Source organism: Aquarana catesbeiana, linkage group LG09 (genome assembly GCF_042186555.1).
Source record: "Aquarana catesbeiana isolate 2022-GZ linkage group LG09, ASM4218655v1, whole genome shotgun sequence".
NCBI classification, from domain to species: Eukaryota; Metazoa; Chordata; class Amphibia; order Anura; family Ranidae; genus Aquarana; species Aquarana catesbeiana.
The window spans coordinates 41,251,788-41,395,966 of NC_133332.1; the positions used below are offsets into that span (position 1 = coordinate 41,251,788).

Here is a 144,179-nt window from a genome sequence, read left to right on the forward strand (position 1 = left end):
GACCCTCGATAGAACTCAAGGCTAGCTTCATTTCCATTCCTAATTGTAGGAAGGCAAGAGCTCTATCTATGACATACTTCTGAGCCACTTCCAGAATGTGGGCCTAATAGCACAACCGCTAAATTCAGTGTTTGCAAGGCAGGATGGAATACCGGGCCCTGCGAAAGTAGGTCTAAACGAGAAGGAACAGTGCATAGATCCCCTACTGCCACCCTTACGATCCCTGCATACTAGGATCACCTGGTTCATGCCGGAGCTACTAGGACTACCGGCTTCCATTCCTTTTGACCTTGCATAGAAGCCGCGATAGAAGCGGCACTGGGGGAATGCATAAATCAGTGAAAAACTGAACCCGCAGGGATGCTAACGCATCTCCCGTATGCCAGTGGATCCCTTGTCCTTAACACAAAGTTGTCCAACTTTGTGTTAAACTGGACGCCAATAGATCTATGACCGACGCACCCCATTTCTGGCATATGGCCAAAAAAAAAAAAAAAATGTCGGGATGTAGAGACCATTCTCCTGGGAACAATTCTTGGCAGCTTAAGAAAATCGTCTACCAATTCTCCACTTCCTGGAATGAAGACTGCAGATAGGCAAGGTACATGCTTCTCTGCCTAGGCCAGACCATGGTTCACCTCCCTCTTGCTGCGTGACTTCTGGCACCCCCTAGGTGATTGATGTAAGCCACTGCTGTGGCATTGTCGGATTGTATTCTGACAGGACAATCCTGCAAACTGAATGTCCAGGCCATTAGAGCCAGACGTGCCACTCAAATCTCTAGGATGTTTATGGAGAAGGTTTTCTCGGATCTTGCCCTGGGCAGTGGTTTCTTTCAGGACTGCTCTTCGGCCCAAGAGGCTGGCCTCTGTTGTCACTACCTTCCAGGTAACTGGTATGAAGGATCTTCCCTTCTGCAAATTTTTTGTTTACCAACCACCAACTGAGACTCTGATGTACCTTTGGGGCCAGATACCTTGGATAATGCAAGGTTAGGATCTTCTTGTTCCAAGTAGACAGAATACTGATTGCAACAGTCTTGCTGAGCATAGGGAACTGCTTCAAAAGAAGCCACCATCTTCCCTAGCAATTCCATGCAAAGGCGAATGGAAGGACTCTTCCTTGCCTTGACCACATGGACCAGCTCTCTTATGGCGCTGACTTTTGTCTGATCCTCTTTTTCAGGCTGTGGCTCACGTACTCTAGCCTCCTTACGGGACGTAAGAATGACTTTTTTTTCTTTTTTAGGTTGAGAACCCAACCTAGGTGTTCCAGATACTTGACCATGCTGGACACAGTCTGGACTAGCTGGCTACTAACTGATCTATCAGCAGAGGGTCGCCTAGGTATGCCATTACTGCTATACCCTGGGCCTTAGACTTGCTAGAAGTGAGCCCAGAACTTCTAAAACACCTGGGTTGTGGTGGCTAACCCGAAGGGCAAGGCCACAACTGCCAGAGGTGCTGCTACACTGCGAATCGCAGAACTTTCGGTGAGCAGGGAAAAATTGGCACATGCAGATACGCATCTACAGTATGATGCCTATTAACGCTGGAAATTTTCCTCCCTGCAGGGTGGATACGACTGACCGGACTGATTCCATGCGAAGAGAGTGGATGTTTAGGAACTGATTTAGATCTTTGAGATCTAGAATGGGTCTGACATCCCCATTCGGTTTCGGTAACGTGAAGAGATTTTAAATAAGACCACATACCCTGCTCTCCTGAGGGCATACCCTAGGCCCTTGTGACATCAATCGGTCTAGCGCCAAAAATAAAGACCTTCTTTTCACTGGGTCTTATGGGATGTTTGGACCGGAGGAAATTTCTGAAACTTTCGTTTGTAGCTTAGGGTTACCACAGAGATGACCCATCTAGGATTTCTTCTTGCCAAGCCCCTGAAAACCACAGAAGTTTTCCCCCTACCTCGATCGAGCGGAGTGACACTTTTGTTTCGCTCCATGCTTTGACTACTATAAACCTAGCGCAGTTTTTGTCCTGTATAGCAGCATGTGGAGGGAGTGTTCAACTTCACTCCATGTTCTGTCTGCAGTTGTTTCATTGGAGACTTAGTGTGTTAAGTGATACTTTTGTCCTACTCCATGCTTTGTCCACCTCTAATCTAGCGTAGCTATTGTCCTGCACTGTAACATATAGAGTGAAACTTTTACTTCACTCCGCGCTTTGTTTGCGGTAATTTAGTGAAGATTTTGTCTTATTTTGCAGCATGTGGAGTGAGACTCCACATGTTGCTTGCAATTTAACTTGGTGAAGATGTTGTCTTATTCTGCAGCATGTGGAGCGAGGCTTCACATATTACTTGTAGCTAAATTAGTAAGGCTACTGCCTCGCTTCTTCAACTGGCCATGGCCTCTGTGCAGCGTGTGGAGTGACACTTTTGTTTCGCTCCGCGCTTTGCCTACTATAAACCTAGTGCAGTTTTTGTCCTTGCATTGCAGCATGTGGAGGGAGTGATCAACTTCACTCCACGTTCTGTCTGCAGTTGTTTCTTCAGAGACTCTGTTTCATTTTGCAGCATGAGGAGTGAGACTCCACGTGTTGCTTACAGTCTATTTAGTAAGGCTATTGCTTTGTATTTCCAAGTTTTGTAGCCGCATCATGCTTTTACATTGTTAGTTATCACTTTGTTTGGTTTGCTCTAAATTTAAAAATCAAAAATTATATTTACATTGCTAAGTTTCTCCTTTCTAATGCAGTTTGGGTGCTTCTTATTGTTTTTTGCCCTCACTTCTCTGTATGTTTTTTTACGTACATGCGGGCATAATTGGAATAATAATCATGTTCCAATATATATATATATTTTGATTTCTTGTATGATGATTAATATCAAATCTTTTGCAGGTCTTCATGATGATTAATTTGACCTTGTTTATAGTTGTTCTATGACTTTTTATATCTGCATTTGTTTTTGTATCATTATTTATTATATTTTGTATCATTATTTATTATACTTTTTCTTTATTATTTCCGATTTTTTTTTTAGCCTTTGATTGTACTACGTGGGGTAGCTGCATTAAGCTTATAACTACATATACATATATATATATCTTTCTATATTTTCATTCATTTGAATTGATTGTAGTGGCTAGCTCTTTGCTTCTCCCCTCCAGGTGCAATTCATTTTGGCATTAAAAAGGTCTGATTCTATGGTGAGGTTTTTTCCGACATTACATCACATTGGATTGGCTGTCTATTTTTCATCAGCTCCATATATACATATGATCAGACCTTGCTTATTCAGCTATAACTAAGCATCTGTTGTGATGTGAAATGCGTTAGCTGTTCTCCCCTGTTTTCTATGCATAAGATATGACTGTTTGTGTATTTTAATCTTTCAATAAAGATGCCTTCAGCAGTGTGCGGCCATCCAGGATTTTTCCTTCCTTTCAAATTTGAGCAGAGCCAGCATCTGCAAGATCGAGCGGGGGCGCCCTTTCATAAGGAGGCCTTGAGACTCTGTCTTGTAGGCTTCTGCCCTCAGGCACGTCTTGCAGTCCTATGCAACCATAGGTAAATAGTTCCAGAAAAAAAACGTGTATATATGTGTACAGTTTAATGTATGCAGCATGTGTTTAAGGCAATATGCCTCTATGGAAGCATGCGTTCATGGAAGCATGAATTCACACAAAAATGTTTTTAGGCAAAATATGAAAAGTGTGCACTGTACACATGCATTCATGTAATATGAGTGCCATGGAACAAGCATCTTGCAAGCAAGCATGTGTTCATGAAACGTGTTATGCAACCTTACACAACACGTATCTATGCAGACACATATTCCTATGCGATTATGAGGAATAATGTATCTTTAAGTACACCTGTATTATCATGCCTCATTATGCACGCATGCATTTGTTTAGGCGATCGTGCAACTTCATGCTATCAGCATCTTTATGTGATCAAGCATCTTTATGCGACTAAGCATTTTTATGTGATCAAGCATTTTGTAAGACCATGTATATCCATACACACATAAACATGCATCTTTATGTGACCATGTATCCTTAAGTGATCTTGTCACATTATGTGATCACGTGTCTTTAGGTGATCAACAATAAACATGTTCTGTTTGTTGTTTTTACACAAACATGCCAACATGCATCTTGTACACCCATTGCAAACATGTGAACTGGTAAACATAGTTATCTTTAGCAACCGTGCTTTTCAGCAACTGTGCATTTAAGCAGCTATGCATTTTAGCAGCTATGCATTTTAGCAACTATGTGCTCCAGCAACTGTGCGTACCAGTAGACGTGCGTCTTAGCTAGTCTACAAGCAAGCACCTGCATGAGGATCCTGTGGAGGTTTTTGGCTAACAAGACTGAATCCTCAGAGGAAGGGACATCCGTATGTCCTTGTCTCCTATCCCTTAAAGGTAATTCAACATCTCCTGCCCACTCCTGTTCCAATGCTGGAAAGACAGGGGCAGGAGAGGGGGACCTGCCGCGTTTTCTCCCATCCTGGGAGGAAGATGCGAGCATATCTGCAAACATGCAATCATTTCAGCTACTTTCTCTTCTAATCCAGCTAATGCTGGAGCCAAACCGTCCTTAATGACGTATGCAGAGGCTGAAATGTTGGAAGCAGTTGCAACAGGTGAAGGCCTAAATGGCTCAGCCTGGCTTGTCGCCTCAGGTTTCTCAGGGGAAGATGGCACTGTTTGTACTTCTCCCTGTTAACTTCCCTCCTACAGCACCTGGTATTCCCAGGTAGTCTCCCATCCAGGTACTAATCAGGCCCAACCCTACTTAGCCTTTGAGATCAGACAAGAACGGGTGCTTTCAGGGAGATGTGGCCGTAGGCTTGTATCCCGGGAAGACATAGTCCTAAGCACAAAGTAGAGGTACTAACACCATGCATCCACTGTTGAGCATTAGTCCAGCAATGAGTATTATGCCGCTAATAACTACCCAGTCTGATGCTTAGTAGATATGCCTTTAAAAATGCCTGTATTCACATGCCCCATATGTGTTCTGCGACCTCTACCAGCCAATTGTTTGTTTGAAGGAAAAACAAATCTGTAGGAGAGAGAGGGACCTGCACCTGCGCTGTGCACCATGACCACGCTCCCCGACATCCTAGGATCGTCTCACTCTCCTGTCCTACAAAAGGAGCCGATTTCCCACGTGCGTGCGGTCCCATGATGGGCGCGGGGGGTGGTGCTCTCCAGAGGGACCAAACGCCCGCAGACAGGAGACCCCAAAACTCTCTGGTGACTGCAGAGCAAGTTTGTGAGCAGAGACACTGACACTGAGCAGGAGGAAGCATGGTAATGTAAATTTAACATGTTCATTCACCCCTCTACAACAGGTAAGCACAGTCTACTCGATAGAGAAGTCCATAACAGTATCTTTAGGATCTTCTCACTTACCATTCGCCACCGCAGGATACTGCTGGAACACAGACAGACCCAATCTTCACCCATCACGGCAAGCATGTCATGGTAGAACTTCAAGGACTGGGTCCCTTGTATATGGGGTTCCTCTCCCTTGGACCTATATAGCACCCTGCAGACAACCTTACAGTTAAGATAAATGTAACCAAGGTGTCGGAACCCAGGGTCCAGCCCTCAAAAGAGGAGCATTACAGGCAAAACCTCAGTCTTCTTTCTCGAGTACCATTCACTTTGGCTTTTTACTATGGCTGCTCTGTGTCCCGTTATGTAGGGTAAAGAAATTGGCATGATCATGAGGGGGGTAAAATCTTCCGGAGGTCAAGTGATGTAAGAGCCCCAGCTTCCAATTATAAGTGGAGGAGTGGAGACATTTTATGCCTCTCTATACCAGAGCTCCAATCTTGAAGGTGCTTGAAGGAAGTAAGCATTAGTGCAAATAAACTGACTGGGACATATAAATCAGAGTCAGTGATGAGAGGCTTTATCTAAAGAGTGTTTTAGAGCCCCAGCCCCTTGTGTTTATGCCTCTGCTACACTAATGTACAGCTTTGCGAGGTTGAAGAGACATAAATAAACTTACTAGTAATGAGCCACAGTCAGTGATGAGGGGCTTCATTTAGAGAGTGTGTTAGAGCCCCAGCCTCCACTTATAAGTATTAAACAGACAAATTCCGTTGAATAAAGCACCCTTTTTTAAGCACCTCTAAGGCTTCATGTACACTTGGCCGTGATTTACCATGGCCGCGGTCGACAGTCAAAACGTTCCTATCTTGAACGCGATTCTTCCAAGTTCAGGAGAAGGAGGTTGAGGGAGGTTGGACCTTACCTAACCGCAGCAGCTCCTAAACACTGCTTAAAGCCTATGTGTACATTGACACAGGATTTTATGGAGTTTGGCAGAAAAACGCTAAAAAAGTTAAGTTTTAACCCTGTGACTTCTTTAGTGCATGGGTATGCACACCCTCATTTATTTTTTGAATAGATGATGGACTAGCGTGATAATATATTCCTTGTGGAACCAAGACTACAAAATGTTGAATACATTGTTAGGTACCTCTATCCCCATGCACCCAGGTGAAACTTTGTTCAACCATGAAACCAGATGGCCTCTAAAATCATCAATTTAGATTTATGACACTTGGTTTGACAGCCACTAAACAAACAACAAAAAGCCTGATTATTCCTTATTCCTTTCACAGACTTTGCAATACATTTTTCCAATGAATAATTGACAGTGAAATTATCAGATACAATGCCCAAATTCAAAATACCCTGGGATCCATGGGTCTCACACTTTCTGTCGGTGGATTTTGATGGTTGCCTGGTAGACCTGTGATGTTTATATCCCACCGGCTGATGGAATCTGGAAAAATTGTGCATCTCCAGCCATATGACAACAGTTTGGAGAAGGTGTTTTCTGCTAAAGCATGACTGTACCCTTGTGTTGCATAATGATATCATTTTGATGAGTTTGGTGTGGAGGAATTTGAATGGCCTACACACAGATTTGAGCTCAGGCCTACTGAACACCTTTAGAGTGCTGATCGCAAACCAAGTTTTCTTGTCCAAGCCTCACAAATACTCTTTTGGCTAAATTGGCACAACATTTACAAGGACTACAAAATCGAGTGGAAAGTTTTTGCAAATGCTAAAGATTGCAAAGATTGTTATAGTCACAGACCTATATTAAAGTGATACTAAACACACAGAGGTTAATTTACTAAAACTGGAAAGTGCAAAATCTGGTGCATCTGTGCATAGTAGCCAATCAGCTTCTAACTTCAGCTTGTTCAATTAAGCTTAGACAATAAAACCTGGAAGCTGATTGGTTTCTATACAAGCTCAAGTTTTAGTTAATCAACCCCAGTATGTTTAATTACCATTATCCTCTCTATTTTAACCGCTTCAGCCCCAGAAGATTTTACCCCCTTCCTGACCAGAGCACTTTTTGCGATTCGGCACTGCGTCATTTTAACAGACAATTGCGCGGTGGTGCGATGATGAACCCAAACAAAATTGACTCCCTTTTTTTCCCACAAATAGAGCTTTCTTTTTGTGGTATTTGATCACCTCTGCGGTTTTTATTTTTTGCGCTATAAACAAAAAAAGAGCGACAATTTTGAAAAAAACGCATAATTTTTTACTAATTGCTATAATAAATATCCCCCCAAAATATAAAAAAAAAAATGTTTTCCTCAGTTTAGGCCGATATGTATTCTTCTACATATTTTTGGTAAAAAAAAATCACAATAAGCGTATATTGATTGGTTTGCGCAAAAAATAGGGGATAGTTTTATGGCATTTTATTTTACATTTTTTTTATTAGTAATGGCGGCAATCTGTGATTTTTATCGGGACTGCGACATTATGGCGGACACATCAGACACTTTTGACACTATTTTGAGACCATTGTCATTTATACAGCGATCAGTGCTATAAAAATGCACTGATTACTGTATAAGTGACACTGACAGTGAAGCGGTTAACCACTAGGGGGCGATGAAGGGGTTAAGTGTGTCCTAGGGAGTAGGGATGAGCCGAACACCCCCCTGTTCGGTTCGCACCAGAACTTGCGAACAGGAAAAAAGTTTGTTTGAACACACGAACACCGTTAAAGTCTATGGGACACGAACATGAATAATCAAAAGTGCTAATTTTAAAGGCTTATATGCAAGTTATTGTCATAAAAAGGAGGACCTGAGTCCTGCCCCAGGGGACATGGATCAATGCAAAAAAAACTTTTAAAAACGGCTGTTTTTTTCAGGAGCAGTGATTTTAATAATGCTTAAAGTCAAACAATAAAAGTGTAATATCCCTTTAAATTTCGTAGCTGGGGGGTGTCTATAGTATGCCTGTAAAAGGGCGCATGTTTCCCGTGTTTAGAACAGTCTGACAGCAAAATGACATTTCAAAGGAAAAAAGTCATTTAAAAATACTCGCGGCTATTGCATTGCCGGTCCAACAATACACATAGAAGTTCATTGATAAAAATGGCATGGGAATTCCCCACAGGGGAACCCCAAACCAAAATTTAAAAAAAAAATGACCTGGGGGTCCCCCTAAATTCCATACCAGGCCCTTCAGGTCTGGTATGGATATTAAGGGGAACCCCGGCCAAAATTAAAAAAAAAAATGATGTGGGGTTCCCCCTAAATTCCATACCAGACCCTTCAGGTCTGGTATGGATTTTAATGGGAACCCCGCGCCAAAAAAAAAAAAAAAAACGGCATGGGGTCCCCCCAAAAATCCATACCAGACCCTTATCCGAGCACGCAACCTGGCAGGAAGCACGAAAAGAGGGGGGGACGAGAGTGCGCCCCCCCTCCTGAACTGTACCAGGCCACATGCCCTCAACATTGGGAGGGTGCTTTGGGGTAGCCCCCCAAAACACCTTGTCCCCATGTTGATGAGGACAAGGGTCTCATCCCCACAACCCTGGCTGGTGGTTGTGGGGGTCTGCGGGCGGGGGGCTTATCGGAATCTGGAAGCCCCCTTTAACAAGGGGACCCCCAGATCCCGCCCCCCCCGTGTAAAATGGTAAGGGGGTACCTACCATTTCACTAAAAAACTGTCAAAAATGTTAAAAATTACAAGAGACAGTTTTTGACAATTCCTTTATTTAAATGCTTCTTCTTTCTTCTTTCTTCTATCTTCCTTCATCTTCTTCTTCTTCTTCTGGTTCTTCTGGCTCTTCTGGTTCTTCCTCCGGCGTTCTCGTCCAGCATCTCCTCCTCCGCGTCTTCTATCTTCTTCTCCTCGGGCCGCTCCGCACTCATGGCATGGGGGAGGCTCCCGCTCTTCTCTTCATCTTCTTCTCTTCTTCATCTTCTTCTTCATCTTCTTCTCTTCTTCATCTTCTTCTCTTCTTCTCTTCTTCATTTTCTTCTCCGGGCCGCTCCGCATCCATGCTGGCATGGAGGGAGGCTCCCGCTGTGTGATGGTGTCTCCTCTTCTGACAGTTCTTAAATAATGGGGGGCGGGGCCACCCGGTGACCCCGCCCCCTCTGACGCACAGTGACTTGATGGGACTTTCCTGTGACGTCACGGGGAATGCCACAGGGAAGTCCCGTCATGTCCCGTGCGTCAGAGGGGGCGGGGGCACCGGGTGGCCCCCGCCCCCCGTTATTTAAGAACCGTCAGAAGAGGAGACGCCATCACACAGCGGGAGCCTCCCTCCATGCCAGCATGGATGCGGAGCGGCCCGGAGAAGAAAATAAAGAAAAGGAAGAAGAGAAGAAGATGAAGAAGAGAAGAAGATGAAGAGAAGAGCGGGAGCCTCCTCCCATGCCATGGGTGCGGAGTGGCCCGAGGAGAAGAAGATAGAAGATGCCACGGAGGAGATGCTGGACGAGAACGCCGGAAGAAGAACAAGAAGAGCCAGAAGAACCAGAAGAAGAAGAAGAAGATGAAGGAAGATAGAAGAAAGAAGAAAGAAGAAGCATTTAAATAAAGGAATTGTCAAAAACTGTCTCTTGTCATTTTTAACACTTTTGACAGTTTTTTAGTGAAATGGTAGGGGTACAAGTACCCCCTTACCATTTCACACAGGGGGGGACCGGGATCTGGGGGTCCACTTGTTAAAGGGGGCTTCCAGATTCCGATAAGCCCCCCGCCCGCAGACCCCCACAACCACCGGCCAGGGTTGTGGGGATGAGGCCCTTGTCCTCATCAACATGGGGACAAGGTGTTTTGGGGGGCTACCCCAAAGCAACCTCCCAATGTTGAGAGCATGTGGCCTGGTACTGTTCAGGAGGGGGGGCGCTTTCTCATCCCCCCTCTTTTCCTGCGGCCTGCCAGGTAGCGTGCTCAGATAAGGGTCTGGTATGGATTTTTGGGGGGGACTCCACCCAGTTTTTTTTTAAATTTTGGCGCGGGGTTCCCCTTAAAATCCATACCAGACCTGAAGGGTCTGGTATGGAATTTAGGGGTTCCCACGTCATTTTTTTTTTAAATTTTGGTTCGGGGTTCCCCTGTGGGGAATTTCCATGCCGTTTTAATCAATGAACTTCTATGTGTATTGTCGGACTGGCAATGCAATAGCCGCGAGTATTTTTTAATGACTTTTTTCCTTTGAAATGTCATTTTGCTGTCAGACTGTTCTAAACACGGGAAACATGCGCCCCTTTACAGGCATACTATAGACACCCCCCAGCTACGAAATTTAAAGGGATATTACACTTTTATTGTTTGACTTTAAGCATTATTAAAATCACTGCTCCTGAAAAACGACCGTTTTTAAAACTTTTTTTGCATTGATCCATGTCCCCTGGGGCAGGACCCAGGTCCTCAAACACTTTTTATGACAATAACTTGCATATAAGCCTTTAAAATTAGCACTTTTGATTTCTCCCATAGGCTTTTAAAGGGTGTTCCGCAGCATTCGAATTTGCCGCGAACACCCCAAATTGTTCGCTGTTCGGTGAACTTGCGAACGGCCAGTGTTCGAGTCGAACATGAGTTTGACTCGAACTCGAAGCTCATCCCTACTTGGTGTTAAGAAACATTTTGCTTATAGTGTATACATTATTTTTTACATATATATTTTTTACATTATACAGTATATATATATATATATAGATATATATATATATATATATATATATATCTATCTATATATATATATATCTATATATATATAGACATATATATATATAGATATATATATATCTATATATATATATATATTGTTCTAAGCCAGAGAATTGCCAACATTTTTTTAAAGCATTTTTAATAACGCTAAATAAATCTCTGATTAACCATCATATATGATGCTGTTTTTTTTCAAGCAATGTGACATTTGAGCATCCTTAGTAATTAACACATCATATTAATTGTCTGTGTTCCCATAAGGGACATTTTCCTGCCCTTAAAACTTCCAGAGACACAACAGCAGGTAAGTGGAAATCTCTCCAAAATGAGGGGAAAACCCCCACCTTTTTTTCTGTCTTAGGAACCCCTTGGCACATGGGTACTCATTGGAATATTTCCCCTCTACTCGTGTTTCATTAACAACTGTACAGCTTTGGATTCTCTTTCACTTTCTCTTCCAGGAACAATATTCTTCATGATGTATAATGAGGTTAGACACAGACAGCAACTAAGACCTGAGTTTTATACCTTTCCAACTCTATGGCTGGAGTTAGAATAATTCCAAAGGCAGATCCCTATAATAGTATAACTCTAGTACTCATCTCTCCAGCACCCCTCGTCTCCTATGCTCCTTCCATTTTACAGTTGATTCCTTCATAAAGCTCTTCTACACTCAACATTTCCAGGAGTCCAGGAGTGTTCTGCTATGGCTTTATCTTCTGACCAATTCTTCCATCCTTCACTGCTATGTCCTGTAGTGAGGTAGAGGTTTGAGAAAAAAAAAAAAAAAAAAGTGAGGTGGAGGACACAAGCTTCTAATACCCCATACACACGATCGGATTTTCCAACAACAAATGTTAGATGTCAGCTTGTTGGCAGAAAGTCCGACCGTGTGTATGCTCCATCAAACATTTGTTGTCGGACTTTCCACCAACAAATGTTGGCTAGCATGCTCTCAAATTTTCACAAATGTTTGTTGTCGGATTTTCCGATCGTGTGTACACAAGTCTGTCGGACAAAAGTCTAAAGTACAAACACGCATGCTCGGAATCACTATTGAACTTCCTTTTTATCAGCCGTCGTACATCTTGTACGTCACTATGTTCGTAATTGTTGGCCAACATTTGTGTGACCGTGTGTGTATGCAAGATAAGTTTGAGCCAACAACCTTCGGACAAAAATCCACTGTTTTGTTATCGGAAAGTCCGATCGTGTGTACGGGGCATTACACTCCACTAAGTGTTGAATGTTGAAAAGACTGATGGATCGCATTGATGGAACAGAGGGAAGGTAGGAGACAAGAGTAACTGAAGAGGTGGCTATACTACTGCTTCTATTGCAGGGACCTGCCATCAGGCATTTTTTTCCAATTTTTTTTTTATTGATTTTAAAACAAAGCATGTGACATAGTACTTATTTGAGTTCACTTCTTAGAAATAATACATAATAATCTGTATAAACATGTCTTTGACCATTGGAATAGTAAACTATATATAAAACAAGCGGACGTATGGCCGATTAACAGTAGGGACAAGAACTCAAGGGAGGGATTGGTTAAGAAATTAAGAGTAGGGAGAGGGGGGGATGGGGGGGTATGGGGAGGGAAGGGAAATGCGTAGGTCAGAGTACTTAAGAAGCAACATGCCAGTCAAGTATAGGTTAAATGTATACGTATTCACTTCAGTATGGTATAGATTATTAACATAACACTGTGCAGTTAGGGTTGTGTATCCATAGTGACCACATTTGGAGAAATTTGGAGTATGAGAGGTTTCTTAATGCAAATCTTCTTTCCATATCACATTGGTAATTGAGTTCTATGACCGTTTCGGTTATCATTGGTACTTTGGGTGATTTCCACAATCTGGTAATGGCTAGTTTTGCATGGAGCTTGTGGATAGTAATATTCCTGGAGTTGGTGGGGGTGCCTCTATGCCTATGTGGAGTAATGCCAGTTTAGGGTCTGGATTGGTTATTATTCCTGTTACCCCTGCTAACAGTTTGAAAATTTGATGCCAATAGGACGTGAGGGATTTACAAGACCATGATATGAAGTAATGAGCTTTGTTCTCCATATTGGCGCCAACAGTGGGGTGCGTTGTTAGGGTACATTTTTGAGAGTTTCAACTGTGTTATATACCAGAGGGGGAGTAGTTTTAAGTAAGACACCCAGTGATTCATACATCGGGAGGCTTTGGCAGTGTAGGCAGTGCTGTATTTTGGCCTAGATCAACAAGGCCCAGGCCTAGGGTGGCCCTTTGCGGGGGGCGGCAAAAAAGCCACCCCCCGCACAAACCCACCCTTCCCCTCCTCCCGCATGCAGGGCCTCACGGCTGAATCCCGGAAGCCCAGTGCCACAACAAGTTCTGAGCTCCGGTAATTGGTCAGACAGGGATGTGCTAGCGGGGGCACCCGGGACATCTGCTGCCAGGGGTCCTGCAGCGTCGATCGGCTTTCCGGAGCAAGCATCCCTCTCTCTCCCCTGACATCTGCACACACTCCTCGGCTCCTCCTCCTCCTCGGGAGCCAGCCAGGAGGAGGGGCCGAGGAGGGACACAACTTCAGTGAGAGAGCCGCGCTGCTGGTATGAAGTCTGTGTACTGTATACAGTCAGAGGGGGACACTGAAACCAGGAAGGGGGGCAGATAACAGGTGCACACATGGAGTGCTGGGAGGGGAAAGGGGATATGTGCTGGGGAGTGCTTTGGCAGGAGAGATGATATGTGCTACTGGGGAGGGGGTCTGATCCCCCACTAACACATATCCTCTCCCCTCCCAAAGCACTCCCCAGCATATATCCCCTTACCCCCCTCTCCCCCCAAATTAAAATATGCTGCATCCCCTCCCCGCAGCGTCCCTCTGTCCCCTTAGCGTCCCTCTGTCTCCTCCCCACAGTGTCAGGTACTCACCAGGGGCAAAATGCTGAGAGCGGCTTCCCTTGCAACTGAGTGTGCGATACCCCTGAAGGTGGCACAGAGGGTATCAGGCATGGAGAAGCACGGGTTGCCAGCAGGTGGTCAAGGCTTGCAAGGATATCTTCAAGCGAGGAGTAGACCCGTGCAGAGCGGACTTGCTGCTGGACCGATGAAACCCTGGCTGGGACTCAAACACCTCGATCTGGAGACAGGAACTGAAGAGGCCGAGGGTCAAGCACAGAGGTCCGGATGAAGAGGAGTCCTTAGGTAGGCCAAGATCATACACGAGAGTCCAGAGAAGCAATCCTGGAGCAGGCTGAGGATCAAACACAGAGTAAGACAAAAGCAAGTCCTTAGGGCAGGCCGAGGGTCAAACACAAGGTATCATTAACAGCAAGTCCTTTGAGCAAAGCCAGGGGTCAAGCACGGAAGTCAGGCAGAAGCGAAGTCCTTTTGAGAGAAGCCGAGGGTCAAGTACTGGAGAGATTCAGGGATGGTCAAGATGATCCGGGTCACAACAGGCAGGCACAGGTACACAGAACTAGGAACAAGAACACTGGACGCTGAAGAGACAAACCAGCAACTAGCAAGGGGTAAAGCTGCCTTTATATAGGCCCGCCAGGGGGATACCACGCTGTGTGCACATGTGCCCACGCCAATGCACCGCATCACGCACCCGCGTGCACTGACCCGTTCAGATCATGCGTTCGTATTCGCCGACCTGTCGGATTGTGTACCAGTATGCGCCGGTGAGCTACTCCACCACGCAGGCGCACAGGGACGCGCCGATACTGACAGGCTCGCATTCTACTACTCCTCTGACACACGGTGTCCCTCTGTCCCCTCAGCTTCCCTCTGTCCTCATCCCATGGCCTCCCTCTGTCCTCATCCCATGGCCTCCCTCTGTCCCCTCCCCGTGGTGTTCCTCTGTCCCCTCCACACAGTGCCCCTCTGTCTTCTTCCCACGGCGTCCCTCTGTCTCCTTCCCGCGGCATCCCTCTGTCCCCTCCCCACAGCGTCCCTCTGTCCCCTTCCCCCGGCATCCATCTGTTCAGCATCCCTTTGTCCCCTTCCCACAGCGCCCTCTCTCCCCTTCCCACGGCGTCCCTCTGTCCCCTACCCAAGGTGTCCCTCTGTCCTCTTCCCATGGCGTCCCTCTGTCCTCCTCACACGGCGTCCCTCTGTCCCCATCCCACGGCGTCCCTCTGTCCCCATCCCACTGCGTCCCACTGTCCCCATGGCATCCCTCTGTCCTCTTCCCATGGCGTCCCTTTGTCCTCATCTCACGGTGTCCCTCTGTCCTCATCCCACAGCATCCCTCTGTCCTTCTCCCACGGTTATTGAGATAGGAATAATAGAAGGATATTCCATATCCCAAATACTTACAAGTGTCATAGAATTGTAATATTTGGACCGGGAGAGTGGTGCTAGGTGGGATCGCACAGGTGCTTAAATTATCGTAGATTCATATGTAAGTATAAAACTCAGAAGAAGGTAAGTCAAATGCATCTTCTAAGGTGCGGAAAGGTGTCAGTTTTCCGTCACTGTAGATGTGTTGCAGAGTCCGGATCCTACATTTCATCCAGGGTGTTAAATTTAGACCAGGTATTACACCTTTAAGGGTATCAATAGGTAAAGCTATGGTTTTTGTTTTGTTTTCTCAAAAGTTGAACGGACTTAGATTTGAAACATGTTTCAAATCTATCTGACGGACTCGAGTCCTGTCGAAAAGTCCGCTCGTCTGTATGCTAGTTCGATGGACAAAAAGCCACGCTAGGGCAGCTATTGGCTACTGGCTATGAACTTCCTTATTTTAGTCCGGTCGTACGTCATCACGTACGAATTCGACGGACTTTGGTTGATTGTGTGTAGGCAAGTCCGTTCATTCAGAAAGTCCATCGTAAAGTCCATTGAAAAGTCCGCCGGGCAAAGTCTGCCATAAAGTTCACTCGTGTGTACGCGGCATTAGAATTTTTCAGAAAATTGGAAGCCCTAGGATGTAAGATCCATTCATTCCAGCTTTTAAGGAATTTAGCTGTGGACCCTTTTTTGTGCGCTAACATTATTTCATAGTGAGCGGTAAAGCTATGGTTTTGAGAAGCGGAGCCTTGTAGAATAGTAAGGATGTCCAAACTTTGAGAGATGCTTTAATACATGGATGAGTTTAGGGAATTTAAAGCTTAGGAGTACGAATTTACGTGGAGTGAGTGGGTGAAATAATGAGATGGGAAGTTTTTTCTTTGGTTGGGTGCCACCAGAAGTACATGTGGTCAAGTAGTGTGGCCATGTAAAACAAGTGAATATGTAAAAGGGCGGCTCCGACACTTTTCATTGGTCTTTGTAAGAGATGGTATGAGCATCTAGGACGTTTAAACTCCCAGATATATTGGTTTATATGCTTTTCTTTTCAATCTTAGTTTATTTCAGAATAAAGAAAAACATAATACAAAAGGAAATATAACAGAAAGAGAAAATTTGCTATATTGTACTCTTACAACACGTGACACGTGATTACATGTATTGTGCAAAAAAAAAAAACAATGTTATATAACTATACCATATATGAGCAGCTGTATATAGTTTGACATAAAGTCTCTGGTTAAACAACGAAATATCACATTGTAAACAAAGGTTTTTAGACATATGGGAAGTATGTTATATGCGTGGGATCCAACATATGTTTACTCATATGGTTTTGCGTATTGGTATTATCAGAGGGATCTCCCCCTACATGATATGCTGTCGGGACCTTTTTTTGCTCACTTATACAAAGTATTGATGTCGTTAAACTAATCTGGGTATATGGCCTTTGTTCATATGCTGAAGAAACTGGTTTAAAACAGAAAGAGGAATAGTTAGAGAGAGGGATGAGAAAGACGCTGTGAAAAGAGGTAAAGGATGATGAAGAAAGTGGGGAGCACCCCAGCAAGGCTAGCCAGTAGATGGTGGTGGGGCATCCCTGACCCATACAGAAAAGTCGTTAAAGTAACAAAACATTGCCCACGTGGTCCAGGTGATGGAAAATTGTTCCTCCTTCCCCATTTCCTGCGCCAACAGGCGCTCCAGATCTCTTATCTGATCCATCTCGACAGCCCAGTCGCCCAAGGAGGGCACCTCTGTTGTTCTCCAGTGGCGGGGAATCACTGTCCTGACTGCGGCCAAAAAGTGGCGCAATATATCTTTTTTAATCGCCTTGAGGGGGCCTGGGAGCATAGATAGTAGGGCTATCTCTGGAGTAGGTTTAATTGAGGTCGCCATCAGCCTGCTGTATAGATCAAAGACCTTTTGCCAAAGTTTCCTGATTGGAGGACATTCCCACCAAATGTGGAGCATTGTCCCTCTAGAGGACATGCACCGCCAGCAGGTATCTGACAAGGATGAATTAAACCGTTGGATAGTCCCTGGGCATCTGTACCACCTCGTTAGTAGCTTAAATCCTTTTTCTTGGGACTTGGTCGCTAAGGAAATCCTATGCGTCAGAACAAAGCTTTTTTGCCAATCAGCAGGGGAGATGGAGTGTTGTAGATCTGTTTCCCATTTCTGCGTGTATGTTGGAAGGTCTGGGGCAGAGATGTTTAGTAGTATGGAATATAACAATGATACTGCGTGGGCGGGCGGGTCTGATTGTAAAAGTAGCTTGTCAAAGTCTGATGGGTCAGCTAGGATCTCAGAGATGGAGGAAAAAGTACGTACATATGACATTAATTGACCCCTCTGTATCCACATTGTTGGGGGCCCTCTGTTCGTCTGGGGGGGTATGTCTGTTCTCAGAGATGGGTCAGCTCGTAAAATCTGTGCTAAGCGTCTATGACTATCCCTATTCCATGGTCCAAATCTGTTTCTGTTTACTGCCGGGGGAAAGGCTGGAGTTCCAAAAAGAGGGGTCATTGGGCCCTGAGGTTTAGATAGTTTACCAGTTAAAGTCAGGCGGTCCCAAATCCGAAGGGTTTGCCGAGTAAGAGCAGTAGAGAGTGAACTATCCTTACGCTGTGCCGTAGGGGTCCACGGCAGGGCGCAAAGATCATTCTCATTGAGATGCCCCTCCAATTGGACCCATAGCTTGGAGGAGGGGTGGTGAAACCAGTCTACGATACGTGTGAGTACCGCCGCCTTATGATATGTAGAAGCATCCAGGACCCCCCGCTCCCCCCCCGGACCTTCGGGAGGGTCATTGTGTCGTATTTTATCCTGGGGCGGTTTCCCTTCCATATGAATTTGGAAAAAAATCTGTCGAAGCTTTTGGAAGAACGAGGTGGGAATATATATGGGGATGGTTTGAAAAAGATATAGAAATCTAGGGAGAACATCCATCTTCAAGACATTTACCCTACCCAACCAAGAGAGCTGTTTAGAAGCGAATGAAGCCAGATCTGTTTGCGTTCTGAGAAGTAGAGGGGTAAAGTTACTGGAAAATGGTTGGGATGCGTCTGTTGGAATATGGATTCCCAGATACCGAATAGTAGTAGAACTTGTCTTAAAAGGGAAGGAGGATGAGAGCTGTTGGAGAGCTGCTTTTGGGAGTGAGATTATTGATCTTATGTTCAGTCCCTTGGAACGTAATTCCTGAGATCCGGGGTTCAGAGCGGATCTTCGCAGCAAGGAGTTCTATGAGGAGCGTAAATATTATGGGGGATAGAGGGCATCCTTGCCTAGTGCCATTTAAAATATCAAATGGTTTGGAGAGTACTCCATCCATTAGTACTTTGGCAGATGGGGAGGAGTAGAGTGCCATTATAGAATTTTGTATCCAGCCTGTAATGCCAAATTTTTCCAGTACAGTCTGCAAGAATCCCCAGTGTATTCTGTCAAACGCCGTCTCTGCGTCCAGGTAGAGAAGCGGAGAAGGCATTTTTTGGCATCCAAATCATGAATTAAGGAGATTAACCTTCTTGTGGCATCTGGGGCTTGTCGGCCTGGAACGAATCCTACCTGGTCTGGGTTTATTAGTGAAGGAGTAAAGGCGAGCAGTCTTCTAGCTATGACTTTTGCATACAATTTGACATCAGTATTGATAAGAGAGATAGGTCTATAATTTTTCATTTCCTGTGGATCCTTACCGGGTTTGGGTATTGTTGTAATAACAGATTGTAACATGTCCTTAGGGAGGAAACCGAAGGATGCTGCATAATTGAACAGGTCAGAAAGGTGTGGAGATAATATGGAGGCAAATTGTAATACTCGTTTGTGTAGCCGTCACTTACACTTTTTAGATGGGAAAGTTTTAATGGCTTTTTTTATTTCTGCTGGAGAAAAGGGTTTTTGATAAGGACTGGGTTTGGGTAGTCGATAGGGCAGGGTGATTCACTGACTTCAGAAATTCTTGCATATCTGATGGTTTCTATTGAGGGGTAGCTTGGTCCTTTTTAAGATTGTATAGAGATTGGTAGAAATCACCAAACGCATCAGCAATATCCGAAGGGTTAAGTATGAGTTTTCTGGTAGTGGGGTGGTGAACTAATTTGATTTTAGTTTTTAAGCGCTGTTGTTTGACTGATTTTGCTAGTAGAGAACCAGCTTTGTTCCCTAAAGAATAATAGTTTGCTTTGGATCGTTTCAAATTGGTGAGTCAAAAGGGAGTGAAGTTTGTTTCTATCATTTAATGGGGGGAGGATAATGCAGGAGATGGATGTTGTTTGTTTTTATCCACCTTGTTTTTAATCGAAGTTAGGACCTCTTCAATTTGCTTTCTCCTCTGGTTGTTAACATTGGCTTGCATTTTATCAAAATACCTCTTATAAAGGCCTTGTATGTGGCCCATAATGTGGGAAAAGAAATGTCTGGGGAGGCGTTTGTTTCGAAAAATAAGGCGTGAAGCTTTGAGATTGCTTGGCATTGGTCAGGGACTGTTAGGAGAGTGGAGTCCAATCTCCAAAGGTGGGTGAGTTTGGGTCTTTTAGAGTCTCCAATGTGTATAGACACTGGGGCATGATCAGACCACGTTATCATGCCTATTTGGGAGGCTGTGATCAGCTGGAGTGTCCATTTATCCGTGAGAAAAAAGTCAATCCTGGAGTATGAGAGGTGAGGAGAGTAGTAAGAGAAGTCTTTTTCTGCTCCATGCTGGCATCTCCAGATGTCATATAGATCATGAGTGTGTAGGAGGTGGTTGATGGTTTGATGGTCAGCTCTCTTTCCTGTGGATGAGTCAAGGGTGGCATTGCCAATTGTGTTGAAGTCCCCTCCGATAATGAGCCTGCCACTTTTGGTGGCGATAATTTTTGTGAAAAAGTGTTTGCAAAACTTAATCTGTTTAGTATTTGGAGCGTAGACGTTGACAATGGTGAACCTGATTTGGTTGATGTCACAGATGAGGATGTGGTAACGGCCCAAAGGGTCAGCTATTTCAGAGTGTAGTTAAAATTGGACTGAGTCTCGAACAGCTGTTAGAACCCCATTTTTCTTACAAGTGTTAGATGCCAAGAATACATGTGGGAATTGATCAAGGAGAGGGTAGGTGATTTCGCTGAAGCAAAGTGCATTTCCTGAATGAGGATAATGTCCGCTTTTAATGAACGAGCCTCTCTTGCAAGGGATGAGCGATTGAAAGGTGAATTAAGGCCACGCACATAAGGTTGTATGAATTTGAGATGATCCGTTGGTGTGTAGATATTCTCAGAGTTGACAGGTGTTCCGTGTACTTTTGATAATACTTCGCCTTCAGCCATAATTAAATTGATGGCTGTGGTGGATAGCTTAGAGTAGTCTCCGAAGGGTTGTTAGATTCATGGGAGGTTGATTCCATGGAGTGAATACACTCATAATGAAGTCTATCAAGGCTAATAAACAAGGACTGCTTGGATGCACAGGATAGGGATAGATAGGGAGGGAGGTTTAAAAAGGACTTGTGGAAAAGGCAAAGGTGATGGGTAGCAAACATTGCTACTAACAACAGGGGGGAGGAGTATCTATATCATCATCATAATGGTATGGAAAACAATGTTGAACAAGGAGGTAAGTGAATGGTGAGGCAGAGTTTCCCCAGCTATTGATATATGTGGAACATGGCATCAGGACTAATATGTAGGATGTGGCCGTGTTTAGGACCATTCTGTCTCCGTATGATGTGGTTGATGTGGCGGGGGAGAATGATTCTCTGTAGGAAAGATTACCCATTCCTTTAGTAGGGCTAACCCTGTCTCCAAAGTTCTGATTGTGTGTGATTTTGCCTTGGTTTTTGATAGCGAGTTTGGTAGGGAAGCCCCATTGATAGGCTATATTATTGATGCGGAGGGCCTTAGTGATGGTGGAGAGGTTTTTCCTGTTGAGGATTGTTGTTTTGGAAAGATCTGCATACAGTTTGATCCCTTTATAGGGTGTGGGCAGTGCAGAGTTGTTTCTGGCGGCATAATCTTTTCTTTGGCGTGATAAAAGTGTATGCGTGCTAAGACATATCTAGATACTGAGACTGGTAGGAAGTCAGGTTTCGGTATTTTGTGGGCCCTATCAATGGCCAATTCAAGGTCAGTAAGTAATGGGATTAATTGTTTCATAAGTTGCTGAATGAACGTGACTAATGCATCTGGTGTAACCGATTCCGGAATACCGTGGAATTTGACGTTGTTTCGTCTAGAGCGGTCCTCTAATGCCCCGTACACACAGTCGGACATTGATCGGACATTCCGACAACAAAATCCATGGATTTTTTCCCTGCGGATGTTGGCTCAAACTTGTCTTGCATACACACGGTCACACAAAGTTGTCGGAAAATTCCGATCGTTCTGAACACGGTGACGTAAAACACGTATGTCGGGACTATAAATGGGGCAGTAGCCAATAGCTTTTGTCTCTTAATTTATTCTGAGCATGCATAGCACTTTGTGCGTCATATTTGTGTACACACGATCGGAATTTCCGACAACGGATTTTGCTGTGGGAGAATTTTATAGCAAGCTCTCAAACTTTGTGTGTCGGAAATTCCTATGGAAAATGTGTGATGGAGCCTACAAACGGTCGGAATTTCTGACAACAAGGTCCTATCACACATTTTCCTTTGGAAAATCCGACCGTGTGTACAGGGCATAAGTCTGCCATTTCCAGTTGCATTTGTTGTAATTCCGTGTCATGATCAGTATGAGCATCCGCTATATCATTGTGAGCAGTGCAAATTTCACTTAGTTTGGTTTCCACATGTGATATTCCCATATCATGCTCCTGCACGGTTTGTGTGAGAGGGGCTAGGACTGCAGACATGTCAGTATGCAGAGTCTTTCTCAGGGATAGCAGCATGTTTTTCATTGCTAGCTCTGAGAGTGGATGCAGGCAGAGGCGGCTCTAGGCTTTGTGAGGCCTTAGGCAAAACTTAGGCATGAGGCCCCCTCACACCCATAATAGGAAAAATAATTCAAGCGATAAAAATTAGCTGTATAAGGAGGATACAGTACAGGTGGAGGGTACATGGGCAAAGTACATGGGGCAGGAGTGTACATTAAAGGAGGGAGCAGGAGGGCACAGCACAGGGGGAGGGTAAGTGGGCACATAGCATGGGGCAGGAGTGTACATTAAAGGAGAGAGGAGGGCACAGCACAGGGGGAGGGTAAGTGGGCACAGTACAGGGGGTAGGAGGGTACAGTACAGGGGGAGCAGGAGGACTCAGCACAGGGGGAGGGTAAGTGGGCACAGTACATGGGGCAGGAGGGTACAGTACAGGGGGGGAGCAGGAGGGCACAGCACAGGGGGAGGGTAAGTGGGCACATAACAGAGGGCAGGAGGGTACAGTACAGGGGGGGTAAGTGGGCACAGAACAGGGGGCAGGAGGGTACAGTACAGGGGGAGCAGGAGGGCAAAGCACAGGGGGAGGGTAAGTGGGCACAGTACAGGGGGCAGGAGGGTAAGTAAAGGAGGGAGCAGGAGGGCACAGCATGGGGGGGGTAAGTTGGCACTGTACAGGGGACAGGAGGGTACAGTAAAGGAGGGAGCGGGAGGGCACAGCATGGGGGGGGTAAGTGGGCACGGTACAAGAGGACAGGAGGGTACAGTAAAGGAGGGAGCAGGAGGGCACAGTGCAGGGGGCAGGAGGGTACAGTACAGGGGAGAGCAGGTGGGCAAAGCACAGGGGGTTAAGTGGGCACAGTACAGGTGGCAGGAGGGTACAGTAAAGGAGTGAGCAGGAGGGCACAGCACAGGGGCAGGGTAAGTGGGCACAGTACAGGGGGCAGGAGGGTAAGTAAAGGAGGGAGCAGGAGGGCACAGCACGGGGGGGTAAGTGGGCACAGTACAGGGGACAGGAGGGTACAGTAAAGGAGGGAGCAGGAGGGCACAGCACAGGGGAAAGGTAAGTGGGCGCAGCATAGGGAGGGAGCAGGAGGGTACGGTACAGGGGGGAGCAGGAGGGCACAGGGGGAGGGTAAGTGGGCACAGAACAGGGGGCAGGAGGGTACAGTACAGGGGGAGCAGGAAGACAAAGCACAGGGGGGGAGTAAGTGGGCACAGTACTGGGGCAGGAAGGTACAGTATGGGGGAGGGTAAGAGGGCACAGTACTGGGGCAGGGGGGTACAGTACAGGGGAGGGTAAGTGGGCACAGGGCAAGAGAGTAAAATAAAGGAGGGAGCAAGAGGGCACAGCACAGGGGGAGGATAAGTGGGCACAGTACAGGGGAAGCAGAAAGAAAGAAGGATGCCTCTTACATTAGAGTACCCCCCAGAGACCCCCATTAGCTCACAGTCCCCTAATATCAGTGCCCCCCTTCCTTAGAGAACTCCAGAGATCAGAGACCCCCCTTATAGTAGCGCCCCCTGCCCTCTTTAGGATCTCCATTTATGTTACCTTATCGGCGGGAATCGGGTACTGCTGCAAGCAAGGTGTGAGAGCCGAAGTTGGGGGGCGGAGCTGAGAGGCGGAGCGTTCTACAGATTTTTCCTCAGTGTGTGTATACAGTGGCAATCCAGATGAAAAAGGAGTCATCGAGGAGGGGAGAGAGGCGCTGGGCGGAGGAACCGGAGATCGATGACCACAGACTGGCACAGCTGAGAGGAATCCTCATTGAGTGGAGCGCAGTGTCGGAAGTTCGGGACTTGGTCCGGCACTGGCTTCATCCCCAGCACAGTTTCTCATGGGGGCCCCCCACTAGTCCCGATGGGTCAGCGGAGCAGACATGAGGAGGAACAGCAGTGGAAGCAGCTCTCTCCTCTCCTGCTTGTGAGGGGAGGGAGAGAAAGGGGCAAGTGTCAGCGCTGGCTTTGACTGAGATCCGGAGCTGTACGTGAGCTCCGATCATCTGGGAAGCAACCCGCTACCTCTCCATGTAGCGGTGAACGGACTCACCACTGTGCTGATGGCGGGGGCGGGGGGGATCCCGGTTGCCAGAGGAGGCAGCTCCTTAATTTGGCAAATTAGGTGGCCGTGAGGCCCCTGTGAGCGCGAGGCCTTAGGCGACCGCCTAATTAGAGAGCCGCGTCTGGATGCAGGGATTGAATCAATGGCTGAGTGCATCTGCAGAGCATGCAGGAGGGGTGGGAGAGATAAATGTGGAGCTGTGCTCTGATCAGGGCCTTCCATAAACTCAGATAATATAATATATATTCTGTAATAAATCCTAAATAAACTAAAATAGTATATAATATATTCTTGTAATAAATCTTCAGCCGAAGAAAAAAGTCCCATATAATGTGCAACAACAAATGTTCATAAAGTGATATATTGTGTCTTCCAACCGAATTCTTCCTTTAAAGAAAAAACATGCAGTGGTTCTTAACAGTCTCCCCCTGATGTGATTGCACTCACCGGAGCGCTATACCCCTGCAGGGGTATAAGCTTGAGATGTTGTTTCCCAGGTTCCTATGTCCTTCCGAATCCTCAGGTGTCGATGTCCTTCCAATTCCAAATGGCTCAATCTGGGTCATCCACTCATAGGAAGGGGGGAGGTAGGGGGAGGATACGCTGTCCCCTATTCCAATCCAGTTCCCAGCCGGACATCCACTTTAGTATGTTATCTGCCTGTACACCCCTGCACACATGCATCTCAGTATAAAATTTCAGCAATGCTGAGATGAATGAAGACCTGCACATGCATAGTAGGATGTCATCTTGGTTTGGCCAATGAAAATGCCCAAGGAACAGTACCCAGAAGCCAACACACCAAAGATGTCAGTGGCCGGGGGGAGGGGGGGCTCCAGGACAATTCAGCACCGCAACCGCTGTGTTATCTGAATAGAGCGGATTGCAGATCCTGGTACTCAGGTCCCAGTGATTATGTATAGCGCTCCGGTGAGTGCAATAACATCAGGGGGAGACTGTTAAGAACCACTGCATGTTTTTTCTTTAAAGGAAGAATTCGGTTGGAAGACACAATATATCACTTTATGAACATTTGTTGTTGCACATTATATGGGACTTTTTTCTTCGGCTGAAGATTTATTACAAGAACATATTATATACTATTTTAGTTTATTTAGGATTTATTACAGAATATATATTATATTATCTGAGTTTATTTAGGATTTGTGCACATTACTATATAGGGGTTGGAATACCAAAATATTTGGTTAATTTTGCACCTGCCACTTTGGTTTTCTATATAGTAGGTTGATTTATATGAGACGGATCACCACACAGCAACCAGTGCTTATATTCCATGACTTCTCTCTCTTTTTGAGTATATGGGATCATGACTGCACCAACATATTTATATATAGTTTATAATTTTTTACACTAACTAACATTTATCACTTTATATGTGTAGTATACACTATTGCATGTATTTTTTAAATTATTAATTTTGTACTTATCTAATATCACATTGTTAATCTATATTCGTGAGAGGATTGAATCATTACACAGATGCACTAGTCACTTTAATTAGTAGGATTAATATATACCGATATTCCCTCTTTATAGCACAGTGCCACTCCCTACTTTCTGATTTCATTCTCTTGGGGATACACGGAGGTGTTCCCTACTTATATAGGGGGGCAGCAGTTGCTAAAACATCTTGAAGCGCGGATCCACTGACAAATAATCATTCCGTCTCCCTGTGGCTGGGAAGAAGCTGACAGTCTCCGTGCTGCGCAGGCACCATCTTGGTTGGGACCCGGGCCACGGGCCGGGAAGAAATCTGTCACTTTCTGCGGTCTCCCGGGAGTTCTTCCTACGGTAGGTCAGGGTCACCGGAGGTAGAGGAGGATTTGCCACAATAATCAGGGACGTTGTTGCCGCGATGGTCGGTGTGTGGCCGCTTATGTCGTTGGGGGTTTAGAGAGCCTCAGAGAAGAACGGCCATCTAGAATGCCGGCCGGACACACCCCCATCAGGAATTTTTTAAAGACTAGATAGCGTCACTTTAAAGTGGTTGTAAACCCGTTTAAAAAGAAAAAAACTGCAAGACAAAGGCATAATGAGCTAGTATGCAGAGCATACTAGCTCATTATGAATTACTTACCTGAGATCGAAGCCCCCGCAGCGGTCCTCGTTCACTGCTCCGGCGGCCGACATCTCCCTGGGGGGGTACTTACGGGTATTGCGGCTCCGGCGCAAGCGTGTGGGAGACGGCGGTAACGGCACAGTACAACTGAAGCAACGGCACGTACGTGCCATTGTTTCAGTTTGCTTAAGTGCGCATGAGCCGATGACCTCAGCACCAGGGATATCTCCTAAACCGTGAAGGTTTAGGAGATAACCAGTGTAGCTACAGGCCTGTAGTATAAAGTGGTTGTAAAGGGTTTACAACCACTTTAAGTGATGACATTGTATAGATCTTTAGAAGAAAGTAAAATACAGGAGAGAGTGTTACTAGACTAATTAGATGCATGTCTTATAAGCTTACAATCACAGAATTCTGTGAAGCATTGAAGTTCTTCAAAGAATATGACTAGACTAGGTGACTGTTCATTTACAGGAGTAGAAGATTCAGTATCCTTATCATCAATAATGAGTTTTGTTTAAAGTTTGCACCAGATTTCTGTTCTATGTTTTTATTGAGGTTTACATACATAAAACAAAGAAGTAAATAGATGTATATATGGGATACATACAATGTATATATAATCAGACATTCACATTTATAACTATGAGACAAATAAGGAGAAAAAATAAAAAAATTAAATAAAAATTAAAAATACAGTTGAGCAGCAATCTGTGTAAAAAGGTGATTGAAAGAACAAGAGTGAGTACCCCTAATTTATGAATGGACACAGTGAATCATGCCTCCAAACCACCCATCCACCCCTAAGTGGCTCAAACTGTGAATGGGTGGGGGCATGTTGATACGCTGATGAAGAGTTCTCATCAAATATGAGAGGAATGTCATACATGGTACAAAGGGGATTTTGTACGCATAGTATTATATTAGATTGCTATGTGTATTGAAACATAGGGAAAAGTTATAAGGAACACTAAAAAAAAGCAGAAAAGGTTATGTTATATAATCTCTTAGTTGTATGCATTGGGTTAAGTAATATATGATAATCCCATATTTGTAGGTTATATAATGAAAAAATATAGAAAAGTAGGTAGGAAGGAAGAAGGGCTCAGTGAAATACAATGCGAGCTCTAGTATCTCGGGATTGAGTAAAAAGGGAATATATCATCACAACATGCCCGCCTATAATAAGTCAGCTTAAAAATGGAAAACAAAGGGAAAGGAAATAGAAAGGGGAAGACAGCAAAGAAGGAAAAGTCCCCCGTGGTGGCAGCCCAGCCCACGCCAAGGAAATGAGTATAAGTGATAATGAGGTGAGAGAGTTAATGAGGCAACAATAATAATTGGTCGAAATCAGAAGATAGGTAATGTTTGACCCAGGGTTGCCAGATCTTGCAATATTTTTTGATATTGTGATCTCTATGCATTCTATGCTTGGCTTCAGCCACAACTAAGGATTGAGATTTCCATGCCTTGGCTATAGTTTGTTTGGCTGCTGTAGTGAGGTGAATGAGAAGTTGGAATTGAGCGCAGGTGAGACCAGCTGGTTTAAGATTCAAGAGGGCCGTGGCAGGGTCTGGGGGAATGGATGTTTCCAAGGCTTTAGAGGCCATATCAAATATCTTTGTCCAGAATTCTTGGGCCACCGGGCATTGCCACCAAATGTGAAATTGAGTACCTAGTGAGGAGCAAGCTCAGAAGCAGGTGGCTGGATATGAAGGGAGAAATTTAGCTATTCTAGCTGGCACTAAATACCAATGTGCCAGAACTTTGTTGATATAAAAGTGAAATTAGTCCTCTGATGTGTGGGTCACTCATACAAATGCATTCAAATTGTGACAGTTGATTAAGAAGTGAGCCTGTCCTAAGAAAGGATGTGTAAAAGTTCTTGATTTGTAACGGAAGAGTTCAGTACTAGGGAGCTCAAATGTTTCACATAGTGTGGGGAATGTATGAATAGTGTTAATAGAGATTATTTTGTGCAATTTAACCAAGTCAGTAGAAGACCAGGCTGGAAATGACTTAGGGAATTTCCAAGCAGGGTGGAAGGCAGGATTTCTGAGGAAGGAAAGGAGGGGATTATGTGGGGATTGGAGGTTATGAGAACTCCTGAATTTGTCCAATATAGCCAGTGAATGCTTAGTTATGGGATTAGAGAGATGTGCTCTATCATTGGGTTGAAGCCACAACATATTGGCTACTGAAATGGGGTCACAGTCAATTGATTCGACATAGGGGGGTTTCCTTGGTTGCATGATATTTAGGTAGCTGTGATAATTGTGCCGCATAGTAATAGGAAGAAAAATTTGGTAAACCCAATCCCCCTCTCATTTTATTGAGATAGAGTGTTGCGTTAGGTATGCGAGGTTTCGTGGTGCCCCATATAAATGACATAACTCTAATTTGCACCAGATTTCATATACATGGCAAATGACATTTGTGAGCCTTGTTCTTTCAGATGATGGTGTTATATTCCCTCTTTTTATACTTCTTTATAAAGTAAGTCAACGCAACACAGACAACAACAAGAACTGTAAGGCCTACAATCGGTCCAGTTGGAGAGTGAGGTTTCTTATCTGCAAAGTTGAGGGAATAAGGTCAGGATTTAATTAGACACTCCAGGCTGGGGACAATAAAACCAAAAACAAAAAGAACTGCTAATACTGTAAAGGAAATACTACAATTGTGCTTAAAATTGAACTTTAGTCAGAAAATTAAGTCCTTCTAGATCACTTCAGGCTGGTCCCTTTTGTAGGTGTGTAAAACATTGAAAATAAGTGTCTATACTGTGTGAAACCCTGTAATACACTCACCCTGCTCTGCACATAATTATTTGCTCTCTATTTTTAGGCACTGTGCTGAGTTTGTAGAGACTGATCTGCTGACAGCCTTAAAGTGGAATTAAACCCTCCTTTCTTTCACAGCCAAGGAAGCTGCTTCTGTTTTATCTGCAACTGCCATATTGGTGCACATGTGATCAGTTATGACACCAGGCATTTGATGGTTTGATAGTTTGGTTGAGGACACAAGATAATGTGCCAGTTAACAATCCCGGCATTCTAGTAATGTAACTGTTTTTTGAAACCGTAAAATCGATGAGTTTAGTTCCCCTTTATGATTTACTGCTGTTCAGGGAACTCTGGGCTTCAGCAAAATGACAGCCTCCAGCTACAAAACAGGAAATTTACAGCACACACTAATTTTGGCAGCATAGTTATTAATGTGGAATGTATGTTCCTTGCTAAAGAACATTCTTTTTTATCAAGATGTTATGGGTAAAGTTCTGCTTTAAATTTAAAAATCGTAGAGGTAAATTTCCTCAGCAAACAGTTTAACCAGATTTTTCATAGTTCTTCTAGGTGAGCATATATCACTCTTTTGTATGACTCTGTATCATGGGGGCTAACTATAAAATTGGGGTAGCCCACTATAAAAGGGCTTGTGACTCTTAACCGATTCTTGACCACAAGCTGATTAACATTCTCAGGCATGGTTCCATCGTAATGAGGGAATGTAAAGCTGGATATACACTAGACAACTTTTGTTGTTCAATTTTCTTTAGATTTACCTTCAACTATATAGTGCAAGGGCCTGCCTGATTCCATACAAATTGAAAGTGTTTAGGTGTGACCTCATATTATATGATTTTGGTAAATCTAAAAGAAAAAATCTAAAGAAATGTGTATAGTGTGTATCCAGCTTTAGTCTATGGTCCATTGTAGAGCTAGGAGTGGGCACCTGTGCAAACACATTTACTGATAATTGCTGGCCTCAACAAACCAGTCATCATGTTTCCTGAGTTTGATTCAACTTTGAATAGATATACACCTATTTAAAAAAATATCATATGTAAATGACTTAGTTATTCTTACAACATTCACATATTATTGAATATGAAACTTCATCTGAATCAAATAATTTGAGGAAAGCCTGTGTTTATAAAAAGCAATTCTTTATCTGTAGTTAAGGGATGATGTTCAAGTTTGCCGCTAATGTTATGTTAATGTTATGTTTGCAGTGAATCCCCAGGAACAGTGAAATGGGGAAACTCAAAAACTGCTACCTGAAATCCTTGTAAGTTCACAGCCACGTATATCGCAGTACATAGCCCTTGCCCTTGGTTGGATGAATCATCAGATTTGAAGGATTTGAAGGAATGAATAACCCGGCCCGCTCACTATAAAAGGATGGGCTGACAGCAGCCGGATTGTCAGTGTCTGTTGCGGCTGTTAGGGAGAGTTAACACTTCTGCGCATGGAGAGATACTGTTATTTCTTTTTCTTTTTTTTCTTTTTTTTTGACATTGGTACATGCCCCCCCATGGTGGGTGCCCAGCTTTCTCTGACTTTTGTTTGACAATAGCTTTCTTATTATCCTTACAAAAAGCCAGAACTGAATAACAAGATTGGCTTCCCTATGTAATTCAATGGGGTTTGCAGAAAACTCAGAGGAAGATTTGCGAAACTATTCACAAACCAAAACCAGGCAGAGTCACATATCGCTAATTAACCACTTCACCCCCGGAAGATTTGGCTGCTCAATGACCAGGCCATTTTTTGTGATACGGCACTGCGTCGCTTTAACGGATAATTGCGAGGTCGTGCGCCACTGTACCCAAACAAAATTGACGTCTTTTTTTCCTACAAATAGAGCTTTCTTTTGGTGGTATTTGATCACCTCTGCGGTTTGTATTTTTTGCGCTATAAACAATAGAAGACAGACAATTTTGAAAAAAACACAATTTCTTTTACTTTTTGCTATAATAAATATCCCAATGAGAAAAAAAAAATGTCCTCAGTTTAGGCCGATATGTATTCTTCTACATATTTTTGGTAAAAAAAATTTGCAATAAGCGTATATTGATTGGTTTGCGCAAACGTTATAGCGTATACAAAATAGGGGATAGATTTATGGCACTTTTATTATTTTTTACTAGTAATGGCGGTGATCAGCGATTTCTATCAGGACTTCGATATTGCGGCGGACACATCGGACACTTTTGACACATTTTTGGGACCAGTGACAATTATACTGCGATCAGTGTTATAAAAATGCACTGATTAATGTATAAATGTCACTTGCAAGGAAGGGGTTAACACTAAGGGGCGATCAAGGGGTTAACTGTGTTCCCTCATGTGTGATCTAACTGTGAGGGGATGGGACTGACTAGGAGGAGACAGAGATCGGTGTTCATACATACATAATACTGTTTCTACACACAGATCCCGGTTCTCGCTCTGTCATGAGCAATCACAGGTGCCCGGCGGTCATCGCGCCCGCCGAGCATTCGCATCTGCTCCAACGGTGAGCGTGCGTGCCTCCAGCGGTGCGCACATGCCCCCTAGTGGCCAAAAGGCAAAGCGATGTAAGGTAACGTCGTTTTGTCCAGGGGAGCCAACCTGCCGCAGTACAACTGCGGTGGCTGGTCGGGAAGAGGTTTAAATGTATATATAGCCAAATTTCCAGTTTTCCAGTAATAGAATTACAAAGGATTAGAATCCCTGTTAAATTTTTTTCACTCTATATCTTGTGATATGGGGGGTTGGTTAGCTCAATGGTAGATGCGTTTTTAAGTGAGCCCATTTCAGTCCAAACTTCAGTTTAAGGGCATGGCAGCCCACTTTTATTAAACAAAATTAAAATTACATTCAAAGTCACCCATGCAAGGCTTTTCAACTTCACAAAGCAAACAACTCCTTTGTCAGCAGCACCACTGCTCTCTTTGGTATCCCAGACCATGGTTTTTTTTGTAAGTAATAGATGAGAAATCTTCCAATAGGGATGCTAGTTCTGGTGACCTGAGGGGCCCAAAGGGTTTCCCTTAATTTGCAGGGATTGCCTCTCTCTTTCTGTTTTGGGTGTAGGACAGAAAGTGAAGGTAAATCAACCCAATGGGACACAGATGACAAAAACAAAATACTGACAGGGGTGCAGTGCATCCGGAAAGTATCCATAACGCTTCACTTTTTCCACATTTTGTTATGTTACAGCCCCATTCGATTTTGAATTAAATTCATTATTTTCATCAAAATTCTATAAACAATACCCAATAATGACAACAAAAGAATTTTGTTTGAAGTCTTTGCAATTTTATTAAAAACCAAAAACAGAAAAAATCCCATGTACTGTACATAAGTATTCACAGCCTTTGCTCAATACTTTCTTGAAGCACCTTTGGCACCAATTACGGCCTCAAGTCTTTTTGCGTATTATGCTACAAGCTTGGTACACCTGATTTTGGGCCGTTTTTTCCATTCTTCTTTGCAGGACCTCTCAAGCTCCATCAGGTTGGTTGGGGAACATCAGTGAACAGTCATTTTCAGATCTCTCCAGAGATGTTCAATTGGGTTCAAGTCTGGGCTTTGGCTGGGCCACTCAAGGACATTCACAGAGTTGTCCCGTAGCCACTCCATTGTTATCTTGGCTGTGTGCTTAGAGTCGTTCTCCTGTTGCAAGATTAAACTTCACCCCGGTCTGAGGCGCAGAGCGCTCTGGAACAGGTTTTCATCAAGGATGTCTCTGTACGTTGCTGCATTCATCTTCCCCCAATCCTGACTAGTCTCCCAGTTCCTGCCGCTTAAAAACATCCCCACAGCATGACGCTTGCCATTCAGGTAAAATAGTTTAACCAGGAAATCACCAGAAGTCTCCATACCTAATGCATTTCACTCCATCCCGGGAGCATCATCAGAGGCTGGAGTCTTCCAGTGGCTGGTGACTAGGGATGAGCCAAACATCCCCCAGATTGGTTTGCACCAGAACATCCGAACATGCAAAAAAGTTTGAACACGCGAACACCGTTAAAGTCTATGAGACACGAACTTGAAAAATCAAAAGTGCTCATTTTAAAGGCTTATATGTAAGTTTTTGCCCTAAAAAGTGTTTGGGGACCTGGGTCCTGCCACAGGGGACATGTATCAATGCAAAAAAAAGTTTTAAAAACTGCCATTTTTTGGGAGCAGTGATTTTAAGAATGCTTAAATAAAACAATAAAAATTAAATATTGTGCCTGGGTGGTGTCTATAGTATGCATGTAAAGTGGCACAGTTTTCCCATGTTTAGAACAATACCACAGCAAAATGGCATTTCTAAAGGAAAAAAAGTCATTTAAAACTGCTTGTGGCTGTAATGTATTGTTGGATCCAATCAATATACATGAAAATCATTGAGAATAACAGCATGGGTCCCCCAGCCCATTACAAGGATCTTTGGGTCTGGTATGGATATTAAGGGGAACCCAAATTAAAAAAATAATGGCGTTGGGGGGGTCCCCAGGCTCTATATACTCTATGAACAGAAGTATATATACTATACAGCCTGCCCTAAATACTCTTTAGAAAATTGGGCCTTAGGTGTTGGTGGTGCCAGAACACTGTAACCCCTCACAGTTACTCTTGGTGGGCGCAGCAACGGGCCCTGCTATAAAATATTTGATCAAAAATTGTAATTACATACCCCTGTTAAACAGGGGCAGAAAAATTGGGCCTTAGGCGGTGGTGGTGGTGGTGCCACAACACCATAACCCCTCACAGATACTCTTGTTGGGTGTAGGAATGGGCGCTGCTGTGAAATATTTGATCAAAAATTGTAATTACATGCCCCTGTTAAACAGGGGCAGAAAAATTAGGCCTTAGGCAGTGGTGGTGGTGCTGCCGCAACACTGTAACCCCTGACAGTTACGCTTGTTGGGCGCAGGAATAGGCCCTGCTATGAAATATTTAAACAAAAATTGTAATTACATGCCCCTGTTAAACAGGGGCAGAAAAATTGGGACTTAGGCAGTAGTGGTGGTGGTGCCACAACACCGTAACCCCTCACAGATACTCTTGTTGGGCGTAGGAACGGGCCCTGCTGTGAAATATTTGATCAAAAATTGTAATTACATGCCCCTGTTAAACAGGGGCAGAAAAACTGGGCCTTAGGCAGTGGTGGTGGTGCCCTAAACCAAAAATATTGTTGGAAGCATCATCAAGATTGAGGAGGAATAGGATAGTCACTCAGCATAGGCAGTCTTCAAGGGATCCCACATCCATAGAAAAATCAATCAGTTACATCAGCATCAGGTGCTTCATAGCTGCTGCTGATCCAAGACTGATTCATTTTTATGAATGTGAGCCTATCAACGGAGTCTGTGGACTGGCGCACTCTATGATCCGTTACAAACCCTCCAGCAGCACTGAATGTGCGTTCAGAAAGAACGCTGGATGCAAGACAGGCCAGTAGCTCAATTGCATATCGAGCAAGTTCTGGCCAGTGGTCCATCCTCAAGACCCAGTAACCCAGTGGATGGTCTGTTGGAAAGGTCTTCAATTCTGCTCTTGCCCCAAGATATTCCTGCATCATGTAGTGCAGATGCTGGCGATGGTTGCTTGAACCGATCAGATCTTGGTGTTGAGGACTAAAAAATTGTCTAAAGGCATCAGTCAGCCGGCCACTTTCTCCACCGCTCTTCCTCTGACTGACGAAGCCTCAGCAACACGTTGTCCAGCACCAGGAAATTGTAACCTCCCAGGGTCTGGAAACGCATTGCACAAACCTTTCTTCATGGCCTCCTGAAGATGTTTTATCCTCTGCTCCCTCTGCGAAGGAAGAATGAATTCTACAACCTTACCCTTGTAACGTGGATCAAGAGGGTTGCCAGCCAGTAATGATCCCTCTCCTTGATACCACAAATCCTAGGGTCTTTTCGCAGGCTTTGCATAATCAGGGAGGCCATGCAGCGTAAGTTTGCAGACGCATTCGATTGTGAGTCCTCTGGATCACTGAGGATGACGTTGTCAGGAACTAACTCCTCCCAACCACATACAACTCCTTGGGTTTCTGGGGACTGAAAACCATCCCTTGAAGACTACTGCTGAGTGTTATCCTCTACATCCATGCTGACACAATTCTCCTCCTCCTCTTCTTCCTGTGTGTTTGGCGGGCCCACAGGAATGCTATCTAGATAAAGGGGGCCTTGAGAGGTAAGGAAGTCCTTCTCTTCCTCCCGCTGTTCTGCCTCAAGTGCCCTGTCCATTATTCCACGAAGCGTGTGCTCCAGAGGAAGACAAGAGGGACAGTATCACTGATGCATGCATTGTTGCTGCTCACAATCCTTGTGGCCTCCTCAAATGGTGACAGGACAGTGCATGCATCCTTGATCAGTAGCCACTGGCGTGGGGAAAAAAAGCCAAGCTCCCCTGACCCTCTCCTGGTGCCATACTCACACAGGTACTCGTTGATGGCCCTCTGCTGTGAGTTCAGCAGCTGCAGCATTGCCAACGTTGAGTTCCATCTGGTGGGCATGTCACAAATAAGGCGGTTGGTGGGCAGGTTGCATTCCCTTTGAATATCAGCCAGCTGAGCACTGGCATTGTACGACCGGCGGAAATGACCACAGACTTTTCTGGCCTGCCTCAGGAGATCCTGTAGGCCTGGGTACCTGCTCAAGAACCGCTGCACCACCAAATTCAGTACGTGTGCCAAACATGGTACATGGGTCAAGTGTCCCTGTTGGAGGGCGAAGAGAAGGTTGAAGCCATTGTCGCATACAACCATTCCTGGCTGAAGCTGGTGTGGCGTCAACCACCTCTGAGCCTGCCTCTGCAGAGCTGACAGAATCTCTGCCCCAGTGTGACTCCTGTCCCCTAAGCAGACCAACTCAAGCACTGCATGGCATCTTTTTGCTTGAGTGCTTACGTAGGCCCTTGACCGCTTACGGAGCACCGCTGGTTCAGAGGAGAAATCAGAAGAAGAGGCCATAGGGGAAGAAGAAGAGGAGGGAGTGGAGGAGAGAGCTGTGGCAGAATGACCACTAGCATTTTGAAGGCGTGGTGGCAGAACAAGCTGCAACAATACTGAACCCTGTCTTGCATCCTACCCAGCTGCCAGCAGAGTTACCCAGTGCACCGTGAAGGAAAGGTAATGTCCCTGCCCATGCCTGCTGGACCATGAGTCTGCGGTAATATGCATTTTACTGCTGAACGCCCTGTCCAACGAGGCCAAAACATTGCCTTCCACATGCCAGTAGAGAGCCGGAATGGCCTTCCGTGAAAAGAAATGGCATTTTGGGCAGCACAGTGGTGTAGTGGGTAGCACTCTCGCCAGTAAGAAGGGTCGCTGGTTCGAATCCCGACCACGACACTACCTGCCTGGAGTTTGCATGTTCTCCCTGTGTCTGCGTGGGTTTCCTCCGGGTACTCCGGTTTCCTCCCACACTCCAAAGACATGCTGGTAGGTTAATTGGATCCTGTCTAAATTGGCCCTAGTATAGGTATGAATGTGAGTTAGGGACCTTAGATTGTAAGCTCCTTGAGGGTATAGGGACTGATGTGAATGTATAATATATATATATATGTAAAGCGCTGCATAAATTGACAGCGCTATATAAGTACCTGAAATAAATAAAAAATAATAAAATAAATTTTGGATCCTGCTACTGAGGTACAGCACATTCCACAAATTCACGGAAGGGGGCAGAGTCTACCAGCTGAAAAGGCAGCAGTTGCAGTGCTAGCAATTTGGCCAAGCTAGAATTCAGACCTTGAGCATGTGAATGGCTGGGACCAAATTTCTTTTTCCGGTTTAGCAACTGGGCTAGGGAAATTTGCCTGCTAAAATCAGATGGAGATGTACTGATAGCAGATTGGCCGCAAGTACTTGGGACACCTATTGCTATACCTTCATTCCTCTCACTGCAGGTTTTTGAGAGGACTGGAGGTATAGTGCGGTTGGAGATCCCAGATGAGGAGCAAGAAGAAGTCCGCCTTTTTCTTTGATGTGGGTCTTTCAAGTGCTGTTGCCAACGGACTGCATGGGAAGTCGTCATATGTCTGGTCAAGCATGTGGTGCCCAAGCGGCTGCTGTTCTGGCCATGCTTGATCCGCTTCAGACATAGGTTGCAAACAGCAACAGTGCGATCTGCTGCACATGTGTCAAAAAAGGCCCACACCAAGGAATCTTTCAAAATCAGCGGGGAGTCAGCAGCGCCCTGCATCTTCGGAGCTTTGCAATGTGATGCAGTAGGGTGGCTGCCCTTAAGCTGCCCCCTAGAGGACATCCTGCCTCATTGAAGTTGTGCCTCCTCCTCCTCCTCTCTTCTATCAGGCACCCAAGTAGAGTCAGTGACCTCCATCATCCCTTCCCTCCTCGTCACTGGAGCAAACTTGGCAGTATGCTGCAGCTGGGGGACATGATTGCCAGTTTCTAGTCCTTCTTCTGCACCCCCTCTCTCTAGGCTCACGTTACTCCCTTCCTCAAACTGGGAACCAACATCGGAGCCTTATAATCGCTGCGCATCCTCCATCAGCATGTACCCGACACTGGGGTCAAATAGTTCGGGGGACTCCACCATGCATGATGACGGAAGGAGTGACTGTGGACAAGGAGCTGGTGGAATAGGCCGCTTTGGCAGCTGCATTGGAAGGCAAACTACTCTGAGCCTGGATGACAGAGGATGAGGACAGCTTTGTTATCCACTCCACCAACTCTTCTGCATGTTCTGGCTCAATAACACGGCCAGCAGCAGAAAAAAAGGATAAGCGTGCCCCACGGCCACCTGCAGAGGATGCATCATATCCGCGACCAGCACTGTTGACTGTAGACACAGAGCCTGCTTGCCCTCTTTTAGTGGCCTGTGAGCGTCTGCCTCTCCTTGGTGGCCTTCCGGACATGATGTATATTTTGTTTGGCAACACCACACTGCACAGTATTGTGTGATGAGTACACCACCAGAAAAGTAGTAGCAACTGCACTACGGCTGCAGTGTATTAAGTAATGTGTACACCACCAGAAAATTAGTAGCAACTGCATTACGGTTGCACTGCATTGTGTGATGTGTACACCAACAGAAAAGCAGTAGCAACTGACTGTATATATTTATATTAAATACACTGCCTGAAGTAGATTAGAAATAGTACACCATGGAATGCACTGTAGAATGTAGATCTCTAGGCTGACTGTATATACAGTGCCTTGCAAAAGTATTCACCCCCTTGGCATTTTTCGTGTTTTGTTGCCCCACAACCTGGAATTAACATGGATTGTTTGAGAATTTGCATCATTTAATTTACAGAGCACGCCTACAACGTTTTTTTTTTTTTTTTACTTTATTGTGAAGCAAACAACTAATAGGACAAAATAACAGAAAAAGTCAATGTGCATAACTATTCACCCCCCTAAAGTCAATACTTTGTAGAGCCACCTTTTGCGGCTATCACAGCTCCAAGTCGCTTTCGATAAGTCTGTATGAGCTTGCCACATCTTACCACTGGGATTTTTGCTCATTCCTCCTTGCAAAACTGCTCCAGCTCCTTCAAGTTGGATGGTTTGCGCTTGTGAACAGCATTCTTTAAGTCTGACCACAGATTTTCAATTGGATTGAGGTCTGGGCTTTGACTAGGCCATTCCAACACATTTACATGTTTCCCCTTAAACCACTCAAGTGTTGCTTTAGCAGTGTGTTTTGGGTCATTGTCCTGCTGGAAGGTGAACCTCCATCCTAGCCTCAAATCACACACAGAGTGGTACAGGTTTTGCTCAAGAATATCCCTGTATTTAGCACCGTCCATCTTTCCCTCAACCAGTCCCGACTGCTGAAATATATCCCCACAGCATGATGCTGCCACCACCATGTTTCACTGTGGGGATGGTGTTCTTTGGGTGATGTAATGTGTTGGGTTTGCGCCAGACATATCGTTTTCTTTTGATGGCCAAAAAGTTCAATATTAGTCTCATCAGACCAGAGCACCTTCCTCCATACATTTTGGGAGTCTCCCACATGCCTTTTCGCAAACTCAAAATGTGCCATTTTGTTTTTTGCTGAAAGTAATGGCTTTCTTCTGGCCACTCTGCCATAAAACCCAGCTCTATGGAGCATACGACTTATTGTCGTCCTATGTACAGATACTCCAGTCTCTGCTGTGGAACTCTGCAGCTCCTCCAGGGTAACCTTAGGTCTCTGCGCTGCCTCTCTGAAAATAATGCCCTCCTTGCACGGTCCAAGTGGAACTCATGTTTGACCCAAACATCAAGCTTATCCCTACTGGTGAATTATAACTCCAGCCCTCTGGCCCTCCTACTACACCCATTGTGAGCTTTCGCTTATCTGAATGGTGGCCACTGGTATATGGATTGTGGGGCGGTATTCACCTGCGGTTTGGTCTTTATAATTTACACCAGAGCATATTGTATTTAAAAAAAAACAACTATAAAAATATGAATAAAAGTAAAAAAATAAATAAAAACATTATAGCAATATGAGAATAACATAAACAAGTGGAATATAAATAAAGAAAAGACTCCAGTCTCTGATGATGCACCTGGAGTGGAGTGAAATGCATTAGGTACAGAGACTTCCAGTGACGTAATTTCCTGGATTTTGGAACGCAAGCCGCGGATTGCACACCGTTTTATATGCTTGTCATGAAAGTCAAACATGTGAGTGGATATGACTTTATAATAAAACCTTTTTAAGCGATATTACACCATGTATGCTTTTTTTCTTATCCTATGAGTACTCCTAACTATTGGGGTCATGTGGAAGAGGATAAAGAAACATCTATGAAAGATATATTTCACCAGTACAGGAAATCTTTATATGGATAGCTGGTGAGTGAGGGCACAGGAGGAAGCAGAGCACAGCACTTCCATCACCTTTGCAATATACAGTAATACCTTGGATTACGAACATAATTTGTTCTAGAAGAATGCTTGTAATCCAAAGCACTCATATATTAAAGCAAATTTCCCCATAGAAAATAATGGAAACTCAGATAATCCGTTTCACAGCCACTGCTTGTCTATGCAGTACCGCATGTGGCCAGAGGTGCAGGGGCGCCATGGACACTTGGAAACACTCAGAGACACTCGGAAATGCTCAGAGACGCTCAGAGACGCTCAGAGACACTCGGAGACACTAAGAGTCACTGGGGAACGGAGTGTCTCCAAGTGTTTCCAAATGTCTCCGAGCATCACCGGGGCCCCCGCACCTCTGGCTAGATGCAGTACTTCACAGCCCAGATGCTTGAATCCGGCTCGCCTTGCGAGACAAGGCTCGCAAAGCGAGTCAGGGTTTTTTTTTTTAATTCTCGTATTGCGAAACGCTCGTAAACCACGTTACTCACAATCCAAGGTTCCACTGTATTTCTGCACAGATTGCACTTTAACCACGTCAGCCCCAGAAGGTTCTACCCCCCTTAATGACCAGGCCATTTTTTGCGATACGGCAATGCGTCGCTTTAACTGACAATTGCACTGTTGTGTGAAGCGGTACCCAAACAAAATTGAGGTCCTACAAATAGAGCTTTCTTTTGGTGGTATTTGGTGGTAATTGTTATAGGCTTTAAAGGAACCGCGATTTTCGCAGCCGAGCCATTCTGCTGCAGTATAACTGTGGTGGCTGGTCGGCATGCAGTTAAAGGAATCATTGCGATATTGAAGAATCACAGCACTATATAAACTTTTATTCTTATGCTTTGTCATTTGTTATAGCAGATATTGTTGATTTTATGGTAGATATTGTAGACTATTTTTTATGAGTCTATATATTTTACTGTTATATATGTATATACCGTATATACTCGAGTATAAGCCGACTTTTTCAGCACATTTTTTATCCTGAAAAAGCCCCCTTGGCTTATACTCAAGTGAGGGTCTCGAGTGTGGGTGCAGCCCATCTGCAGCTTTGATAACCAAAACAGCAGGTGTCTCCCGCTATGTCATGTCAGTGGTTTAAGTCTGTTTGGCGGCAGTCCACTGTAACAAAGCCCCGCCTCCTCCTCATCCATGATAGACAGAACACTTATACAATGCTGGGAAACTGAATCAGTGTTCTGTCTATCACAGACGAGGAGGAGGTGGGGCTTTGTTACAGTGGATGGCCGCCGAACAGACTGCATGACACAGCGGGAGATACTCGCTGTTTTGGTTATCAAAGGTACAGCTGCAGATGGGCACAGTGAGGATGTAGAAGGGAACAATGAGGCTTTAAATGGGCACAGTGAGGCTGCAAATGGGCACAGTGAGGTTGCAGATGGGCACAGTGAGGTTGCAGATGGGCACAGTGAGGCTGCAGATGGGCACAGTGAGGCTGCAGATGAGCACTGATGATATAGGTGGGCACAGTGAGGATGCAGATGGGCACAAAGAGGCTGCAAATGGGCACAGTGAGGATGCAGATGGGCACAAAGAGGCTGCAAATGGGCACAGTAAGGCTGCAGATGGGCACAGTGAGGCTGCAAATGGGCACAGTAAGGCTGCAGATGGGCACAGTGAGGCTGCAGATGGGCATTGTTTACCCAGTAGCTGCTGCATTACCAACCCTAGGCTTATACTCGCGTCAATAAGTTTTCCCAGTTTTTTGTGGTAAAATTAGGTGCCTCGGTTTATATTCGGGTCGGCTTATACTTGAGTATATAGGTGTACCCTAGAGCACACACATACATGCAGTGCAGCGCTACTACAGTGATAAACAAACAATAATCCCTTATGTACAAATTGTACGTGAAAATTCAATAAGAAAAATCGATAAGAAAAAAAACATACAAAAAGTCCAATAAATAAACAAACACCTTGAAAGTTGTACTTCAGTGTAAACCTTCTATCACCGTGCTATGCAAAAGGACTCTTATTATATGTGCACACCACCACCAGCTCCTTTATCTGCTCTCCTCAAGGATGAGTCAAGTAGACTCTAATGAACTCTTTATTTCTCACTCTCCCAAAAACGTCTCTCCTTTCAGTTAGGAATCAGCTGTTCACCTTCTCACTTTCACGATCTCTACTCCACTCAATGTGTGTCTCACAGATAGGGAGTTGATCTCCAGGATTTATACAGCCTCACTCCTTAGGTATTTCTCCACTCCAGGGGACTCATATTAGACATGTAATCAAAAACACAGCTGACATAGTGCTCTCTACTTTGAAAATGGTTTGCCACTGTGGCTGCGTGACGTCACAGGCTTGGATCCTCCCCTCTGCACGCGTATCGACCACTGATTGGTCTTCATCAGCAGATGGGTGGGGATACCTCACCCGAGCCTTAAAGTGGAGTTCCACCCACTTTTACAACTCTTCAGCATCCCTCACTAAACTGCGCACTGTAAACAAATTGGATATTTAAAAAAAAATTTTCTCAGCACCTACTGTATATTTGCTGTATTCATTTTTCACTTCCTCCTCCCTGGCCGTGGCCCATCACATCATTTCCTGTTTGCAATGCCTTCTGGGAAGGGGTGGCAACTTCCTCTGACACTGACGTTGCTATGAAAACCTGACCTGAAACCTATTACACTGCTTGTGCTGCACTGAGCATGTGCGAGATCTGCAAGGATGAGATCCAGAAAGAAATACAGTCTGGCTTCAGATGCCCACACTTAAGATGGCCACGGCCTGCTATAAGTTTATAAAATAACAAACTACTACTATAAACTAACAAAACAGACCTTAGTTTACAGACTAACTTTACTAGAATACATTAAGCTTGTGTATTATAGGGGTATTTTTATTTAAAAAGTATAATTTCGGAACACCACTTTAAGTAGTTTGTCTTTACTATAGTAACCTCCCAAGCTTCTCTCCGGCAGATCTGAGTGTCAAGAATTAAGTGGTGTAAAATGGATGATATAATGTAAGCATTTAGCTTATTAACCGAGTATTCTCCATGGCAGTGAGTAAGAGGAAATTGGTTATTATTTAGACCGAATTGTATGCAGATACAGTGTTAGCATTGTACGATCGTCTTTTGGTGATTATGCTGCGGTGAAAGTCAGTTCCGTTGCCCACAGGAAGTGGGCATACCTTTTGTCACTCGGATCTGCTGGGGAGAAGCTTGGGAAGTTATAGTACTATACTATATACTATAGTGATGACAGACTACTTAAGGCTCGGCTGAGGTCCACCCATCTGCTGATGAAGACCAATCAGTGGTCGATACACGTGCAGAGGGGAGGATCCGAGCCTGTGACATCACGTAGACACGGTGGTGAGCCAGCGGACGCTCTTATTACATGAAATTAGCGATTGTTTGTCTTTTATCGAGTAAGTGTCCTCTTTTAGCTGGGTTTTAAATACATTTTCAAAGCAGAGAGCACTATGTTGGCTGTGTTTTTGATTACATGTCCCATATGAGTCCCTTGGAGTGGAGAAATATCTAAGGCGTGAGGCTGTATAAATCCTGGAGATCAACTATCTGTGAGACACACATTGGGTGGAGTGGAGATCGTGAAAGTGAGAAGGTGAACAGCTGATTCCTAACTGAAAGAAGAGACGTTTTTGGGAGAGTGAGAAATAAAGAGTTCATTAGAGTCTACTTGACTCATCCTTGAGATGAGCAGATAAAGGAGGTGGTGGTGGTGTTCACATATAATAAGAGTCCTTTTGCATAGCACGGTGATAGAAGGTTTACACTGAAGTACAACTATCAAGATTTTTGTTTGTTTATTTATTGGACTTTTTGTATGGCTTTTTTCACGTACAATTTGTACATAGGGGATTATTGTTTATTACTGTAGTAGCGCTGCACTGCATGTATGTGTGTGCTCTAGGGTACACACATATATATAGATATATATACATATATAATATTGAATTAAAGTGTAGTGAATCCACTTTAGGGTGTACAGCAGCTGCGTGCGTATATATATATATATATATATATATATATATATATATATATATATATTTTTTTTTTTTTGCACCAGATTATTAATTAAACACCACGCTGATTGTTTCACATATTTGCAATATATATTTTACTGAGCAGAAACTTCTTTCATGTTGTCATTATGGGGTATTGTTTGTTGGAATAAGGCTGCAACATAACAAATGTGGAAAAAGTGAAGGGCTGTGAATACTTTCCGGATGCACTGTATATCCAAAGTTTTTAAAAAAAGTTTTGCCTATAGTTTAAATTTAAAGAGGTTGTAATCCTCCATTTTCAAGTTGTACCTATAGGTAAGTCTATAATAAGGCTTACGTATAGGTACACTAAATATCTCCTAAACGTGCACCGTTTAGGAGATATTTACTTTGTACCGCACTGATGATGTCTCCGGCGCATGCGCTGTGAAGAAATGGCCCTCCGTGCCATTTCTTCACCAGAGAGTGCCGTGACTGGTGGCTCCCGTGCACAAACGTCATGCAACTCTGGCCAGTCACAGAGCCAGATTCCGCAGCCCCTGGAAAGGAAGAGGGGCAACTATAGATGCGGCCTCCAGCAGGGACAGTGCGGGCTTCATTTGCAGGTAAGTATGCACATTAGGCTTTTACTTTGCAGGGAACAAAAAAGGAAGTAAAAGCCATCAGGGTTTATTTCTTCTTTAATCCCAGTCTACTGGTAGAAAACTGTATTCTACATTACCTTGACACAGTGATTATACTATCTAGCAGATGGTGTTTGAACCTACCTTTTGTGTGTTCATTTTATGCTCAAACTACTATTCATTCCTTTTTTTTTTCACAATCAAGATTTTATTGAAAGATAACATAACAAACATTCGACTTTGAACAGTATTAAAATGAACATATTATAGAAATGTCAGTTGACAGCATGTTATAGTATATTCTGCATTTGGAAGTATATATTAATATTGAAAGATAATGATTTCGGGGGGCAGGAGGCGGAGCCTAGCGGAGCAGACATGCATTGTTAGAGCTCCACACCGCTGAGGAGAGAAGAGAAGGACAAAGCGGAGCCTGCAGGCTCAAAAGGTATCCATTTGAACCTTTTTGCCCCAGGGAACAAACTGTGAAAGTTTGGGCAGGAAATATGGTACTGGGAGGAAACCGTGGCAGAAATAAAAATCACCTCAAAAGAGCTCACAGGCACTCACTGCAGCTGAAGCAGCTCCAGTCACCTCACAAGATACAGCATCAGGGCGCTCTCACAGACAGAAAATGTCACAGCAAGACTCTTCATTTGAGTCAGATACAGAACAAATCCTCTCACAAACTTCTCCACAAGCCTCCTCAGCATCCCCAGTAATATTATTACAATTTGAAAAGATGCTTCATAAGGCTTTAAAACAAACCTCAGACCAAATAACAAAAAGCCTAACCAAAGAAATAAGAGAGCTGGGAAACCGCACCGCAGCCTTAGAAATAAAAATGGATGAAATTGAAATTACAACCCAAGAAAATATAACAGAATTGGAACAATTAAAAGAAGAGAATTTAATACTTCAAACTAAGCTCGAAGATTACGAAAATAGAGCCAGACGTTCAAACTTGCGCATAAGGGGAATACCTGAAACTGTGACAGACCTGCAATCTACTATTACTGCTCTATTACAAGAACTAAAGCCAGATATCCCTATTGAACGTTTAGAACTGGACAGAGTACACAGAGCCCTCACAGCCAAAAAGAAAGATGGACCCCCATGTGATATAATCAAAAAATTTCATTATTACAGAACGAAAGAACAAATACTAATTGCTGCAAGAGAAAAAAAGGAACTTAATTTTCAAGGACACAATTATCAAATTTTTGCTGACCTATCCCAACTTACTATTACTAAAAGACGATCCATGAAACCCCAACTAATGGAACTGCAACACCACAACATTATGTATCAATGGGGAAATTCTTGTTCAGTTATATATTATCAGGTAATAACAATAGATTTATTACTTTTTAGGACAAATATGTTCAATAATCCAGAAGTAATGGAAGCTTTTTCTTTCTTTTCTTAAAACAAATATATTATTACCTAACTAGTTCCTAGAATTATGTTTTTGTTTATTCTAATCTGAAGCAATACAACCTCAATTTTATGAGTTAACATTTCTAAACAGTTGCATATGAATAAAATATGTAATTGTTTACTCTAAAAGGGTTAAAATCCCAAAATAATTCAAACTATCTTCATCAATACCAATGTTATTAACAGTACCTTTCTAACTGAATTATTTAGCCTAGGGCAAAACTAACCATATACAACCACCCTGGAATAAATAATTTCAACAAAAACTATATTCTGCACTCCAATTAATGAAACATCATTTTGATGTCTTTTGACATAGCACTTCTCTCCTGTAAGCGGAAGATCCGTGTACCCCCATTAGCCCTCCTCATTCTCCCAACCATATTATGTGGGAGTGTGACGAAGGCACTTATTCCCCTGAGAGAGATATTTATTCTCTTTCACGGGTAAATTGTGATTACTTGCAAAAAATAATTTATACAATGTATCATCTAATCTCATATGTTTTTTGTTTACTCTTTACTCCAGAATTCACTGGTTTCTTTTCTATCTTTTCATCTCTTCAGTCCACACAGGTTGATCTGCGCAGTCAGCTCTGCATAACAAAAAGTAAGTCAAAACTATTTGATCTGTTGCCATGGCACCACTGAATATACTCTCCCTGAATGTTCAGGGAATAAATGTCCCTCAAAAAAGGACCAAAGCCTTCCGTACTTTCCATAACAAGAAGGCTCACATAGTATGCCTCCAACAAACACACTTCACCAAAGATTCTACTCCAAAATATATTTCTCCTTTTTATCAACAAATTTACACGGCTTCTGCCTGTACCAAGCAAAGGGGAACTCTAATTGCATTTCACCGATCCACACCATTCACCTTATCATCAGAAATTAAAGACCCAGAAGGTAGATACCTGATACTCATGGGTTATATAATGGATACAGCAATCACGGTGATTTCCTACATCGCTCCGAAACAAACAACCTACACCATTCCTCTCACATATATTACAAGTGATTAATACACACAAAATAGGAACAGTGATAATGTGTGGGGATTCGAACCAGGTCCTCCTCCCATTTCTAGATAAATCACCTTTTACACCATCCAAAATAACCTCTAGATTACCTTTTTCTCAACTTCTTTCCAAATACAATCTGGTAGATTCATGGAGAGAAAGTAACCCAATGAAAAAGAAATTCACTTATTTCTCGCACCCTCATCAAACCTTCACCAGAATAGATCATATTTTTCTAACAATAGGAATGATACCAGAAATGATTGCATCAGATATAATTCCGATTCCGTGGTCTGACCATAATGCAGTATACACTACTATAGCCTCAGCCATACCAAAAGCGCATGACCCAACGTGGTACTTACCGGACATAATGCTCAAACACCCACTACATCAGATGGCCATTGAACAAGCTTTAAAGGAATACATATCAATTAATAATACAACAGACATCTCCCCAATAACACTGTGGGAAGCTCATAAGCCTGTCTTGCGTGGTACAATACGAAGACAAATGGCACTATTTAAACGGGAACGCAAAAATCTAGCAAAAAAACTAGAACTCAATTTTAATGCAGCCTACATCTCATTCCAAGATAATCCATCTCAGAGTACAAAATCTCATCTGGAAAAATCTAGATTGGAATACGATCTATTTCTCACTGAGTCAGTTGATAAATCCCTCAAACGCTCCAAACACAATTTCTACATGAATACAAACAAACCAGGTACATATTTGGCTCGGGCATTAAATTCAACTAACAAATCTCTCAAACCAATACGTTTGAAATTATCAAAAAATGTTTATACTTGTAATCCAGTTAAAATAGTCCATAAATTTCACTCACATCTCGCAACTTTATACAAGACAAACAATGAATTTAATCCTACAGAGGCTGAATCCTTCTTCTCAAAAATAACCTTACCTGAGTTATCTCAGAATCAAAAAAGCAGTTTGGATGAGCCTATAACTATAGATGAAGTTGCTAACGCCATAAAAGACCTAACACTTAACAAAAGACCAGGCCCAGACGGCTACTCGGCTTTATACTATAAAACATTCTCAGAAATACTCTCTCCCATTCTCACTGAAACTTTTAACAAACTTCTAGATGGACATTCTTTTCGGCAAGAAACACTAATGGCAATTGTTTGTATGATCCCAAAACCCCTTTCTGATGATACTTCCTGTGTGAATTATCGGCCTATCTCTCTGTTAAACCTTGATATTAAATTATTAGCAAAAATAATAGCAAAACGCCTCAATAGCATTATAGGAAAATTAATACATAGAGATCAAGTAGGCTTCGAGCCAAATAGACAGGCAGGCGATAATATACGCAGGGCAGTGTTATTGGTACATATTGCTAAAAAACGGAAAATCCCTTTATGTTTTCTATCTCTCGATATTAAGAGGGCATTTGACACAGTATCCTGGCAATATATGCAATATTCATTACAAAAATGGGGTTTTGGACCCCACTTTTTAACATGGATCAAAGCATTATATAATAAACCCAAAGCCTATATAAAATATGCTGGATACAAATCTGATGCCTTTAATATCGAAAGAGGTACCCGACAGGGTTGCCCATTATCTCCCTTATTATTTGCCCTTATACTCGAACCCATGGCCCAATACATCAGAACAAACCAAACTATAACTGGCATTGAAGTAGGAGGTATCACACACAAATTATGTATATTTGCAGACGATATATTACTTTTTCTATCATCACCACAGGTCTTTGGTCCTAACTTAATACCAGCTCTTGATGGATTTGCAGCCCTATCCGGCCTTATGATTAATCCTAAGAAATGCCTAGTGCTTAATATTTCACTCACAAACATGGAGTTGATCCCGGCTAGGGCTGCACTCCCATTCACATGGGCAGAAAAATCAATCCCATATCTTGGAATTCATTTAACAGCATCTCATTCTGACTTATTCTCAACCAATTATTCTCCTGTATTAAGACAGATCACAAATCTAATAAAACAATGGTCGCAACTTCCTTTATCCTGGATAGGGAAGATTAATGCAATCAAAATGACTATTCTACCCAAATTGCTTTATCTATTCAGAGTCCTCCCTATTCCAATTCCTTCCTATTTTTTGAGAATAGTACAAAAAAGAGCAACTTCGTTTATATGGGGCTCTTCTAAACCACGTATACCTATACACACACTACATCTTCCCAAAAATAAAGGAGGCCTGGGATACCCTAATTTTACTAACTACTACAGAGCAGCACATTTGGCCAGTCTGTCCAAATGCCATGCAAAACAGGAAATCCCATTATGGGTATTTATAGAGGCTTCAGAAAATGACCCTCTATTAATATCAAACTTATTATGGCTTGATCCTAAAGAACGCTTTAAAATTCATAATCCCATAACTAAACACTTCTTATCTCTCTGGGATAAACTAAAAACCAAATATCAGTTACAATCTCCACACAATCCTCTCCTTTCTTTTATCAGAAATCCGGCCTTTTATCCGGCATGGATCTACCCAAATTCTTTTAAAGCTTGGACAACATCAGGCATTCAGACATTAAATGACTTCATAGCATCTAAATCATTCCTTTCATTCCCATCGCTTAGAGAAAAATATGATCTACCAAACTCTGAGATATTTAGATATCTCCAAATCAAAAATTTCTATACACCATTCCTAAAGGGGGATACACCATTATCCCAATTATCCATTTTTGAATCAATCTGTACAAAAGATCCATTTGCTAAAGGTACAATTTCATCACTTTATAATCAATTATATGGAGTACCAAATCTTAATAGACCCTCTTACGTTCAGAGGTGGGAGGAGGACCTGGGACGAACTTTAGAAGACACGGACTGGTCTAACATATGGCTCACATCTAAGTCATCTTCACCCAACATCTTAGCACTGGAAACAAATTATAAAGTCCTAACTCGCTGGTACCTTGTACCCGCTAGAGTGGCAAAATATTCACCTAATACCTCAGCTCTTTGTTTTCGAGGATGCCCAGAAATAGGCACACATTTACACATATGATGGACGTGCCCAGTAATCCAAACCTTCTGGAAGGAAGTCTTCGTGATTGCATCTAAAATATTTTAAAAAATAATACAACCAGATCCTTATATAACTTTACTTAATCTAAAACCGGAATGGTTAACACTCGCTCAATTCAAACTTATGATCCAACTAACAACGGCTGCAAAACAAACAGTGGCCAAGGCATGGAAATCTCCTACATTGGTACTAGCAGAAACAATTCACAGAATGAATAATACAATGTCCCATGCTAAGATGGTAGCCATCGATCAAAATCAAATTCCAAAATTTGAAAAACTTTGGCATCCTTGGATAAAACAACAGTTCCTGTCAAACTTCAATGACTCTGTCCTGTTGCCATGGTAGCAGATTAAATGACTTACAGAGACACCCATTCTAAGGCTTCAAAGAGAACTAAAAAGAATAATAAACTGACGAGTGGGACAACCTTGTGGACCATACCTCTGCCTTTCTACCCTTTTTCTTCTTTCTCTTTCCTTTTCTCTACCTTACGATTAAAGCTCATTATCAGAATTTATTTGACCTATATACACTCTACCTGTAAACAATATGTATAGTAGGTATAAATCATTTAAATACCTACAAAAGTAACTAAGGAAATGATATATATCTTTAATTTAGGTTTACGTGAACCCAATGTTTAATATTTGAAATTTCATGATATTTACCTATATAAACCCTACTGTAAAACAATGAGCTTACTTTATAGATCCTTGTAAACTTACTTTATGTATCTTTATAATATTGTATACTTAATAAACTTCTTTTGACAAGGAAAGATAATGATTTCACTTTGAAAAGGGAGGGAATGGTTTGGAGGTGGTGGAGGGGGGGGGTAAAGGGTAGAGGGGGGGGGGAATTGTGTACAGAAAATGGATATGAGATTACATATATAAACTTACAAACATATCTGTGAGAGGATGAGAATAATTCTAACTGGAACTGAGTGTATAAAACAGAGGTTACCTATTGTTCAGGTAAAGTACATATATTATATGGGTAAATCATAAGGCAAGTAATGATTGGAACTCATCTAAAAGCGTAAATAGCCGCCAGGGTTGAAACATCTTGTTGAAGCCAATGCTGTTTTCTTTTTTCATTGCTAGAATTTCTTCCATCTTATATATATATATAATGTACTCTGTCCAAACAATCCTTGGCCATTGGTATGTGGGTGGATTTCCAGTGCAGGGGTATGAGAGTTTTGCTGCAGTTAACATATGTCTGGTGAGTGTTTTCTTATACTTACCTAAGGTGAGGGAGTTAACATGAATCAGACAAGCAGCAGCGTTCAAGGTTATTTTAGTGTCGGTGATATGTGTGATCCATTTGGTAATTTTTTCCCAGTAGTCAAGGTTTGTGGGACTTTTCTACCAGATGTGTATAAATGATCCAGTATCTTTGCCACAGCGCCAACATATATCTGAGGTAGTGTGAAACCATTTTCTGGCCTTTTGTGGTGTTATATACCACTGTGTTAGAATCTTATAAGAAATCTCCTGATATTTGGTGCTTAGGGAGCATTTGTGTGTCAGGATACATGCTTTTTCCCATTGGGCATCACTGATTTTTATACCCAGGTCAAGTTCCCATTTTTCTTTGTATTTGTTATGGTTTTCATGTGTTGGTTGGTTTAACCATGTGTAAGCCATAGATGTAGATTTCAAGACCTGGGATCTTTTATAACATATAGATTCTAGGGGTGTCAGCGGTAGGCAGTATTAAGATTTATGTTTACTGTTTAGTAAGAAATCCTTCAGCTGAATGTAGAACCAAAAGCCAGGAAATTATTTGCCCAGTTCTGCTTGTAGTGTTTCTAGTGTTTTGACTTTAGTACCGTTTAGGCAGTGGGTGGCTAGTAGTTTGGGACTGTGGTCGGGGGTTGACAGTCTTTTTTGGTTTAGACCTAGTATGAAGTCGGGGTTGTTGGCAATTGGAGTAAGTGGGCCTGGTATTGTGGCCAACTTATGCAAGGGGGTGATTTTATGCCAGATGTTTAAAGTATTTGCTACAAATGGGTGTTCTATGCGTCTGTTAAGTTTTGAATGTAGGGACCAAGGGTAGAACAATAGATGTTGTGCGTTGCGAAAGTGTTTTAATTGAACCCAGTCTTTATCGGGGACGTGACAGTGGCAGTTTATTACTCTGGTAATGTGGGTGGCTGGTGATATTTTTTGAAGTCTGGAAGACCCATGCCCCCTCTATTCTTAGGTTGTGTAAGGAGGCGGAAGTTTAGCCTTGGTTTTTTGTCAGCCCATAGGAAACGTCTTTGTATTTCTGTAAGTTTGGTGTTAAATGAGTTGGGTATTGGCACAGGTAATGCGTTAAAAAATATAGCAGTCTTGGAAGAATTGTCATCTTCAATATTGAGGCTCTTCCAAATCAAGAGAATAATTTTGGGGTCCATTTTTGCAAATCTTTTGCTATGGAATTTAATAAAGGTACTAGGTTGGTTTTCTAAAGTGATTCGATATTGGGAGTCAGGTTTATCCCTAAGTATTTGAGCGTGTTTTGTTCCCGGCCCCTTTCAGGACGCCAGACACATGAAATACTATGGTGGGGATAGGCGGGGGGTGTGTATTTTGAAACACGTGATTAGAGCCAAAGGCTCTAACAGGCTTCAAAATAGGGTGGGCTGGGGGCACAGAGCACTGCGTCCCGATCCTACCCTGTTGTGTGGCATAGCGAATGAATTTTCGCTATTTGGCCATCTTCTGGCCACTCAGCAGGCAGGTCAGTGAGACCTGTCTCACGATTGGCCAAAGCATTAGGTGATCCTATTGGATGCCTAACGCTTTGGTGTAATTTTCCTTCAGCTTGTTTAATTTGTTTGACGGGAGGGTAATGTTGAGTGCCTCGGATTTGGATTGGTTTATTTTGAAGTTAGAGATGTATCCGAATGTTTTGAATATTTTTTGGAAATAGGGTAGAGAAGTATGGGGTTGTGTGAGGAAGAACATGAGATCGTCTGTGTAAGCAGCAATTTCATATTCTCTTTTTTGTATTTTGAAACCTTGAATATCATTAGACAGGTTCATTGTTCTGATGAGTGGCTCTAGCGAGAGAATAAAAAGAAGTGGCGACAGAGGGCAGCCTTGGCGCGTACCATTATGTATATTTATAGGGTCAGAGAGGATATTATTTATTTTGACTTTGGCTTGTGGGTTCTGGTATAGGGCTGTTATCCAGGATAGCATATTTTCGCCTAGGCCTATATGGTGATATGTGGATAGCATATATTCCCAAGAGACTCTATCAAAGGCCTTCTCGGCATCAGTGGAAAGCAAGAGGCCTCTAATCTTAGAGTTTCATGCGTAGTGGATCAGGTTTAGGGATTTGGTTATGTTGTCTATTGCTTCTCTGCCAGGCATAAAGCCTACTTGTTCTAGGCCTATGATTTTTGATAGAAGGGGTTTTAATCTGTTGGCTAGTATTTTTGCTAAAAGTTTTAAATCCACATTCAGGACTGAAATAGGACGGAAGTTAGCACAGTCCATGTGATCCTTGTCTGGTTTGGGGATAACTGCTATGTGTGCCATAAGGAAGGAATGGAAGTTGAGTTTATTTTTGTCAAGTAATTGAAAGCTGCCAAGAGGGGTTTAACAAGTAATTGTGTATAAGTTTTATAATATTGGGAGGTGAATCCATCAGGACCAGGACTTTTCCCTGTTTTTAAATCCTTAAGGCCCCTTTCACACTGGGGCGGTAGGGGGCGTAGGCGGTAAAACAACGATATTTTTAGCGCTGTTTTACCGTGGTATTCGGCTGCTAGCGGTGCAGTTTTAACCCCCCGCTGGCGGCCGAAAAAGGGTTAAAACCCCTCGTACAGCGTGGCTATAGCCGCGGTATTGCCGCGGTATAGCCACGCTGTCCCATTGATTTCACCGCTCCAAAGATGCGGCTCGCAGGAGATTTTTTCTTCTCCTGCCAGCGCACCGCTTCAGTGTGAAAGCCCTCGGGCTTTCACACTGAACAAACAGCGGAGGCTGTTTAGGGGCGGTTTGCAGGTGGTATTTTTAGCGTAATAACGCCTGCAAACCGCCCCAGTGTGAAAGGGGCCTAATGGCGGTTTTAATTTCTGTAATGGTGATAGGTTCTTCCAATTTACCTGAATCCTCTACTTTAAGGGAAGGGATTTTGCTGTCCTTCAAGAAGTCTTGTATAGTCTTTTCTTTTGAGTGTGTTATGTGGTTGGTTTGTGTTGGGGTGGGAGGTCATACAGATTTGAATAAAACTTGTGAAATAGTTCCGCTATTTTTTTTGGTTTGTGTTCAGCTTTATGTGCCAGCTTTATTGCGGATAGTGTGTATATGTCCCTCTGTTGTCGCATCTCTAAGAGCTTTGTTATTCCAACCTGTACTAATGCATTGAGTTTATTTATCACTAAATTGTCTTATGTCTATTTTCAGGTGCTATTTCAAAGAGTTAAAGATATGTATGCATGTGTGCAGTGACTTTCATTTAACCAGATGTGTCAGAGGGACTGAGCTTATTCTTGGAGTCGAGGCACAGAACAGAGAACCCAAATTACCAAGCGGCTCCTGTGGATGTAGTGACCTAGGTGTAGGAGGGCTTTCAGGTGGAGACGGATCCACGAAAGGGAGACAGGCGTTCTCTAGGAGTCTGAGCGTGTATGTCTGCGTGTATGTCTGCAGGAGGCAGATGTGGCCCACGATCATGCAGCACGCAGCTGAGCAAGTAAGCTCCAGGAGGGCGTTTGACTAAGTAAGAGTGAGTGAGCCAGGAGGCTGAAGTTTTCTGTTATACAATGATGGTGGAACCCCCTGCGAGGGAAGATTTTCTGTGAAGTTTGTTTTGTTTAAATAAAATTGGGCTGCCATGCCTATAAAAATACAGTCTGTACTGACCGGGTTTTCCTCAAAACGCATACACCACTTGAACATAATTACCCCGGATTGTTAAAATATATAATATATAGGACCTCGGACTGGGCCGAAGGTTTACCTTCCAACAAGACAATGACCCTAATCACACAGCTAAAATATCGAAGGAGTGGCTTCACAACAACTCTGTGACTGTTCTTGAATGGCCCAGCCAGACCCCTGACTTAAACCCAATTTAGCAGAGACCTAAAAATGGCTGTCCACCAACGTTTACCATCCAACCTGACAGAACTGGAGAGGATCTGCAAGGTGGAATGGCAGATGATCCAGGTGTGAAAAACTTGTTGCATCTTTCTCAAAAAGACTCATGGCTGTATTAGATCAAAAGGGTGCTTCTACTAAATACTGAGCAAAGGGTCTGAATACTTAGGACCATGTGATATTTCAGTTTTTCTTTTTTAATAAATCTGCAAAAATGTCAACAATTCTGTGTTTTTCTGTCAATATGGGGTGCTGTGTGTACATTAATGAGGAAAAAAATAACTTAAATGATTTTAGCAAATGGCTGCAATATAACAAAGCGTGATAAATGTAAGGGGGTCTGAATACTTTCCGTCCCCACTGTATATTTCCTATATATTAATCTCTGACAACAAACTGAAAATAGATTCTGCCTCTTTGCCCATGCATTGCAAAGTGACAGTGCCCAGTGCCCTTGCAAAGCCCCCATCTCCATTACTTATCTAGTAAGTGATCCCTTGTTCTGTTGCAGCTGGCAATAAAATTCAAGGTTGGATGCTATGTGGTGCTGTGACTTCACTCCCTCCATCATATGACAGTGATGGGCCTTTGATTAGTTATAAGACCTGAGAATTGTCAGAGGCGAGAAGGTAACATGTTCCCCTATTGTAGGAAGCACCAATCATTGTTGGCAGCTGCAAAGGCTGAAGAAGTGATATATGGAGAATCTTTTGCAAGGTTAAATATTTTGGGAGCCTCTTTACAAAGATACTGTCAGTCTGCTCTAACAGACAAGATAACAGCTTACAGCAGATAAAAGCTTTAATCAGCTTCTGTATTGGTCTATTGGTTCTCTTTTAGATTTGTTTTAGGAAGATCCTTAATTACCGTATTTATCGGCGTATAACACGCACTTTTTTCCCCTTAAAATCAGGGGAATGTCGCAGGTGCGTGTTATACGCCGATCCCCTGCGATCCCGAGCTGTCACAATTTTAAAATCGCCGACCGCAATTTGAAAATGGCGCCGCCGGCGCCGAAATACACAGAGCCGGTCCTCGGCTCTTTCCGGCGGCTCTCGTTTACTTTTGGCTCCACTCGTAGTCCCGAGCGGAGCTATCCGCTTTGGATAGCTCCGCTCGGGACTACGAATGGAGCCGAAAGTGAACGAGAGCCGCCGGAAAGAGCCGAGGACCGGCTCGGTGTATTTCGGCGCCGGCGGCGCCATTTTCAAATCGCGGTCGGCGATTTTAAAGCTCAGGACAGGGGATCGAAGGCTGCACTGGGAAAGGCTGCACTGGGAAAGGCTGCACTGGGAAAGGCTGCACTGGGGAAGGCTGCACTGACATGGCTGTACTGACAAGGCTGCACTAACAAGGCTGCACTGAGAAGGCTGCACTGAGAAGGCTGCACTGACATGGCTGCACTAACAAGGCTGCACTGGGGAAGGCTGCACTGACATGGCTGCACTGAGAAGGCTGCAATGATGGGCATTTAAATGTAAGTTTTTTTTCCTTCAACTTCCCTCCTAAAAGTTTTTTTTTCCTTAAAATTCCCTCCTAAATTGGGGTGCGTGTTATACGCCGATAAATACGGTAAGTCAAAATTTTCTATTAGTTCATTCTCTTTGGCGAGATTGCATATACAGTATTTCATAGATTACTCACCCAGATGGACTATTAGTGGCTCTTTAAAGCTGCTGTGCTCCACCCAGCAGTAGACACTTTCCTGTTCTATGACATTTACAGCTGTTGAAACTGTTATCTGGTAAGTCCCATCTCCATTGGGAAGAGTCTCAGTTGACAACACGTTCTCCATGGGTTTGTTTTCTTTCCATAAGCTTACATTGATTGAATGTGGATAGAATCCAGTCACCATACAGATGACCTCTGTTTCAGATTGATCAGTTCTGCTGGTGATGTAGGCCTGTGGCTGGCCTGAGAAATAGGGGGTTGGAAAAAAGAAGAATGATGAGATCTTATGTATGATGTAACTGGGATCAGATATGTTTGTTGCATTAGGAAGGAAGGATACATAATGTATACAGAAGCATGTAAACTGGATCAAACAAATGCCCAGATTTGAGGATCATTGCTTTTACATACATTTTCATTTTTAGCTTAAGTATTTATTTTAATAATTTTGGTTTCATGCATTTAAATACATCTCCGCTTAGTAGCTTAAAGAATAACTAAACCTAAAAACAAAAATGCAATATTGCAGCTTACCTGTTTATCTTACCATATGGCTATTTGTATTAAAGAGCTGTAAGGTGTCCACTGATTGTATCTGCAGACTTTAGCCTGCATATTTGGCCGGTCTTTGAGATTTAAAACCATGGCATGCAACAGAACATGAGGCCATTGCGTGCAAAATTCCTTTTTTCATTCCTCTGTAAACTATTAATCCCATTAGCCCTGAAGTAATGGAGATGAACAACTGTAGACTTGTTTAAACCTGACTTCAGTAATAATATATATTGCATACTTACGTTGGTCAAGCTTTGCAAATCTCATACTAGATGGGTAGCTTGGGAACGTAAAATCACTGTGGGGGTTCATTGTGAGTGCCTTACCCTCTGCACACTGACCATAGGGGGTCACTTACTTGGCACTGCCACCATTTATTATACGTTTTGTATTTTTATTTTAATAATTACAAGCTTTTTTTTCTTTGTGAACATGCTGGAGATCATGACAGCACAACCCCTCCTCTCCAGGTCCATATTAAAGCAAAAAAAAAGCCTGGAAAAAAGAAAATGAATGCAGCCACCTTGCCTTAGGATTGGTAAGCTGCAATATATCACATTTTTGTTTTGGGGTTTAGATTGTAGTAAACCCTAACAATTAAAGTGGTGTTCCACCCAAAAAAAAATAAATAAATGCATGAATGCGCCTAAAAAAACAAAAAACAAATTTGTAAAAATTTTTTTTTTACTCACCTCTAAATGGCTGTTGCTAGGGGGTCCCTCTTAGTCTGCCTCCTTCAGTGCCTGGGCTGGTGACATCACTTCCCCTCAGCGCAGGAAGGGCTCAGCTCTGCCCCCTCCTTCTTGTCAATCATCTGGGACACATTACAGGTCCCAGATAACTGAGCGGCCAATCACGGCGCCGCTCACGCATACACAGTGGGTGCCCGGCTGTGAAGCCACAGCCGGGCACCCACAGTTGCAATGCCGGTGCCGCTGAATGGAGGGGGAGACGAGCTGGTTTTCTATCCCCCACATCGCTGGACCGTGGGACAAGTAAGTGTCCGATTATTAAAAGTCAGCAGCTGCAGTATTTGTAGCTGCTGACTTTTAATATTTTTTTAAAAATGGGAACTCCTCTTTAACTATTCATTTGCTCCCTGGTCTGACATGAACCCCCACCAACTCAAAAACAACAATAAACAACAGTGCTCTTGCTCCCTTGCTGTTGATTGGAGCTGCTTTGTGAGAGCAGTGATCCAACTCTCCTACTTGCTTTGTGTGAGAGCAGTGGTCTGACTCTCCTACTTGCTTTGTTTGAGTGCAGTGGCCTGACTCTCCTACTTGATTTGTGTGAGTGCAGTGGTCTGACTCTCCTACTTGCTTTCTGTGAAAGCACTAATCCAACTTGCTTTGTGTGAGAGCAGTGGTCCAACTCTCCTACCTGCTCCCCTACCCTTGTTGCATCACTTGAAAGCCAAAGTGCATTACATTAATAAATAAAATTCCAATTAGGCTTTACATGTTTTGCTTTTAGGTAATTTCAATGGCTTGCCCTATTCCCTATGAATTCATTTTTTAAATCACACTACACCAAAATGCTTGCTACTGCGGTACCATGTTTTGGGGGCACAAACATGGGCATGTTTTCTAGCTGCATGGGGCTGCCATTAAGAATAAGTCTGAAAAGGGAACGTGTTTTTGTTTGATTTTGCATCGCATTCCTGCACCGCACCTAGTGTGAACAAGCCCTAAGACAATACCATGTATTTTGCTACTGTGTGATTTTTATAAAAAGGTGCAAGCGCCTTTTTTCCACTTTTCATGCGCATAAGGCAGCCTATTGAAATGAATAGGCTGCCCCAAAATGTGATGTGTGGGAATGTGCAGGAATGAACACTAGGGAGGAGCCAAACACCCCCGGTTCAGTTCGCACCAGAACATGCCGAACAGGCAAAAAATGTGGAAGAACACATGAACACCGTTAAAGTCTATGGGACATGAACATGAAAAATCAAAAGTGCTCATTTTTATATGCAAGTTATTGTCATAAAAAGTGTTTGGGGACCCAAGTCCTGCCCCAGAGGACATGTATCAATGCAATTTTTTTTTTTTAAACGGCAATTTTTTCGGGAGCAGTGATTTTTTTAATGCTTAAAGTGAAACAATAAAAATAAAATATTCCTTTAAATATCGTGCCTGTGGGGGTGTCTATAGTATGCCTGTAAAGTGGTGCATTTTTCCCATGTTTAGAGCAGTACCTCAGCAAAATGACATTTATAAAGGAAAAATTGTCATCTAAAACTGATCTCAGCTGTAATGAATTGTCGGGTCTAGGCAATATAGTTAAAACTCCTTGAAAAAAGGGCATCTGGTATGAATATTAAGGGGAAACCAGAACCAACATTAAAAAAATTGCATGGGGGTCCCCCTAAAATCCATACCAGACCCTTAAGGTCTGATATAGAAATTAAGGGGAACCCTGTGGCAATTTTTTAAAAAAAATTGGTGTAGGGGCCCCTCAAAATCCATACCAGACCCTTATCCGAGCATGCAACCTGGCAGGCCGCAGGAAAAGAGGGGGGACGAGAGAGCACCCCCCCTGCTGAACTGTACCAGGCCACATGCCCTCAACATGGGGAGGGTGCTTTGGAGTAGCCCCCCCAAAGCACCTTGTCAACATGTTGATGGGGACAATGGCCTCATCCCCACAGCCCTTGCCCGGTGGTTGTGGTGGTCTGCGGGCGGGGGGCTTATCGGAATCTGGAAGCCCCCTTTAATAAGGGGACCCCCAGATCCCAGCCCCCATGTGAATTGGTAACGGGGTACATTGTACCCCTACCATTTCACAAAAAAAGTGTCAAAAATGGTAAAAAAGACAGAAGACAGCTTGGGACAAGTCCTTTATTAAAAAAATAAAAAATAAAAATATCCAGCAATGTAAATTCACGCCTCCCGATGGACCAAAAAAAAATAAATGTTCCACCTCCATGGGAGGCTCTCGCCAAATGATGCTTCTTCTGGGTGACAGTTCTTATATAGCTAAAGCATCAGAGGGGGCGGGGCCTCAGCTATATAAGAACTGTCACCCAGAAGAAGCATTAGTCGATTAGTCGGTGGGATGGTTGTGGCTTTTTTTTTCTTTTTTGGTCCATCAGGAGTTGTGAACTTACATTGTGGGACATTTTTATTTTTTAATAAAGGACTTGTCCCAAGCTGTCTCTTGTCTTTTTTACCATTTTTTTTTACCATTTTTGACATATTTGGTTGTGGGGATGAGGCCCTTGTCCCCGTCAACATGGGAACAAGGGGCTTTGGGTGGCTACTCCAAAGCATCCTCCCCATGTTGAGGGCATATGGCCTGGTACGGCACTCTCTCTCATCCCCCCTCTTTTCCTGCCAGGTTGTGTGCTCGGATAAGGGTCTGGTATGGATATTGGGGGGGGCCCTACGCCATTTTTTTAAAAATTTTGGTGCAGGGTTCCCCTTAAAATCCATACTAGACCTGAAGGGGGGACCCATGCCGTTTTTTTCAATGAGTTTTATCTATATTGCCAAGACCTGACAATTCATTACAGCCGCGATCAGTTTTAAATGACAATTTTTCCTACATTGCACTTTATGAGATATTTGGACGTTATTAGAGTTTGATATCACATTTGTGTCATCCATTTGCACTATATAAAATTTATTGCACTTTATATTGCTAAGTATTCTTAAAGCACTTTATATTGTTAGCACTTTTTTTTTTACTGAAGATTTGCAACATACAGTGAGTTCATTTTCACTGTTGCTACACATTCCTGGCAGTTGCTGACAGTTTCAAGAGCTCTATATGTAACTCCATTGCACTTTATATTGTCAAGTACTTTATACTTGTAGCATTTACTTTTATTGAAGATTTGCCACATATAGTGAGTTTATTTTCACTGTTACTACACATTCTTGTCAGTTGCTAACAGCTTGTGTGTCGTATATCCATTTGTTTGTATTTAATTCTAGTTAGCTCCACATACCATTTTATTTTTAATACTTTTTTCTGTGTTGGAACACTTACATATGTTGGTGGCTTCTTACATTCGTTGTTTTTATTATTTATAGTTTATTTTGGTTTTGCGCATTAGTTCACCCCCCTCCTCTAAAAGATAATGAAAACTTTTAAATTCAGTCTGGTTGAATAAAATGAAGCCCTATAATGCTGGTTTTAAAATGACTGCGTCCAATAACTGTATATTTTTAATTATATGAAAATCTTTACTTCACCAACTATGGATAGAGAGCAGCATCTGGTGCATGCAGTTGATATTACTTACTCTTTCTTGAATAAACCTCCTTCCCCGTCTCTGAAAATAAGTAAGCAAGCTGCATGCAGAGTTTTGTCACGTGGACTACAAGATCATTCAAACCTTGTTTGTCTTCTTTCAGGTATATTAGTATAGCTCTGGCCACAGGATCGTGCTCTTCAACCCATACTTTCCTTGTGATATCTAAGTGCAATTCATATTCATTATTCACAGCCACTTTGAAAGTGAAATCTTCAATTTCTTTTAAAGATGATGGACATCCTGTCCAGATTTGAACTGAGGTCATACCTGGGATAGATTGATTCTCAAGTTAAGGGTTTAGATACATGTGATAAGCATAGAAAAAACATTACAGGTCCATTTGTCTTTTCCACCGCCATATTAAAAATCAGTCCTAATGTGACATGTGGCATTCTAGGCAAATACCCAGAAATATTATAGAAAATGCACAGTTCACATCACATGCAGTCCAGTGTGTTTTTTCTGCATCAAAAATGCATGGAAAGTAGGTTAAATGACTTCCAATGGTATAGTTCACACCCGTGCGGTCAGTTCCAGGCATGTCTTTTTTTCTCAGAGAAAAGGTGCAGGAACTCAGAGAACAGGAAACCAAGTATATTTAGGGGAATATATAACAGATTTTTGTATGGAATTTGTTAATAAAAAGCAAAGAAGTAAAATGTACAAAACATTAGAAATATCTAGTAACCAAAGTAATCTCAGAGGCACTTTCATATATCCCCATATTCAGCAAGAGACACATATATACACACAGCAAGAGACAGCCCACATATATATATACATACAGCAAGAGACAGCCCACATATATATATACATACAGCAAGAGACAGCCCACATATATATATATACACACAGCAAGAGACAGCCCACATATATACACACACACACTGAAAGAGACAGCCCACATACAGTGGGGATGGAAAGTATTCAGACCCCCTTACATTTTTCACTCTTTGTTATATTGCAGCCATTTGCTAAAATCATTTAAGTTCATTTTTTTTCCTCATTAATGTACACACAGCACCCCATATTGACAGAAAAACACAGAATTGTTGACATTTTTGCAGATTTATTAAAAAAGAAAAACTGAAATATCACATGGTCCTAAGTATTCAGACCCTTTGCTCAGTATTTAGTAGAAGCATCCTTTTGATCTAATACAGCCATGAGTCTTTTTGGGAAAGATGCAACAAGTTTTTCACACCTGGATTTGGGGATCCTCTGCCATTCCTCCTTGCAGATCCTCTCCAGTTCTGTCAGGTTGGATGGTAAATGTTGGTGGACGGCCATTTTTAGGTCTCTCCAGAGATGCTCAATTAGGTTTAAGTCAGGGCTCTGGCTAGGCCATTCAAGAACAATTACGGAGTTGTTGTGAAGCCACTCCTTCGTTATTTTAGCTGTGTGCTTAGGGTCATTGTCTTGTTGGAAGGTAAACCTTCGGCCCAGTCTGAAGTCCTGAGCACTCTGGAGAAGGTTTTCGTCCAGGATATCCCTGCACTTGGCCGCATTCATCTTTCCCTCGATTGCAACCAGTCGTCCTGTCCCTGCAGCTGAAAAACACCCCCACAGCATGATGCTGCCACCACCATGCTTCACTGTTTGGACTGTATTGGACAGGTGATAAGCAGTGCCTGGCTTTCTCCACACATACCACTTAGAATTAAGGCCAAAAATTTCTATCTTGGTCTCATCAGACCAGAAAATCTTATTTCTCACCATCTTGGAGTCCTTCAGGTGTTTTTTAGCAAACTCCATGCGGCTTTCATGTGTCTTGCACTGAGGAGAGGCTTCCATCGGGCCACTCTGCTATAAAGCCCCGACTGGTGGAGGGCTGCAGTGATGGTTGACTTTCTACAACTTTTTCCCATCTCCCGACTGCATCTCTGAAGCTCAGCCACAGTGATCTTTGGGTTCTTCTTTACCTCTCTCACCAAGGCTCTTCTCCCCTGATAGCTCAGTTTGGCCAGACAGCCAGCTCTAGGAAGGGTTCTGATCATCCCAAACGTCTTCCATTTAAGGATTATGGAGGCCACTGTGCTCTTAGGAACCTTAAGTGCAGCAGAATTTTTTTTGTAACCTTGGCCAGATCTGTGCCTTGCCACAATTCTGTCTCTGAGCTCTTCAGGCAGTTCCTTTGACCTCATGATTCTCATTTGCTCTGACATGCACTGTGAGCTGTAAGGTCTTACATAGACAAGTGTGTGGCTTTCCTAATCAAGTCCATTCAGTATAATCAAACACAGCTGGACTCAAATGAAGGTGTAGAACCATCTCAAGGATGATCAGAAGAAATAGACAGCACCTGAGTTGAATATATGAGTGTCACAGCAAAGGGTCTGAATACTTAGGACCATGTGATATTTCAGTTTTTCTTTTTTTAATAAATCTGCAAAAATGTCAACATTTCTGTGTTTTTCTGTCAAATGGGGTGCTGTGTGTACATTAATGAGGAAAAAAATGAACTTAAATGATTTTAGCAAATGGCTGCAATATAACAAAGAGTGAAAAATTTAAGGGGGTCTGAATACTTTCTGTCCCCTCTGTATATACACACAGCAAGAGACCGCCCACATGTATACATCCAGCAAGAGACAGACCACATATATATATCCTGGCAGCAGCATTAATAGACACATATCTAAAAAGCAAGACAACAATGACAGTTAAACAATTACCGAAAGCAGTCTTGGTCTGGCAGACAGGAGTCTCAGGACAGGGCAGGGCAGGACAGGACAGGACAGGACAGGGCAGGACAGGAGTCTCAGGACAGGACAGGGCAGGACAGGACAGGGCAACTCTTCCTCACAAAAGGAACATCCGCTCTGCTACAGGGAGAGGGGAGTGTAGCTGATATCACTCCGCCCTCCCCTCTATTAAGACTGCAGCCGGAACTATAAGAGCTGTGTCGGCTTATGCGGCTGTCAGCTCACTCCGCCGGCTGGCAGCAGCATAAACCAACTGTTAAAAAAAAAAGTCCTGCTCCCTGGCAGAGGTGCCGGAAAGCAGTTCTGCCAAGTTCCGGCAGAAAAAAAACCCTGGTTCCAGGGCTTTCCAGTTCCAGAAAATAAAAGTAGGACATGCTGCACTTTTCCTGCACTGGACTGTACTGGAACGTGGTAAAACACATCAAAAACGCACCAGAATGCACTGGAACGCATAAAAAATGCACTGGACCACCATACAAGGAAAACAGGTAAAAAGAAGAAAAAGCATCTGGAATGCCTCTAGAAACACATCAAAAAGGCACCAGAATGAGCCAAAAACGCGTTAAAAATGAGCATGCAGAAATGCATCTGGAATGGCTCTGAAGTGCCCCTAGGCATCTAGACATGATGAAGACGACTTACTGAAGTTCAAACATAGCATCAGAATGGGGAAGAAAGGGGATTTAAGTGACTTTGAACATGGTGTGGTTGTTGATGCCAGATGGGCTGCTTTTTGGGAAACACTTACCTTTACCACCCAGCTTCTCATAGTAGTATAATATATGTTTTCTGACAGAAGAGAAGTATTTTATTAGAAACACATCATATAAGCTCCATTGATCATCGGTAAAGTTGCCTTTTGCCCAGCTTTGCTTGAATACCAATACTGGTGAGTTGTAGGTAGCCGCTACCTGAATGCCTTCCATCTCCATGGAGCTCCAATAAGACAGCTCTTCATCAACCATGTGAAAACTCTGCAGCCAATTTAGCCTGAAAGAGCCTGGAGGTGAAATAGGGAAATCATTATTTTCTTTATCTACCCTAAATATTATCTTCTTTCGCCATCAGTGCTCGCTTCCACAAGAAGCTCTATCTGCCAATTTTCCTATGCAGACAAAATGCATAGACATTAACCTGCAGTTTTATTCAATTACATTTTGAAGCTCTACTGTCAATATCAATTTCATTTTTACATTTTGTCCTGCGTGTAGGCAGGTAGTTCTTTTCATGCTTACCAGTTGAGCAGCAGGAACATCTCAATACTTGTGATGTTACATCAATCTGCAACAGTAAATCAGTACTTATGCTGATTGAGTGATTTCTACAGAAGTGCAGGTTTAATAGATTTAAGGCTGCTTAAATTGGAATGCCAAAAAAATTCTCTCCAATCCCCTTTTCCCTTATGTTAAGAAAAAAAAGTGCAAGTTTCTGCCTGCTCTCTCCATGCTCCAGCACTGTCCACAACTTCCTCCTTGGTCGAGTGCTGGGGTCATATATTTACCACCGCTCAGGACGATCCAAACCAAGATAATGTGTCCTCCACCCCCAGGGAAGAGAGAGCCCCTGGTGCTGGCAATTGCTAATGCAGGTAGGGATGGATGAAGAGATCTGGACAGCCGCACATCGGAATAAATAATGTTTGTCTTTATTCGTAAAACAGGATCATGGGGTACACAGGGCACCATTGTTTGTGGTACAGGACAACAGCTGACGCGTTTCACACTTACACTAAGTGCTTACTCATAGCTGACTAACATGGGAATGAAAACCACATATATACTCAAAATGTTTAGGACATGTGATCAAATTAACCACTTAAGGACCGCCTCACGCCGATGTACGTCGGCAAGGTGGCACGGGCAGGCAGAATCACGTACATACACGTGATCGGCCTCCCGTGGGCGGGGGGTCCGATCGAACCCCCCCGGTGCCCGAGGCGGTCCGCTATTGTCCAGCAGCGATCGGAGGTGAGAGGGAGACCATCCATTCGTGGCCCCCCCCTCGCCATCGCCGCCAGCCAATAGAATCATTCCTATGCTGCTGTATGGTAAACAGCAGTAAAGGAAATTATGTCATCTCTCCTCGGCTCGGCATTTTCCGTTCCGGCGCCGAGGAGAGAAGACTTCAATGTGAGTGCACCAAACACACACATACAATAGAACATGCCAGGCACACAAAACACCCCCCTTCACCCCCCGATCCCCCCGATCACCCCCTAATCACCCCTCCCCCCGTCACACTGACACCAAGCAATTTTTTTTTTTTCTGATTACTGCATGGTGTCAGTTTGTGACACTTAGCGTGTTAGGGCAGTTAGGGTTAGCCCCATTTAGGTCTAGGGTACCCCCCTAACCCCCCTAATAAAGTTTTAACCCCTTGATCACCCCCCGTCGCCAGTGTCGCTAAGCGATCATTTTTCTGATCACTGTATTAGTGTCACTGGTGACGCTAGTTAGGGAGGTAAATATTTAGGTTCGCCGTCAGCGTTTTATAGCGACAGGGACCCCCATATACTACCCAATAAATGTTTTAACCCCTTGATTGCCCCCTAGTTAACCCTTTCACCACTGATCACCGTATAACTGTTACGGGTGATGCTGGTTAGTTTGTTTATTTTTTATAGTGTCAGGGCACCCGCCGTTTATTACCGAATAAAGGTTTAGCCCCCTGATCACCCGGCGGTGATATGCGTCGCCCCAGGCAGCGTCAGATTAGAGCCAGTACCGCTAACACCCACGCACGCACCATACACCTCCCTTAGTGGTATAGTATCTGTACGGATCAATATCTGATTCGATCAGATCTATACTAGCGTCCCCAGCAGTTTAGGGTTCCAAAAACGCAGTGTTAGCGGGATCAGCCCAGATACCTGCTAGTACCTGCGTTTTGCCCCTCCGCCTGGCCCAGCCCACCCAAGTGCAGTATCGATCGATCACTGTCACTTACAAAATACTAAACGCATAACTGCAGCGTTTGCAGAGTCAGGCCTGATCCCTGCGATCGCTAACAGTTTTTTTGGTAGCATTTTGGTGAACTGGCAAGCACCAGCCCCAGGCAGCGTCAGGTTAGTGCCAGTACTGCTAACACCCACGCACGCAGCATACGCCTCCCTTAGTGGTATAGTATCTGAACGGATCAATATCTGATCCGATCAGATCTATACTAGCGTCCCCAGCAGTTTAGGGTTCCCAAAAACGCAGTGTTAGCGGGATCAGCCCAGATACCTGCTAGCACCTGCGTTTTGCCCCTCCGCCCGGCCCAGCCCAGCCCACCCAAGTGCAGTATTGATCGATCACTGTCACTTACAAAACACTAAACGCATAACTGCGGGGTCATTTGGGGGGGGTTTGTGCCATCTGGGCATTTTATGGCCTTCAAAACTGTGATAGGTAGTGAGGAGGGATCATCCTCAGCATTCAGACTTTATAAAGAATGCAATAAGAAATGTAAGGGTGCAATTAGGACGGCTAAGATAGAACATGAAAGACATAGCAGAGGAGAGCAAAACAAATCCCAAGAAATTCTTTAAGTATGTAAACAGTAAAAAAGGGAGGACAGACCATATTGGCCCCATAAAGAATGAGGAAGGACATCTGGTTACAAAGGATGGGGAGATAGCAAAGGTATTGAATTTATTCTTCTCCTCAGTATTCACAAGTGAATCGGGGGGCTTCAGTAAACAAAACTGCAGTGTTTATCCTCATGACACAACACAGGAAGCACCTACATGGTTAACAGAGGACGGAATTAAAATTAGACTTGAGAAACTTAACATTAATAAATCACCGGGATCAGATGGCTTGCATCCGAGGGTACTTAGGGAGCTCAGTCAGGTGATTGCCAGACCGTTGTTCCTAATTTTTACAGACAGTCTATTGACTGGAATGGTACCAGCTGATTGGAGAAAAGCCAATGTAGCACCAATATTTAAAAAGGGCCCAAAAAACATCCCTGGGAATTACAGACCAGTTAGCCTAACATCAATAGTATGTAAACTCTTGGAGGGGATGATAAGGGACTATATACAAGATTTTAGTAATAAGAATGATATCATTAGCAGTAATCAGCATGGATTCATGAAGAATCGTTCTTGCCAAACCAATTTATTAGCCACTTCCCGACCGCTGCACGACTATATACGTCCTAAGTGTGAACGGGGATATCGTTGTTATGGCAGCAGCTAGCTGCCATAACCCCAGTATCCCCGTTTTCGTGCGGCGGCCGGCTTTCAGATAAAAGTGGTCCCTGCGGCGGATTCGCTGCGAGATCACTTTTATCGGTGGCGGGAGAGGGCCCCCCCCCTCCCGCCGCGATCCGGTGCCCTCCGCCGCTTACCGGAGCCGTCGGTAGCGGCGGAGGCGATCGCGTCCTTCTGCCTGGTGTGTCTGGAGACGAGTGAGGCCAAGATGGCGCTCACTCGTCTCCATGATACTGCTGGGCGGAAGCGACGTCAAAACGTCACTTCCGTCCACGCCTCTTAAAGGCATATTTTTTCAAATGTCATTTTTCTAAATGACTTTTTTTTTTTTTTTTTTTTTTTATTGCATTTTAGTGTAAATATGAGATCTGAGGTCTTTTTGACCCCAGATCTCATATTTAAGAGGTCCTGCCATGCTTTTTTCTATTACAAGGGATGTTTACATTCCTTGTAATGGGAAAAAAAGTGACACCATTTTTTTTTTTAAACAGTGTAAAAATAAATAAAATATTTTAAAATAAATAATAAAAATAAAAAAAAAAATTTTTAAAACCCCCGTCCCGACGCGCTCGCGCGCAGAAGCGAACGCATATGCGAGTAGCGCCCGCATATGAAAACGGTGGTCAAACCACACATGTGAGGTATCACAGCGACCGGTAGAGCGAGAGCAATAATTCTAGCCCTAGACCTCCTCTGTAGCGCAAAATATGCAACCTGTAGAATTTTTTAAACGTCGCCTATGGAGATTTTTGAGGGTAAAAGTTTGACGCCATTCCACGAGCGGGCGCAATTTTCAAGCATGACATGTTGGGTATCAATTTACTTGGCGTAACATTATATTTCACAATATAAAAAAAAAATGGGATAACTTTACTGTTGTTTTATTTTTTTATTCAAAAAAGTGAATTTTTTCCAAAAAAAGTGCGCTTATAAGACCGCTGCGCAAATACGGTGCAAAAAAAAGTATTGCAATGACCGCCATTGTATTCTCTAGGGTGTTAGAAGAAAAACCATATGTAATGTTTGGGGGTTCTAAGTAATTTTCTAGCAGAAAAACCTGTTTTAAACATGTAAACACCTAAAATCCAAAACGAGGCTGGTCCTTAAGTGGTTAACCTTCTATGAGGAGGTTAGTTGCCATCTAGATAAAGGAAGGCCCGTAGACGTGGTGTATCTGGATTTTGCAAAAGCATTTGACACAGTTCCCCATAAACGTTTACTGTACAAAATAAGGTGCGTTGGCATGGACCATAGGGTGAGTACATGGATTGAAACCTGGCTACAAGGGCGTGTTCAGAGGGTGGTGATAAATGGGGAGTACTCAGAATGGTCAGGGGTGGGTAGTGGGGTTCCCCAGGGTTCTGTGCTGGGACCAATCCTATTTAATTTGTTTATAAACGACCTGGAGGATGGGATAAACAGTTCAATCTCTGTATTTGCAGACGATACTAAGCTAAGCAGGGCAATAACTTCTCCGCAGGATGTGGAAACCTTGCAAAAAGACCTGAACAAATTAATGGGGTGGGCGACTACATGGCAAATGAGGTTCAATGTAGAAAAATGTAAAATAATGCATTTGGGTGGCAAAAATATGAATGCAATCTATACACTGGGGGGAGAACCTCTGGGGGATTCTAGGATGGAAAAGGACCTGGGGGTCCTAGTAGATGATAGGCTCAGCAATGGCATGTAATGCCAAGCTGCTGCTAATAAAGCAAACAGAATATTGGCATGCATTAAAAGGGGGATCAACGCCAGAGATAAAACGATAATTCTCCCGCTCTACAAGACTCTGGTCCGGCTGCACCTGGAGTATGCTGTCCAGTTCTGGGCACCAGTCCTCAGGAGGGATGTACTGGAAATGGAGCGAGTACAAAGAAGGGCAACAAAGCTAATAAAGGGTCTGGAGGATCTTAGTTATGAGGAAAGGTTGCAAGCACTGAACTTATTCTCTCTGGAGAAGAGACGCTTGAGAGGGGATATGATTTCAATTTACAAATACTGTACTGGTGACCCCACAATAGGGATAAAACTTTTTCGCAGAAGAGAGTTTAATAAGACTCGTGGCCACTCATTACAATTAGAAGAAAAGAGGTTTAACCTTAAACTACGTAGAGGGTTCTTTACTGTAAGAACGGCAAGGATGTGGAATTCCCTTCCACAGGCGGTGGTCTCAGCGGGGAGCATTGATAGCTTCAAGAAACTATTAGATAATCACCTGAATGACCGCAACATACAGGGATATGTAATGAAATACTGACACATAATCACACACATAGGTTGGACTTGATGGACTTGTGTCTTTTTTCAACCTCACCTACTATGTAACTATGTAACTATGTAAGGAGTGAAATCAAAAATTTACGCCCTTAGAAATCCTGAAGGCCGTGATTGGTTTTCGGGGCCACGTACGCGGCTAGGCTCCCAAAAAGTCCCACACATGTGGTATCCTCATACTCAGGAGAAGCAGCTGAATGTATTTTGGGGTGCAATTCCACATATGCCCATGGCCGGTGTGAGCAATATATCATTTAGTGACAACTTTTTGTAAATATTTTTTTTTTTTTGTCATTATTCAATCACTTGGGACAAAAAAAATAAATATTCAATGGGTTCAACATGCCTCTCAGCAATTTCCTTGGGGTGTCTACTTTCCAAAATGGGGTCATTTGGGGGGGGGGGGGTTTGTACTGCCCTGCCATTTTAGCACCTCAAGAAATGACATAGGCAGTCATAAACTAAAAGCTGTGTAAATTCCAGAAAATGTACCCTAGTTTGTAGACGCTATAACTTTTGCGCAAACCAATAAATATACGCTTATTGACATTTTTTTTACCAAAGACATGTGACTGAATACATTTTGGCCTAAATGTATGACTAAAATTGAGTTTATTGGATTTTTTATAACAAACAGTAGAAAATATCATTTTTTTTCAAAATTTTCGATCTTTTTCTGTTTATAGCGCAAAAAATAAAAATGGCAGAGGTGATCAAATACCATCAAAAGAAAGCTCTATTTGTGGGAAGAAAAGGACGCAAATTTCTTTTGGGTACAGCATTGCATGACCGCGCAATTAGCAGTTAAAGCGATGCAGTGCCAAATTGGAAAAAGTCCTCTGGTCCTTAGGCAGCATAATGGTCCGGGGCTGAAGTGGTTAAGGTGGGATGATACAAAACAGCTAAAAACCAACCGTATGAGATCACTGCACCTGTTGCTGAGTGACGAATATAAAGAGGGAACATCCATGGTTAATAGGTATAAAAACAACGGACAAAAGAATAGAATAAAATGAGATGAAAAATTAAAGAATAATAAAAAAGTATGAAAAAATGTGACAAAAAAATGTGTAAAGGTGAGATAATCACCATAAATAAATGTATTATTCATATAATAAATGTATATAGTGAATAAGTGAGGTGATAGGACTCAAAAGAGAGAAAAAATCATCATATAAAAATGAGAATGAAACATATATGTAATGGTAATATACAAGTGATGTGAAGGTGAAGAAATAAAAATAAATAAAATAAAGAGAATAAATGCGGGAATAGTATTCTGAGGAACAATAAATCCCAAATGGATTCATCTCGCGTGATGAAATATACAAATTGTGTGTGAACTAAATAATAAACGAGTGAACGGCTTTGTTCCTAGAAAACAAGAGCAAGATGAAAAATACATCAAGTGTACGGTATTACCATTATGGAACAATATAAATAAATAATAAGAAATGATGAAAAAAGTATATAATGACGTGTGTTAATATGGACTATATTTGCGTCTATTATACCCTGTACACACGGTCGGACTTTCCGACGGAATATGTGCGATCGGAGCGTGTTGTCGGAAATTCCGATCATGTGTGGGCTCCATCGGACTTTTTCCATCGCACTTTCCGACACACAAAGTTTGAGAGCATGCTATAAAATTTTCCGACAACAAAATCCGATCCTTCAAATTCCGATCGTGTGTACACAAATCCGATGGACAAAGTGCCACGCATGCTCAGAATAAATTAAGAGACGAAAGCTATTGGCTACTGCCCCGTTTATAGTCCGGACATACGTGTTTTACGTCAACGCGTTCGGAACGATTGGAAATTCCGACAACTTTGTGTGACCGTGTGTATGCAAGACAAGTTTGAGCCAACATCCGTCGGAAAAAAAACGATGGATTTTGTTGTCGGAATGTCCGATCAATGTCCGATCGTGTGTACAGGGCATAAGTGTTTATGTGTAGAAAACGGGCACAAAAGAAAATGTTATTAAATAACTAGTTAGTGTGAATCAGCATGTCCGAAGACACAAATGCGGGGGGAGAGAATGGACATCTAGGAGTGTCTAATAGTGATAATAAAAGTGTGAAAATAAACTGCCAATTTACTAGAAGAAATACATACCGTAATTATTGATGTAGTAGGCAGTAAACAGATATGTGGTGTATTAAAAGAAAAAATTACAATAAATCACGACAACAAGCACCGTGATCTTAAATGGCAAAACAGACGAGAAGAAGAGAGACACATAATTATTGTTTACTGCCTACTACATCAATAATTATGTATAAAAAGAGCAAAAAGTCACGCTAATCTCTGAATAGTGCAAAATGAAAAGCAAAAAATTAAAACGTGAATAACAAACAACCCATACCATGAATTAATGATAATACAAATAAACATCCAAAGATGAAACTGAGGTGCATCTACCGACACGTATCGTGGTTATGCATCAGATGTGCAAGTGAAAATTGCTAAAATAAATAATTAATAAAAAACTTGTGACATGATGGAAAATCAAGTTAACAAAAGTCCATGAAAATCAATCCATAGGTGAGAAAATACATAAAGTCTATATTGAAAGGTAAGACATCAGGAAATCCAATAGTGAAGGTAAGTCCACAGTGATAGATAATGAGGGTCCACACCGGAGTGACAAGTGCAATATATGAATCTCCTCCACCACTGAAAAATACTGCCGCTTACCAGATAGTGATGGTCCCTTATTACAGGGGACCACACTGGGCGGATGGCTGCAACCCCAGCCCGGGATCTCCCTGGCAAGCACTGGTCTCCAAAGCGTCAGCAGAAGTAGTCAGCAGACAGGATCGGTATTGTGACAGTGTTAAGCCAAAAAAAACCAACAAAACTCCACATAGTGTAAATCCTTATACATTTATTCAGGTAAAAAGACAAGTGGTAACTTACATAAAGATGGATAAAATGCGCATAATAAGGAATAGCGAGCCTTATTAGCCTTATTAGTAGTATAACACTTTTTAGTTGCAGCTCCTTTTTTGTTTTTATTTATAGCGCAGTATTTTTTATATCCATCAATAATTATGTATTTTTTCTAGTAAATTGGACAGTTTATTTTCACACTTTTATTATCACTATTAGACACTCCTAGATGTCCATTCTCTCCCCCCGCATTTGTGTCTTCGGACATACTGATTTACACTAATTAGTTATTTTATAACATTTTCTTTTGTGCCCGTTTTCTACACATAAACACTTATAGACGCAAATACAGTCCATATTAACACACGATTGTCATTATATACTTTTTTTTATACATCATTTCTTATTATTTATTAATATTGTTCCATATTGGTAATACCGTACACTTGATGTATTTTTCACCTTGCTTCGGTTTTCACTCGTTTATTATTTAGTTCACACACAATTTGTATATTTCATCACACGAGATGAATCCATTTGGGATTTATTGTTCCTCAGAATACTATTCCCGCATTTATTCTCTTTATTTTACTTATTTTTATTTCTTCACCTTCACATCACTTGTATATTACCATTACATATATGTTTCATTCTCATTTTTATATGATGATTTTTTTCTCTCTTTTGAGTCCTATCACCTCACTTATTCACTATATACATTTATTATATGAATAATACATTTATTTATGGTGATTATGTCACCTCATTTTATTTTATTCTTTTGTCCATTGTTTTTATACCTATTAACCATGGGTGTTCCCACTTTATATTCGTCACTCAGCAATAGGTGCAGTGATCTCATACGGTTGGTTTTCAGCTGTTTTGTATCATCCCAGATTAGTTTGATCACATGTCCTAAACATTTTGAGTATATATGTGGTTTTCATTCCTATGTTAGTCAGCTATGAGTAAGCAATTAATGTAAGTGTGAAACGCGTCAGCTGTTGTCCTGTACCACCCACAGTGGTGCCCTGTGTACCCCATGATCCTGTTTTACGAATAAAGATGAACATTATTTATTCCAGTGTGCGGCTGTACAGATCTCTTCATCCATCCATTGAGTGCTGGGGCCCTTTTAAGCACAGAATGACACTATGTCATCCTACCGCTTTCTAATGAGCCCAGCCTGTTGTTTACATGCCTCCTTAGGAGTGCAGGTTCACAGTCCCAGGCCAACAGGTGACATTGCCAGGTGGCCCCGCCTTTACCTATATAAGAACTGTCAAACAGCAGAGCCTGCAGTAGGTGGTCAGCCTTCATGGACAAGAACGGATGTAAATAGACAGATCTCCATTCTGTCAGGGGAGGAAAGACAGATCTCCTGTTCCTACTGTTTAGGAACAGTGATCAGTCTCCTCCCCCAGGCAGTCCCATCCCCCCACAGTTAGAAACATTCCCTAGGGAACACACTTAACCCCTTGTTCGTCCCCTAGTGTTAACTCCTTCCCTGCCAGTGACATTTATACAGTAATCAGAGGCTATTTTTAGCTCTAATCTCTTTATAAATGTCAATAGTCCCAAAATAGTGTCAAAAGGCTCCAATCTGTCCGCTGCAATGTCGCAGTCTCGCTAAAAATCGCAGATCACCACCATTACTTTTTACTAAGTAAAAAAAAAAAAATGCCATAAATGTATTCCCTTTTTTGTAAGTGCTATAACTTTTGCGCAAACCAATCAATATACGCAACCGCGGAGGTGATCAAATCACACAGGGTGACACAGGGAATGGGGGCAAACAGATTCAATTGTTGCGTAATTACACCACATCGGTGTGGGTCAGTGTACCCTAAGCTTACACAGAAGACAGATTAGGTGGAAAGACCCCAAAAACAAGTGGGTACTAAATGCGACCACAAAAATGTACTACTGTAAAAATATACAATTTATTAGGGACTACAAAATTTAGAAAAAGGTAAGCAAAAGCAACCCAATAAACACCTCCACCCACAACTAAAAAAATTACACGTCGTCATTGCTCCTCCACAATACAGAACGCCTTATAACTATCTTATGTTTACTGCTATATCCATAAATGCTCTCTTGTGAGCTGTGGAATACTGTTGGTGGGTGCGGAGCTTTAATGACCTATTCATTTGCTAAGTCCGGACTCTAGTTCATATTTTAGAATTGACAACGTTGTCATTTTTAGTAGTGGGTGGAGGTGTGTATTTTGCTTTTGCTAACCTTTTTCTAAATTTTGTAGTTCCTAACAAATTATATATTTTTACAGTAGTACATTATTGTGGTCACATTTAGTACCGACTTGTTTTTGGGGTCTTTCCCCCTAAGGGTCCTTTCACACGGGTGGGTCACTCGGCGGACTCTGCTGTGCTCAGTGGGGGATCGATCCGCTGATCCCCGCTGAGCAGGCGCATGACAGGTCTGTCTCTGCTCACTGTGCTGAGATGGACCTGTCAGAGTCCCACTCTCCTCTAAGGGGAGATCGGATGAAAATGGACCACCTGTCCGTTTTCATCCGATCTGCCAGACAGATGGAAAATAGGGTCACTATCCATCTTGATTTGGCGGACAGGATCGGATTGGATAGCAGCGTGTCAGTAGACATGTCACTTCTGACATCCACTGCCCCATAGGGGTGAATGGAGCGTCCGATCAGGTCCGTCTAAAAAAATGACAGGTGGACCTTATAGGAAAGCCCGTGTGAAAGGTGCCTAAAACACAATATCTTGCCTGACAGCATTAAAAAAAAAAAAAAACAACATAGTATACATATGACCAAACATTTGTGGACACCTTACCATCACACTTGTAAAAGCTTGTGGACATCTCATTCCCAAATAATGGGCATTAATATTGTATGTACTGGGTCTCCCCCACTTTTCAAATATAACAGTCTCTGCTCTACTGAGAAGGCTCTGCACAAAATGTAATGCCACGTACACACGACCGGTTTTGCCGTCAGAATAAACTCCGAAGGTTTCTCCAACGTAACTCCGACGGAATTCCATTTAAGCGGTCTTGCCTACACACGGTCAAACCAAAGTCCGACCAAAGTCCAACCGTCCAGAACGCGGTGACGTACAACACGTACGACGGGACTAGAAAAAGGAAGTTTAATAGCCAGTAGCCAATAGCTTCCGTCTCGTACTTGCTTCAGAGCATGCGTCGTTTTTGGTCCATCTGAACAGCATACAGACGAGCGGTTTTCCCAATAGGAATTGGTTCCGTCGGAAATATTTAGAACATGTTCCATTTCTAGGTCCATCAGAATTTTCAAAAAAAAAGTCCGATGAGGCATACACACGATCAGAATAGACAATGAAAAGACGTCTGACTTTTTCTGTCGGACATTCCGCTCGTGTGTACGCGGCTTTAGTGTGTTGGTGGGAATTTGTGCCCATCCACCCAAAAGACCATTTGTATGTTCAGGTACTGATGTTAAACAAGACATGCAGTGTCCCAATCCAAACCCCAATTTGTTCAACTGTCTCCTACGCTGTCTACTTTTACATGATCTCTGAAAACCTTTCTCTTCAGAGAAGCCTATCCGACCCCTATCTAACAACTGTACTTTAACCACATGCCGACCAGCCGCCGCGGTTGTACTGCGACAGAATGGCACGGCTGGGCAAAACGACATTATGTAATGTTGGTTCGCCCTGTGGCCACTAGGGTGAGCGCGCTCACCCCCCGAGCCGATGCGAGTGCCAAGCCGTGATCGATCCCCGCCGAGCTCCCGCGATCGCCGCTGAGACACGGAGAACTGGAACTGGGTGTGTAAATGTGACAAATCGTCTGTTCATACAGAATATGAACAGACGATCTGTTATCTTCCCTGCACAGTCCCCATCCCCTTCGGTTAGACCACTCCCTAGGACACACTTAACCCCTTCACTGCCCCCTATTGTTAACCCCATTCACTGCCAGTGACATTTTTACAGTAATCAATGCAATTTTTTAGCACTGATCGCTGTATTAATGGCAATGGTCCCAAAAATGTGTCAAAATTGTCTGACGTGTCCGCCATAATGTCGCAGTCACGTACTACTAGTACTAGTCACGCCATTACTAGTAAAAAAAAAAATTAATAATAAAAATGCTATAAAACTATCCCCTATTTTGTAGACGCTATAACTTTTGCGCAAACCAATCAATATACACTTATTGTGATTTTTTTTACCAAAAATATGTAGAAGAATACGTTTCGGCCTAAACTGAGGAGAAAAAATAGTTTTTTTATATATTTTTGGGGGATATTTATTATAGCAAAAAGTAAAAAATATTGCGTTTTTTCAAAAAATGTGACTCTTTTTTTGTTTATAGCGCAAAAAATAAAAACCGCAGAGGTGATCAAATACCACCAAAAGAAAGCTCTATTGGGGGGAAAAAAGGACGTCAATTTTGTTTGGGTGCATCGTTGTACGACCGCGTAATTGTCATTTAACGCGATGCAGTGCCAAACTGCATACAATGCTCTGGTCAGGAAGGGGTAAAATCTTCCGGGGCTGAAGCGGTTAAATTTCTCCATCAGCTCATCCCCCACAGTTATTATTATTATTATTATTATTATTATTATTCAGGATTTATATAGCGCCAACAGTTTACGCAGCGCTTTACAATATAAAAGGGAGACAATACAGTTATAATACAATAAAATACAAGAGGATTAAGAGGGCCCTGCTCAGAAGAGCTTACAATCAAATCTTTTGTATAAACAGGGATGAACAGCAGCGCTAGATATGGTGATAACATAAAATGATATAGCAACTGGAATATAGGTATACATAAAATGTGTGTGTGAGTAAGCACAAATAATATTAAAACATTTGTTAATACATAATGTCCATGAATGATCCAAGATTTTGTATGATTAGCACCTGGAGGCAGCTCCCTTATGCCCTGTACACATGATCAGATTTTCCGACGGAAAATATGTGATGGGACCTTGTTGTCGGAAATTCCGACCATCAGATTTTCCAACAAAGAAAGTTTGAGAGCAGGCTATAAAATTTTCCGACAGCAAAATCTGTTGTCGGAAATTCCGATCGTGTGTACACAAATCAGACGCACAAAGTGCCACGCATGCTCAGAATAAATAAAGAGATGAAAGCTATTGGCTACTGCCCCGTTTATAGTCCCGACGTACGTGTTTTACGTCACTGCGTTCAGAATGATCAGATTTTCCAACAACTTTGTGTGACCGTGTGTATGCAAGACAAGTTTGAGCCAACATCCGTCCTAGGATTTTGTTGTCGGAATGTCCAATCAATGTCCGACCGTGTGTACGGGGCATTAGAGTGAAGTGATGGGCTCTGTGTAGAAATGGGAACAGAGGGGCAGCAGACTGAGTGCAGAATAAATCATACATTTAATAAAAACAAGTAGTAACTCACAGGTTAAGTTAGATGAGTTCAGTATGTTGTGAAAAACGCCAGTCCTGGAGTCTCATAAACATCCTATTTGGCATCCTGTTTTCCCTTTGCAGCCTACAGCTTCTTCATCAGAACATCTGATGAAGGTCTGATGAAGAAGCTGTAGCTTCGAAATGCATAACCATTCCTTGTCACTGTGAATATTTACATTTCTTGTTCCTGGGAAGTCACAACCAGCTTCTTTTCATTTCCTGCTTCCTGGTTGCCAGCCTCCTCTGGATCCCTGTAAGATCACACCAGTGCCCCAGGCTGCAAAGGGAAAATAGGACACCAAATTGGACGTTTATGAGACTCCAGGACTGGCGATTTTCACTACATACTGAACTCATCTAATTTAACCTGTGAATTACTACTTGTCTTTTATTAATATATGATTTATACTGCACTCAGTCTGGCGCCCCTCTTTTCCCATTACCTTTGGTATCATTTGACCCTCCCTCCTAGATTGTAAGCAGTTTTGAGCATGGCACTCTAATTCCGCCTATATAATTGTATTGTAACTGTACCGTCTCCAGTGTTAATTTTTACGTTAAATTTTGATTTAGTCATGGTCTTTTTACTAAAATGCTATTTTAGTTTTAATCATATTTTATTCATCTGAATTGTTTAGTTTTGGTCGTATTTTAGTCGACGAAAATCTGCAGTACATTTTAGTCTACTAAAATGTAATGGGTTTAGTTAAATTGTAATCCGTTATTTAGGCATTTCTCTAGAATTTCCAAACTCATTATATACTCCTGGAGTAAAAATCTAATAACATGTTATTATTTATGGTATTATGATTTGAACATGCACTACAGACACAGATTTAGCTGTTGTGATATATAACGTCTCTATAAATAAAACCACGTTTCAGAAACAAATATTGCTTTTTGACAAACAGAAGTGCAAGTTTAAAATATAAAAAGACCCAAAAAACTGTAAACTCCAAATTCCATTGCACATATTACCTAAATATATATCCAACATTAAATATTAATAAAAAATAAGAAAAGCCTTTTTCTTATTTTTTTTTTTTTTTTTTCTTTCAGCAGCAGCTTAGTAGATGTCCCTATGTACTTACTTACGTGGCAGTGCAGTGTTCATTTTGACGTCAAATTTCAATTTAGTTTTAGTCATAGTCTTTTGACTAAAATGCCATTTTAGTTTTAGTCGTTTTTTAGCCATCTAAATTGTTTTAATACTAATCGTATTTTAGTTGTCGAAAATATTTTCATTAACAAGATTAACACTGGCGGTCTCTCTTTATATTGTAAAGCACTGTGCAAACTGTTGGCGCTATATAAATCCTGTATTAATAATACATATATTATTATACAGGATTAATATAGTGCCAATAGTTTACGCAGTGCTTTACAATATAAAGGGGGACAGTACTATTACAATACAATTCAATACAAAAGGAATAATAATTATTATTAATAATAATGTGGAATTTCAGTTCATCCCATAGGTGTTCGATAGGGTTGAGGTCAGAGATCTGTGCAGGACACTTCACACCAAACTTGTCTTACCAAGCCGGAGCCGGCTTTGTTCACAGGGGCATAGTCATTCTGGAACTGAAAAGAGCCTTTCCCAAACTACTAAAAGCACACAATTGTCTAAAATGTCTTTGTATGCTGTAGTAATAATTAAACCCAACACAAGAAATATCTGAACCCAATCTTTTGGCCACATAGTGGAGGGGTGATGGTCAGGCGTTCCCAAACTTTTGACCATTTAGTGTACCTGTAGCACTTGCTCTTTTAAATGATGATTCAAATCCAGTGTTGCCCACCTCCCGCAGCATTTTTTACTGGCAAAAGAAAATTTACTGACGGAGCACACTTTTCTTACTGACAACCTGAAAAACTACAGAACTCATTTTAAAAGCCAAGACAATCGATATTTAGACAGTACAAACACAATATGGAAATGCTGACAATACCCATGGCAAGTCATTTGCCTGGTTTACACTTAAAAAGTCAACACACCATGACAAATCATCAGCCACTAATATTTACAGACAGTTAGAAAAACCTGATTTTACATCAAACTGTCCACAAATGTAGTGACGGTTGGAAAACCTGTAAGATCACACCATCTCTACGCGTCTTTCTCTAGAAGTTGGACAGCATTATGCAGATGCTGTCTAATTAAATTAACGTGAATATAATTAGATAAGCAGAACTTTGTACTGTACTTCAACAGACTAGTGCATTGTACTTACTTGTAGCTTTGAAGCTCAGGAACAAGTAGATGGATAAAGTTACAGTTGGAAAAAGTGCTTTCATTATTCTTCACTGAAGAGTCCACATTAAAAATTGAACTTCGTATCTAGATAACTTCAGGAGGAGGAAGAAAATGGAAGTGCAGGTAGAAGAAATATATATACTCAGAGGAAGAAACTCTTAGATATCCCTCACATGACCTGACTACGAAGAAATGGTACAGATGTTCTGCTGCAAATGTAAGTAGGCGTTGAACAGCAGGTGGCTTTATAGAAGAGACTTCCCTACATTCATGATTAAAATGAAAACTTTTTTTAGACAAAGTGGGGAATAACAATAATATCTATTAGGTTGTGATTCTTGTTTGTGGTGGGGGAGAGGTTCCCCTCACTTTCTGTGTGGTCACAAGTACAAGTGAGGAGGAAATATCTTGAAAGGAGACATAGACAGCATTACCAATTTAATGTTTGTTCCTTCCCTTCCTCCAGTTGCCCAGTCAACTCATGCTCTAGTGCAGTGATGGCTAACCTTGGCACCCCAGATGTTTTGGAACTACATTTCCCATGATGCTCCACTACACTGCAGAGTGCATGAGCATCATGGGAAATGTAGTTCCAAAAGATCTGGAGTGCCAAGGTTCGCCATCACTGCTCTAGTAGATAGAGGTATTCATTACAATTGTGTCTGGCAAGTGTCCACCACCTATGCGACCAAGAGGAAGCTTGTTCTGCTGAGAGCTCTCGAGTGTCTCTTGTAAGTGAATCTGATCTACAAACATGTCCTATAGCTCAAATGATCATTAAAATGTTCCTCCAGCCCAAACAGGCGATGTTCAGCACCTCTATAGTGTTTTCTTTAAGATATTTATGTCCCATCAAGCAGATTTCCCATCATACAACAGAAAATCAAAGGAAAACTCTACAATGTGAGGGGAAGTCCACTCTTAAACTGTTGTCACTGGGGCAGGTGTTCTTATTGGAAGATTTGCCCTCATGTCCTGTTTTTATGGCAACTGTTAAATGTATGAAAATGTAGGATTTCCTGCCACTTTCTGTACTGACGACATTGGCCATCAGGTCAAATAGAATGGGAACGCAGAAAGCAATAACAATCATAATTAAAATAAACAAAAAACATTTTGCTGTAAGTATGCTTTAAGCCCACCAGTTAAAAGCCTGAAAAAATTAGGTGTTCCATCAAAATAAACAGTGAGCATGATGGACAGTCCCTGGATATTTAAAGATGGGGTCTGGAAGTGGCCAACTGATAAAATGGGAGGGATTTGGTCACACTTACATGGAAACTGGATAGATCATCGGGGGTTAACAGTGTCCCGTGATCTGGGACTATAATGTTAGTTAGTATAGACTTAGTCATTTTCATTTAGCCCAGAAGCTCCCTTGAGAGTTTTGAGTGTCTTCAGCAGCAGTGAAAGAATGGGGGTTATTTACGAAAGGCAAATCAACTTTGCACTAAAAGTGCAAAGTGCACTTGAAATTGCACTGAAAATGCACTTGGGAGTGCAGTCTCTGTAAATCTGACAGGTAGATCTGAAATGAGGGGAAGCTCCGCTGATTTTATTATCCAATCATGTGCAAGCTAAAATGCTGTTTTTTTATCTTCCTTGCATGTCCCCCTCGGATCTACAGCAACTGCACTTCTAAGTGCACTTTCAGTGCAATTTCAAGTGCACTTTGCACTTGTAGATTGCACTTGTAGTGCAAAGTGGATTTGCCTTTCGTAAATAACCCGCAATGTTTCACAATGACGTCAATTAATTGGAGACTAGAACCGCTGAGAAATTACAAAGTTTGGTTTTCAGATTTATGCAAAACCCTTGTTTCCCTTCATTTTGTTGCAGCAATTCTAGGCACACCATGGGGTTGATTTTCTAAAGGCAAATCCACTTTGCACTACAAGTGCATTGCAAGTGCACTTGAAAGTGCAGTGAAAATGCATTTGGAAGTGCAGTTGCTGTAGATCTAAGCGGAAGATCTGAAAAGAGGGGAAGCTCTGCTGATCTTATCATCCAATCATGTGCAAGCTAAAATGCTCTTTTTGCACTTGTAGTTTGCACTTGTAGTGCAAATTGGATTTGCCTTTAGTAAATAACCCCCCATATGTGCTGTATCAGCAGCTAAATCTGAGCAATAGATATATATAAAAATACAATACATTGTATTTTTTGAAATGTACCTGCCTACTCCCAAACTGTAATTTGAAGTAAAACACATAGCCAAGTATTATTCTATACATTTTTTTATTGTGCATTAAAAAAAGAAAACAAATAAAATTAAACATGCTATCTGCCAATAGAACTTAACCAAAAAGTGCATTCTATGCATCCAAAAATATAGAAAATATACCAAATCAAATCATTATTCAACCAAAAAATAATGTCAAAACAATAACTCCAAGGCCAATAATAAATAACACGTTATCTCCTCCGATTCCACAACATATCTGGTTGATGAACGGCCGTTCAGAAACAAACTGAAAAGCGCGAAATGAAAAGCATGAAATGAAAAGCGTGAATCAACACTCACCAAACTTCTACTAACACGAAATTAGCAGAAGGAGCCCAAAGGGTGGCGCTAAAGAGCTGAAAAACCACGTAGTACGTCAGTATGTTCATGTTTGTTGGCCGACAATTCCTTGCCATTTGTATGCAAGACAAGTTCCTGGCCAACGCCCTTCGGATAAAAGTCCATGGTTTTGTTGGCCAACAATCCGATTGTGTGTACGAGGCTTTAGTCTTCTAACACAATGCTTCTTCCCACCATCTGTGTTATATAAAGTAAAGCCTTTCCTAAAGTGCATGTGTAGCAAAAAAAAAAATTTTTCTAGTTTTGGGTAGAGCAGGGAAGGGCAAAAACTCCTTTTAAGCTAATCTTTTTGCTACCTGTGTCCTACTAACAAAGCGTTCCTCAACTTCCTTCAATTACACCTGTAGGCTTTGCCTATATAATGTGCACTCTCTGTTTGAAGTCTAATTTAACTGATGACACAGGAAGATACACATGTATGGATAAATAGGTGACTCAAGAGGGCACTGAGGAGGGGGAAGGGGGGGGAGGGTTGGAGGGTATATAAAACACGTATATGTACATAAAGGTACATGGGTATGGAAAAATAGGAGATTTTGAGGGCACAGAGGAGGGGGCAGGGGGAAGGATTGGAGGGTACACTAATTAACATATGTATATATATAGGTACATGGGTGTGTATATATATGTGTGTATGTAGGTATATATGTGTTTTTCTTTTTTTTTTTTTAGTGGGGGGTGTAACGATATCACAAAGCTGTGTGGTTAGTAGCCATTTTGTCATTGCACAGCTGATCCCAGCCATGTTGTCCAGTGAAGGGCACACCACCATGACCTTGCCCCCACCTTTTTTCTTTCAGTTTTCTTTCAGTTATCCAATACACAAACTGGTGACTAAGGCCAGGACCTTATCAGTCCAGTGATCAGAATACACAGACTTTTCCATTACCCAAGCCACAATTTAAGGCTGGAACCCCTAATAAAACTGTCAACCCCTCAATCCAGAGAACCAACAGATACCTGTCGTAAATACCTCAAACCACACAGAGTGGAGACAGTTTAGTAGATACTAACCATAGATGCAGAGATATGAATACGTATCACAAAATCTACCTGGGACGTTGTCATAAGTGTAGACACCTCCCAGCCACCAACCCCTAAACAAGATGACCAGACAATTGGTTGCTGGTCGCTGTCAACACCCCCTTTGATTTGACAGAAAAGAGGAGATGCCAAGACAATGGTCAGTTCTCCTTTTACCATCCAAGAAGTAACATCTGCCAAGTTGAGAACCGATTACCTAGCTCATCGATCGAACTCTGATCAACCCTCAGACATTAATTGCAAGTATTCTTCCTTCCCAATTCTACCTTATTTCTTTGTGGCTGTATATTGTCTTTATCTTTTGAAACATCTTTTGTCTGTAAATGTTTTATTTGCATCAACTTTGACTTTTTCATAATAAACCCTTATGTTGAAAAGTGTCAACCTTGTCTCTAAAGCTCTTTATGCAAGCTATAAACGAACCTGCCTCTTAAAGGGCGCTACTGTTGTAGAGTAATGCCCTTTACACATGGTCAGATTTTCCATTGGAAAATGTGCGATCGGAGCTTGTTGTCGGAAATTCCGACTGTGTGTGGGCTCCATCGGACTTTTTCCATCGGAATTTCCGACACACAAAGTTTTAGAGCAGGCTATAAAATTTTCTGACAACAAAATCTGTTTGCGTCAATTCCGACCGTGTGTGGACAATTCCGACGCACAAAGTGCCACGCATGCTCAGAATAAATTCCAAGACGGAACTGCTCGGTCTGGTAAAATTAGCGTTTGTAATGGATATAGCACTTTCGTCACGCTGCAATGTTTTAAATTGTTTAATGCAGCGCACTCTCTTCTTCTTTATAATGCTAGAAGAATGAAGTTGTTTTGCTGCTCATATTCACACAGAGTTCTCACAAACTTCTTTCTTTATCATTTATCGTGATTTCATGAATATAATATTTTTATTTGTCACATCTCCCGAAAAGAACTAAATTTTTGGATGTTTTTAGATTTTGTTTTTTGTTTTTATTTTTTGAAATCCTGACCTCCTGTTATTTTTTGTATATTTTTTTTTAACTCCAGAATAGTTTTGGGTGTGTTTTGTGTGTCAAGTTACCACAACATGATTATTATCTTGTATTATTTAATCTCAAGGACGTCGGTTGTTGTTGGTGTCTCTTGTTAATTTCACATTGTATTTTTGAAATGTACCTGCCTCCTCACAAACAAACTGTCCTTTTTGAAGGAAAACACACATAGGTGAGTATAATACAACAAACCAAAATTTTTTTAAGGGGTCATAACCAAAGAAAGAGGGAGGCAACGCTGGAGAAACAGCAGAAATTGGCGAAGCCTTTGGCCCCCAGGGCACACAACTATTTTCATGCAAAATTGGTGGCCTGAGGACTCCATATATAAGGGAGTACAATCTGGTCCAGAAGTCCAAGAGATCATGAACAGCAGCAGATGACATACATGTCCCCTGGCTGCGGTCATACAAGAGCCTGCATTTTTTGTCAGACTAGACTGAACCCAGGCCATCACTTTCTTGTCTTCCTTACACACTTCCTTTCAGGCTGTGTCTATAGTGTTGGAGGTGTGGCAGGAGGAGGAGGAGGATGATGCAACTCACACGGGTGGGTATTGGGTGTGATTTCACCCCTCACCCCCTTAGTTAATGTTTTAAAAAGGATGTCCTCACACATGAGACGTTGACCCTCCTGCATGTCCTGCAGTTTTGTGGCAGCCATGCAGGCAAAGGCCTCTTCATGAGTGGGGGTGACTCTGAGGGACGCAGAAGCCTCCTGAATCAGCCTGAGCGCTGACTCCTCCACGTTACTCTCCTTCCTGGGTCTTTTGTTTGGAAGGCGGAGTGGGAGGAACCTGGGATTCTGTGAGGCTCCTACTGGGCCCGGCCTCCTCCTGGCTGCCACTAACCGCCGCCTCCTCCTGTGTGCCACATTCCACAGCCTCCTCCTGACTGAGGTCTTCCTGTGTATGAAAAAGGGACAGTTTTAGTTTTTTCTTCATCAATCAAACACAATTTTCAGCTCATGACTGTTGCAAATTGAATGTTAACAAATATAAAAGACTATCATTCTGAATCCAGCATTTTTCAATCTTATCCCAATTATTTTTGCCCACTACTGTCTATTGATATGTAAAACACTTTATTAAATCAGCAATTAGTGAACAATAATAACATCTAGTAAACATCATTTATTTATTGACCAGAAATCTGTAGAAGAATGCTATACCTGACTCAAGCTGGGCTCCTCCACTTCTTCCTGGCTGGAAGTCCCAGGTTGGACATCAGAAGCCTCAGCTGGGGTGGAAGATAGGGTGGAAGGAAGAGTGGAAGGAAGGGTTGAAAGGGATTCCCTGACTTCAGTCTGGTCTGACAAAAATCGCAGTCTCTCATAGTACCACAGCCTGGGGACATAAATGTTATCTGCTGCAGCTCCTGATCTCTGGGAATCCTGGACCTTCTTGCACTCCCTAAGATAAGTGCTCCTCAGGCCACCAATTTTGGCTTTTAAATAGGGGATGGTTGCTGTGGGGACCACCGGCTTCACCAACTACAGCAGTTTTTCCAGCGCTGCTTTCCTCTTTTGTTTATGATTATATTGCGGGTTTGACCTGCCACAGAGAGGGCAGCTCCCTGTATTTATCTATGAACAGGGGGAGGAAGTTGTGGTCATTGACGCCATCCATTTTATCTGCAATACACAAGACAAACCCTAATGTCAGGCTAAAGTCTCCTAATCTTGTCCCAATATAGGCCTCAATCTATAAGCAGTATAGGCCCAAGTTTAAATGTTACCTTCGTCATCACGATCAACGCTTCCGATACTCCTTCCTCCGCTCACAGATCGTACGTACGACGCACGCGTGTTACACTTTATATACAAGCTCCGCCCGCCACTGACGTTCTTTCTAGTCTACTCCCCGCCCCTTCTCGTTCGGCGCAGTGGGGAAGAGCACATGGCGGAGACACAACGGGTGCATGCTAATAGCAGTAACGAGGAGGAGGAGGAAAGCCCGGAGCCAGAAACGTCACAACCCCAGAAGAGAAGATTTAAGGCATCAAATATGGCCTTTGTAGAGATGGTGGAGATGGTGGACATATTGAAGAGGGCCCGACTATGATGGGAAGTATGGACCTTAGCCAAACCCAAATGTCAGAAAGGCCAAGATCATGGCGAAAGTTGTGAAGAGTCTGCACAGGAATTTTGGGGTACGGGGATCCAAGGATCAACTGGGGAAGCGGTGGTCGGACCTCAAAATCAGGGAGCACGATCAGTATAGAAGGATCAGGAGAGTGCTGCAAAAAAAGTAAGTAGTTGTGCTGTGTTCCTATTCTTTATTTTTCTTACGTTCGTGCTGCTCCATGTGCTTTTCTTTACTGTTGCACAGTTTAAAATGGCACCTTTCATGTTCATGGACACAATATTCATTGTTTGTTCGGCCAATTAAATTCCCATGTTTTGTCCAGATGCAGTTCAATACATTTTTTTCTGGCCTACTTCTCTTAAAATAAGTTTGTTGTCTAGATGGGTTAGTAACTAGAATGAAATGCAAACTAGATTCTGTGTAAGGAGAGGGCACTCAGCAGCTGTTTACACATCTGGACGCTGGAGCACTAGTGTGGGACACCAGAACACCCTTTTTATTAGGGGGGCCACACAGGTGCTCCAGTGTATACAAAGGACAAAAATATTTCTTTATCTTGGAACTCTGCCAAAACAGACAATTGTACCCCACTTCCAAGCAATGTTTCATATTCCTATTTCTGCCATCAAATATCTGTGCGCTAAGTATACCTATTTTTTTTTAACATGGGGAGAAAAGACTCAGAGGACACCACTCATCAGAGCAGACCACGCACCCCCCACCTCAGGAAGAAGGGGAAATCCCTCAAACCCAACCAGAGGAGGAGGAGGGAGACATTGTGGAAATTGTCACCACAACAGGTGAGTGTCTGTGACCACAGCTTCAGGTAAGAGATGGATGCCTGCATATTTATAATACATGGTGTGTTATTTTTTTTTTCTTTTAGGTGATCATGATGTTGTGGAAGAGGAATGTCACTTCACCAGTGAAAGTGCCCAGATCCTCATCGGGGAGATAATGGGGTGTAATAGGGATTTGGAAAACATCAAGCAAAACATCAATGATGTTCAAAACAAAATGAAGAACATCATTGATGTTTTAGGGAGAATTTAAAACATCCAGAAATCCCTAACTTATTGCTGCTTCATTATTGTTATTTTTCTGACAATTTTTTGATATATTATAGAAAAGCCAAATTTAGAAGATGCACACAGTGTGTCAACATGTACTATCTGCCATCACGGGAGATCAATGTACGCGTTTTGTGGTTGCAACCCCTTCCTCAATAATAAAGTAGCTGAGAGGAAGGGGTTGCACCAACCAAAACACATCCATTGATCCCCCATGATGGCAGCTAGCACATGCTGACATTAGGCAATTTGTGTGCATCTTCAAAATTTGGCTTTTCCAGGGGTGATTTCACCCCATCTGCTGAACGCAATATCAAACACAGTTTATAAATACTCATGTCTGACATTGCCTTCACTTTCTTCAAAAGTTGAACTTTGTAAGTTCCAGAGTTGTGTATTTTTTATGGTTTTAAACCTGCCTGTTTTACCTTAATAAAAGGCAATTTCTACTTATTTTAATGTGACCCAAAAAATGTTATACAACAAACATGTTGGTTTGTTCAAAAAACCTTTTAGAAATGCACGTGTGATTGTGCTTTGATTAAAAAGATTAATTATCAACAATGTGTGGCTTCTTCTTTCAATGCGCAAAAGCATTTTTTGGAGTAAAGTTGTTTTCAGTGGCAATTGGGGTTATTTACTAAAGGCAAATCCACTTTGCACTACAAGTGCAGTTTCAGTGCAGTCTCAAGTGCCCTTGCAGTGCAAGTGTATTTTCTTTTAGTAAATAACACCCAACAGTGCTTTCTAATTTTACACAATCACGCCATTTTCAGGACTCCACAAATTTAGGGCATGGTGTTGAAAATTATCATTATTTTTGTCAGTAATGCATTACATACATTCACAATACAAACAAGGTGTGTGTGCAGCAGACCCACAACATAATAATTAATAGTTAGCCGAAGAAGAGATTGTCACCTCATGTGTCAACGAAATTTCGTTTGCACTGTTGAAGAAAAAGCCCAAAAAATTAGACCATTAATAAAAGATAACCGAGGAGGCAGCTAAAAGAAAGCCAAGCAGGAAATCAAAGCAAATATTTGTTCAGTTTAAAATATATTTTTATTTAAAAAATGTCTCAGACATTGTCTGGCATATCGATGGCCCCCCTACCCGCAAAGTATTCCATGTATCTTATACGGACCTCGCGGGCACTCTGGGGGTGCAAGACAGGACGGCCAGCTCCAAGCGCCATCAGGGTTGGTTCATTAATATTAATTCCATTAATATTAATTAATTAGGCCCAACTGAGGCATTATAGTTCCAAGAATTTCTCCTTAAAAAGTTGTGGCAAACACAGCAACACAGGATGATGTGATTCAGTTTATATTCAGCCATGTGTATGGGTGTAAGAAATAGGAGGAACTGGCTGGCCATTATTCCAAATGTGTTCTTCACCACGCTTCTGGCTCTGGCCAGCTGGTAATTAAAAACCCTCTGGTCTGGGGTGAGGGTCCTTATAGGGAATGGCCGCATAAGATGGTCCCCCAGCGCAAACGCTTCATCTGCCACGAAGACGAATTGGAGTCCTTCTGCATTGTCTTCTGGAGGTGGCAAGCCCAAGCTGCCATTCTGGAGACGCCTGTAGAACTCCGTGTGGGCGATTACTTCACCATCTGACATCCGGCCATTCTTCCCCACGTCCACATACAGGAACTCGTAAGTAGCCGACACCACCGCCATCATCACAATACTATTGAACCCCTTGTAATTATTATAGTATGACCCCGAGTTGGGGGGTAGGACAATTTCCCATCAATTGCCCCTACGCAGTTAGGAAAGTCCCTGGTAATTAAAAACCCTCTGGTCTGGGGTGAGGGTCCTTATAGGGAATGGCCGCATAAGATGGTCCCCCAGCGCAAACGCTTCATCTGCCACGAAGACGAATTGGAGTCCTTCTGCATTGTCTTCTGGAGGTGGCAAGCCCAAGCTGCCATTCTGGAGACGCCTGTAGAACTCCGTGTGGGCGATTACTTCACCATCTGACATCCGGCCATTCTTCCCCACGTCCACATACAGGAACTCGTAAGTAGCCGACACCACCGCCATCATCACAATACTATTGAACCCCTTGTAATTATTATAGTATGACCCCGAGTTGGGGGGTAGGACAATTTCCCATCAATTGCCCCTACGCAGTTAGGAAAGTCCCACTGCTGGGCAAAGTGGGAGGCCACAGTCTGCCATTCTTGTGGGTTATAAGGTCCACCTATCAAATCCCCCCCCTCATGGGCGATTTAAAACATTTTGGGGGGGAGATGTTTTGGACAGGTAACCCTCTCCACTTCATTGAGAGATGAATGCCTAAATAATGTGTATTACTTTGGCCAGCCCCTCCTTACTTACACTATTGGCAGCCCACTGGACAGGTAAGAAATGTCATAATGCAAAGATATAAATACACACTGTACACATTTTAGCACATTTTTACATTCTTCTATTACCTATCAAGATAATAATAGGATACAAAAACTTAAACAGTACCATTTGAAAGTATTCAGGCAGGCCCTTGCACTACATGCTTTGGGGAATTCATCCATAAATCTGACCACAAAAGAGGTAGGTATATAGTGCGTATGGGTTTGGCAAAGTCAGCAGATAGAGGATTGGTATCAGCTGAGTTAGCAGTTGGGGGGAGGGAGGGTTCCAAATGATTTTGGGACCCAAAAAAAGCCTCTGGCACTCTGCCAGAATTTAAAGCACAAAAAACATTTTTACACATTTTAGGGGGTGTTTAGGGTAAAGCACTACTATGGAGCTGACAAAATACATTGTTAAGTGACTAGACGAGGTGGATATAGGCCCAGGAGAGCATGCTGGGGCGGTAAGTGAAGGCAAATATGTATGAAGGGCAAAAAAAAATGTCAAATAAACCAGCATGCATGAGGACAAAGGGGACATTCACAGCATATTACAATCATGGTAATTAGGGAATAAGGAAATAAATACATTACATTAGCAAACATTAAATGCAATAAAATGTGATGTTAAAGGATAAAAATCTCACCTTAATATAGTCCTTCTGCAGGTCCTGGATGATGGCAGAACAGATCTCTGGGATAATGATCCCCAGAGCCTGGGGGGAGATGCCTGTCGAGAACTTGAGGTCCTGCAGGGTTCTCCCCATCGCCAAGTACCGCAGGGTGGCGAGTAGCCTCTGCTCCGGAGTGATGGCTTGCCTCATGCAGGTATCCTGCCTGCTGATATAAGGGGTCAGCAAAGCCAACAAACGTTGAAACACGGGTCCGTCATCCGGAGAAAGTTCCTGAAATCGTCAGGATTATTCTCACAGATCTCATGGAGCAAAGGCATGTGACAGAATTTGTCACGCTGGAGTAACCAATTCTTGGTCCATGAACTCCTCCTCACCCTGTTTATGGACTGGGCTTGTGTCAAAACAAGAACCCCAATACCAAGCCCCCGCACAGCACGAACTCTACGATGAGTACGTACATGCAACATGGCTAGAAAATGGTCGGCTGGTGAGAACGAAGTAACAGAACTCACTGAAGAACGGCAAGGCCTGTGAAGAGCGACCTGAAAATCAGTAAAGAACGGACAAGAACACAATGACAAATCAATGGGAACTTGCTGCATGCACTGAAGACCAGATACAAACCCACAACCACAAACTGAACACCAGAAATACGATCTGAAAACCACAAGTCTGAAAAAGCGCAAATCGTCTCTCACCAAACTTTTACTAACATGAGATTCGCAATGGGAGCCCAAAGGGTGCCACGCTTGGTATTAAACTGCCCTTTTATAGTCTAGTCGTACTTGGTGTAAGTCACCGCGTTCTTGACGTTTGGAAATTCCGACAACTTTTTGTGACCGTGTGTATGTAAGACAAGTTTGAGCCAATATCCGTCGGAAAAAATCCATGGGTTTTGTTGTCAGAATGTCTGATCAATGTCCGACCATGTGTACAGGGCATAAGACTTCTGAGCAGACCTGCCTGTGGTGTAGTGTGTGTGCAGACGCTTAGTCTAAAATTATAATTGGTATTGCTAAAATTGCGAGTCTCCCCCGGCTCGGTCTTTAAAATGGGGGTGGTGGCAGTTAAAGGGTTAATTGTGTAATTAGCCCAGTGACAATCGCTCTCAGGCTGCTCGCACCTAGATTGTGGTCCCGCAAGCTGGAAAATCTTTGTGCTGGGTGCAGCTGAGAGTGGCATTGTTACATAAGTGGCAGCATGGTGTGAGGTCAGCCGGTCCTTCTTCGCAAGTTAGCGAGGAGGGCAGGGATCTGACACCCGCGTTCGTCACAGGGGGGAATTTTTTTTCTCTCTCTTTCAGCCTCCCCGATACCCCCTTCTCCCTTAGGAAAATGAGGAGGGGTTGAGGAGTAGAAAGGCTGAAATTGATACGAATTACCTATATAATAGCAAATGCAATATGTTGGTAATGCCCTAAAACATTTTATGTGGAAGAATGAAGAATGGATTAGCGGAGAAGGGATAAGAGGGAGGGGGAGGGGTATGTAGAGAAGAGAATGGTCATGAGGAAAGGAAGGAGATTAAGAATCAGGATTCCTGGTGAAAAGATGGTTAAAATAAAAAAAACAGTAGATATGAGTAGTCAGTACACTTTCCTTTCATGGAATGTGAGAGGCATAAGCACGCAACTAAAACGAACACAGGTCTTTACAGAAATTAGTAAAGTGCAAGCCAAAATAATATGTATCCTAGAAACACATTTGATTATAGAAAGACTTGACTATTTAAAAAAGTCTTGGATACAATGGTCGAGCCATTCATTCCATACAACATATTCAAGAGGGGTCTCCCTTATGGTGCATCGAGCGGTGACATGGAAATGTATCAGGGTAATGAAGGATCCAGATGGGAGATATGTTTTTGTTTTTGCCCTAATACATTCACTGCCATTTGTTATTATGGGGATATATAACCCCCCCACCTGCTACAATGGGAGTATTGAAGGAAGCAATGTTATTTATGTCAGAAAATCCAGAGGCATATATCATATGTATGGGAGACTTTAACATGTGGTTAAATCCAAAGATGGATAGGTTTGGGGAAAATATTCAAAAGGGAACAGTAGGGTCCAAGTAGTTGGAAACAATTATAAATGAAGTTGGATGGTTTGATCTCTGGGGATTAGAAACCCAAATGCTAGGTCTTATTCATTGCATGCCCCAGGGAGAGGGTGCATGCCTAGAAGAGACCTGGCTCTGGGGAATGAGAAGATACTCCCAATGGTGCAATCTGTCACTTACACGCCCAGAGGAGTGTCTGACCACTCTGAGTTAGCCTTTGATTTAAAAATAGGCCCTAGGGGAAGACGTCTGGGCTATAGGATTCAACCTCATTGGTTAACCCAGATTGGACCAAACGATAGAATACCAGAGCAGATGGAAATGTTTTTGGAAGCTCACAGGGATAGAAAAATGGAGGGAGCCCTCTGGAACACCTTTAAGGCATACCTAAGAGTAATGAGATCTACAATATCATATATAAGATGTACTAATAGACAGGAAGAAGAGGAATTGAAAGAGTTATGTGCACAGGCAGAAAACAAATTTATAACTGATCCCTCGAATATAAATCAGATAAGATGGGCAGGATTAGCGCGCCAGTATAAGAATCAATTAATAGCTAATGACAAACGCGAGAGGTTCCAGCAAAAACAAAAACATTTTGAGCAAGGACATCAAGCTAATAAGATACTAAATTATTTGATAAAACAATAGACATCATCATTGGCGATTTCAGAAGTAAGAAATGAGAAAGGGCAGATTGTTAACACACTAGAGGAGATACTTATGAGTAGGGATGAGCCGAACACCACCCTGTTCAGTTCACACCAGAACATGCGAACAGGAAAAAAGTTTGCTCGAACACGCGAACACCGTTAAAGTATATGGGACACGAGCATGAGTAATCAAAAGTGCTAATTTTAAAGGCTTAGGCCCTTCAGGTCTGGTATGGATATTAAGGGGAACCCCGGCCAAAATTTAAAAAAAAATGACGTGGGGTTCCCCCTAAATTCCATACCAGACCCTTCAGGTCTGGTATGGATTTTAAGGGGAACCCCGTGCCAAAAAAAAAAACGGCGTGGGGTCCCCCCAAAAATCCATACCAGACCCTTCTCCGGGCCGCTCCACACCCATGCTGGCATGGAGGGAGGCTCCCGCTGTGTGACGGAGTCTCCTCGTCTGGCGGTTCTTAAATAACGGGGGGCGGGGGCCACCCGGTGACCCCGCCCCCCTCTGACGCACAGTGACTTGACGGGACTTCCCTGTGACATCACGGGGAATGCCACAGGGAAGTCCCATCATGTCCCATGCGTCAGAGGGGGCGGGGTCACCGGGTGGCCCCGCCCCCCGTTATTTAAGATCTGTCAGACGAGGAGACGCCGTCACACAGCGGGAGCCTCCCTCCATGCCAGCATGGATGCGAAGCGGCCCGGAGAAGAAAATGAAGAAGAGAAGTAGGAAGAAGAGAAGAAAACGAAGAGAAGAGCGGGAGCCTCCCCCCATGCCAGCATGGATGCGGAGCGGCCCGGAGAAGAAAATGAAGAAGAGAAGAAGGAAGAAGAGAAGAGGATGAAGAAGAAGATGAAAAGAAGAGCGGGAGCCTCCCCCCATGCCATGGGTGTGGAGCGGCCCGAGGAGAAGAAGATAGAAGACGCTGCGGAGGAGATGCTGGACGAGAACGCCGGAGGAAGAACCAGAAGAGCCAGAAGAACCAGAAGAAGAAGAAGATGAAGGAAGATAGAAGAAAGAAGAAGCATTTAAATAAAGGAATTGTCAAAAACTGTCTCTTGTCATTTTTAACATTTTTGACAGTTTTTTAGTGAAATGGTAGGGTTAAGTACCCCCTTACCATTTCACACAGGGGGGCCGGGATCTGGGGGTTCCCTTGTTAAAGGGGGCTTCCAGATTCCGATAAGCCCCCCGCCCGCAGACCCCCACAACCCCGGCCAGGGTTGTGGGGATGAGGCCCTTGTCCTCATCAACATGGGGACAAGGTGTTTTGGGGGGCTACCCCAAAGCACCCTCCCAATGTTGAGGGCATGTGGCCTGGTACGGTTCAGGAGGGGGGGCGCACTCTTGTCCCCCCCTCTTTGCCAGGTTGTGTGCTTGGATAAGGGTCTGGTATGGATTTTTGGGGGGCCCCACGCCGTTTTTTTTTTTTTTGGCGCGGGGTTCCCCTTAAAATCCATACCAGACCTGAAGGGTCTGGTATGGAATTTAGGGGGAACCCCATGTCATTTTTTTTTTAAATTTTGGTTCAGGGTTCCCCTTAATATCCATACCAGACCTGAAGGGCCTGGTATGGAATTTAGGGGGATTCCCACCTCATTTTTTTTTTAAATTTTGGTTCGGGGTTTCCCTGTGTTGAATTCCCATGCCGTTTTTATCAATGAACTTCTATGTGTATTGTCGGCAATGCAATAGCCGCGGGTAGTTTTAAATGGAATTTTTCCTTCAAAATGTCATTTTGCTGTCAGACTGTTCTAAACATGGGAAACATGCGCCCCTTTACAGGCATACTATAGACACCCCCCAGGTATGAAATTTAAAGGGATATTACACTTTTATTGTTTGACTTTAAGCATTATTAAAATCACTGCACCTGAAAAAACGTACGTTTTTAAAACTTTTTTTTGCATTGATCCATGTCCCCTGGGGCAGGACCCTGGTCCCCAAACACTTTTTATGACAATAACTTGCATATAAGCCTTTAAAATTAGCACTTTTGATTTCTCCCATAGACTTTTAAAGGGTGTTCTGCGGCATTCGAATTTGCCGCGAACACCCCAAATTGTTCGCTGTTCGGCGAACTTGCGAACAGCCAATGTTTGAGTCGAACATGAGTTCGACTCGAACTAGAAGCTCATCCCTACTTATGAGCTTTCAAAGATATTATGTTAATATGGGCGGCACAGTGGTGTAGTGGGTAGCACTCTCACCTAGCAGTAAGAAGGGTCGCTGGTTCGAATCCCAACCACGGCACTACTTGCCTGGAGTTTGCATGTTCTCCCTGTGTCTGCGTGGGTTTCCTCCGGGTACTCCGGTTTCCTCCCACACTCCAAAGACATGCTGGTAGGTTAATTGGATCCTGTCTAAATTGGCCCTAGTATGTATGAATGTGAGAGGGACCTTAGATTGTAAGCTCCTTGAGGGCGTAAGGACTGATGTGAATGTATATGTAAAGCGCTGCGTAAATTAACGGTGCTATATAAGTACCTGAAATAAATAAATAAATATTATGTTAATATGTATACATCAACATTGACCTTCACAGGGGAAGAGATAGAGGAATATCTGTGGGATTTAGAATTCCTCAAATTAACTGAGGAGCAAAAAGAGGGGATGGAGAAAGATATAGAGGAAGAGTAAGTACGAGAGGCCATCTTTTCTATGGGAAAGGGTAAATCTCCAGGACCGGATGGTATACCGCTGGAAATGTACCAGCGGTATGTGGAGATTATGGCAACAGCCCTGACCAAGATGTATAGAGAGACATTTCTCCAGAGAAAAATGCCCCCTTCCATGTACGAGGCAGCAGTAATATTGATACCAAAACCAGATAAAGATAGAACCGACTGTGCGTCATATAGACCAATTTCATTACTAAACATAGATTACAAAGTATTGGCAAAAATACTTGCCAAAAGGCTCAACAAAGTAATTCTATCCATTGTTGCGGATGATCAAACTGGATTTATGCCAGGAAAATTTACTTCAACCAATATTAGTAGAACTCAATTTATGGTACAGTTGAGAGAGTTTATTCTGGAAACAGGTGCCTTGGCATCATTGGATAAGGCCAAGGCATTTGATTCCATAGAATGGGAGTTTCTACAAATAGTGTTGAAAAAAAGTGGATTTGGGGAAAAATTTAGAAAATGGGTAAGAATACTATATAAGCAACCATGCTCAAATTTATTAATAAATGGAATATTATCTCCCACAATAAAACTATATAGGGGAACAAGAAGGGAATGCCCAATGTCCCCTCAACTATTTGCCCTGGCAATTGAAGCACTGGCAAATAGATTTAGGCAATCTAAAAAAGTATAAAGGGATTAAAGTGGGGGAAAAGACTGAACATATAGGTTTATATGCCAATGATATCATACTATATATGGGAGATGTGCATACCTCCCTGATGGAGGCGATGAAAATCACATCGGACGGACATCACATGATACGTTCGTGACGTCACCCGCGTCCCGATGCTGATTCCCGCAGACACACCGTGTCTATGATTGCTTTCGATCCTTAGCACTGGGGTTACAGTGCTATGCTTGTGAGTTTTATTCTACTTTTAATAAACAGACTTAAGATTTGAAATACAGAGAGCACTAGATATTGCTTATTTTATTACATGTATGTACTGATTGGAGTTGAAGAGGATCCTTTTAACCAGACTGTCCCTACACTGCACGTTATGATGTGTGCATAATGACCCAGCAATGGGAATTCTGTATTAGACCTGACTGATTAACTCAGGGGTCCATGTCATGAGGTGAGGGGCCAATCCTTACGTTGGTGGAGGGTGTCACGGAAGTCACCATATATTGTGCATCTCTTCACTTTCAACACTGGAAGCTTGTCTGTGCTTTCTTACCAGTTTATGGACTTTTTCTATTAGTATTAATTTAAATTTTAAGCGCTGTACTGCTTTTTATAATAATGATGAAAATAATAGAAATATATGGGACATTTTCATGACTCAAGATAAATTGGCAGAAATCTGCATTGATGCTGCTTGGGCCAGGTAATAGAACGAGATTCCAGACTCCACTAAAAATAGTTGAAGAAAATACCTAGGGATAAACATCACTTTGGACCCTGAAGAAGACCTGAAAGCTAATGTGCTCCTTTTAGTAGAATATGTCAAGAGAAAATTGGGAATATGGATAACATTACCAATATCAATGGCAGGAAGAATTCAGCTGATTAAGTCTATTGTGCTGTCTAAGTGCTTGTATTTTTTTGCACACTCCTTGGTAAAAATACCAAAACAGATATTCAAAAATCTAAACTCCCAGATGACTAGGTTTATCTGTGCATATGGTAGATGTAAACTAAAACTTAAAGCGGGGGTCCACCTACACCGCCAAAAAAAAAAATATTAAAAGCCAGCAGCTATAAATACTGCAGCTGCTGACTTTTAATACATTACCACTTACCTGTCCCAGAGTCCAGCGATGTCGGCAGGCGACGCCGAGAACCCGCTCAGTTCTCGGCAGCTGCCGCCGCCTTCCTAGGTGAGGGAATCAGGAAGTGAAGCGTTCACTTCCCGGTTCCCTACTGCGCATGCGCGAGTCGCGCTGCCCGTCCCAAGTGGTCCCCGCGCTCTCCTGGGAGCTGTGTGTTTCCCAGGAGACAGCGCGGTGGGGACGGGAAGTGGCGTAGACTCCCATGGGAGTCTATGCCGGAAGTGGGTGCAAATACCTGTCTTAGACAGGTATCTGCACCCCCCTCCCCCCTGAAAGGTGCCAAATGTGACACCGGGGAGGGGGAGGCTTCCAAAAAGCGGAAGTTCCATTTTTGTGTGGAACTCCGCTTTAATACGCTACAAAGACCTAAAACAGCAGCAGGGCTGGCTCTGCTGGATTTATATTTATATTACCTGGCAGGGCAATTAAAACATTTAAGATCTTGGGTAAGACAGGAACAAAAAACAAGAGTAGAGGAATATTTATTAAGCAAGATGCAGGTAGATGATTTCTTGGTAGGACTAGAAACAAAGGATTTGAGGAGGGTGGGAGCAAAAATTCCTATCCTAATACTGGCTAGGGCAGTTTGGAAGGAAGCAAAAAAACTGACAGGATTTGCTGATATCCCACCAGAAACTGCCTTGTGGAATAACCCAACACTTGAGCACTTGGAAACATTTGAGGATAGTAAATTTTGGAAACAGAATAAGGTAACAACTATTGGCCAGTCGTATGATAAAAACATAATATTATCTTATGAAAATTTGTGTAAACAATATAATCTACAGAGTAAACAGTTTTATAGATATCTTCAGCTTAGACAGGTACTACAGATGCAGTTTAGAAGAAAGGAATTAAAAATATCTAAATATCCCCTTATAGGTTTTTTGAAATCACAGGGATCAAAGGGATTAGTATCCAAACTCTACTCACATTTGCTACAGAGTAAAATAGAAGGTGAACCGTTGGGATTAAGGGATAAATGGCAGGCAGTTATCCCAAATATGAGTGATCAGGAATGGGAGAAATCTGTTCCTCCCACTTGAAAGTATCCCCGGCAATGAATAATAAAATAATCCAGTTAAATATAATACACCAGACATATCTGGCTCCGAATAGGTTGTATAAAATGGGGAGGATGTCTGAACCAATTTGCATAAGATGTGGACAGGGAGGGGCAGACTTCCTCCATGTAATGTGGTACTGTGGTAATTTAGGAAAATACTGGCAGCAGGTGGTCAGGAAATTATAAAAAGTGATAAATAAACATATTACGGCCACGGTTGAACTTTGTTTGCTGGGAGTACTAAAAGAGGAGAGAGGGAGTAGATATATTAGGATGTTCCTGCAAGAAGTATTATTTTTGGCAAGAAAACAAATAGTAGAGAAGTGGATTCAGCCAAACCCACAGACACTAAATCAATGGGTGCGAGCAGTAAACCAGGTTTTACCTTATGAAAGAATAATGTATGAACAAAGGGGAAATGTGCAGAGATATGACAATATATGGGCAAAGTGGAATAGATCATATTTAACAATGGATGCAGGAATACCTAAAAATATAGTATAAAGTGACTATAAGATGAATGAGAGAGAATGGAATGAATGATAGGAGAGGATGGAAATGTAATTGGAAATATATGAGAAATTATATAGTAACAAAATAAAATGTAAAATTATGTAAATTATTATGTAGGAAAATTTGTAATAAAGAGTATTGAAAAAAAAAGTTTAATTCAACTGATGGAATTGAGATTTCCTCTTTGGTTGATATATATATCCCCCTTTTTACTTGTCTTCATTCTGTTAGGCATATGTTTATGGCCTGGCTGTGGCTGTCCTTGTGTGCCCTGATCTGCCGCTTCCCCACTGGGTGAACATCTTTTTCAGCCTTACACTGACTTCTACCAAATACACTGTCTGGGAATCTCTCAAGACCCATGAAAATTGGGAAATGCTTTTGCTCCCACCTACTTCACTAGTTGAGGTTTGCAATGCGATTTTTGTATTTCTTCTGAGGCGTGAGGTACCATCTATCTCAATGGTGCTGTGTACTATTGTCAAGAACCACATGACTTGTGAGTACCGTATTTATCGGCGTATAACACGCGCCGGCGTATAACACGCACCCCAAGTTTAGGAGGGAATTTTAAGGAAAAAAAACTTTTAGGAGGGAAGTTTAAGGAAAAAAAAACTTACATTAAAATGCCCATCAATGCAGCCTTATCTGTCCATCTGCAGCCTTTTCAGTGTCAGTGCAGCCTTGCCCCAGTGCAGTCTTGTCAGTGCAGCCTTGTCAGTGCAGCCTTGTCAGTGCAGCTTTGTCAGTGCAGCCTTGTCAGTGCAGCTTTGTCAGTGCAGCTTTGTCAGTGCAGCCTTGTCAGTGCAGCCTTGCCCCAGTGCAGCCTTGTCAGTGCAGCTTTGCCCCAGTGCAGCTTTGTTAGTGCAGGTTTGCCCCAGTCCAGCCATGTCAGTGCAGCTTTGTGCACTCTGTGTAGATTTAAATATGGCGCCAAGACTGCAGGGAGCCGAGATACACATACCCGAGTGTTCTCGGCTTTTTTCTGCGCCGCTGTCACGCCCAGTCCCGCCCCTGGACCTATGTTATGTCCATCATAGGGCGGGACTGGGCGTGACTGTGAGCGGCGCCGAAAAAAGCCGAGAACACTCGGGTATGTGTATCTCGGCTCCCTGCAGTCTCGGCGCCATATTTAAATCTACCCACGTCTGTGTATGTCGGCGGCGACCGCGGCAATCGCTCCGATGACACAGAAATCGGCGGGGATCGGCCTATAACACGCACCCACGATTTTCCCCTGATTTTCAGGGGAAAAAAGTGCGTATTATATGCTGATAAATACGGTACTTTGTTTTTGCAAATATTTCTCCCTACTTTTTCTGCCATTTTGTAATCAATTGCTATATTTATATTCGTTTACTATCAATTGTACAACAAGTTTTTATTTATGTACTTACAACATATGCATGTTTTTTTTCAATAGAATGATATCAGCATGCTCCTACTGAACTCCTGAAGAAGGAAATGAATACAATGTCAGGTTAGCCTTTTGGCTTTTCTTCTTTTTCCAAAACATGTTGGGATTTGTTGCGATCACCACATTTAATCGACTTTATGTTTAGTATTTTTGTGTGTCTCAACATTAAGCGGCTGTTATATTTCATTCAGATGTGTTCTAGTGTCATGTTTTTAGATGTTGATTGTTCACCCCTTTTTTTGTATATATCCATTGAATAAAACTTATATTTTTATATATTCTCTATGATTTTGTTACCAATATCTTGCCAATTTTCTTACCCGCACCATCCCCTGGGGCACTCCTTTCTAGTCTTCCAAATTATTTGGCATGTGGTAAGAATTGTCAAGATTTTTTCACTGGTTGGTTTTCTCTCTTCTTTCATATTAATTTCTCTTGTTTTATGTTATGGGCACCCTCGGACAGGCATATGCCCCAGTTGAGAAATCTTTGTTTGGCTCCTATGCTCTTTACATTAACCATATGGAAAAGATGTGTTGGGAAGTACTCCCTTTCCTCTCCCTGTACCTCGCTGTTGAATATACTATGTAACCCGGACATTCCAGATAGCCTATCCTACAACCGTATGCCACCCTGGATTCATGCTGGAGTCTTTCAACTCTGCCATCTGGTACACCCAGTTACCCGTAGATTTCTATATTTATCAGATTTACAGTCCAAACGTCAGATCCAGAAATCCCTTTTCTACTCCTATTTAGAAATTAAGCATTTCCTCTCCGTTAGATCCCCTGACCTCTTGCTAGCCAAACCTACCAGCTTTGAACTCCTATGCACCCAAGGCCCATACGAACCTCACTTAATTTAATCTATTTACAAAATTCTCCATGAGGCTATAGCCTTAACAGACTCCAGCCACTCCTATATAAGTAAATGGGTTTGTGTCCTTCAGCAAACCATCTCGTTATCAGACTGGGGTAAGATTTGGGAGTCTTCTTCTAAGGTATCCCGCTGCGTGTTGCAGAAGGAGACAGCTTACAAAATTATAATGTTCTGGTACAGGACTCCTGATATCTTACACACCAGAAACCCAGAGGCATCTACAGTGTGCTGGAGATGTGTTGGGGAGATAGGCTCCCATTATCATATTTTTTGGGCATGCCCCCTAATTGTCCCCTTCTGGACTTATGTTTAAACTCTTATACAAGACCTCCTGCACCTAGATAAACCCCTAAACCCCCTGCACTACCTATTGGGACTCCCCTTCCTGGGTATTTCAAAATCTGCACAGAAGCTGATGGCTTTCATACTCCTAGCTGCCAAAAGGGCCATTCCGTGTTTCTGGCTGTCCACCTCCCCTCCTACCAGTTCTCAGCTTCTACCTAATATAGCTGACACTCGTAGGATGGAACACCTGACTGCTACTATTGAAGATTCCTTGGTTCGGTTTAACAAAGTTTGGGAAGCCTGTGATGATTCTATTTATTGTCCAGAAAGACCCCCCCCTTGAATGATAGTCATTTCTTATGTAAAATCTTATTTTTATGCTGCATAGATGTCTGTTCGCATATCTTACCCTTCCATGGTGATATTTCTTCTATCCTTACACTTTTGGTTCTACATTTATTTTTGTCTCTACTATTTTATTTTATTTATTTTTCTTTTTTATTTCTTTTTTTTTGTTTTCTTTTCCTTCTTTCTTTCTTATATATTAAAACGAATTTAGACAGGCCATACTGGCTTGTTGTGTTATCTTGCAATGTTCTTTGCTAATATGTTATACTCTGATTCTTCAGTTCAGTTAGACGGATGTCTCCAAACGACAGTTTTTTCTTTTGTCTTTTTAAGCTTTAATGTTTATGTTCCTCTTACTGTGCATGTTTTTGACAATGTTTTGTCACCTCTGTATGACCCAAAAACTCTTTAATAAATATACAATTTAAAAAAAAGAAAAAGATAATTTTGTTATACACGTCGTAGTGTCCAGAACCCAACAATCTGACCCCGGTGTCGACATCAAGCTCTTCCAGACCGACAACGTCTGGCGCTCAGTAGCCTTACTTGACTGGTTACTGTCTCACCTACCCAGCCTGTCAAATCAGCCCATTGCTATCTTTTCCTACCAGCCCTCTGAATGGCAGTCAGTTCATCAGGCACGTTAGGATCTTCCTGGTTAACCTAGGCCTTGACCCCGGCCAGTATTTCGGTCACTCCCCGCGGATCAGAGTGGCCCTGGCCACATCTCAGCATGGGGTACGGGTACCAGACCATGTCATTAAGAAGCTGGGCAGGTGGAAATCCACCTGCTTCGCCTGATACATTCCGAACCCTCAGGTTCACCTCGCCTTCACCAAGCTTGCTCAATAAATGTCACAGGAACGTCACAGGATAAAGAGGTACTACCCTGTCCAAGTATTTTTGTCCCCTTTTTTGGCATACCGGCCAGCAGACCAGGGCACACCTCAGGTCTATGTTATGTTGTAAGTCTTGTAGCATGTATAAGTGGTTTATATCTGTCCGGGTTGAAGGGCTTCGACCATAAATAAGAAGGCCAGTATGGTGGCCTGAATTTATAGAAGAAGTCCAGGGGGTATTTAAGCAGTCCACTCACCTGTGGTCCTTTTCCTTGTTCCGGTGTGCGATACCCTCCCTCCTATTCCCATTTTTCAGGGCACTCCTCAGCTCATTTCTCTCCACAATCATCCATTACTTATCTTGAGTATGCCCCCTTTTCTGGCAGACCAGCCAGCAAACCAGGGCACACCTCAGGTCTATGTTATGTTGTAAGTCTTGTGGTGTGTTTATGTGGTTCATATCTGTCCTGGTTGCTTTGACTATATATATATATATATATATATATATATATATATATATATATATGTATATATATATATATATATATATATATATAGTACGGCTCAGTAAACCATATACAGATGAGCAGATTCTTTGTTGATGTAGTTTATTCAAAAGCACTACTTAACAAATATAATCAAATATATATACTCTGCTGTAATAGGATACATTTTAGAAAGTCCTTGCAAAATCTTCATGTCTATGTCATACCTCAATTTTACTGTTATATTGTGTTTGTAAACAACTTCTGTAAAGTAAATTATATTTATTTTTACAATCCGCACTCCAAACTCATACCCAATCTTATTGTGTTATTCAAAGAATTTCTGCATGGGCAAAATAACTTGGGAATAATTTATTAGGTCAGCTTAACTATTTTTTACAAATTATTTGGTATTGGAGGCACTGTTTTTCATCGATCGATCAAATGATCGATGTAAGTAAGTTAATTGTTCAGACATTCCCTGACATGACCACTAAGCCACTCTGCTGTTTTGTACTTCTGTCCAGTTTTGCACCACTCTTCTAGAACTAGATTCCAGCTTAGTTATCCTAGTGAAAAATTGCAGAATACTCTCTTGGGAGTGCTAAAAATGCATGTATTGCAGGTACATCTTCAGGATCTTACATTTTAGGCATCCTGACAGCCTTACAAAAGGGAGGTACAAAAACCTGCATATATCCTCATCTGCATCTTCCTTTTATGAATTGTTTGAAGAGGGTTAATTGGCCAGTTGACTGGTCCTGGAAGGAAAAAAGCTTGACATTGTCAGAGTAAAGAATCCTTGCACAGGGAGAGTTGTAACAAACTTCTTTAGAGTCTCTTGGCTACTTGTGACAACCTATAGGACATTGCCATCCTCCTCCCTGGCAGCCTGAACAAAGGAGGAAATTCATACAGGGTTTTGCCAAGGCACACACACCAAGGACCCAGTTACAGCATGCTTAATGCATGCCGATCTGGAGGTGCCCATTAGTCAGCTTCCTATACACCTGAAAGAAAAAAAACTTACCTGAAAAAAGACCTCTTTCCTTCTTGGCGATAGCTGACTACAAGGATGAAGTGACAATTGGTTCTAAACAGTAGACGTGTAGAATGCAAACAATTTGTTTGCTTTTGTTTCGGGTATATTTGATTTTCAAACGATTTCCAAATTTTCTGAACACTACGAATTTGGATCAGTCGAAAAATGATCGACCAATTAGAATTCTGTATGAAGAAATAGCTGGTTGTTATAAGCAGTGGTCCGGGAGGCCGGCCGCCGCATCTTTAACAACCAATGACTCATCAGCTGTCAGCAGGCTTCTCCACTGACAGCTGAAATGTAAACAAAATAATGCTGACAATATAATAGTAAATTTTGAAAAAAAAACAGCGTGGGGTCCCCCCCAATCCATACCAGACCCTTATCTAAGCATGCAGCCTGGCAGGCCAGGAAAGGTGGGGACGAGCGAGCACCCCTCCTGAGCCATAGCAGGCCTATGACCTTAACATAGGGCAGCACAGTGGTGTAGTGGGTAGCACTCTAGCCTAGCAGTAAAAAGGGTCACTGGTTCAAATCCCAACCCACACTCCAAAGACATGCTGGTAGGTTAATTGGCTTCTGTCCAAAATTGGCCCCAGTATATGAATGTGAGTTGGGGACCTTGGATTGTGGGCTCCTTGAGGGTAGGGACCAATGTGAGTGTGTGATGTATGTGTGGAGTGCTGCGTAAATTGACAGCACTATATGGGTACCTTAAAATAAATAGGGATAATTGTAGACACGCACCCACACTCACTCAGGTTGAACTGGATGGACTGGTGTCTTTATTCAACTTTACTAACTATGTAACTATGTTAACATGGGGGGTGCTTTGGGGCTCTGGGGCTCCCCCCCAATAGCAGCTTGTCCCCATGTTGATGGGGACAAGGGTCTCTTTCCCACAACCCTGGGCTGTGGTTGTGGATGTCTGCGGGCATGGGCTTATCAGAATCTGGAAGCCCCCTTTAACAAGGGGGCCCCAGATCCCGACTCCCCCATGTGAATGAGTATGGGGTAGATCCAAGTCAAGCCGCCTGTCGCATCACTGAACCGCAAAAAAATCCCTCCGGCCTTGTCGAACACTCCCTGCGGATGGCCTGCTCTTTTGTCTGACATTTCTTAAATAGCTAAGGGGTGGAGTCACTCGATGATACTAGTGGATGACTCCGCCCCTGTTACATCACCAACCGGGGATGCTGGGTTGATGACGTCACAAGGGGATAGGGTCACCAAGGGAAGTCACCAGGTGGACCCGCCCCTTACCTATATAACAACTGTTACCCGACAGAGTAGGCATTAGGCAGTCAGCCTTTGTCGTGGGCGAAGCTTTTTTCAGGTGCAGCGGTCGTCATGATTGACGATGGATCTACATCAGGTCTTATCAAAAAAAGATGGTCTTATTAAAAACCGTCTACCCTTTTACTGTTTCTACTGTGCAATGTAACCCATACTCATTCACATGGGGGGCCGGAATCTGGGTGCCCCCTTGTTAAAGGGGGCTTCCAGATTCCGATAAGCCCACTGCCCAGACCCCCACAACCACCCCCTAGGGTTGTCAGGAAGAGGCCCTTGTCCCAACCAACATGAAAACAAGGTGCTTTGGGGTTTCGGATAAGGGTCTGGTATGGATTTTGGGGGGGACCCCACACCATTTTTTTTCTTTCTCTTTTTTTAAATTGCAGGGTCACCAATTGCAACCGCCAGTCAATTTTTTTTTAACAAAACAAAGGTGCTTTATTGTTGGCAAAAAACGAATAAGGCAGAGCATACAGATTAGCTTGAAACAAAACCTTACAAAATGCTTGGATACCATACAGAAGGTAAGGACAGACACATACCGTAATTAGCAGAGTAATTGATTAAGTACATGTTTGCAATCAGAGATAAACAGCTACAGGATTGAACAGGAGAGGAGATTTTAAGCTAGTTAACATATACATACCTATACTCCGCCCTTCTAGTCTCTACGTGCTCGCCCATGGGGCCCACACCTTGTCATATTTCCATTGGCATCCTCTATTAATGTAGGTTAATCTATACATGGGTAGGGCTGCATCTATCAAAGCTTCCCAGGAGGAGAGGAGGGGGCGACGGATATCCACTTCAGGAGAATGTCCTTCTTTGCATAAAACAGGAGGTAGGATATCAGCAGTTTCAAGTGGTGGGAACGTTGCGCATCATCATGGACCCCCAGCAGTGCCAACTCAGGTGTAACTGAAAGGGACAACTGTAGCCTAAGATTAATTTCGCTAAAGACCTCTGAACAAAAAGATGTTATAATCAGGCATTCCCAGAACATATGCAAGAAAGACCCCACTTGTGTCCTGCATTTGGGGCATATCGGGTCTCGGTCCAGGAAAATACAATGTAGTTTCTGAGGAGTGTAGTATACCCTGTGTAGGAACTTAACCTGAATAAGTTTGTCCCTAGTGGAGATTACCAGTTTGGGTCCATGTTCCAGGCAGTCATTCCAGTCTCCCCTCTTAGGGGAGTCAGTGCCCAAAAACACAATATACAAGGTCGATAGGGGCTCATCTAAGTCACCGAGGGAGACTAATGCCGCGTACAAGCGGTCAGAATTTCTGACAACAAATGTTCGGTGTGAGCTTGTTTTCGGAAGTTCTGACCGTGTGTAGGCTCCATCTGACATTTGCTGTCGGAATTTCCGACAACAAAAATTTGAGAGCTGGATCTCAAATTTTCCGTCAACAAAATCCGTTGTCGGAAATTCCGATCGTGTGTACACAATTCCAATGCACAAAATTCCATGCATGCTCAGAATCAAGCAGAAGAACCACACTGGCTATTGAACTTCATTTTTCTCGGCTCGTTGTACGTGTTGTACGTCACCGCGTTCTTGACGTTCTGAATTTCTCAATTTCTCATTCTCTCAGTATGTACCCCAAAAGAGAAAAGAACTGGCCATAGTGTAATAAATCCAAGATAACTTTAATAAAAGGTAGTATTGCAATTACAGTTCGGGCGGTCTTCCTGACGAGAAAGCACCGCCATTTTCACTCATTGGACTGAGGGAAGGGAGAGCGGCAGCTGGGGCTCATCGTGTAGACGGTACATTGAGGGAGGAGGAGAGGAGGACGGGCTCCATTTTGTTTATGCCAGCTGGCTTTTTATACATGCGATATTAATACCCAGGGCTTTTTTTCAGGGGGAACTTGGTGGAACTCAGTTCCACCACCTCTGGCTCAGACCCTTTGGTGCCAACTCACCACAATCACTTGTAAACACAGAAGTCTGGTTTCTGTGTTTACAAGTGACAGCTCTGTACTCTGTATGTAGTGCAATCCTGGTACTTAATGCCCCTTTAAGACCCTCCTACTGTTTTCGTGAAATTAAACTGAACACACCCACTATTTGATGCGATTTGGAGGGTGTGTGTAGGGGGAGGGGTTTTGTGGGGCCGTGGTTAAGTTCCAGCACCTATTGTTTGAAAAAAAAAGCCCTGTTACTACCTCATAACTGTAAGTGCAATACTACCTTTTATTAAAGTTATCTTGGATTTATTACACTATGGCCAGTTCTTTTCTCTTTTGGGGTACATACTGAGAGAATGAATACCGTAGCCGAATAAGTGAGGGATTTCTATCATCCAAATCATCATCCCTATTGTGATCATCTACAAGCTTAGAGGCCCGGGCTGGGTTGAAAGCCACCCGTCTTTAAAGCTTGCCATCTACAGCTACAGTGGTCGGGCACTTTACCTTGTTTGTGTGTGCACACTATGGTGATTGCAAGATTTTAAGTGCTTCCATTTGGATATTCATAATTTTTTTTGGGCATACCTCAATCCTTTTTAACGCAGCTTTTTAAATTTTTTTTGGACTTTTGTGTTATCGCACTATATGCTGCTGCTTTTTCATTGGTGCATTCAAGGACACATCTTTTCACCGCGTTTTTTTTCTTTTATGTATTGCTTTCAATAATGCCTCCGAAGCTCCGAGATCAGAATGTACAGGTGTGCGCCTTATGTAGAGAAAAACTCCTCATAGTATAAAATCCTCAAACGATTTATTGAATATCGCTCTTATACATGATAAAAATCCATCAAAATTGTATAGCTGTGAATTGAATTGTCAAATGTGACCAATCTGGATGCCACAAAAGCAGAAACTGTCCCTACACGTATGAGAATAGTGGTCGCTGCCCATAGCATGGTATGCGCTCCACTCTCTGGGTCGGTGGTGACGCGTGGGAGGTTCACCTTGACGCAATTCATCATCTATGTGTGACGTTGTAAAAAGCAGCCTGCCATGTCAAAAGCAGCACGCCTGTAGCATGCTGCTTTTGACATGGCAAAATATACCAGGTTGTATATTTTAGTCCAAAACCTTTGGACTATCAAATAAAACTAACATATATGGAGGATTGTTCTAGAATTATTGTAATCTTTAAAACAGGGGTTTACATGCAGTCCACTACAAGGTTTTACCTGGTGCACAGCTCAGTGGTGTATTTAGGTTTTGTGCTGCCCTAGGCCTGACTAAACTTGTGCACCCCCTAATTTAATTACACATACCTTCCTGTTTAAGACCCCTCCTGTCATCTATAAGCCACACCCCTTCATCTTTAGGCTCCACCTTTTCCTCTTAGAGCTCCCTGGTGCCCCATTAGCACAGCTTTATTAGTGCCCATTAATGCAGCCTTATCAATGCAGCTTATCAGTGCCCATCAATGCAGCCTCATCAGTGCCCATCAATGCAACCTCGCCAGTGCCCATCAATGCAGCCTCACTAATACCCATCAATGCAGCCTCATCAGTGCCGATCAATGCACCCTCAACAGTGCCCATTAGCGCAGCTTTATCAGTGCCCATCAATGCAGCCTTATCAGTGCAGCTTATCAGTGCCCATCAATGCAGCCTCATCAGTGCCCATCAATGCAACCTCACCAGTGCCCATCAATGCAGCCTCACCAGTGCCCATTAGTGCAGCCTTATCAGTGCCCATTAGGGGTGCAACGGATCGTCACCGATCCGTGATCCGAACGGGCCAGGCTGTTCGGATCGGCACACCCGCGATCCGCGGAGCACTCCGCGGCCTCGGGTTTTAGGAAAGGCCGCGGCTTCGGCCTAGCTCCGGAGCCGCGGCCATCTTGGTACACCCGGCGGCGCTCAGCTGCGTGCTGACGTCATCACCCCGCCCTCAACTCGTGGGTCCGGCGGCTGGCTTGGCGGCGCCGGCTTCTCAACAGGTCAGACTAACAGCACTGTAATGTATACAGTGCGGGGGGGCGTGTGGCTGTATTACAGTGGAGGGGGGCGTGTGGCTGTATTACAGTGGAGGGGGGGGCGTGTGGCTGTATTACAGTGGAGGGGGGGGCGTGTGGCTGTATTACAGTGGAGGGGGGGGCGTGTGGCTGTATTACAGTGGAGGGGGGGCGTGTGGCTGTATTACAGTGGAGGGGGGGGCGTGTGGCTGTATTACAGTGGAGGGGGGGGCGTGTGGATATATTACAGTGGGGGAGATGTGGGGGGGGGGCGTGTGGCTGTATTACAGTGGAGGGGGTGGGGGCGTGTGGCTGTATTACAGTGGGGGGGACATGTGGATGTATTACAGTGGGGGGGACATGTGGATGTATTACAGTGGGGGGGACATGTGGATGTATTACAGTGGGGGGGGACATGTGGATGTATTACAGTGGGGGGGGACATGTGGATGTATTACAGTGGGGGACATGTGGATGTATTACAGTGGGGGGGACATGTGGATGTATTACAGTGGGGGGGACATGTGGATGTATTACAGTGGGGGGGGACATGTGGATGTATTACAGTGGGGGGGACATGTGGATGTATTACAGTGGGGGGGGACATGTGGATGTATTACAGTAGGGGGACATGTGGATGTATTACAGTGGGGGGACATGTGGATGTATTACAGTGGGGGGACATGTGGATGTATTACAGTGGGGGGAACATGTGGATGTATTACAGTGGGGGGGACATGTGGATGCATTACAGTGGGGGAGATGTGGATGTATTACAGTGGGGGGGACATGTGGATGTATTACAGTGGGGGAGATGTGGATGTATTACAGTGGGGGGGACATGTGGATGTATTACAGTGGGGGAGATGTGGATGTATTACAGTGGGGGGGACATGTGGATGTATTACAGTGGGGGAGATGTGGATGTATTACAGTGGGGGGAACATGTGGATATATTACAGTGGGGGAGATGTGGATATATATTTTTTTTTGTTGATCCGAAAATGATCCGAAAATGATCCGATCCGTGACTCTGATCCGAGGAACGATCCGAACCGTGAGTTTTTTGATCCGTTGCACCCCTAGTGCCCATCAATGCAGCCTTATCAGTGCAACTTATCAGTCCCATCAGTGCTGCCTCATCAGTGCCCATGAATGCAGCCTCATAAGTGCCCATCAATGCAACCTCACCAGTGCCTATCAATGCAACCTCACCAGTGCCCATGAGTACAGCCTCACTAGTGCCCATCAATGCAACCTCACCAGTGCCCATGAGTGCAGCATCACTAGTGCCCATCAATGCAGCCACACCAGTGCCCATTAATGCAGCCTCACCAGTGCCCAATAAGGGTCTCCAACTGCATTCTAATTGTGCCCATCAATGCAGCCTCACCATTGCCCATTAGCGCAGCCTTATCAGTGCCCATCAGTGCAGCTTATCAGTGCTCATCAGTGCCGCCTCATCATGCCCATGAATTCAGCCTCATCAGTGCCCATCAATGCAACCTCACCAGTGCCCATTAATGCAGCCTCATCAGTGCCCATCAATGCAGCCTCACCAGTGCCCATTAGTGCAACCTTATCAGTGCCCATCAATGCAGCCTTTATTAGTGCAGCTTATCAGTGCCCATCAGTGCCACCTCATCAGTGCCCATAAATGCAGCCTCAGCAGTGCCCATCAATGCAACCTCACCAGTGCCCATCAATGCAGCCTCACCAGTGCCCAATAAGGGTCTCCAATTGCATTCTAATTGTACCTGTCCTGGGGGTTCCTCTCGTCCTCTGCTCGCTTATCAACACAGAGCCTGGGTCAGGAGGAAGTTGCAATATGTAAGGATGCCATGGAGGAAGATAGGTGGAGCATTAGGCAGATGCATGACACAGGTTTACACACAGTTATGCCTCTCAGTTTTTGCCTAATAAACTTCTTAGGAACATAATTCATGGATGGGAAGGCATCAGCTATTGGCAGCTTTCTTCTTCTGGCTGCTGGGTTTTAAACTTCCTGTCTACACATCCAGTGTCATCTTAATAGCATCATGGGACCTTGGGCAAAGTAATGCACTGGAGCCCCTACAAGCCTGCCACAATTTACGCACCTACTCTCAAGAATTACAACCCAATACTACTAAATGCAATCCATTCAAATAAAAGGGTCTGTGCTGCAGCATTTAGGAGTTTAATACAGGTGGTGAGGAGGCAGCATATCGCCTCCTCACTGCCTGTCAATTGCCTCTGAAATGAAATTCATGTGTGAATTGCTTTTCAGAGGAGTGGTAGTCTTTTTCAATCAGAGCAGCAGAGGGGGGGGCTGGTTTAACTGTCTAGGGAGGAGGTGGTGCTTAAACTTACCAATTTCCCAGCCTCTAGTGTGTATATACTACAGTTTGCCACCTGTCACCTTTGCCACCTGTCCTGCACACCTTAAAGTGGTGTTCCGGCTTGTAAAAAAAATTAGGGGGGTGGAGTATGGACACAGCCGATGGGGCAAGCACAACAGAGAATGGATAGATCATAAGGAGTTTGGGCAAAATCACTGGCCTTTTCAGCAAAATGCGTTCACTCCGAATAGAGACATGTGTGGTTAAAGAGAAAAAAAAAAAGAAATATCTGTCAGTCTTAAATGTAGTCAGCATTGCATACTAGCACGTTATGAAATACTTACCTTAGCTCACAATCTGACCAACCCTGATGTGTCTCCATGTGCACCTGGGACCACAACACAGGAGGAGAGGGCGGGAGGAGGAGAAACTGACGAGTGACAAGCTCCCTCTCTCTCTGCTCTTCTGTCTGTGCGATGGGGAGGGGGGAACTGTCAGCTCATGCTCTGCTCCATGAGAGAGAGGCTCTCTGGATGCTGCAGCCAGCAACCTCAGGAGTGAATGGGCTGACTCAGGAGGAAGGGGGCTTTTTTCCGCTTCTTCCCCTACCAACAGTAATTGATGGAAGGTGGGACTCTAATGGGGACACTTGATGTACGGTGGGACTCTAATGGGGACACTTGATGTACGGTGGGACTCTAATGGGGACACTTGATGTACGGTGGGACTCTAATGGGGACACTTGATGTACGGTGGGACTCTAATGGGGACACTTGATGTGCGGTGGGACTCTAATGGGGACACTTGATGTGCGGTGGGACTCTAATGGGGACACTTAATGTACGGTGGGACTCTAAAATTGATTAATTTTCTCTAATTTCAAGAAAATTTATCAATTTTCTTGAAATATCTCAGTCCAGCCACTGGTCTACATTACCAGGAAATGTGATAAATCTGAAACTGAGGTCATCTGTATGGTGACAGGCTTCTATCCAATAGAATAGTAATGGATGGTGTTTGCGCTGTGAAAATAGGAATAGAGGGGAGGGGAGTGTTGCAAAAGAAATGCTAGTGGAAACTGAAGTGATAATGGCAAATGAATAAATGTACATCAGATCCAAGTACATCAAATAATGACTAGTGCAGTATAATCATACAATCAAAAAGAATAAAATCAATAGTGGACACGTGTAAAGCATATAAAATATATATAAATGCCAGTCAAGTGATGACTCATAAAAAAACACACAAAAAATAAACCAAAAGAATAAAATGATAAAAAAGTGACAAAAGGTCCATGTGATAATAAGGAAAAGTTGAAAAAAAGTCTGTATCAGACAAAAAAGGATCAATCCCACCACCAGGAAGCACACGTGTACTAAGTGCAATCTTCAGTGATGACAGCTCTGTGCCTGCAAGCAGCTCACCTTACTGCTGTAAGGTGTACAGCACATACTGGTCACAGATCACAGGTAAGGATGGTTGGTGCAAAGGTAGAACAATCTCCTGTGTATTGCTTGAACAGTCCCAGTGATGGATGTTTAGGAGAAACATAAAAAATGTATATATCGTGATTCCACGACAAACACAGTGGGACAGGGGCGGATCAAACAGTGATACACTCACTTTTATAAAAGGAGCATAGGCGTCAATCCAACGAACGCCGAGTTCATATGCCCTCAGTGTGGAATCTTCGGTCAGCACCTGCTCCCCAGGTGGGCTCAGTTGATATTAGTTGTCCTGTGACTGCCGTCTGGCGATTTCTCCTTGTGCGCTATGATGCAAATTCTGCTGAGATTAAAGTTGAGATCTCAGCAGAATTCTAAGCATTCAAAAGTCAGAATATCTCATCTTTCTACTTGTGCAGAGTTCCTAAATCAGAAACTGATGCAGGCAAAGTGTTGCCATGACAGCCAGACAACTAATTTTTTTTCAGAAGAATAGACCAGCAAGAACAACCTACCATTGGGGAACTGTACTCCCTATGCTGCGTACACACAATCGGACTTTACGGCATAGTTGGTCTGGCGTACCAGATTTCATCGGACAATTCGATCATGTGTGGGCTCCAGCGGACTTTGTTTTCTCCAAAGTTTGACGGACTTAGATTTGAAACATGTTTCAAATCTGTCCGACGGACTCGAGTCCGGTCGAAAAGTCCGCTCGTCTGTATGCTAGTCCGACGGACAAAAACCGACGCTAGGGCAGCTATTGGCTACTGGCTATGAACTTCCTTGTTTTAGTCCGGTCGTACGTCATCATGTACGAATCTGTCGGACTTTGGTTGATTGTGTGTAAGCAAGTCCATTCATTCGGAAAGTCCGTCGTAAAGTACGTTGAAAAGTACGCCGGACAAAGTCTGCCGTAAAGTCCGCTCGTGTGTACGCGGCATTAGAGTGCTCAATCAGTGTAATCAACGGGTGCTCATAGTGCCCTCAATTATTGGCGCTGTGCAAAACCAAGATGAAGAGACAAGAAGTTATCCAGTACTTCAGCAATGTTCCTTTTAAAATTGTTATTGATGGAACCAACTTTACAATAATTGCTTACCAGTTCTTTCCTTCTGCTTCCAATGCTGAACAGAGTAGTGAGGGAGTGACAGAAGGTATATGCTGATGGGATGGGGTGTAGGACTGAGAACCTTTGGTCTAGGGGCAATTACAACCAAATGGCCAATTATTGCAGGGACAGATTTCTGAGTATAGAAGAAAGTGTATAGTGTAAAGTGTGCCATGGTGCCTCAATGATTGTTGGCCATGATGAGAATTAAGTGCTTCTGAAGGACGAGGTTGATTGTGGCAAATGTTTTTACATCTTCCAGCATCGGTTTCATTTGCAGCTCTCATTCAGTCACATGATATCTCAGAACGACAAAAAAAATTGGTTCTGGAAGATTTCCCTCTGCCAGGTGCAGTGATCACTGGCCTCAACAGGAAGCATAAAGCTATATAATGTCCAACACCTGATTGCGGGTCCCATTCTGATCAATTTCTGATTAGTGAAGTGTCTCTCTTCGAGGCCACCAGCCCAACATATCTTTTTAATACTGGCCCAAGGAGGCAAATGCCTCCCCTGTCCATCACCCAGTCCTCCCTTGGTAGGGTGTTTTCTATTTAACTGTGCAAACAATGATAGCAAGAATAGAATGGAGAAAAAGAGGAACTGAAAAATAGACACAAATTAATATCCTGTTCAATCCCTGTGTCAGAGCTTGAATCACAAAGCTACGTTATATGTATTTTGCCATAAAGACTGTTTTAACAGCAATGTGATTGTTTTTTCAGTTTATGTTAAAAATACCAATCATATGACCAATAATTTGTTATAACTTAATGTAAAGTAAAGTAATGTGACACTTGAAGTAAAAACGTGAGTGGATGTATGGGTCCTCTAAGTGCCGATTTACACAGGGGCAACACGACTTCAGCACGACTTTGCAAGGCGACTTCAACGCGACTTCAGCGCGACTTTAAACAACTTACAACTCGAAAATGGAGGTATGGCTAGATAGGTTAATTAAGATACAGCACCTCATCCCAAAATACATTAGTGATTAATCAAATGGGGAGGATGGGGGATTATCACGGTGCCAGAGAAAACAGAGATATGAAGATAAGATAGCAAATGTAAAATTACAAAGATACTTTATTTCACAAAATTCAAAATTCGATACATACAGGAAACGATAAAATCATTGGCTGAGATTGACATATATAAAGTACATGAACGAAGTGCAGTAGGGTGGGCCAAAGGTGGACGGCCTTCAAAGCAAGAGCTCAGTTTCCTACATGTTTCGCCAAAGCATTGGCTTCCTCAGGGAATGGTAAGAGCTAGTTTGAATATATGAGAATCTATGCATAGAAATACAAAAACATCATGTAAACAAACAAAAAAATATAAACATTAAGATATAAGCTGGTATGAACAATGATATGTATTGAGGTATATGGCTGGACTAATTCACAAGAGGAGGTCAATAACAGAGCCCCAGGATCACAAACATATCTGAAAGCCAGACACCCAGGGGAGGCCCAACAGGGGATCCCCAGCCAAGGAGAGACAGAGCCACACCGTATTTATGTCTACAGAGGGCATATAAAAGACCTGGCAATCAAATATATTGTGGATTAGGAGAGTATAATGACTGTGCAAGCTGGAAATGTGTGTGAAACACACAAATATTTAGAATATGTGTGGGGTCAACGACCGTACGTAAAATATATAGGGCATCAAGGCCTCAAAAAGACTTACGCTTTAAAAACAGATTATTTGATAAGACAGAATCGCCTGAAGAGGGATTGGAAGACAAGCTTAGAAGACTGGCAGGGTGCTGGATAATAATCTAAAGAAATACACATAAAATAAGGGAAGGTAAAAAATGATGAACTATATGACCTGAAGAAAAGACAGCGTTTCTATAGAGGGGTAGGAGGAAATAATGGAGAGGGGCTTACCCTGTAAGTTATTTATAAGGCATATGGCTGTGCAGGATCGCTGCTCATATTATATATGAGAAATGATGGATGAGAACTTGTCAGTGGCAGGGGATCCTGAGAGAGGATAAGTGAGAGCTGGGTTAGGAATACGGAGGGGAATTGTTCGGGGGTGCTGAAAAATGGGGAGCAATCAAAAGTTACCTTGCCAGTGTGTACAAGCTTGTACAGGCGTTGATCTTGTCCAGCTGGATGAGAGGACGGCCGGCTTATATATCCCCCACACCCGATCAGAAGACGATCAGGTGTGCGGACGCTGAGTTGAGGCATCTGCGCATGCACATACGGCAGCACACCGGGGCCTACAAGGTCCAAGATGCACTGCGGGCACAAGCTCCGATCGCCCAGGTCCAGTGTAGCCAATGGGAGGTGGGAGGCGCCGTCAGAGAAAATCCGGCAGCGCAGCCGAGACTCCCTCAGCAGATGGATAAGAGGAGGCCGGGTGGAACAGGCGGTGCGCTGACGCCTGGGGCAGACAAAAAATGTACTGCCCTGGGCGTCCATGCAGACAACAACAATGCAAGCCCACCACCACGGGGGACCGATGCCAGACCCCCCCGGGGGAAGAAAGGGAAACAGGCAATGACGAGACCCGGGGATGGAGCCCTCCGGTTGGGAAATAGAACGTAGGGAGAGGCGCCGGAAAGGGGGATTTGTGCCCAAACTTCCCAGCCGCCCCATAGGTCTATAGGGGTGGAGGGGATGTCCCTGCGCCTCGGCTCACATGGTCCAGCCACATAGACCTTAAAGTGCATATAGAATAAAGTCCCAGTGTAAACATGATAGAGCAAAACAGACAGGAAAATTACCAAAGAGTATGATATGTTCATATATACCATGAAACAAAGAGCCGCAAGATATGTAAATGTCAATTATACAGCATGACAAAAATAAAGTATTATTAAATTAAACATCAATGACAAGTGTCAATGTACATAAATACAAAGGTGGTTGTTTTTTATGTTTGATAACATGACTAAAACTGTATAGGAAAGACACAATATTATACCATGACAGGAAGAGGGGAAAAGAGAGAACGTGGTGAAAGGGGAGAAAAGAAGGGGAGAGCAGAAGAGAAAAGGGGAGGGGGGAAAATAGGGAGGGAGAAAGAAAGCGGGGGGGAGAAAGAGGGGGGGGAGAAAGAGAGGTGGGAAAAGAACTGGAGGTGGGGTGAGTAGGGAGGACAAAAAACAATTATGTAAATAGATAAAGATTCCAGAATGAGGAATAGAGAGTTAGAAGATATATCATGTCACAGAAAAGGTTTAAAGCTGATGTGTTCATTGAGTCCGGGATATTTGGTAGCCTGTAAAGTGTGGATCCATTTCGTCTCCAACTGTAGTAGTCTGTTGTCAATGCTCCCGCCTCTAGCATGTGAAGGAACATGCTCGAGTGCGGAGAATTGAATAACCTGGGGATCAAAGTTGTGTTGGGTGGCAATATGCCTGTTTATGGCTGTGGTGGTAGTTTTTTTTAATAAAGGTTTAATGTGGTCTCGAATGCGGACCTGGAAGGGTCGCTTGGTTTTGCCGATGTAGTACGAGCCACATCGGCATCGAGCCAAGTAAACGACTCCCACGGTAGCACAGGTAACTCGATGTCTAATATTGTGAGTCAGTCCGTTAGGAAGAACGAGTTCCTTGGAATTGGTTACAAAATTGCAAACATCACATTTTCCGCACTGATAGGTTCCAGTGCTGTTGGAAACATGTGATGTATCAACCGAATGGTGACTCTTAATTAGTAGATCTCGAAGTGAAGGGGATCTACGGTAGGTGATGTCAGGGTGGGCTTTCACATATTTAGAGATTGTAGAGTCCGCAGTTAGCAAGGGCCAAAACTGATTTAAAATATGTCTAATTTGAGTGTGTTGTTTTGAATATTGCGTGATTAGACGTACAGGCTGCCTAGTGTCTGAAGATTTATTGGAGAAAACTAAATCCTTTCTGTCTAGTTTTTTGGCCTTGTTGAAGGCTTTTTTTAGAAGAGAGTGGCTGTATCCTCTGTCTATAAGTCTGCTGTATAGTTCCTGTGAAGCTTGAAAGAAGTCTTTCTCAAGGGTACAGTTTCTTTTGAGTCTGAGATACTGGCTAAAGGGGATGCTTTTGAGGAGGGGCTTGGGATGGGCACTGCTGGCGTGCAAAATAGTGTTTCCCGAAGAGGGTTTGCGGTATAGAGCAGTGTGTATCTGACCATTGGAATGCAGATTAATCTGAAGGTCCAAAAAGTGGATCTGAGACTGGCTGCATTCCATGGTGAATTTGAGATTGTAAGAGTTCTGGGTTAGATGATCCATAAAAAGCATAAATTCTTCTCTGGTGCCTGAGTATATCTAGTATATGCTAGTATATCATCTATATACCTGTACCAAGCTGTTACCTTGGACAGGAGAGAAATGGAGTGGGCCGTGTCAAAAAGTTCTCTCTTCCACCCCCCCAGGTACAGGTTGCGTAAGAGGGGGCACATTTGGTCCCCATAGCCACACCCTGTACCTGGAGGTAGTGGGAGGAGCTGAAAATGAAATAATTGCGCGTCAATATGAACTTAAGAAGTTCAAGAACAAAGTCTTCATAAGCATCGTATTTGGAACCTCTCTCTCGGAGTTATTTTTCAATAACCGAGATACCTCTATTATGTGGGATAATATTGTACAGACTTTCGACATCTAGGGCAACCAGCCAAGTGTTTTTGGGTAGGAATTTGCCATCTAGGATGCGGAGAAGATGGATAGTGTCTTTTATATAAGAAGGCAAAGAGGTAATGTGAGGAGCTAAGTACTTGTCAACTAATGCGCTAGCATGTTCGGTGAGACCTTGCCGTCCAGAAACAATGGGGCAGCCTGGTGGGTGGGTCATGGACTTGTGAAGTTTGGGTAAGGAATAAAAGGTAGGGGTTTTTGGTTCCCTGACATTCAAAAAATTCCAAGTGTTGGAGTCAATCGTGCCTTTTTGATAGGCTGAGAAAATTAGCTGATTATATTCGGAGGTAAAATGATCAATAAGTGACTTGGATATTGGTCTATACCAGTCCCGGTTGTTTAAGATGTTGTGACACATCTGTTCATAGAAGGACACACCCATCACTACCACGTTGCCGCCCTTGTCGGCAGGCTTTATGACTAGTTCAGGGTGGTTTTGAAGAGATTTTAATGCTTTGGTCAAGGCTGGGGATAGATTAGATGGAGAAGCAGAAGTGGAGTTCATCCCTTCAATAGCTGTGGTGACTTGTTGCACAAATGCCCAAAGGTTGGGGTTTGTGGATAAATTAGGAAAGTTGTGAGATTTTGGCTTGAAGGAGGTGGGGGGGGGGAGACACCAAGGGCGACAATGCCCGAGTCAGAGAGGTCCGAGAATTCGTCACCCTCCTCCCATAATGACATCAACTCCTCAAGGGCTTGTATCTCAGCCAGAGTAGAAACCTCTTGAGAAGAGGTAGTGGATTCAGAAGAGGTTGTGAGGGAGGATTTATCATAAATTACCTTGAAGAGCAATTTGCATGCGAAAAGATGGATATCTTTAATGAGAGTGAATTTGTCAACATCGTTAGACGGACAAAATGTGAGACCTAATTGTAACACTCGGATTTGGTCATGGCTAAGTGAGATAGATGATAAGTTGATTACATCGAAGGTGGGTGATCTTCGTTGGTCATTGGGGTTTGTGTTTATGGGTTGGGAATTGGACTCTGGGGAGAGTCCTGGCCCTGAACTAAAAAAATCGGTGCAATTTTAGGGTCTAGAGACTGTATGTTAGCCGGAAACATAGAGGTGATCGTCAGTTCACTTACCCTTCTGGTGACAGTGTGCATCTGGGAGTGAGATGGTGCCGATACTGTAGAAGTTGGTGCCTTGTTGGTAGATGATTTGGGTATAGACGACATCTTAGATTGTGCTTTGGTGAAGGGAGTAGAAACGTGAGTGGCCTTAGAGTGGGCCGTGGATGGGTGAGAGAGTGAGGTGGGTCCGAGAGTGCGCAGGAGTGATTCTGAGGAGGTAGCGGATAGGTCACCTTTTCTTTTCTTAGCGAGTTGTTCCTGAGTGAGGTCATGATACACGGTGGAGGTGCTGGAGGAAAAAGAGGCAGACAAAGTATTAGGTTCATGGTTATTGGAGGTCGGTGCATTGGAGGCAAAAGGTTTAGTTCTGGATTTGGTTTCTTTGGTATTCTCCCATTTGTAAGCATAGCCATTTTCATAAGCTACTTGATCTCTTAGAAATTTTCCTTCTTTGTCATTTATTGTAGTTAGTGTGTATTCCTCCAGGTGTGCGCACAGGGCCTTGTCCCGCTTGCTGTATCTAGAGGAAGACATACCCGATGCATGATCTGAATACCATCGATTGATGGCAGCATCAAGTTGTTCAAGCTCCGATTCGTATTCCTTGCATAGGATGGAAAGCATACTGAGAGAACACGTTTGAAGGTTGTCCTCCCAGGATGCCTTCAATGAGTCATTTATTTTTTTAATGTTAGGGAATAACTGGATTCTCAACCCCCAAGGTACTATCTTGTGTTCAGCATATTTTTCTAAATAAATTTTGTAAATTCTAACCTTTTTTTCCAAAAGGCGTTGTAATCTCATGAATGCCCTATCCAGTTCAGCATCAGTGATAGTGGAAGCATTTTGAGATGCCTGGATACGGGTCATCAGACCTTCCCAGGCCTCTCCACAGAAATCCGCCATGGTAGCAGTTATTGTGACCTTCAACAGTACTTATAGTCCAAAAAACAGTAAGTAGGAATAGGGAAAGACAAAATGTTAGGATGTACATACAGGCAGTATTCAAAGGGTTTGTCAATTGAAAATACTCCAATATAGAAAGGTTATACTGCATCTACAAAAGGTAACGTATGTAGTTGTATAAAGAAGAGAGAGAAACCTAACTAGCCAGAAGAGTGGTGAGCATTAAAGCTCAAAATTATGGAAAATGGAGGTATGGCTAGATAGGTTAATTAAGATACAGCACCTCATCCCAAAATACATTAGTGATTAATCAAATGGGGAGGCATGCATTGTTGTTGTCTGCATGGACGCCCAGGGCAGTACATTTTTTGTCTGCCCCAGGCGTCAGCGCACCGCCCGTTCCACCCGGCCTCCTCTTATCCATCTGCTGAGGGAGTCTCGGCTGCACTGCCGGATTTTCTCTGACGGCGCCTCCCACCTCCCATTGGCTACACTGGACCTGGGCGATCGGAGCTTGCGCCCGCAGTGCATCTTGGACCTTGTAGGCCCCGGTGTGCTGCCGTATGCGCATGCGCGGATGCCTCAACTCAGCGTCCGCACACCTGATCGTCTTCTGATCGGGTGTGGGGGGGATATATAAGCCAGCCCGTCCTCTCATCCAGCTGGACAAGATCAACGCCTGTACAAGCTTGTACACACTGGCAAGGTAACTTTTCAATGCTCCCCATTTTTCAGCACCCCCGAACAATTCCCCTCCGTATTCCTAAACCAGCTCTCACTTATCCTCTCTCAGGATCCCCTGCCACTGACAAGTTCTCATCCATCATTTCTCATATATAATATGAGCAGCGATCCTGCACAGCCATATGCCTTATAAATAACTTACAGGGTAAGCCCCTCTCCATTATTTCCTCCTACCCCTCTATAGAAACGCTGTCTTTTCTTCAGGTCATATAGTTCATCATTTTTTACCTTCCCTTATTTTATGTGTATTTCTTTAGATTATTATCTACACCCTGCCAGTCTTCTAAGCTTGTCTTCCAGTCCCTCTTCAGGTGATTCTGTCTTATCAAATAATCTGTTTTTATAGCGTAAGTCTTTTTGAGGCCTTGATGCCCTATATATTTTACGTACGGTCGTTGACCCCACACATATTCTAAATAATTGTGTGTTTCACACACATTTCCAGCTTGCACAGTCATTATACTCTCCTAATCCACAATATATTTGATTGCCAGGTCTTTTATATGCCCTCTGCAGACATAAATACGGTGTGACTCTGTCTCTCCTTGGCTGGGGATCCCCCGTTGGGCTTCTCCTGGGTGTCTGGCTTTCAGGTATGTTCTTGATCCTGGGGCTCTGTTATTGACCTCCTCTTGTGAATTAGTCCAGCCATATACCCCAATACATATCATTGTTCATACCAGCTTATATCTTATGCCCCGTACACACGGACATTCCGACAACAAAATCCTAGGATTTTTTCCGACGGATGTTGGCTCAAACTTGTCTTGCATACACACGGTCACACAAAGTTGTCAGAAAATCCGATCATTCTGAACGCAGTGACGTAAAACACGTACGTCGGGACTATAAACGGGGCAGTGGCCAATAGCTTTCATCTCTTTATTTATTCTGAGCATGCGTGGCACTTTGTCCGTCGGATTTGTGTACACACGATCGGAATTTCCGACAACGGATTTTGTTGTCGGAAAATTTTATATCCTGCTCTCAAACTTTGTGTGTCGGAAAATCCGATGGAAAATGTGTGATGGAGCCTACACACGGTCGGAATTTCCGACAACAAGGTCCTATCACACATTTTCTGTCGGAAAATCCGACCGTGTGTACGGGGCATTAATGTTTATATTTTTTTGTTTGTTTACATGATGTTTTTGTATTTCTACGCATAGATTCTCATATATTCAAACTAGCTCTTACCATTCCATGAGGAAGCCAATGCTTTGGCGAAACGTAGGAAACTGAGCTCTTGCTTTGAAGGCTGTCCACCTTTGGCCCACCCTACTGCACTTCGGTCATGTACTTTATATATGTCAATCTCAGCCAATGATTTTATCGTTTCCTGTATGTATCGAATTTTGAATTTTGTGAAATAAAGTATCTTTGTAATTTTACATTTGCTATCTTATCTTCATATCTCTGTTTTCTCTGGCACCGTGATAATCCCCCGTCTTCCCCATTTGATTAAACTTACAACTCGACTTCAAGTCGCCTCTAGGACAGGTGACTTTAGCTGTGGCCAATCACAGAATAATCATCCCTACAATAATTCCTACCATGTAATGTCTTTCTTGTGCATCTTTTACTCAGTAATGTGTTCACCTGTTTGCTATTATTTTATTTTTATTTGATTTATGCCTGGTTTCTACAGATAAATTGCTTTTGACACTGACATTTTGCATATCTGCATTAGGTTTTTAATAGTTGATCTATTGCAGCATAGCTTTTAATTAGTGTATTCCATTTTCAGCCTGTTACTATCACTGTAAAACTGAAAACTTTTTTTTAACTTTCTGTAGAGTGAGAACAAGTTAGAACCTTTGTTGGGTTTGATGATTGCTTATACTGGAAAAAAGTGAGGGAAAATGTCATGATCAGCCTTTAACTATCCTAATTGTTTATGCTCAGCACTGAAGCTCAGATCTCTGCTGTGCACTTCTTCCCTCATTAGTGGTCCTTACAATGAGGCCACATTTATCCCAGGTCTTTCCTAACCCTAACCCTAGTCATGATCCCATTTTGTCACACTGTTATAGCTTTTTAGCCATGAATCCAGACAGATTCCCCTTATTGGTATTGTTAAAGTTTATATGTTGTTTATACTCTTTAGCAGGGCTTTTTTTCAGCTGGAAATTGGTGGAACTCAGTTCCACCACCTCTGGCTCGGGCCCTCTGCTCAACACTATCACTTGTAAACACAGAAGTCCGGCTTCTGTGTTTACAAGTGACAGCTTATCTCCCAATGGCTCCCACAGATCTTATCTCCTGAGTGGCCCCCACTGAATGCAGGATGGGGACAAGGGAGATTCAGGTGCTTGGGGTGCAGTGCGGGTGCCGACACCCCCACTGGATAATCTCCCTCCAGGTGAGCAAGGTGGAGCCAACTACAGTGTGTGGGGATGTACTAAAGCCAACAGGGTGCTTCAGCCTAATACAGAAACAAAAGTAAGACATGTGGAAGATGGTGGAGCTTTTAAAGAGGTGGGGAGAAGTTAGGGGGCAGAGGAGTGATGGGGGTGAATATTGCATGCAGAGGTTAGAGCGGAAAAGGGGTGAAAGTTAGATGGGGATGAATAGGTAAGCAACTGTGGAAGAAGGCTGAACTCTGCACTCTGTATGCAGTGCACCCCTGAACACTGCACTCTGTAACCCCTTCCATAACTCTGCACTCTGTATGTAATGCACTCCTTTAAGACACTCTCACTGCACTCTGCAATGCAGTGCACCCCTGAACACTGCACTCTGTTTGTAACCCCTTCCCGAACTCTGCACTCTGTATGTAATGCACTCCTTTAAGACCCTCCCACTATTAGTGACATTTGACCACAGCCACTATTTGGATTTGGAGGGTGTGGGGGGGAGGGGTATTTTGAGGGGATCGTGTTAGAGTTCCTGTACCTATTTTGTGAGAAAAAAAGCCTTGCTCTTAAAGCTATTAATTGAAATTGGGGTGTGTGATTTTGTGCATGTAGTTAAATGTAGGCATAGTCAGTAAGCGCATTCCTAGGTTTAATTTTGAAAATGTAGTCACTTTGGAGGTAATTCATAAAGAGTGTCATATATACTCTTTAGAATTCACTTGCACCTCCTTGGTATTCATTAATGGATGTCAGGAACAAGTACAATAATCTGTTTTAGGAGATAGCAGCATTGAGGTCAGAGGGTCCTTATAGGACTGCGTCCTCAGTGCAGCTCAGCAATTGTTGAGCTTTGTCTCTGGCCACTGTGCCTGTCACACAGACAAGAGTATGACTGAGAAATGTACAAATCACCACAGTGCATGGCAAGTCTCAGCTTTCAATGTCCAATAGTAATGGCAGCAATAGGTTCTAATCCAGCCACAAGGGAAACCAGAGGTCATGGGGTAGTAAGATCCTGCAGCTTCCAGAGAGGAATCCGGGATGATCCCAGTGTAGCTTGAAAGACAAGAAGACAGGAGCACAGGATCCACATTAAAACAAAGCAACCAATTTATTGATAAAAAACATAGCACACTTACAGTTAAAAATCTCGTAGATCGGCATGGGATGCAGAGGGCACCAGGACAGAAACATAACTAGGCTGCACTGAAGAGGTGGCAGCTCCTGATCTCCTGACCAGCATCACAGAGACCCGCTGACAGCTGTCAAAAGACTGGCAATAGATACAGGGCCGGTGCTCCCACTAGGCGAACTAGGCAGCCACCTAGGGGCGCAGCCTCACCTCTTCCTCCTCCTTGTCACTGCCCAGGCTCCCAGCAGGGCCGCTGATAGAGAGGCATGGATAGCAAGGCGCAGCTCTTCTGAGTCGGAGGGCGTGACTGCTAAGTTGCTCTGCCTCCCACCACCTGCTTAGCCAATCAGATTGCCCAGCCCGCCACATTTGACCAGAAGATGCTAGTGGCCAGAGCAGGGCGGGACGGAAAGGATCAGACATACCTGAGCATGAAGAAGGTAGGATCATGTCACACGCTTGCGGCTAATGCCAAACACCGGCTGCAGAAGTCTAATCATCAGTGTGTTCTCCTGTCCTGTGTGTAGATTAGACAATGATTGAGGGTCTTCTCACACTGCTTCTTATCTGTGTTTTTATTTACACTGAACACTGCACACAGGACCAATGAATGATGATTAGACTTCTGCAAGACACCTCAAACTTCAGCTGTTTCTATAGCTATGTGTGCCAGAGTCACATGTCAGCCATCCCTGATTTATCTAACTTTTTTCTTGTTATCTTTGAAGGCATTAGCTGGTCAGGCTGGGAGCCTCACAGACCTGTTAACTATAAAGGTGTCCGTTTATGAAACAGTGATGAATCATCACTGCAGAGATCGCCGGCATTCACTGTGTAAATTCTTCACAGGAGTGTGCCGGTTTATCATCCTGTGTAGACTGCTTCTCTTCAGGTGAAGAGAAGCGATCTACAAACGTTCACAATGCTCCCTGTGAATGGGAGGCTGTAGTCTCGGGAGAGATCCCGAGACTACGGTAATGTTAAAACAAAGTGAAAGTAAAGCATTAAACAGCACACTTCATTAATAAAATGAAAAAATTAAACTATACGTCCACCATTCACACATATACACCCCCCCTTATTGTAAAACTTAACTAATATTAACATTTTACACAATAATTAAACATGTGCTTTTATTCTCATGAATGGTGTATATATAAAATGGTTTATCCTGTATCTGTCAACCATCCGTACACCGTTGATGAAAATTTTAATTTAATTTTAATATAAATTAATAATTAAAATAAAATTATATAAATACAAATATTGAATAAAAAAATAAAAAAATAAATTAAAAAAGTGAAATGAGATTCCCCTCTATAATAAAATTGACCTGTCCATGGGTTCAAACCATCTCTTTGGGTGCCAAAAAATTTATATAAATAAATAATATATATAAAATATAAAATATGATCACAATTTTTTTTTTTTTTTAATATATTGATTAAAAAAAAAAAAAATATATATATATATATATATATATATATATATATATATATATATAAATAAATTATAACATATTGATTCAATAAATATATATGTACTATCAATTAAAACCACCCAATAATAGAAACATGGTACACTCTTCTAAAAGTTAAGTGAAAAATTATATTTTAATCATTTGAGGGGTTAGTGATTGGAGAGTAAGGAGAGCATGGAGGGTCTAAGCAAAAAAAGAACTGCAAAGTTCAGCCATGCGCAGAATTGCGTTTTGGTGTCAAGGGCGGTGAGTAACTGGGACCGATTGTTTGGTTCCCAGCCTAAAAGACTCTCTTGTTCGAGGAAAGCGGAAATATGGCAATCGATTGTCCTTGAAGTCAACGCCGCAGGGGACATTGCCCGCAACGTCGATACGTGTAGGCGTTGATTGAATGACATTAAAGTACAGATAAAGAAAAAACTGACCTACATAGCAAGACATCAGCGTGGTACCGGGGGAGGACCTCCAGCAAATATCACCTTCTCCTGCTATGAGGAAGAATTGAAGGGGTGCCTCGGGCCCGACGTTGTCAGTGGTTTACCGGGAGAACATGATTCTGATGCTCATAGTAAGTAATTCTTTATAAAATTCAATTCAATATAAATTTTTTTTTTTTTCAATATAAATTTAAATTTTTTTATAAACTAATTGAAACATTTTTTTTTTTCACAGTGTTAGGAGAACCATCGGGTACAGACCATAATGTAGCCGAAGTATATGAGGGCAATGAGACAATGCTCCTCTTTGATGATGATGGTAAGTAGTTTTTTATATTAATTTTTTAAAACCGCTTGTCCCCCACCCACAGATCATTTACTGTGGGCGGGCGGAATGGGCAGGCTGAATCACGTATATGCACGTCATCCAGCCCGCTCCTGTTTAATAACACATTGCACGCCCATTATGGTGTGCAGCACGCCCCTCCCACGACACTGGACACAGCAGATTTTGGGTCCCAGTACTGGGCCGCTTTGAACAGTAGTGGTAATCAGCCTATGCTGGTTTTCAGCAAACACCCAGCTGTAAATTGAAAGTGAAGCCTGGACCACAACTGCTCACTTTGCCCCTTCACATCGGGCCAATTTGACATGCGATTTGACATGTAAAATCACATGCCAAATTCCCGCCTATTGCTGGCAATGCTACTGTCATAATTCTTGCGATGCTGTCTTTGCGGCACCACACCGATTCACAAAAATAGTTCCTGCACTACTTTTGGTGATTTCGGGTGCAAATTGAATAGACATCTGTGCAACCCGCACAGATATCTCTCAAATCGCCCCCAAAAGTTGGACCCCAATGCTGAACCCTCAGTGCCCATGTGTAGTAGTTAACCAGCTTTGAAGCCAAAAGGCCAGGTTTCCTACAAGGAATGGTGGCGGCAGCACCCTGGAGTTGATCCTAGATCGGCTTTGAGTGCCGACATCGTGGGCTCTCTCGACAGGTAAGTGCCCTAATATTAAAGGTCAGCCGTATTAAAGCATTTGTACCCGAACAACATGGGAGAAGTCAAAGATAATCGGGCATAGTGTCGCCTCCTCACACCTGATTTAATTCTGTCATACTACCATGTCACAATCGCGTGCATTACACGGCACTTATGGGTTTAAATCAGGTGGAGAGGAGGCAATATATCACCTCTTCATCACCTGTCAAACACACCAGTGCCTGCTGCACTTGTGAAAGGGCCCTTAGTTGCATTCGGCAATGGCACCCTTAAGGGTTGTTTACACATAAAGTTCATGGGTGGTAAAACCATGTGGTTGAGTCATGGTTTTATCACCCCCAATCTCTACCCCCTTTAGCTGCTGAAGCAGCATTCAAAGGTGTACACATGCCTTGGCAGGAATTCAGCCCCATGTTACTTTTGGTGGTTGCTACAGCCTGCCCATCGCAACCCTTTCCAGTAAATGGGGCCACTCTGCAAGCGCCTTGCAACTGCATGCTTCTGCGGGGTCCAAGGGGTTAAAGAATGTACTGACAAAGCAACACAATGCTGCCTGCTTTAACCCCTTGTTTGTTGTACTGTAAAAGGTTGCATGGCACTTGCAGAGTGGGCCTCATTCACTTGGCAGGTGCTACACCCAGCAGCTATGGCAGCATATACTATTATGCCCAGTGTATTGCTTCACACTGAACTGAAGATCTCTTATTTCCTTCTGCTGGCACCACTCTGGAGACTGCTAGCTGGCATAAGAGATACAGCTCCAACTTTACAAGTAGTCCCTCTGCATTGCACTATGATGCTCTTGTATGGTGGGTCAGCAAGCCCAGACCACGATCTACTAGTCACAGTCAACCAGTCAACTGTCCGCAATCTACTGGTTGCTGACCACCGCTCTAAAGAATTTTAAAGCATCACCTATGGAGATTTTAGTGTGCTGTAATTTTTGGTAATTTCACGTCCGCACTGTATTCTAAGACTTGGTTTTGTATCTATTTATTCAACGCAACCTCATCTTTAATATTTTACCAAACAATGGGTATTAAATTGTGTGCGTTTGCACTAAAATTCATTTATTTATTTTTTTAACTAAAAGTTGCATTTAATAACGGACAAAGAAAAAAGGACCAAAAATTTCACCTTTAATCTCACAGGGCCTCTGCTTTCCGAAAATGCACCCCAACTCTCCTTGTCTATCCTCCCCTGCTGACATTCTCAGCTCCTTCTCTTCTCTGTACGACCTCATAGGAAGCCAGTTCCTATTGGGCCCCACCTGCTGGCTGACTCCAAAGCTGGGCTTTGTGTGTCTATATTGACACACGGCGGTACTCTGACCTTGAACCTGCTTGCTGCTGAAGGCTGGCTGAGAGGGCTGTTGTTTAAAGCCTGGTACAGTTTTTCTCCATTCAACCCAGTCGATTGAGCAAAAAAACCTGTCAATTCTTTGCGGGAGCCACTGTGCTAACGAACACAACATTATTACAGTGATCTCATCTGCTGAGCTGTTCCATTCTGACAGAGGAACATATCATAAGTGGCTCCTATGAGGGTAGTGTTACATGGCATTAATCGTCTATATTTTGTATATTTGTCTCACATATGGCCCAATTACATAGGGAGTTATTGTCCACATCTTTTAGAGGTGCCTTATTATAAATATTAAAATGGAGTAGTTTATATTCTGATTAATGTGAACCAAATTAAATTTGATATGATTGTTGTGTTTTACAGATAACACTCAAATACCTGAAAACGAAGACAATCATGATAGCATCAATGGTAAGTGAAAAATCCCGTCATGTAGATGGTTGATAATTTATTTAAAAAATACCCGAAGCTGTGCTACAATATGAAGATGTTTAAGTGGTTTTAAAGCATACACAATTTTTACCTTAAAGTGGAGTTCCACTCAAAAGTTGAACTTCAGCTTATCTGTCTACCCCCCTGGTGCCACATTTGGCACCTTTCAGGGGGAGGGGGAACAGGTACCTATTTTTGACAGGTACCGGTCCCCACTTTAGGGAGACCGGGCCGCCCCCTCCTCCTGCCTTCACCGCCAGATCAATCTAAAAGCACAGTGCCCATGTGCAGTAGGGGACCGGTTGAGCAGCCAAAAGGCTTCACTGCAGGGTTCCCGTAACAGAAATGGTGACAGCTGCACCCGACAGATGATCTGAAGATCGGCTGGGGTGCCGACATCGCTGGCTACCTGGACAGGTAAGTGTCCATATATTAAAAGTCAGCAACTACAGTATTTGTTGCTGGTGACTTTTAATTTTTCGTGGAGAGGCGGGACCTCCTCTTTAACATTCCTTGCATTATGGTACAACATGTCTGCAGGTCTTGTCTCCCCTCACTTATGGGACTCGCTGGCTACGCTGGGGCACCGGGAGCCACTGGCTCCCACTGCTGTCAATCAAAGCCTGTGACAATGAAGTTGGGGCGGGGCAAAATCTACTGTCTGTGTAATGGATGTAGCAGCAGGGCTTGGGAGCAAGCACTTACAAGTGATCCCATGGGCAGCGGCTTTCCGTGGGGGCACTGGACAGACAGGAGTGGCCAAGAGCAACGTTGGGGGAGGGAAGGGGGTGTGGTCTGTGAATAAGAATAGGAGTTTCAAGGCCGCTCTATGCAGTTCCATTGTACAGAGCTGGTAGGTAGAAAGATGCTTGTTATTTAAAAACAAAATGTCACCTTTACAATCTTTCTTAGTTGATTTTATTTTCTTCTCTTTGTAGTTCCTGTTGAAGAGGAAAATCAACCTGGGCCTTCAAATATGGGTAACTATATATTAGAATAATTACAAGCATTACAAATGTATAATTTTCCGATTAAGCTTTTTAAAAAAAAACTATTACTTTTTTTTCAGAACCACCTGTTATTTGCGATGAACATCAGAGAGATGCCATGGATACGGAGGAATTAATAAATAGTAAATCTAAAACCCCTTAAAATACTGATATTTAATATAATTTTTTTTTGTAGAATAATACGTTTCATAATTGTATTTTTAATATGTTGCAGATAATGAGGAGGGTAGGCACCAGGCATCAGCTGATCCCCTTCCAGCACCAGGTCCCATACGGGTCCCAAGAGGGAGAAGGAGAAGAGAGCTCTTGGCCCAAAGAGAGGAGGAAGCCAGCAATGCTTCTTTGCTTTTATCCCAAACTTTAAACTCCATGATTGTAAATTTAAAAGAGAGACAGCAGCAGCAAGATCAGGCGATGGAAGAGAAGCGAAGTTTTCGCAATTCCCTTCTATCCGAATTAAGAAGGCATAATGACCTTGTGGAATCCCAGCAAGCGCTCCTAAAACAAATGGTGGAAGAACAAAAAAAAATGTCATCTGCCCTTTTTTATGTGGTGGGGTCCATTTCACAACACCTGGCCCCTACTGACCAATCCCACAATCTATAAAAAAATATTATTTTAAATGTTTTTCAAGTTTACACTATTGTTAAAAAAATTTGCACTATTGTTTAAAATAAATTGTTTTATTTTATTCACAAATAAAATTATTTGAAGGGAATCATTTTTGTTTTGTTTTTTTTCTCATCAAAATCATATTTATTTTTATTTTAAAGACATCACAAATTATTTTTATTTTTAAGACATCAGCATACATTTTGTATAATTCTACTGGGATGCCATCGGGCCCAGGGGTCTTGCCAGGCTGAAGTGTCTTTACCAACTTTATTATTTCCTCCACCATGATAGGTGTATCAAATTTATTCTGAGTAACCGGGTACCGGGTAAGTTGTGTCAGGGGGCACAGAAACATAGTTGTAAGTAGCTAGTGCTAACAATTAGGGTGCAAAAACAGTACAACGTGTAAGCTGTAAAAGCAACTCTCAGTGTTGCGAGCCCTCATGATCGCCTTCACTTGGTCGAACGACTTCTGGAGCTTCTGCGTCTCCACCGAGTAATCCGGTAAGATCAACAGCCTGTTTTCCTGTAAACGGAGGTTGCTAATCAACCTGGAGGCTCTGATGATTTCAAAAAGTTAATCAAGCGTAGGATGAGGGTTTGGGAGGTGCTCCAGGGGGTCCGGGTTTAGGTGGAAATCGATCTGCCTGCTACGCAGCCTAGTAAGGGGAGAAATGGGCATCAGGCAGCAAAGCCCAGTAGGTGCAGGCAGTAAAGGGCCCTCCTTCTCGCTGTGGCTGATGTGCCTGGGTTCTGATGTTGCCATCTTCCTCAACTGCTCTGCATCTGTAAATTTAACAACATAATATAGTACATATTAACATTAATGGAAAATATTTTATTTTAAAGATGACATTTATACTCTTCTGCAAATTGAAACATCAGTTAAATATATCATCTGTTCCCCACAAGCTCCATGGTCAAGAAATAAATGTTGACATGACAATTCATTGCTTATTAAAGTGGTTGTAAACCCTTACAGACTACTTTGACCTACAAGTAAGCCTAGATTATGGCTTACCTGTAGGTCCAAGAAATATCTCCTAAACCTACACGGTTTAGAAGATATTTGCTAAAAGACAGGCACCGCTGTCTATGGCGCATGCATCGTGGACAGCGGCACGCAGGCAACACGCCGTTAGTGGCGGCTCCCGTGCTCATGCGAGTGACGTCATCGCTGCTTCGGCCAATCACAGCGCCGGAGCCACGATACCCGGAAGCAGATGGACGCGCCGTACCAGAGGGGACAGCGGTGACATCGCAGGCTCCTGTGTCAGGTAAGTGACATATAATGGGCTACTATGCGATGCATAGTAGCCCATTATGCTTTATGTTTGCAGGGAAACAAAGAGGAAGTAAACCCATCAGGGTTTATTTCCTCTTTAATTGTCAAGTGAAGGGGCTAATCCAGCTGGTGATCTAGCCTCTGGATGGACGCAAAACATTTTTTGGCGGGATGCATACAGAGGCTATAGAGCAGGGGTGTCCATAATTTTTTCAATTAGGGCCAGATCTGATGAAGTGAACATGCGTGTGGGCCAACCATTTTGCCTGACATTCTTTTAACCATTTAAATTCGGTCTAAGTGTGTTCGTACAAGCACTAATACACTGCCCAACAAGAATTATCTTGCCTTTGTGGCTGTGAGTGGTGATGAGCATGGGCGTGTTACTTGGATATATATCTTTTAAGGCCTCCACCGAATCCCCGAGCACCGCTTAGGGCTAAGGATGAGCTTCCAAATTACTAGGGGGCCTATTAAACCAGAATGCGGGGCAGCATTTGGCCTGCAGGCCGGACTTTGGACATACCTGCTATAGAGCGTCTGTGACGTGACCTGATATCAATCTGTAGCCTGTTTGCAAGTGATTCAGGATCACATTAGAGCAAATGTATAGCCCTCAGGTGAGCCAAAAAAGAAGTATGACCAAAGAGGATTGGTCATACTTTCTCTTTCAATAATGAATTTTTTACGGTCTTCTGTAACCTAAACATAAATTCTAGTATGTAATTGTTACATTTTTAGCAGTACATGACTACATTAAAACAAAAGTTTACAATTAAAAAAAAAAGTGAATCATAATCACATTGGTGGATGCAGCATTGGTCCAATGAGGCATCTGTCCCTTGACGCTTAAAAGAATGAAAACTGAGTGATCGAAGACTGTTGATCTTACAGTTCTCACTCTTCTGTGTGCAAAGAGTGGTGACTGTTAGTTACCAGCTCTTTACTCTGCCCCTTCAGCTCTCACTAGAGCACCAAGCCGCGGATGGCTCATGAGCAGCTAGTTCAGTCTCTTACTGAGAATAAGCCAGCTGTTGCTACTGAATCTTGGTGTATTCCGACAAAGAAGCCGGGATAACGCCAAAGTATCGAACAGGCCAGTTAAGTTCACCGACAGCAGACTATAGCCCATTGTCAGGTGAATGCGGGTCACAGGAGGGCAGAACGAAGTTCACTACTATACTGTAATACTTACCTGCTCTGTGTGATTTTGTACAAAACAGCCATGATACTCCTCTTGTGGGGTACCCCACTTGCACTTCTGGCACCTCCCCCCACTGAGTGCACCTATAGCAAGTCACTTGCTATGGAGTGACTCATGTGCTTGCTCCCTAGCTAGCTCTGTGTGTCCATTGACACACAGAGAGCAGCTAAATCCTGCCCCTTGCTACATCCTCAAGTAAAAAATGAAATAAAGAAATCCTTGTAAATATTCGACTTACATATAAAATGCCAGGTGTCCACTTGAACAGGATAGGATCACAAACATTAAACTAATTAGTCGTCCTTCTTTGTAGATCCTAGAAAACATAATATTAAATTATAATTAAAAAACAGAGCACATTACAACAACATATACATTTACATTTAAATTATTAAATAATTACCCTGAAATGATTCTGAATAAGTCTCTGACGGACATGATTCCCTAGGTCTGAGGAATCTTCAGAGGCAGCCGGGAGTGCCGGTATTTCTGGTGGCAGATCATCATTGATGTGCAAGTCTACATTGTTTGCAAGAGCAATATTGTGTAGAATTGCACATACAATAATGATATCTGACACCAGTTCCGGAGAGTGCTGTAAAAACCCGCCAGTTTTCGAGAGGCATCGGAATGTGGATTTCCACATTCCAAATGTCCTCTCGATAACTGAACGGGTACGGATATGTGCACTATTATATCTAACCTCGGCCACAGTCTGGGGATTCAACAGAGGCGTCAGCAACCAAGATCGACATCCATATCCTGCGTCTCCTAGAATAACAAACGAAAATATCATAAGTAATATTTAACAATTAGTTAAAATAGATAATAAAGAAATATAAATTTATTTACCCACCAGCCAGCCCTCTGGCATTTGTCTTCTTTCGAATCGTTCAAAGAGAGCTGACTGCCGCAGGATATGGCTGTCGTGGCAACTTCCGGGAAACCCAGATCTGATACTCATAATGCGCTGGTGGGAGTCTACCACCACTTGCACATTTAACGAGTGGTAGCTTTTCCTGTTACGGAATTGCTCCTCCCTATTATGTGGTGGTATCAGCGGAATATGAGTATAGTCTATGGCTCCCAGGCAATTTGGCATCCCTCCTTGTCAGAAAAATCCAACCTTCACCTCTTGCCACTCTTCATCGGTTCTAGGGAAATGGATGTACCTATCCATATGTCTCTTGATAGCTTTCAGAGCCGGTTTCAGGAATCTAGAAAGACTGGGACGACTAATTCCAATGATCCGAGCACATGACGGCTGAAAGTTACCCGTCGCTAAGTAATTTAGGACAGCCAATAGCCTGACAATGGCAGGGATTGCATGGGTTCTCCTCGTCAGGGGTTCAATTTCATCTGATATGAGGTGGTAAACCTCCATGACCCCCTGACGGTTCAGCCGAAACATGTCCTCGACATCATTGTCAGACAGCTCATCCAGGACTGTGCGTCTCCGGAACACACGAGGCTGTCTGAGCCTAACATTTGTGATCCTATCCTGTGCAATGTGAACAGCTGCTGCTGCGACAGCTGTTACGGCTAACAGTAGGATGGTCTCCTCAATATCCATGTCTGAAATAAACAATAATAATAATATATATAAGATTTAAAAATGTTGGCTCATTTTGCTAACTATTATGCATATAATATATATATTTGTGTGTGTGCATATCTTTTTATACTTATATGGCAGTACATCGTGTACTGTTAAATCTATCTAATAACTATGCATAATAGTGAGTGATCATGTGACAGTTGATCGCTAAGTTCACACGCTTCCCGAAAATAAAGCTGTGACTGCCAATCACTTTACTCTGCTCTGTCCCCTTCAGTGCTCACTGGAGCAACAGGATATAGAGTGGGAGTGAGCTGCCTACTCTGGCTCTCAGCATTGCCATGAAAGACTGAGCCAGATGCCGACATTTGTGTCAGGATCCTTACAGAGACGTAACAGATGTAAGCCGACACCAGACATTAGACTGCTCTCGGCTGATTCAGGTCACAGGAGCACAAATCATTATACTCCTGTGACCAGGGCTGCTGTTCCAAATCATGGGGTCCTGTAAGGCCTAGCTGAGAGGGTCCACCCCCCCCCTTTATAAAAATATCATTTTTTTAAATTAAATACACTAAACTCATTATTAGTGAACAAAAATAAAACGATTTTAAAATCCAAAACTATATTAAGTTCTGTGTGGAGAAGGTCTTGGGGCTCATTCACAAGGGTGCTGTGGCCTGTGTAGTGTGAACCAAACATTTCTTTATGTGACTGGAGCTGGGTGCTGGCAGTCTATATTAAAATAGTGGCATCGTTTTTTAGGGGTCGGGAAACAATCCACCCACCCACCCCCCCCACTTGGTCGGTCAGGCCACAGGTAGCCCCCCCGATTGGTCGGTCACCAGCCCTGCACTTACCCCATTTAGGTTGTGGGCAGCGCTTCACCCTGCATCTCCTCCTTCTCGACTTCCCTTGGGTCTGGTCTTTACCTTCCTCTACCTCGGCGGACAATAGGATCTCTTCTTACCTCTGCCAATTGGGTGATGGGTCTCAGGACCCACTTCCTGATTGGCTGAGAGGAGAATCAAGAAGACAATAGCGAATATTATTTTGCTATTGTCACATAAGTGGGTGGGCATGGGGCACATTGATCAGTGCTCTGTGTCCCGAGCCAACCCTTTTTTGAAGACAATTAAAACCAATTTGCTATTCTTGTGCTTCAAAAAAAAAACCCTTTGGAATCCATGTGTACGGTGCCCTGCATGTAGATTAGGGGGTCGGCGCTCCTGCACCCCATATGGATAGGCTGCCACTGTGTATATATGTATATATATATATATATAATATATATATATATATATATATATATATATATATATATATACACAAACACATATATATATATATATACACAAACACATATATATATATATATACACACATACATAAATATATATATACACATACATATATATAGATATATCTATCGATCGATCGATCGATATATATATAGATGTATATATATATATCTATATATATAGATAGATATCTATCTATATATATATATATATAGATATATATATATCTATATATATATATATATATCTATAGATAGATAGATAGATATATATATATCTAGATATATATATATCTAGATATATATATACAGAGATATATATATATAGATATATGCCCACATATATAGAGCTATGCACACACACAAATATATATATATATATATATATATATATATATATATATATATATATATATATATATATATATATATATATATATATATATGTCTAACCTGGTGTAGAGCTTAGGTGGGGGCTGGTGAAACACGGGGAGATGTAATTCCTATCTCTCTTGGCGGCAAGATCGAAGGAGGAAGTCAATAAACTTCCTATTTCCTCCTAACTTCTCGGGTGAATTCTCTCCTCCCTCCCCAGTTCACCAGCTCTGGGCTGGTGAACTGGGGAGTGTGAATTTGAGCACAGATCGCCAGTGAAGTGCTGACATCAACACTTCATAAACTGTCCGTTTCTGTGCATATTAATGAGAGCTTCTCTGCACGCTGTGAAGATCAACGGAGAACAAGTTCTCCGTTGATCTTCACACTTTGATAAACCGCTAGTGGTCAGAGATGAGCTGTGATCCCCAGGATCACAGCTTATCACTGTTTCATAAACGGACACTTTATTCTCCTCCTGTGCTTGAGAAATGACTGTTAGGGGAGGCAGGAGGCGGAGCCTAGCAGAGCAGACATGCATTGTTAGAGCTCCACACCGCTGAGGAGAGAAGAGAAGGACAAAGTGGAGCCTGCAGGCTCAAAAGGTATCCATTTGAACCTTTTTGCCCCAGGGAACAAACTGTGAAAGTTTGGGCAGGAAATATGGTACTGGGAGGAAACCGTGGCAGAAATAAAAATCACCTCACAAAGAGCTCACAGGCACTCACTGCAGCTGAAGCAGCTCCAGTCACCTCACAATATACAGCATCAGGGCGCTCTCACAGACAGAAAATGTCACAGCAAGACTCTCCATTTGAGTCAGATACAGAACAAATCCTCTCACAAACTTCTCCACAAGCCTCCTCAGTATCCCCAGTAATATTATTACAATTTGAAAAGATGCTTCATAAGGCTTTAAAACAAACCTCAGACCAAATAACAAAAAGCCTAACCAGAGAAATAAGAGAGCTGGGAAACCGCACCGCAGCCTTAGAAATAAAAATGGATGAAATTGAAATTACAACCCAAGAAAATATAACAGAATTGGAACAATTAAAAGAAGAGAATTTAATACTTCAAACTAAGCTCGAAGATTACGAAAATAGAGCCAGGCGTTCAAACTTGCGCATAAGGGGAATACCTGAAACTGTGACAGACCTGCAATCTATTATTACTGCTCTATTACAAGAACTAAAGCCAGATATCCCTATTGAACGTTTAGAACTGGACAGAGTACACAGAGCCCTCACAGCCAAAAAGAAAGATGGACCCCCACGTGATATAATCACAAAATTTCATTATTACAGAACGAAAGAACAAATACTAATTGCTGCAAGAGAAAAAAAGGAACTTAATTTTCAAGGACACAATTATCAAATTTTTGCTGACCTATCCCAACTTACTATTACTAAAAGACGATCCATGAAACCCCAACTAATGGAACTGCAACACCACAACATTATGTATCAATGGGGCTTCCCCTTTTCAGTCAGATTTAACTACCAAGGTACAATTTACAGAAGCAGATCAGCAGATGAACTACAACAAACCCTTTTAAAATTAAATCTGACAGAACCCACAAGCAGCAACACTCCCACACGCAGAAGAATGGCATCATCTTCACCTTCAGGCAGCACCCAGAAAATTTCAGAACAAAATGGGAATCATCATTCTCACAAAAGAGGCCGTTATGCCACATCATCCATGGAGCAAGAAGATTCAATGGACTGACATCCCAATTCCTGATATCTCTTCATTTATTATACTAAGAGATGGTTCTCTATAAAAAACCTGTATTTATAACTGAATGTAACTGCATTCTGATAGTCACACACTGTGTGGGATCATGTTACATTCCAGTTATATTTCTTATTACTTCTGATTCATATAGCCTTAGAATATATAAGTGAAATAAGGAAATTCTTGTTCAGTTATATATTATCAGGTAATAACAATAGATTTATTACTTTTTAGGACAAATATGTTCAATAATCCAGAAGTAATGGAAGCTTTTTCTTTCTTTTCTTAAAACAAATATATTATTACCTAACTAGTTCCTAGAATTATGTTTTTGTTTATTCTAATCTAAAGCAATACAACCTCAATTTTATGAGTTAACATATCTAAACAGTTACATATGAATAAAATATGTAATTGTTTACTCTAAAAGGGTTAAAATCCCAAAATAATTCAAACTATCTTCATCAATACCAAAGTTATTAACAGTACCTTTCTAACTGAATTATTTATCCTAGGGCAAGACTAACCATATACAACCACCCTGGAATAAATAATTTCAACAAAAACTATATTCTGCACTCCAATTAATGAAACATCATTTTGATGTCTTTTGACATAGCACTTCTCTCCTGTAAGCGGAAGATCCGTGTACCCCCATTAGCCCTCCTCATTCTCCCAACCATATTATGTGGGAGTGTGACGAAGGCACTTATTCCCCTGAGAGAGATATTTATTCTCTTTCACGGGTAAATTGTGATTACTTGCAAAAAATAATTTATACAATGTATCATCTAATCTCATATGTTTTTTGTTTACTCTTTACTCCAGAATTCACTGGTTTCTTTTCTATCTATTCATCTCTTCAGTCCACACAGGTTGATCTGCACAGTCAGCTCTGCATAACAAAAAGTAAGTCAAAACTATTTGATCTATTGCCATGGCACCACTGAATATACTTTCCCTGAATGTTCAGGGAATAAATGTCCCTCAAAAAAGGACCAAAGCCTTCCGTACTTTCCATAACAAGAAGGCTCACATAGTATGCCTCCAAGAAACACACTTCACCAAAGATTCTACTCCAAAATATATTTCTCCTTTTTATCAACAAATTTACATGGCTTCTGCCTGTACCAAGCAAAGGGGAACTCTAATTGCATTTCACCGATCCACACCATTCACCTTATCATCAGAAATTAAAGACCCAGAAGGTAGATACCTGGTACTCATGGGTTATATAATGGATACAGCAATCACGGTGATTTCCTACTACGCTCCTAACAAACAACCCACACCATTCCTCTCACATATATTACAAGTGATTAATACACACAAAATAGGAACAGTGATAATGTGTGGGGATTCGAACCAGGTCCTCCTCCCATTTCTAGATAAATCACCTTTTACACCATCCAAAATAACCTCTAGATGACCTTTTTCTCAACTTCTTTCCAAATACAATCTGGTAGATTCATGGAGAGAAAGTAACCCAATGAAAAAGAAATTCACTTATTTCTCGCACCCTCATCAAACCTTCACCAGAATAGATCATATTTTTCTAACAATAGGAATGATATCAGAAATTATTGCATCAGATATAATTCCGATTCCGTGGTCTGACCATAATGCAGTATACACTACTATAGCCTCAGCCATACCAAAAGCGCATGACCCAACGTGGTACTTACCGGACATAATGCTCAAACACCCACTACATCAGATGGCCATTGAACAGGCTTTAAAGGAATACATATCAATTAATAATACAACAGACATCTCCCCAATAACACTGTGGGAAGCTCATAAGCCTGTCTTGCGTGGTACAATACAAAGACAAATGGCACTATTTAAACGGGAACGCAAAAATCTAGCAAAAAAAACTAGAACTCAATTTTAATGCAGCCTACATATCATTTCAAGATAATCCATCTCAGAGTACAAAATCTCATCTTGAAAAATCTAGATTGGAATACGATCTATTTCTCACTGAGTCAGTTGATAAATCCCTCAAACGCTCCAAACACAATTTCTACATGAATACAAACAAACCAGGTACATATTTGGCTCGGGCATTAAATTCAACAAACAAATCTTTCAAACCAATACGTTTGAAATTATCAAAAAATGTTTACACTTGTAATCCAGTTAAAATAGTCCATAAATTTCACTCACATCTCGCAACTTTATAGAAGACAAACAATGAATTTAATCCTACAGAGGCTGAATCCTTCTTCTCAAAAATAACCTTACCTGAGTTATCTCAGAATCAAAAAAGCAGTTTGGATGAGCCTATAACTATAGATGAAGTTGCTAACGCCATAAAAGACCTAAAACTTAACAAAAGACCAGGCCCAGATGGCTACTCGGCTTTATACTATAAAACATTCTCAGAAATACTCTCTCCCATTCTCACTGAAACTTTTAACAAACTTCTAGATGGACATTCTTTTCGGCAAGAAACACTAATGGCAATTGTTTGTATGATCCCAAAACCCCTTTCTGATGATACTTCCTGTGTGAATTATCGGCCTATCTCTCTGTTAAACCTCGATATTAAATTATTAGCAAAAATAATAGCAAAACGCCTCAATAGCATTATAGGAAAATTAATACATAGAGATCAAGTAGGCTTCATGCCAAATAGACAGGCAGGCGATAATATACGCAGGGTAGTGTTATTGGCACATATTGCTAAAAAACGGAAAATCCCTTTATGTTTTCTATCTCTCGATATTAAGAGGGCATTTGACACAGTATCCTGGCAATATATGCAATATTCATTACAAAAATGGGGTTTTGGACCCCACTTTTTAACATGGATCAAAGCATTATATAATAAACCCAAAGCCTATATAAAATATGCTGGATACAAATCTGAAGCCTTTAATATCGAAAGAGGTACCCGACAGGGTTGCCCATTATCTCCCTTATTATTTGCCCTTATACTCGAACCCATGGCCCAATACATCAGAACAAACCAAACTATAACTGGCATTGAAGTAGGAGGTATTACACACAAATTATGTATATTTGCAGACGATATATTACTTTTTCTATCATCACCACAGGTCTCTGGTCCTAACTTAATACCAGCTCTTGATGGATTTGCAGCCCTATCCGGCCTTATGATTAATCCTAAGAAA

At 42.7% G+C, this 144,179-nt stretch overlaps 1 protein-coding gene and 1 pseudogene across 1 annotated transcript; both read right to left on the reverse strand.

Moving 5' to 3' along the window:
• Window positions 1-4,704: 4,704 nt before the first annotated feature.
• On the reverse strand, window positions 4,705-4,823 carry LOC141109175 (5S ribosomal RNA; annotated as a pseudogene).
• A 23,903-nt stretch (window positions 4,824-28,726) lies between these two features.
• Window positions 28,727-65,301, reverse strand: LOC141108903 (antigen-presenting glycoprotein CD1d-like). The gene is made up of 4 exons (XM_073600873.1): window positions 65,085-65,301; window positions 61,620-61,898; window positions 56,786-57,055; window positions 28,727-28,848 (listed from the first exon to the last, which is right to left on the reverse strand). The coding sequence occupies exons 1-4, from the start codon at window positions 65,299-65,301 to the stop codon at window positions 28,727-28,729; spliced, it is 888 nt and encodes a 295-aa protein (XP_073456974.1).
• Window positions 65,302-144,179: the final 78,878 nt, after the last annotated feature.

Bases quoted from the DNA above. Each gene is read 5' to 3' on its own strand.
- LOC141108903 (XM_073600873.1), bottom strand. From the start codon at position 65,301: ATGGTTGATGAAGAGCTGTCTTATTGGAGCTCCATGGAGATGGAAGGC. The intron at 61,899-65,084 runs GTAAGTGTTTCC...AATCTATCCCAG, and splicing joins TGAGAAGCTGGGTGGTAAAG to GTATGACCTCAGTTCAAATC. The intron at 57,056-61,619 runs GTAAGTAATATC...CCTATTTCTCAG, and splicing joins GGAGGTTTATTCAAGAAAGA to GCCAGCCACAGGCCTACATC.